The sequence below is a fragment of the Lissotriton helveticus genome, chromosome 5_1 (assembly GCF_964261635.1).
Source record: "Lissotriton helveticus chromosome 5_1, aLisHel1.1, whole genome shotgun sequence".
Lineage (NCBI taxonomy): Eukaryota > Metazoa > Chordata > Amphibia > Caudata > Salamandridae > Lissotriton > Lissotriton helveticus.
Window position 1 is genome coordinate 862,370,060 of NC_136065.1, and position 121,896 is coordinate 862,491,955.

At 45.4% G+C, this 121,896-nt stretch overlaps 1 protein-coding gene across 8 annotated transcripts; it reads left to right on the top strand.

The window, feature by feature from the left end:
* Window positions 1-48,442: 48,442 nt before the first annotated feature.
* On the top strand, window positions 48,443-121,409 carry NCOA4 (nuclear receptor coactivator 4). Of its 8 annotated transcripts, none has more exons than XM_078643344.1 (10): window positions 48,443-48,565; window positions 98,816-98,970; window positions 100,993-101,133; window positions 101,317-101,405; window positions 103,460-103,568; window positions 103,758-103,850; window positions 105,779-105,913; window positions 106,467-107,477; window positions 110,955-111,050; window positions 119,975-121,409. In XM_078643344.1, the coding sequence occupies exons 2-10, from the start codon at window positions 98,830-98,832 to the stop codon at window positions 119,978-119,980; spliced, it is 1,821 nt and encodes a 606-aa protein (XP_078499470.1). In that variant the 5' UTR covers window positions 48,443-48,565; window positions 98,816-98,829; the 3' UTR covers window positions 119,981-121,409. The 8 variants fall into 8 exon arrangements, with proteins under 8 accessions (XP_078499470.1, XP_078499471.1, XP_078499467.1 ...); XM_078643345.1 differs by having other exon boundaries at window positions 110,958-111,050; XM_078643341.1 differs by lacking the exon at window positions 48,443-48,565 and adding an exon at window positions 93,363-93,466 and having other exon boundaries at window positions 110,958-111,050.
* The last annotated feature ends 487 nt before the right edge of the window (window positions 121,410-121,896 follow it).

The following is a 121,896-nucleotide window of genomic DNA, read 5'->3' on the forward strand; positions in this document are numbered from 1 at the left end:
TGCTTTGTTTTGCTATGTTTTGTTATTTTCTGCTGTTTTGTTCTGCTGTTTTGTTGTGTTATGTTATGCTATGCTATGGTTTGTTTTGTTTTACTATGCTATGTTTTGTTTTGCTATTCTTTGTTATGTTATGTTTTGTTTTGTTATGCTATTCTATGTTTTGCTGTGTTATGCTATGTTTTGTTATGTTCTGCTGTTTTGTTATGCTATGTTTTGTTATGCTATGTTTTGTTATGCTATGATTTGTTATGCTATGTTTTGTTATGCTATGTTTTGTTCTGCTATGTTTTGTTCTGCTATGGTTTGTTGTGTTATGTTATGCTATGTTTTGTTGTTTTACTATGATATGCTATGTTTTGCTATGCTATGTTTTGTTTTGCTATCCTATGCTTTGCTATGTTTTGTTATGTTCTGCTGTTTTGTTCTGCTGTTTTGTTGTGTTATGTTATGCTATGCTATGTTTTGTTTTGTTTTACTATGCTATGTTTTGTTTTGCTATTCTTTGTTATGTTATGCTATGGTTTGTTTTACTATGCTATGTTTTGTTTTGCTATTCTTTGTTATGTTATGCTATGGTTTGTTTTGTTATGCTATTCTATGTTTTGCTGTGTTATGCTATGTTTTGTTATGCTATGTTTTGTTATGCTATGTTTTGTTATGCTATGTTTTGTTCTGCTATGTTTTGTTCTGCTATGTTTTGTTCTATGTTTTGTTGTGTTATGTTATGCTATGTTTTGTTGTTTTACTATGATATGCTTTGTTTTGCTATGCTTTGTTTTGTTATGCTATGGTGTTTTGTTGTGTTTTGTTATGCTATGCGTTGTTGTGTTTTGCTATGCTATGTTTTGTTGTGTTTTGCTATCCTATGCTTTGTTTTGTTATGCTGTGCTTTTGCTATCCTATGCTTTTGTTTGTTATGCTATGCTATGCTGTGTTTCGTTATGCTATGCTATGTTTTGTTATGCTATGCTGGTAAGGGTATGTGAGGGTGTGTGTGTGTGTGAGTGTGTGTGAGGGTGAGTGAGGGGAGTGAGGGTGTGTGAGGGTGAGGGGGTGAGAGGGTGAGGGGGTGAGAGGGTGAGGGGGTGTGAGGGTGAGGGGGTGCGAGGGTGAGGGGGTGTGAGGGTGAGGGTGTGAGGGTGAGGGTGAGTGAGGGTGTGTGAGGGTGTGTGAGGGTGTGTGAGGGTGTGTGAGGGTGAGTGAGGGTATGTGAGGGGTGTGAGGGTGAGAGTGTGTGAGGGTGAGAGTGTGTGAGGGTGAGAGTGTGTGAGGGTGAGGGGGTGTGAGGGTGAGGGGGTGTGAGGGGTGTGAGGGTGTGGGGTGTGAGGGTGAGGGGGTGTGAGGGTGAGGGGGTGAGTGAGGGTGTGTGAAGGTGAGGGGGTGTGAGGGTGTGAGGGGGTGTGAGGGTGAGAGGGTGTGTGAGGGTGTGTGAGGGTCAGTGAGGGTGTGTGAGGGTGTGTGAGGGTATGTGAGGGTGTGTGAGAGTGAGGGGGTGTGAGGGTGAGGAGGTGTGTGAGGGGTCAGGGGGTGTGAGGGGGTGAGGGCGAGTGAGGGGGATGAGGGCGTGAGGGTTAGTGAGGGTGAGTGTCTCCAATGAATGTCGCTGCTTCGCCTTCTTTGAAAATGTTCAGTGCTGCAAATAGAGCATGCCGCCCTAATTATCACAGCATGAGGCCCCAAAGTGATCATTATCACAGCATGCAGAGAGCCGCCCCACGCTGCTGGAGCACTCAACTGCACATTAATTATAGTTGAGTGCTCCAGCAGCCTGGGGCGCCTGTTGACATGCTGTGATAAGTGGGTCTCATGCTGTGATAATTGTAGCAGTGCCTGAGGAAGTGGAGACTCCTGCTGGGATAATTGGTGTTGTGGCCTCAGGAAGTAGAGTTTCATGCTGGGATAATTGGTCTGGCGGCGCCTGACGTCCAACAAACGTGCACAAGCTGCTCAACCTTGAAGCGCGTTCACAGACCTGGGTCGGCTCGTGCCCAGGTCTGTATCGGGCTCGTTCACAGCTGTTACTCCCTTGACAGGGATGAAGGCGGCTATAAGTCTCGTTGGCGGCAGGGCTTCGCCCTGCAACGCCAGCGAGACCTAAAAAGGAACTCGCACTAGTCACCTTTTAGTTTCAATACCCATAATCCAGTTATGTTTTAGGTTTGGAGTTAGCCAACATTTTTTTATTTTACTAAAATTATATGTATATATAATTACTTATAGGGGTTTTCAACCAGCCCTGTTTATCCATTGGCCTGTTGTGTCATTTTCTTTTTTTTAACTTTCACCTCAGCAAATAGCATGAGGCAATGGGTCAGCCTCCTTCCGCCATTGGCTAACTTCACAATGAGTGGCAGCATTCTGTTCTTTTACAAGGAGTACATCCACAAATAAAAGTAGTTCCCTTTGCTGCCAGGGACTAGGGTAGCAATGAGTGTCTTAAAGGCCAAAACATATTTAGTTTTTAAGACACTTTTTTGATTGATAAGACCCACAATCTTCCCCAATTGCAAAGTTTTGTAAATCCCACGACTAAACAAAAATATCAAGCATTGGCAAAACAAATAGGTCTCTAATTTCGTCTTATTTGCTTTGCCATTTTTGTTTGCCAACGCTGTGCAGAATTGAGATAAAAAATGTTTGATGAATCCGTGCAGCATCTGAAAAAAGATTTTAAAAAGTGCAATGACTCGGTCACTGGCCATGTCATTTTATGTGTGTGCATGCATGATGACGTATATGCATGCCGGTGTCATACAAATTCATACACCTACGAAATGACACAGGTGCCAATTTTTTTACAAATCCATGATGGATCGGTAAATTTAAAAAAATCCAACTTTACTACCATTTTGGAAGGCTGAGGGGCCGTCCGTGATGGATCTGTAAATAGAAAAAAATATAACTTTTTTTGCATTTTGAAAGGCAGAGGGGCCAGCAGGACTTTGCTATCTGGCCCATCAAAAAAATAATAATAACACAAAAATGATAAGAGGTAGGGGAAATGGCGGAGCGGGTGGGAGGAGGAAATGACTAGCAGCACACAAAGGAGTGAGGAAAACAGAGTGTGAAGAGGAGTTCAGATGACACACACAAGAGAGAATGAGCAGCACGCGAGGGAGAGCAACATGGGGCAGTGAAGAATCATATGAGGGAGAGAGATGGAAAATACATTCACTCATGTTCCTAATCTACAAGGAAAAAAATAGTTTCCTAAAAAGTGAGCAGTGAAAGATACAAATCAGCAATCAAAATGATTGTAAAGAGGCCATGCTTTACGAGAGAGACAAACACATGAAAAGGAATGTAAGCATTGAATAAAAAAGAAGCGAATGAGAGTGACAAAAAACCAAACTAATGGTAAGAAATGGGCAGGCTGCCAGCTAACTACAGTTTTTGGTAAGCCCACAAAAATTCTTTCTTAACCAGATTGTTTGGACTGTCTGGCAAGCAAGACCTATGAGGTATTGACAAAGTCAAAAGGCTTGTGTGAGAAATTAGGTTACAGGTTGAGGAAGGTTGAACCCTTCTCAAGCAACAGACACAATTTGTCTCAGGGTGAAGTCACAAGCAAGCCCTAAATTAACCGGTGCTCAACCTTTGGCTAGCTTGGCACAGAGCAGTCAGGCTTAACTTAGAGGTAATGTGTAAAGCATTTGTGCACAACTTCAAACAGTAACACAGTGAAAACACACCACAAGAGGAGCCCACAAAAGAGTTACAAAATAGAGACATTTTTAATAAATAAATTAAGACCAAAACAACAAAATTCCAATCAGTAGAACCGGAGACATTACATTTTTTAGGTTTTTCGTGAAAAATAGCGCTAAAAGGAGTAAAGCGCCAAATGTAGAGATCTGGTCGCGCCGGACAAGGACAAAGTCACAAGTTCAGGCTGACTATGATGGAGCGTGGGTCAGCTACAGGGACCCAGTTAGGCCCGCTGAACAGAGAACCTTAAATCCTGGTTTGCGGAGTGTTGCGAGGATTTGATTTGATTTGATTTGATTATGGGATTTGTAGAGCGCGTGAATGCCCTGAGGCGTCTTGGCGCTTCGTCTGATGTGATGACTATAAGGCTGCAGAAGGAGATTTTACCAAACTGAGAAAAGCCAGGTCTTTAATGCCTTCCGGAAAAGTAGCAGTGATGGACTGTTTTTTATTGAAAATGGAATTTGGTTCCATGTCTTGGCTGCATGCAGCAGGAAGCTTCTCCCTCCCCATCTAAGCTGTTTAAATCTGGGGGTTTTGATAAGCTTTGCGTTGCATGATCTGAGATTCCTGGTTGGTTTGCAGGGCCGGATTGGCTGTAGTGGGTACTGGGCAATTTCCCAGTAGGCTGGAAGGGTGGGGGCTGGTTTTCAAGTGGTCGGGCCAGTTTTATTACTGGAGGCCGGCACCCATGTAACGAAACCGGCATCAGTGCTAAAGCGGAAGCAGTGCTGCTTCCCGCTAGCACCCCGTCCCCTCCCGACCGGGGAAGGTCCAGCCAAATTGCCAGGGCTGGTTTCTGTTCCCAGTCCGGCCCTGTTGGTTTGTATTGTCTGAGGTTGGTTTTTAGAAATTGAGAGCCTATCCCTTGAAAAGCCTTATACACCAGGCAAGCGGATTTGAGCCTTACTCTTTTCTCCATTGTGAGCCAGTGGAGGCTTCTGAGTCTGTGAACCACCAACTCGGACCTGGGGATGTCCAGAACTAACCTGGCCGCAGCGTTTTGGAGGCGCTGTAGTTTTGTAGCCCAGTGTACAGTGCGTTCCCGTAGTCTAGCCTTGATAAAACCAAGGTTTTGCGAGTTTCTACGGGAACAAATGGCGATAGCTTTTATATTAATTTCAGGACATACCACACGGATGATGAGAGTTTATTAGTCTGGTCATGGAAAGTTAATTTGGAGTCAAATTCAAAGCCCAGATTCCTGACTTTGTCTACTGGTGAAGGGCAGTTGCCCAGACTGTCTGGCCACCACTTGTAAGACCAGATGCTGGGCTTTACCCCTATCAGCATTACCTCGGTATTGTTACCCTTCAATTTTAAGCAGTTAAGTTTCATCCAACGGTTGACTTGTTCCATGCAGTTGCGGAACTTGTCAGCTGTTTCGACTGTGTTGTGGGAGATTGACACCACTATTTGGGTGTCGTCTGCATGGGACACGGGGAGAAAGCCACAGTTTCTGATGATGGTTGCTAAAGGGGCAACGTAAATATTAAAAAGGGTGGGACTCAGGGACGAGCCCTGTGGTACCCCCCACGGGGACTTAAAAGGTTTGGAGGTGTGGTCCCCTAGATTGACTGAGAAGGTTCTCTCCCCCATGAATGATGAGAGAAGTGCCAGTGCTGATTCGTGCAGTCCAATTTCAGCTAGGCGGGTCAGGAGTATGTCATGATTCATGGTGTCGAAGGCTGCCGACAGGTCTAAAAGGATCAAGGCAGCCTTCCCCCTGCATCAACTACACTCCTGAGCTCTTCCGCTGCCATGATCAGAGCGGTCTCAGTCCCGTGTTCTTCCCTGAAACCATACTGTGAGTGATCTAAGGCCTGGGTAGATCTAAGAAATCCCGCTAGCTGTATATTCAAGATCTTTTCTAGCACTTTCGCCTGGAAATGTATTCTCGAAATGGGCCTAAAGTTTGACGGGTTCCGAGGGTCCAAGCTCGGTTGTTTTAGTAGTGGCAAGACCGATGTGCTTTTCCAGGCATCCGGGAAGCAGTTTGCCTGTAATATGTTTGTGAAGAGCCGGTGGAGCTGTTCACTGAGCAGCTCCGGGAACAGGTGTAGGACTCTAGGTGGGCATGGGTCCGATATACCACCTGACTTGGTTGTCAGTATTATTTGGCGTATTTGCTCCACTGAGGGGGTGGAGAACCGACACCCTGGGTTCGTGGTTGTTAGATATACACTGTATCTTTGTAGGAGGGGGATTCTGATTGATGGCTGTCGCGACAGAGTCGTATACTGATTTTACCTTGTCGACAAAGAATTGGCCTAGCGTGTTACATAAATCAGTGCTCCCTTCTAATTTATATTTGAGGCGAGATTAGACAGTTTTTGACTGTCGCAAACAGTTCTTTACTGGAGTTTTTGGCCTCATTTATCTTCTTTATGAAATAAGCAGATTTCTCTACGACTATCTTTTTTTTGTAGGTCGCCACGGTCTCACAGTAGGTTTCCTTAGCAGCTACTTCATAGTTTGTTCTCCATTTCCTTTCAGCCCTTCTACAAGCCTGCTTTTGGAGCCTCAACCTCTCGGAATACCGAGGTTGTGATTTGTTAATCCTCCTTGATTTTGACATTTTTTCCGGGGCGGCCAGTGCAGCAGCCGATTTGATCCAAGTGTTGACTTGGTCTGTTGCTGTGTTAATCTCCCCATCTAGATCCGGGATGGACGCGGTAAGGTGTTCTTGTAATTGGGGTATGTTGATTTTGGCCCAGTCTTGGTATGTGTGATGCCTTTCATGGTGGCCCTAAGTGTTTTTGTTAGTTCTACTGTCAGTGAAAATGTTATAACTTTGTGGTCGGACCAAGGGACCGGAATAATTTCAACAATTTTAATATTGTTATTGGAGGAGAAAATCCCATCCAGTGTATGACCGGCTATATGAGTATCCTGATTGACTATTTGTGTCAAGGCACAGTTTGCCATTGTCTCCGAGATCGAAATCGTGTTTTTGTCCGTGTCATTTTCTAGGTGTATATTGAAATCCCCCAGTATGGTGTAGCCTGCCCCCCTTATGCTGGATTCTAGAAAAGGGCCAAGTAGCTGTGTCAGGGGGCTATTTGCCCATGGCGGCCTATAAAGCAGAAGGCCTTCAAATGTGTAGTTTTTCGTAATAGTGATCTGGAATGAAAGGGTCTCACAGCCTGAGCTGCTACCAGTGGCCGAGCTCCTAACCTGAAGTTCATCCTTACCAATTATAGCTAGCCATCCCCCTCGTTTTCCTTTCCTATCTGCCCGGGTTATCGTATAGCCCTCAGGGAGAGCCAGTGCGAGCTCTATATCAGAGGCATCGTTTGCCCATGTCTCTGTGATAAATAGCAGGTCTAGGTGGTGATTTTCAATCAGGTTTGCTACTTCCGTATTGTGTTTCACTAGGGACCTTGCGTTAATTAAGGCTGCTTTGATCACTTTGATTTCCACCTTATCGGCATGCGTACAGCCCCGGGTGAGGCTTTTTATCATCGCATAACTGAAGGGAAATGCGCAACTCGGGCAGTGCTTGGATTCGGAAAATGGGTTGAGTACAGGGCAGAGTGGACTGTGCCTCAGGTTCAGTATCTCATTGCCGCTATAAATCAGCCTGGCCGGGCTTACCTTATTTTGGGCAGAGATTCCGGACCTAGGCCCGGGCCAGGCACGGACTGGCGCAGATGGGCTCGCCATCTGCTCGCGACGCGCGCAGCTGGCGCGCCGCTGGCGCGCATCTGCTCTATCATTGGTTTAAGTAGGTTCTGAGCCGTGGGCAACTAGACTGCTCACCACCGGAGACGGCTCCTCCCGAAAGTGAGTCAGTGCTGGTGGCGCCCTCCGCACCATCCGTACTAGATCTAGTCGATGAGGGCTTGCGATGCGAAGTCTAGAGTCAAGGATGCATGGCACAATTGGAGCGATGCGTCGGTTCCGTGGAGCTGCAAGGCTGTGATGTGGAGTTCGGCGTCATCGTCAAGGCTGCAGTCGACGAGGGATGCAGACCTGCGCCAAGGATGCAGCGCACAGCGGCCGTTCCAATGCAGTAACAGGCTGCAATGTGATACAGGTCTTTGCGGCACTTCCAATCCATGCAGCAGCGGCGATGCACTGATACTGCTAGGGTTTGTGCTGCCCAGCAGAGGAGATGCGTCGGTTCCACTTAATCCATGGAGGCTGGCAGAACACCCTAGACTCACTTCCAAGGGTCCACTTGGCAAGGTAGAGTCACAGATGACAGAGTCCAGGTACATGAGCAAGGTTGTTGCCAATCACAAAGCTGCCTTACAGCAGCATTGTGACTGGTCAGAGCACCGTGGTTCAGCACTCAGACAGGGAGCCTGCGCATGTTGCTTACCAGTCTTGTGGGGAACATGCAAAGTGCTCATGACTGTTTGGCTGGCCCAAGACGGCCAGCCAAACAGTCATGTACATTTTAGAATGTGTTCTCCACTCCTCCCCCTGCTCTGTGGCTGGCACAGCCCGTCCACACCTTTACAGCGCACTATAATTGTGAAAAATAAAATGATAATAATAATGTTATTATCATTTTTTGTGTGTGGAGCAACACTCCGGAAGAGCCGCCACTGCCTATTCAAGTGGAAGTGGGGCTGTGCCCAGCTACTCCTTCCCATCCTGCCAGAGATGGCACATTCAGACACATCTAAGCTCCCTGTCATCTGTGGCTGTCTAGGAGGAATAGACAAAGCTCAAATGCCAGCTACACCCAGTCATGTGACCCAGGTACAGGCTACAGGCACTAAATAGCTAAGGCAGGAAAATACCAACTTTCTAAAAGTGGCATATTCAAAATTTTAATTTAAAATCCGCTTTCACTATTAGTTAGGATTTTTCATTAAAATTCCAAAGGCACCAAATATGAACTGGTTACATAGTCCCATTTGGAAATGACAGTTTATTAAATGTAGTAAGGTTAATCCAGTGTTAATCTATGCGAGAGGTAGGCCTTGCAGTAGTGAAAAACAAATGTAAGAGTTTTTCTCAACCAGGACATGTAAAACTTAAAAGTACAAGTTCTACCTTTTAAAACTGTATCCTGCCCACTGGGCTGTCCAAGACCTACCCTAAGGATGACTTACATGTAGAGAAAGGGAAAGTTTGGGCCTGGTAAATGTTTTATTTTGCCAGGTCAACGTGGCAGTTAAACTGCACACATGCTGCAAAGGCAGGCTAAAACATGTTTAAAGGGCTACATAAGTAGGTGGCCAATCCGTGCTGCAGTCCCCCTAGTAGCATTTAAAGTACAGGTTCTGGGCACAGTATTGTCACTTTACTAGGGACTTACAAATTAGTTAAATATGCCAATTGGGGAAAAACCAATGCTACCATGTTTTAAGGAGTGAACACATGCACTTTAGCACTGGTTAGCAGTGGTAAAGTGCACAAAGTCCTACGCCCAGCAAAAACGAAATCAGCAAAAAAATGGAGGAGGAAGGCAACATGTTTGGGGGAAGACCACCCTAAGGCTGGCAGGTCAAACTGCTGGCAGCAAACCCCAGGACTTTTGGATTGGCCAATGTTTGTTTGACAGTAGTTTTGTTCTGATTGATATATAACATTGTTTCTTAAAACCAAAGCATTCCCCACTCCTTCCTTTGCCACTTGCTTCCATCCAACTTTCCTCATTCTCTCCTTTTAAACTACCCATCTTTCTTTTCTTCCCTCATTACTTTTTTTTTCTAACCTTTCCCTAACATGTTCACTCTTGCTATTTGCCTCTCTAATGCTCAGTCCTTTGTTCACCATTTTCATAATTTTACTTTCTTTGTCTCCTTCACTGCGCTTAACTCATTTAGCGGTGCCATGCACTCACTCCTTTTTCCATGATCGTGTTATTAATATTTGCAAGTTGAAGCCAGAGGAGAACCATAGAGAACTAATCAATGCTTTAGAAGATCTGAGCCATCCCATCATTGCTGGTACACTCACAAGGAAAACTACAAGAACCAGCGTGCAACAAACAGGGCTGGGCCAACTGGACCTGACAGAAGGAACGCCCTAATCGCTGAATGAATGTGTGCAGTGGGAAATCAGAAATCAAGGTAAGAAAACGTTATGTTTTTTACGGAGAAATCATATGTATAGATCTGGTAGCTCTGAAGGCTTGAATCCATTTTCACAATGCTGCCTACGCCGAGTGCACTTACATCAGGTCCGGGCATTTTTAACCGACAACACGTTGCAGGCTGAGATTTTTGAACCCGTGCTTTCAGTGTTAAAATGCACTTCGAGTCCTGAAATGCGATTTAATCTGAGCTACAGAGGTAGGACTGGCTACTTCGAGTCCTGAAATGCGATTTAATCTGAGCTACAGAGGTAGGACTGGCTGAACATATCTTTTTGACGCCCGTCAATAGCCCTTCATCATCAAACACGAGACTTTGGAGGGGCAGAGGCCTGTTGTCGAAACAAGAGCTCGGCCATTGGTGGCTATCAGATACAGTCGGGGGCTTTTAGGAAGGAGTAGCCGTCATACGTAAAGAAGACGAAAGCAAATCCCACTCTGTGCTGTCATAGCAACTACTGCACCGGCGGCTCGAGACAGACACGGATTCAGGCCCATGCGTCAGAAACTTGGATAGCCTACAGCAAATTACTCAATTTCCTGTGTGATGATAACCTGACTACATTCAAGCAAAAGATGAGACATGACTGAAATTACAAACAGCTCCATCGCAATGAAAGTGTAAACTGAAAAGAGGGATTGTTAGCATAGTCTAACAAGCATTTGCAATGCAATAGGTCTCGCATTTGCGAGAGAGTTTGAGCTATTGGCATTGTAAATGACAATGCCTTTTATGTATGTTTTGAAAACTTGCAAGCGGTCCGTAAACATGCAGTTTTATTTAATGTGATTTTATATAGCGCAAACTTTACCCGAAGGTGTAAGAGCGCTTTAAAAAAGGACCAGTTACATTACATAAGGATTCCGGAGTACATGAGTTACTTAAAAGATACAAACAGAAAAACTCTAAAGTCACATAAGAATGGTAGTAAGTACAAAAGTCTACTACAGATACTAGTGGTTAGAGTTACATGTATGCAAGTTGCAAATTCACTTGAGAAAAGATACGAATAGGTAAGCTCTAAAATCACATAAGAATAGTAGTGAGTACAAAAGTTTACTACAGATACTAATGGTTAGAGTTACATATATACAAGTTGCAGAGTCACTCGAGATTACATTTTAATAAAAGTAGAAGCTGTAAGGGTTGGAGAAATAAAAATACAAATTTACAAAGCATGACCTTCTTGCCAATGCTGGGATGGGTGCCTCCTCACTTTTCCTGTAACTGGCGAGTCACGAGATTGAGGGAAACTTGAGGTGGCATTCCTTGTGCCAACAGTCTGGAGTACTCCTCTTCAGTCCTGCTCCTGGCGAGGTGTACTCTTGAAGGGGGGAGAGGGCACATCAGCGTTATCAAGCCACGGGAGTTGAAAGTAAGGGGCAACTGCAGGCTCACCTCCTGTCCCCGTTGTTCTTCTTGGCATCATCTGCACTCTCCAAAATGCAACCTCTCCCCTTCCAGCACCACACCCTCTTCGACTCTCTGTCCAGCGCCGAGCTCCAGCAGTCTGCGCACCATGGGATCACTCCGGAAATATAGTCTGCACCAAGCGAAGTAGGATGACGTCTTGCTCCCAGTCCGGGGTGAGAAGGGTGGCGACCAGGCAGCCATGGGTTCAAATGGCAGCGTGCTGGCACTTTGGTGCTGACAAACCCCTCTCCTTGTTGTGCCAGGCACAGACGGACCTCCAGAGCCACTAGATGGCCTATCATCCATCCCATCCAGGGCAGCACTCGTTCAGTGGGCTAGGTGTGTTGAGGAGACCAGCGGTTGATATGAGGGGCGTGGTGAGCTCCCGGGGGGCACTGCTGCAGCCTGGAGGCTCTGCGCGCTACAGCCTCCCCTATCCATCGGTGGTTGGGAAGGGAAGTGCCCTGGGCAGGGCCAAATGTCCATGCTCCAGCCACACCCACCACCACCACTGTATATGTGGCGAGTGTATGCCCCCCCCCAAAAAAAATTGTGGTGGTAAGGGGGCACCTCCCCCGCAAAAATGTACCACTGCAGTCAGGAAGTCAGGACAGCCTCCGCTATCAGAGTGGTGCCGCCATCTTGGCTCCCTCGCGAGTGTAGGAGCCGGGATGATCAACGCTGCCCCAGCACTGCGTCACCCTCTTGGGGGTCTCAAAGCGCACTGCCGGGGACCAAGATAAATCGGCACACCTCTCCTGTGGAAGAGGGGAGGCAATGACTGCAAGGTGAGGAGAAAGGAGATCACGGGCGGCGAGGAGCTCTGTCGCCGCCTGTGATTCGTCGTAACCCAGAACAAAGCTTTGCTTTACTGTAACTGCGTCTATTACGGCCAGCCTTGCTTCTTGTAAGCAAGGACTATAAGTACAAAGTGCGTGTTTAGCACCACTTGCAGGTTTTCAAAACACATAAATAAAAGGGATTGTCATTCACAATGCCAATAGCTCAAACTCTTGCAAATGCGAGACCTATTGCATTACAAATGCTTATTATTTAGTCTTGACAAGACTAGACAACAAGTGGATATTCCAATAAAGATTTGCTGATTGGGTTTAATAAGAATTAGACCACCAATAAAGATATTTTGCTCTACCCCACAAAAGAACACACTGTATCTAAATGTTGAATGTGTTGCCACAGTCATTCTTCGCAGAGATATAATTGAACTGTACGTAAAAGCACAAGATAGCTAGATAGCTGAGAGAAGCCAAATCCACAGGGGCAGACATAAAAGAAATATAATTGGTTTTCTTCCAAACTACTGAAGAGATGCTTCCACAAGATTGCAAAATCAAATTTGTTGTCTAAAAATACTACATACACATACAGCTCCGAGCACAGCTACAAATCTGAATGTGTGTGGAGGTTCTTTATGAAAATTACATGTGCTGCATATCAACGGATTCTTTAAATATATATATATGCAGTTGTGCTCAAATAATTAAAGGAAAACCAAACTTTGCTTTTAAGCACATGGACTATAAATATTACCAGTAGAAAGGTGATTTAAAACTGCAATCACACCAAAGGATGGGGTTGCCCATTCTTCCGCTCCCACGTTGCTATTGTCTACATACGTCTGATAGACTGGAATAGCATAAAGTGATAATCTTCCCTCATGTTTTACAAAGTAATTTCCCTCCCAATTAATCAGAGAAGAGACATGTTGCCACCCTGCAGTGTTGGTGACTCAGCTATTCGCCTCAGGTGGGCCATCATATACCGCTGGCACATCTAAATCCCGCCAGAGTGGCTCTTGTTATCAAAGCTACTTTCTATGTCTCTGAAGTTGACATTAGAATCAGGCAGGCATGGGTTTGTGATTGATCAATCACCTCCTGTCAGCAGCCTGCAAACAACCTATCCTGTAGTTTAAAAAGCAGTCCTCAGTTGCGTTTTGTTAAGAAGAGCAAGCACAATAAGTATTCTCTCTGTAGTAAATGTCAAGAAACTTGGGCAACTGCAATACATTTCCCATGTTACGGGTACATACATTGAATGCTCAGACTTGCCTCTCATTACAGCAATTGCAAACCAAGCATGCATACCTCAAACACATAAAAAGCAGGGACTTGTCATAGGATTTTATTTCAATTGGACTATTTTCCTATTCTCTGAAGTTACCCATTATTCCAGGCTGGGATGAGTAACCTATTTAGAACAAATCAAAATCATAACACAGGGACATAAAGGTGTGTTATATTGGGAAAACTGTGTACAGGTGCAAAAAAGAGAAAACACACCACACCTTTTATGATACTTGCACCAATGCATATTACACAAAGGTTTATGCTAAGGGCAAACATCGAGCAAACACTTTTATGATACCTGCACCAATGCATATTACACAAAGGTTTATGCTAAGGGCAAACATCGAGCAAACACTGAGTTGTGCTGTAGGCTATACATGATGCGTTTATGGGGTCAGTGCTTTCACATGGTGGGAATTACCAATGTGCCAAATATAGAAATATTAGCAGGCACCTGTTAGATCATTTTTGTTGTCAGGTTCACCGTTTGATCTAAAGACCAAGGGCCAGATTTGGCCAAATTGTCTATCTTCTGGAAGAAAGGCACCTCATTTGAGGAATTAATATGCCCCAACCGTGACTGGGCCTGGTTGTCCTGTGACAGCCAGATGCAGATAGGTCCCGCGCAAACCCGAGACTTCAGTGAAGTTCCTTCAATCGTTAAATCAGTGATCATCCTGGCCAGTCACGGTTAGGGCAGATTAATTTCTCATATGAGATGCCTTTCTTCATGAAGGTAGACAATTTTTAACCTATTTCATTTATCACAAATTGGATTACTCTTCGAGTCCAGACTACAGGGAATGTGACTTTTTTGCAGTACCAAGTGATAGCCGTCCCCTATGAGTAGTAGATGTAATTTAGGTCCTGATGAAATGCCTAGATCCTTTTCGACAGTATAAGGCATGAAACATGTTGACTATCCATACACCATGCACATTTCTTTACACCAAAGCAGGTAGAATTCTCCCCCCTTCAGTCACGACTCACTAGTCAATATTTTAATGCATAGCACAAGAATCCAGTGAATAAAATTACCTTTAGAGTCTCTTGTAGCTATTTTTAGATCACATTCATGTCACTTCACTTCTACTCACGACATATAACCCTCTCATAACACTCATAGCTTCACGACAGCAACAAGAAAGGAACTCCGGCAAAGAGCCCGGTCGTGGGGCCCGTTGGGCATTGCAGCACCAGCCCAACGAGGAGCTGCCCAATGATGAAGCATGACACCCCTCGGGTGTGTGAGGGCCCTTGCTCCTTAATGGAGCTATCCCAGTGCTAGTACCCCCTCTCTTTCCAGCGCATGGTATACACACACTTCCCTCTTCCCATCTCTCTTCTCTCCCTTCTCTCATAGGAACGGCATACTCCTTTGGTTTGCATGTTGAAGCTAAAGGACATCAATACACATCAGTCATGGAACCAGCAAATTTGACCTCTTCCCAGTGACAGGGAATACCAGATATTCAAAAATGCCAAAGATGAACTGTCTGTTACTCAAGAAGATATTATGTTACGAGATTCAAGTATTGGTATTACGGAGAGTCTGCCACAACAGATAATTGTGAAATAGTGGCCACAAATCGAGCTTGCCAAGACCAAGTCTGGTTTCCTCATCTTGATGAAAGAGTTGGAAAATAATTGAAGGCCTGTCTCCTATGTAATTGCTTATCAGTGAAAACCAGTCAACACACCTTAAACATGTCTGAGTTGCCAAAACATGTATGGGAAAGATTTGATGTTGACTTCTTTGGTCCACTTGACAATGGACATCCCCTGATGGTGATTGTTGATGAATACTCCCGTTTTCCATTGGTAGAAGATCACTAATCTATCACTCAAGAAAAAGTAATCATGAGATTAGATGGCATCTTAGTGACATGGGTTGTTCTGTTATATTTTATATAGGTACCCTAATATAGGTCCGGGTAACAACATACCCTTTCACCTACATCACCTCCCCTACACTACACAGTAACAAGGCTTTTAGGATTGAACCATTACCTAGTTCTAGTCCTGGGTGCCGAAGGAGGGTTTCCCTGAACAATGGTGTTCTATGACTTCATCTTTAGACTGAAACAGTATGAATGAATATACATAAGGGTTCTTGGAAACCAGGCTGGGGCTACACCACCTTCCTCCCCATATCTACGTACAAGGTTCATCCCATACGTCATCTTTATACCCAGCAATGGCTAATACAAAAAACAAGGGACAAAGGAACCTTAGATACTTTCTGTATAAATACAGCACCTCTTGCTAGTGTTAGCTAGGGGGAACCGAGACTTCCAGGCCGACACACTGCCCAGAGACGCTGAGGCTCCTGCATGCAGACACTGAGGGATAAAAAATAGATTTCCCATACATAAGGAGAATCGGACCTATATTATGTTAGCATGGTGCATCTATACGTACCCTCTTTTGCTAAAACTATATGTATATATTTTATATGCGCTTGTAGGGGGGAAACGTTTATTCGCTCTTTGCGTATCTATTGCTAACAGAGTAGGCAGAGAACCATACAGACGCCATTTTCCAAACCTATGCTCGAACACGGGCTGTGATCACGTGTTAGTCTCTGGCAGTTGTCAAGCACCAGCTTATCTGAATTACTGGGAGCAGCTGAACGTAGGCTGTCTACTCGACTGTCCTGAGACTCAATGTCGCATCTGGCTTTGGGTGCGATAAACGCATTCTTGGAGGCGCCGTGCCTACACTCCCGGGCACCAAGACGAAAGGGAGTCACGCCTCCTGACCTTCCCAGCAATAAATAGTTAAGTATGAACTAATCATGTGTGCCATATATGGTACTTTCCTGGAGTTCGAGGGCCAACTGGTGTTTTTCCTTTTACAGAGATTATATGTGTTGAACTGTAAGTATATAACCTCATGTTTGAATGCGAGCCAACACTCTTCTCCGCGCACCAGATGGGTGAGGGTTTGAGAGGCTCCTCTATAGAGTATTTTTGCTTAATAAATTATTGAACTTTCTTCACTGCCAACTGACTGATTATATGGTAATGGAATTGGGGCTATTGGTAGGTATAGCCCTTTAATGTTATTTTTTATGGTACTTCAGACACTCCAGCTGACAGCTGTCTAAACATCCCTTGCGAGGTGTCCAACTCGAGACCAGGATGGGGTCCTACACTCTCTTGCTTCAGGTAATGGGGTTAGACTAAACCTAGAGGGATTCTTGGCTTTACACCTACTCACATGCTAGGTACACTTCGGTACATCTAGATAGCCATTGTAGGAATATGCACGCTTTCTTTTATCCTGCATTTTATATCCATGTATGTGTTCATAACTATTGCAAAATGGTAGAACTGTACTATCCTTTTATATTCACTGTACTGCTGATCATATATCTCTGCTACTGTCTAATGGTTGTCACAGCACATATATTTTACACTAGAATAACAACTGTGCAATAAATACTTATTGTAACACACCCGACTGTTTCTTGTGTGTAACTCTCTGAGAGAAACTAAGTGAGCATGAGTGACTGAGCGAAAGGTAGTACATTGTTTCCACGATCCTGGGGGATCAGGGCTGTCATGTTCTGAGGTTGACAGAAACTATTCTCTCCCTGATAAGATGAGATTCTAGTGGCACTGTGATCTAGCTACTGCAAACAGGCTAACATACTCGGTGGGGGGCTCAGAGTTAGTCTGCCACCAATCCTACAGTTTATGTTATCCAAACACGCAGGTCCTGCATGGGTAATATAGGAACTACACTACAGTTCCTTCAATCTTAAAATCTTGCAATGGCCCATCTTAGAGCTTACTATTAGACCCTTAATCTGACAACTACATTCATGTTTGGGAGAGACATGACGACCAAGTTACCTCAATGGACCAACAAAAGATCTACCAATGAGGATGAAACTCGTAAAAGAGAGTTGCATTGTAAGCAGAAAATAATTGCATATGTCGACAAGCGCAGATGTGCTAAGGACATTACTTTCACTAAAGGGGATCGAGTACTTGTCCATCAGCCATGGTACCGCAAATGTGATGCACCTTTTGATGCTGAGCCTTTTTACGCTGTGACTAGTAAAGGACACGTGGTGACTGCCCAACATCCTAGAAAGTCCATCACACGAGACTCCTTGCACTTTTGACATTTAGCTCATCGCTTGTCAAATCCTGATGTCACTGCAGAGACTCATTTTGAGTATACTTTTGAGATCTTCCTGACTGCTGTTGTCCCGACATCACCAGTGCAGGTTATGGACACTTATCATGTTTATTCCCAGTTTGCAAAGACACGATCAGGACATGTTATCAGAGCTCCACGAAGATTAATTGAAGGGTTATAATTGTATATATTTATTAAAAAACAAATATTTTTCATTTAACATAGTGGGAGATGTAGCGTCGTGTGAGTTATCAATGACATGACCCTTTTGGCTCCTGGTGGACTCCGTATGATGTAAGTGTTTGAATGTAGGGAAGTGGATGCAGGCTTAGAATGTTGAGTTCGTGGTAACATACAGAAGAATAAAGATGTGAAATACCAAGCTATGTGTGTGACGTAGTCATTGGCGGGTACCCACCTGGGGAGGACGCTACTGTGGCTGAAGAAGGAGGAAGAGAAAGATGGAAAAACAGGGCCAAAAGGAGACAAAACAGGCAGTCGAAAAAGAACCTGCAGTAGTAAGTCAAAGAGGCTGAGAGTGTCTGGTGGTGCACTAAAGAGGCATGAGGTGAGATCAAGATTACACAGCGTTGGTATTCTGCACCCTGACCTTTGACAGCACCGGATGTGGGCTTCTGAGCAAAACTTCTGGACCTGGTTCTTATTCTTTGAAAAATTAAGCACCGAGGACAAAGACACAGCCAAAAGTATTTTAAAAACTGCTAGTGTAAGAGAAATACATATATCTTCTGCTGCTTCATAGGTCCATTTGTGAAATTTAAACTCTATTTTTTCCCAAATTGTCCTTAACCTGAAAGTGGATGCAAATCTGAACTGTGTCAATATATATAATGAGTTCTGGTTGTAAAAGTTGAATTCACTTCACCCCCTGGTGCATAAATATGTTGGGAAAAGGCTGAATTCAATTCAGCATTAACTAAGCATATAAATTAAATATTTAACAGTCTAGTAAAAATTTGAATAAATATGGGGGCGAAAAAGTTGACATGCTCCCCCACAAAGGCACACTCTCAATAGGGCTAAGAGAAATGTGAGAGATGGTGGAAACAAGAGCACAGGGAAACAGGGAAAAAGGCATGGACAGAAATGGGAAAGGTGGTGTGTGTTCCACTCAAGAACAGACCCTCCCCTAAAGCTCAAAGAGCTATCCAGAGCCAGAGGGGAGTAAGACCGGTGGGGGGAAACAAAAAAGAGAGGGAACAATGAAGACAGTATCAACACCAAGAACTTTTCCAAGGGACGTTTTCCTTGACAGGAGCAGAACCTGATTACAAAGATAAAGATTTCATTAGTGCACTGTCTTAAAGGCAAGGGACAGTGAGTGTTTTACAATCTAGCAAGCTGTCAGAAGCAGATACATGAGGTCTGAATACATATGAAATTTGCAAAAAGCATTTGGATTTACATTAGCTGCCTTTTGGATAAGAGAATATGCTGGGTAGAGCCAATGGTGGTTATTGTACACACTTCAAGAGCTAAACTCCTGATGTGCAGAAGTCAGAATTGCAAGTTTTATGGACTTTATCACACCTAGTAATTGCTGAGTGCAATAATGTCATCACAACCCTGGGTTTTGACAAATCAACTTGGCAGAATGGGTTAAAGATCCAGTAATTATCAGACAATGCGGATGTTGGTTGTGTAACTGTCAAATTCATTGTTATTCCCCTTTACTTAGAAAAACCTCAGAACGCGTGTAATTACATGCTTCCCTCCAGGAGGACTCAAATTTAGGTCCATGGCTCTAGAGAGATCAACCACCCAGAATACCTTTCTCACCCTGCCAAAATATCTTAACCTCCACTTATTTCAATGGGCTATCCCTCCAAAACTACTCAACCTCACCCTTATTCAAGACTCAAAAGGTTGAGAGGTATTCAGGTAGGAATAAAGCATTGAAATGTCATAAATATGCACACTGAAAACATGAAAATGTCTGACATGCAAAACTTGGCATGTATATATTTTCTTAGTGTTGTGTAGCAAATGTGCAACAAGGTTGTTTATAATTTATTGCATTCCTTTCTGGTCATTCTAGAAGAATAAAATAATTTGGAGTTTACCCTCAGTGAGGGAAAGAAAACACAAACACTTTGGTTGAGTTGTACGGCGTTTGAGTCCATGCTTTCAGATCTCACTTATTTGTACACTGACTCTGCACACAGCATCACAGTGCATGGATGCATGTGTGCATGTGAGAACAGGTGCTTCAGAAGTACTTTACATTCCATCGAAACATAGAGTTATTTACTGATGAATAATGCATAGCGTCCTCTCAGACACCTGTCCCTCAGTTGTAGTCACCAGTCATAGTTCTATAGCTGTTGAGATGGCCATGGTTTCAAGAAGAGGTTGAAGAGGCCACCAACTCACGCTAGGGTGCTGCTGGTTGTATCTCTGGAGGTTTTGGTCGATGAGGCCTTGTTGGAGTCTTCCATGTAAGAGCATGACTCGATGGCTGACGTCCATTGGTGGATAAGTCCACTCGTCCCACTCACTCACCTCAGAACTCTGAGTGGTGGCTGCTTCTGAGCTCTAGGTCTCACTTGGCTGTCACCATCTTTTGAAGAAAGGCATGTTTTTGGTTACCACGTCTCATCTCCTCTGGGCAGTGATCGCTGTGCTCCTCCTATTAATGACAGTGCAGGGTTCAGGTTCAAGGGGTACCTGGAACTTACCAGCTATAAGTCGGTTTTTGATTAATACGATGTCTTATGCCTGTCAGTTTTTCTGTTTTGACCCTCTTACTTTGCTTGCAGCTTCATTGTTCTCCCGCCTCCATTGTTGACTGAGGATCAGATCATGGTGTGTCACTGACCAGTTTGGGGAAATGGGGATGGTCTCAGCTATGGATCAACCAAACATCAATGATGCCAGAGGGACCCGGGTTGTACTGTGAGGGGTATTTTGTACAATTTTAGAAAGTTGTGGATTGACCCAGCCTGGCAAAGAACATATTGGTCAGGTAGTACAGCATCGAAGCCCATGTGCTGGGACATTCTTTATTTATACCCTGCCACTGGGCCCCGCATCAAGAAACGTGTATGTGTGTGTGCTTATGACTCGGGCTGCCTCCTTGGCACACTACAGATATAACAATAAGTCACAAGTTGGAAAAAGGGAGATTTAGACAAATAAATTGGGGAATTTATTGAAGTAGGGCCAGTTTCAGGCAGGAGAAACTGGACAAAGCTATTTTTAGTCTTAAACTTCTAAAGTTTCCCCTCTGGATTCTGCTGTGTTGGCATGTAAGCAGTGATAGAAACCATAATGGAATGCGAGTGTGTGCCAACGGCTACAGCATCCCTGCCAAGTAGCACTCATTATAAGTTATACTAACACATTTTAGTACTGGTATCAGCATCAGCGTAGTAAACTGCATTAGTCATGCATTACTAGCTCTTTGCAGCACAATAAAGTTCTGCAGGCAGCTCTGTATTAGCAAACAAAGCAGGCAGTGCGCTTGCTATATTCTGCTGTCTCATGCAATATTAATATTAAGCTGCAGGTCCCAGATTAGGGAAAGGGTGACGCGTTGCTGTTCGGCTGCTTCTAAGTTGTCCTCTAATGTGCTGTGTGCTTCTTTTCGTAATGAAGACACTAGAACGTTGTCACACCTCAGCCGAAACAGCTGCTCCTATGGGGTTGTGTGACGGAACCACACATGCATTTACCACACATCCTGGTTACATGCGGTCCGAACCACGCAAGTCTTAACCACACATATGCCTTTACCATGCAAGCCTTTACAATAAAATATGTGTTGTTAAGGCATGAGTCGCAAAGACATATGTGTGGTTAAGACTTCAAGGAAGTGCTACCCCCTACCCCTGCCCTCTGCCCTGAGTCCTAAAACTACCCCACTTCCTCCTGAAAACCAACCTCTTCCCCCCTCAAGCCCTAAAAACATCCCTGCCCCCCTAAGTCCTATAAACTACCCCGCCTTCCCCTAAGCCCTAAAAACTACCCGACCCCAGCCCTGAAAACAACCCTGACCCCCAACCCTTAAAAACTACCCCCACCCACCAAAACCGGGCCCAAGCCCCACTTACCTCACCGCATCCTGCCTCCTCTCCCAATTCTATTACAGGACCAGAGGCTCCGATTATTCCTTCTCTTTCTTTACTGTTAAATTCACAGCAGCCAATGAAAACTTGCACATCATAAAAATATTTATGTTAATTGGTTGGCACCTGCTCCCCACGGGCGTTTGCGCTTGAGGGAACCAGCTGCCAATGTGTATATGACATATTGAATTGGCATTTCTGCATGATCCATTTGTTATGTTTACCGTGTACCTGCAAAATGTGATGCAGCGCGGGCAACAAAATTCTTTTTATTTATTTAATTGTTTACTTACCTCCGTTCATCCATATTCCGGTGTTTACTACACCCCACCCTGCCCCTCCCCTGCCGCCCCTTACCGCCCCACGGAACTCCCTCCACGGGCCGCTACTGCTCTTGACGTCCTGTTGTTGGGGCTGCAATAATTAGAGACTACAGCACTGCTGAGGAGCTAAGTTCATTCATAATTATATCTTGAGTGCAAGTGCGTTAGCTCCCCCTTCACTCCTCCACTAAATACCCTTTATATATAATTTTTGTCTCTATTTAATATTTTTTAACACAAAATGGATGATTGGGTCAGATTTGAGGATTAAGGGGATGAACCCTACTATGAAGAACTACAGGACTCTGTATTGGAGAATAACATTGTTGACGCTCTGGACACCTCGGTCCAGCACTCCGTCAACAGGGCCATTGAGAATACTGTACCAAATACTGTACAACAGGCGTTAGCAGCAGCGCTAAAACCCATCACTTACCAGTTAGAGAGCTTTGCTAAATGTCACCGGTTTCAGAACCCTCATGTCCTTGAACCCCAAACGATGCCCCAAGTTACAATAAGGACAAGGCCAAACTAGTAGCGTGGCCTCATGCAGATGCCCTAGCTAATTTACCTCAAGGTCCCTCGGATGAGCATGGTTATTCTACTCCAGCTTCCACTGGTGGGGGAAAAGCAAAGCGAAAGCAAAAAGTGTACATCGACACTGACACTACTGACACTGACTCTACCAAGTCAGACAATGGTGATTCCCATAAAAAGAAGAAAGCGAAGAAAACCGTCACTCTAGTACCTGATACAGCAACCCACAAACCAGCCACTCCATTTACCTTTAACCCTGCAGACATTATACGTCCACGCTCCCCAGACTGGGCTCCAGTGCCAGAGGTAGCGGATTATCTGCATGAGAACCTCAGGAAAGGTGTTGCTAAAGAGATACGTAACCGATTGCGATTGGAGTGCCCCAGACCAGACAGTCCAGACAAAGCGGCAGAAACACCAGATATTGATGCCAGCATGTTAACCTTCCTAAAAAAGTTTGCAAAAGACCCCAAAAAATGTATCAACCGGGCCTGGCGGGGCTGCCAGGACAAGCTATTAGATGTAGCAGGTCCACTACCCAAGATCCTGGAAATGGCCCTAGCGGCCAAAGAATCGAATAATTCAGTGGACCCAGATATTCTAGCTGGCTGGACGCAACAAGCACTATGCCTTCTGGGGAACGTGAATTGCGCCATTTCCACGGAACTTCGCAAATCCCTACTCATGAGAATGGACTCTAATTTAACAGAACTGCCTTCAGCTGAACCAGGTCCCTTAGCTGAGGGTAATTTTTTGGAGATAAATTCGTCAAAGACATCTCGAAATATGTAGGAACATTTACGTCTTTAGATAAAGATCTATCTAGCATCAAGAGGGTCTTTAAGGCAGGCCTTTTTTTTTTGTAAAAGTTTTATTTATGATATGCAAGTGAAAACGGAAAAGGGGAGGGGAATAATGGAAGAGGAACAAGAAAATCAAAAAGGAGAGAGAGAGAACAGGCGACATTCCGCCACATAACCCACACATGGGGTGCCAAAAAAACACTTTCGCACATTGAGGGGCAAAAGGGAGTCCAGAGCATGCATCAAAAGGAGCAGCAACCAGTTATGGCAACAGAAGTGCAAACGATATGGACCCGTTCGTCACAGTGCCCGAAGCATGTCTTGAAGTCCCATCCGTCGGTGCGACGTCTCCAGCTAGGGAAGAACAACCCAAGCCCCGCCATAGCCACATTGTCCTTTCTCGGGGACACAGTGAGTCGCAACAAGAGAAAAGGCAGGCCTTTTTAACAGGGTGAGGCAAGAGATACTTGCCAGGCTGTCCCTATTATCAAGGTCCCCCAGAGGAGATTACAGACTTGGTAGAGGCGATTGGGACTTTACCAGAGGCGGCACCTTCTATCCAACATGACAAAAATTCAACAAATGCTGCTTCAATAAAGGTGGAAATAGAGCGGGATTCCAATCTTAGAATTCCACAAGTAAGACTTGTTGATATCTCAGAGTTACCCTTGAGGGGTTGTACCCAATTCATCCTGCACAATTGGGGGTCCCTGTGCCAGGATGCATGGAAATTGCAGACGATACAAGGTTTTCATCTGGAGCTTTACCAGATTCCTCAGCAGGATTCTTAACCAAGGCAACTGAATTTTTCACAACAATTATGTGTTTTTATAGATTCAGAAATAGAAGAATTGCTAAAGAAATGTGCTGTTGCCTACTGCGACAATGGACCTCGCGGTTTGAGCAGCAAGGTCTTCTTGGTTCAGAAGAAGGGTGGTGGAGAGAGATTGGTATTAAATCTAAGAGACTTCAATCACGTCATGGTGTACAAGCACTTCAAGGTGGAGGGTATCCATCTTCTAGCAGATCTTCTCAAGAAAGCGGATTGGATGGTTCATTTAGACCTTAAAGATGAGTACCTGACGATCCCTATCTCTCCTCCTCATCAACTTTTCCTGCAGTTCCGATGGAGGAACCGGTGGTTGGAATACTTGGCCCTTCCTTTCGGGCTGTCCTTGGCTCCATTAGGGTTTCACCAAAGTGATGAAGACGTGATAGCCCGTCTGTGGGAACAAGGCATTCGCATGATAGTGTACCTAGACGACATACTTATTATGGCCCAGACATAGGCCTTAGCCAACTTGTACTTACAAAGGACTGTGTCACTCTTACTGGAACTGGGATTTCCCATCAATGAAACCAAGTCAGTCCTTTGCCCATCTCAGACGACAGACTTCCTGAGTTTCATCAAAATTACGAGATCTCAAGAAGGAACTGACATCAGTGTTAGCCAAACAGAGGGTCTCCCTCAGGACAATAGCCAGAATAGTGGGGTTACTGGTATCTTCAATACAAGCTATCTTTCCGGGCCCACTTCCTTACTGGGCTCTTCAGAGATTAAAAATCCAACAGCTTCAGAAAGGTCTGTTTTACACAGATATGGTCCCGTTGACACAGGAAGTCAGGGTGGAAATTTAATGGCGGTTGGGGGTTGGGCCACGTAGAAGCGTGGAATGGCAGAGTTATCTTCGGCTCCCAATCAGAAGTCATAATAGAGTCAGATGCCCGCCAAAGGGGCTAGGGAGCGGTTTGCGCAGATGTCTCCACCTGAGGAAGGTGGTCACTCCAGGAACTATCTCTACACATAAACTGTCTAGAGCTGTTGGCAGGTTTGTTTGCAATACGGACACTCTCTCCCAAACAAGTTTCTTGTTGCATCCTTCTCAGGATGTACAATATCCCGGCAGTGAGATATATCAACAAGTTGGGCAGTACGAGGTCGTCCCTTCAGGTGGAGATAGCCAAGGATGTTTGGCACTATTGCCTGAATCATCAGATATCGATGATCGCGGAGTACATCCTGGGCCAATCCAATACAGTCGTGGATTGGAATCCAGGTATCTGAAGGATTACAGTGGCTGGCAACTCCACCCTAGCCTGTTCCAATGGTTACAGGCAGTGCGGGGTTCTTGCAAAATAGATCTCTCAACTGCAAGCGTTCTTCAGTTGGAGACCGGAACCGTTAGCGAGAACAACGGACGCGTTCTCCCCAGACTGGACAGTGAATCTGAATTATGCATTGCCTCTATTCATTCTAATTCCCAGAGTGACAACCCAGATAGTCCGTCAACAGGTGGAGGTGATTTTGGTGACATCTCTGTGGAAGTCGCAACCCTGGTTCCCAATACTGTTGGAGATGAGCTGCGACTTTCCCAGGATGCTCCCTTAGTCTCAGACAATGCTCCCAACAATGGGAAATGCCAGGCAATTCGGACAAAGCTTCCAAATTCATTCAGCAGGCCTGGGCCCCTTCCACGGGAAGAGATATTCTTCAGCCTGGAAATGCTGGGTACGTTGGTGCTTGGAACGGCACATGGATCCCGTGGGGGCAGAGTTATCCCATGTTGTGAACTTTCAGACAAAGCTTCTGAGGGTTTTTCTTATCAATCAGTAAATAATTTCCGTTCAGCAGTTTCAGCAGGTCATAACCAGGTGGACAGAAAATCGGTAGGTATGCACCCAGTGGTGTGCAAGTTGCTTAAGGGAATCAGAGTGGCTAATCCTCCAAAACCAAAGTATTCATATTTATGGGACGTCTCTTTGTTCCCAGCCCTCTTTGACAGATGGCCGGATAATGCACTTTTATCCAGGAAACAATTGTCTTTCAAGCTAGCCATGCTTTTGTGTTTATCAGCCTGCAGACGCTCTTCGGACGTAAGAGTGTAAGATCTTACAGGTAGAATATTTTTTAGTCATTAAGTCTTTATTTCGAATAAAATTCATAAAAGACAATACCAATTGGAAACACACTAAAAAGATTTCATATGCATCAATATAAACTAATTGTATAGCATTTAAAAAGAAAGATAATAAGTCCTCATACATTACATGATCATCATTGGAGTAAAAATATTTGAGCTTAAAAGGTTGGTGTACAAGACGGTGACTGGACCACAATGAAGAAAATACTTAAAAGTAATAAATACTTAAAACTGCTAAAAACTCTGCAAAGGCTCCCGCCATAGTTGGTTAATGGTCATAAAATCCTCTAAAAGAGGGCCAAATTAAGTACATTATAATTAGGGATCCTGGTTTTCCGTTTAAACTGATTTTTACATATCAATACAGACGGAAAACAATTTTTCCTTTGTCTGTATTTATGTGTAAAAATGGCAAAACACTAGTAAATTTTGCCAGGCGGCCGTGCTTCAGCCCAGAGTTGCCACGCGCCTGGACCTTTTGTTGCTGCCCCAGCCGTTGTTTTGAATTCGGCATGTATTTCTGTGGCTTCAGGGGACAGATTAATGGCACGCAACGCCCATGGGATCAAAGAGCTTCAGACACCACCGCCCCCCCCCCTCGTGTGTGCCTGCCCGGCAGAAACAGCTTCGAGGGCACACACACACAGCGGCACCAGAGTACTTCACAGGTCTTTAAAAGACCATTTATTTGCTAACGAGGCTTTGTTGTGTGTTCTCACCCCTTGCAATTTGAATCTTGGGGTCAACTATTCACAGTCTTTTATCATGACTTGCAGACCTCGCAGTACGAAATCAAAAACCTTTTTTACGGGGAAATCAGCTTTGGAGAAAGTGAATGATTTTAACTATTTAGGGCTCCTCTTCCGCTCTTCTCTTGCATGGAACTCACTTTCAATCGCCAGAGCACAACAATTTAATACGAACATTGAGGCAATCTTCAGATTTTCCCATAGGCTCGGACAGAAATCAACAAAAGAATTTGCACCCCTCTTATCGTGGGTTAAGACATGGGCAAACCTAGAGGCTGTTCTGGTCAGATCTTGCATCACTGACTGTTTATCTCTGAATGGGGTTGCGCGGATCCCGTGGGTTGCATATTTGGAAAAAACCTTCAAACTGATAGGCATAAATGAGTTTGAAAATACTCTCATGATCACTCCTAAATGTAAAGAGGAAGTCAGACTTCGTTTCCTTAACCATTATTCGAATCTAAGGCTTCAGAAGGCACAGCCTATGGTGTCAGTCGCAAGATATGTAACAATTTCTACCAGAGCCATCTTAGAAACATATCTTGTCTGGATTTATAAATCCTATCTATCGCTGTTACCTCACCCGTTTAAGATTTTGCATGATACTTTTCAAGGTTACCTTCCCCCTTCAATGTGTATGGTCACATGATTTAGTCACATTCCAGCGCGACCATGAGGCAAAACTATATGCAGTACCTAGACGCTCCTTTTTAATGCCCATTTTATGGAAATCCAAATTGAGAACCCACAGGGAAGGCCTAGTTTTTCTACAGATTCAGAAAGGGGGGTGGTGATGAACAGAGTGTCTGAATTAAGCAGACCACTCTTACCCAGTCCAAAGATCAGGGCTTGATCCATCACCGTTATTTAGCTCACTGCCCCATCCCAGCTCAGAACCTGGCTATATGCAAATTAGTCTGTCCCTGGCCCAGTGCATCATGGGAACAGGGCAGACCAAACTACCAAGCCAATTCTTCACCAGAAAGGAGACAAGCTTCCGGGGACCGGTTTCTGCCATTCCAGGCGTCGTCGGCCCGGCTTGCTTGAATCCTGATGGAGCAGTGAGCAAGGGACTCATGTCTGAGTATACCCTTCCACGCTTATGGTGGACAAAATGATTCAGAAAGGGGGGTGGTGATGAACAGAGTGTCTGAATTAAGCAGACCACTCTTACCCAGTCCAAAGATCAGGGCTTGATCCATCACCGTTATTTAGCTCACTGCCCCATCCCAGCTCAGAACCTGGCTATATGCAAATTAGTCTGTCCCTGGCCCAGTGCATCATGGGAACAGGGCAGACCAAACTACCAAGCCAATTCTTCACCAGAAAGGAGACAAGCTTCCGGGGACCGGTTTCTGCCATTCCAGGCGTCGTCGGCCCGGCTTGCTTGAATCCTGATGGAGCAGTGAGCAAGGGACTCATGTCTGAGTATACCCTTCCACGCTTATGGTGGACAAAATGATTCAGAAAGGGGGGTGGTGATGAACAGAGTGTCTGAATTAAGCAGACCACTCTTACCCAGTCCAAAGATCAGGGCTTGATCCATCACCGTTATTTAGCGCACTGCCCCATCCCAGCTCAGAACCTGGCTATATCCAAATTAGTCTGTCCCTGGCCCAGTGCATCATGGGAACAGGGCAGACCAAACTACCAAGCCAATTCTTCACCAGAAAGGAGACAAGCTTCCGGGGACCGGTTTCTGCCATTCCAGGCGTCGTCGGCCCGGCTTGCTTGAATCCTGATGGAGCAGTGAGCAAGGGACTCATGTCTGAGTATACCCTTCCACGCTTATGGTGGACAAAATGATTCAGAAAGGGGGGTGGTGATGAACAGAGTGTCTGAATTAAGCAGACCACTCTTACCCAGTCCAAAGATCAGGGCTTGATCCATCACCGTTATTTAGCTCACTGCCCCATCCCAGCTCAGAACCTGGCTATATGCAAATTAGTCTGTCCCTGGCCCAGTGCATCATGGGAACAGGGCGGACCAAACTACCAAGCCAATTCTTCACCAGAAAGGAGACAAGCTTCCGGGGACCGGTTTCTGCCATTCCAGGCGTCGTCGGCCCGGCTTGCTTGAATCCTGATGGAGCAGTGAGCAAGGGACTCATGTCTGAGTATACCCTTCCACGCTTATGGTGGACAAAATGATTCAGAAAGGGGGGTGGTGATGAACAGAGTGTCTGAATTAAGCAGACCACTCTTACCCAGTCCAAAGATCAGGGCTGGATCCATCACCGTTATTTAGCTCTCTGCCCCATCCCAACTCAGAACCTGGCTATATGCAAATTAGTCTGTCCCTGGCCCAGTGCATCATGGGAACAGGGCAGACCAAACTACCAAGCCAATTCTTCACCAGAAAGGAGACAAGCTTCCGGGGACCGGTTTCTGCCATTCCAGGCGTCGTCGGCCCGGCTTGCTTGAATCCTGATGGAGCAGTGAGCAAGGGACTCATGTCTGAGTATACCCTTCCACGCTTATGGTGGACAAAATGATTCAGAAAGGGGGGTGGTGATGAACAGAGTGTCTGAATTAAGCAGACCACTCTTACCCAGTCCAAAGATCAGGGCTTGATCCTTCACCGTTATTTAGCTCACTGCCCCATCCCAGCTCAGAACCTGGCTATATGCAAATTAGTCTGTCCCTGGCCCAGTGCATCATGGGAACAGGGCAGACCAAACTACCAAGCCAATTCTTCACCAGAAAGGAGACAAGCTTCCGGGGACCGGTTTCTGCCATTCCAGGCGTCGTCGGCCCGGCTTGCTTGAATCCTGATGGAGCAGTGAGCAAGGGACTCATGTCTGAGTATACCCTTCCACGCTTATGGTGGACAAAATGATTCAGAAAGGGGGGTGGTGATGAACAGAGTGTCTGAATTAAGCAGACCACTCTTACCCAGTCCAAAGATCAGGGCTTGATCCATCACCGTTATTTAGCTCACTGCCATATCCCAGCTCAGAACCTGGCTATATGCAAATTAGTCTGTCCCTGGCCCAGTGCATCATGGGAACAGGGCAGACCAAACTACCAAGCCAATTCTTCACCAGGAAGGAGACAAGCTTCCGGAGACCGGTTTCTGCCATTCCAGGCGTCGTCGGCCCGGCTTGCTTGAATCCTGATGGAGCAGTGAGCAAGGGACTCATGTCTGAGTATACCCTTCCACGCTTATGGTGGACAAAATGATTCAGAAAGGGGGGTGGTGATGAACAGAGTGTCTGAATTAAGCAGACCACTCTTACCCAGTCCAAAGATCAGGGCTTGATCCATCACCGTTATTTAGCTCACTGCCCCATCCCAGCTCAGAACCTGGCTATATGCAAATTAGTCTGTCCCTGGCCCAGTGCATCATGGGAACAGGGCAGACCAAACTACCAAGCCAATTCTTCACCAGAAAGGAGACAAGCTTCCGGGGACCGGTTTCTGCCATTCCAGGCGTCGTCGGCCCGACTTGCTTGAATCCTGATGGAGCAGTGAGCAAGGGACTCATGTCTGAGTATACCCTTCCACGCTTATGGTGGACAAAATGATTCAGAAAGGGGGGTGGTGATGAACAGAGTGTCTGAATTAAGCAGACCACTCTTACCCAGTCCAAAGATCAGGGCTTGATCCATCACCGTTATTTAGCTCACTGCCCCATCCCAGCTCAGAACCTGGCTATATGCAAATTAGTCTGTCCCTGGCCCAGTGCATCATGGGAACAGGGCAGACCAAACTACCAAGCCAATTCTTCACCAGAAAGGAGACAAGCTTCCGGGGACCGGTTTCTGCCATTCCAGGCGTCGTCGGCCCGGCTTGCTTGAATCCTGATGGAGCAGTGAGCAAGGGACTCATGTCTGAGTATACCCTTCCACGCTTATGGTGGACAAAATGATTCAGAAAGGGGGGTGGTGATGAACAGAGTGTCTGATTTAAGCAGACCACTCTTACCCAGTCCAAAGATCAGGGCTTGATCCATCACCGTTATTTAGCTCACTGCCCCATCCCAGCTCAGAACCTGGCTATATGCAAATTAGTCTGTCCCTGGCCCAGTGCATCATGGGAACAGGGCAGGGCAGACCAAACTACCAAGCCAATTCTTCACCAGAAAGGAGACAAGCTTCCGGGGACCGGTTTCTGCCATTCCAGGCGTCGTCGGCCCGGCTTGCTTGAATCCTGATGGAGCAGTGAGCAAGGGACTCATGTCTGAGTATACCCTTCCACGCTTATGGTGGACAAAATGATTCAGAAAGGGGGGTGGTGATGAACAGAGTGTCTGAATTAAGCAGACCACTCTTACCCAGTCCAAAGATCAGGGCTTGATCCATCACCGTTATTTAGCTCACTGTCTCATCCCAGCTCAGAACCTGGCAATATGCAAATTAGTCTGTCCCTGGCCCAGTGCATCATGGGAACAGGGCAGACCAAACTACCAAGCCAATTCTTCACCAGAAAGGCGACAAGCTTCCGGGGACCGGTTTCTGCCATTCCAGGCGTCGTCGGCCCGGCTTGCTTGAATCCTGATGGAGCAGTGAGCAAGGGACTCATGTCTGAGTATACCCTTCCACGCTTATGGTGGACAAAATGATTCAGAAAGGGGGGTGGTGATGAACAGAGTGTCTGAATTAAGCAGACCACTCTTACCCAGTCCAAAGATCAGGGCTTGATCCATCACCGTTATTTAGCTCACTGCCCCATCCCAGCTCAGAACCTGGCTATATGCAAATTAGTCTGTCCCTGGCCCAGTGCATCATGGGAACAGGGCAGACCAAACTACCAAGCCAATTCTTCACCAGAAAGGAGACAAGCTTCCGGGGACCGGTTTCTGCCATTCCAGGCGTCGTCGGCCCGGCTTGCTTGAATCCTGATGGAGCAGTGAGCAAGGGACTCATGTCTGAGTATACCCTTCCACGCTTATGGTGGACAAAATGATTCAGAAAGGGGGGTGGTGATGAACAGAGTGTCTGAATTAAGCAGACCACTCTTACCCAGTCCAAAGATCAGGGCTTGATCCATCACCGTTATTTAGCTCACTGCCCCATCCCAGCTCAGAACCTGGCTATATGCAAATTAGTCTGTCCCTGGCCCAGTGCATCATGGGAACAGGGCAGACCAAACTACCAAGCCAATTCTTCACCAGAAAGGAGACAAGCTTCCGGGGACCGGTTTCTGCCATTCCAGGCGTCGTCGGCCCGGCTTGCTTGAATCCTGATGGAGCAGTGAGCAAGGGACTCATGTCTGAGTATACCCTTCCACGCTTATGGTGGACAAAATGATTCAGAAAGGGGGGTGGTGATGAACAGAGTGTCTGAATTAAGCAGACCACTCTTACCCAGTCCAAAGATCAGGGCTTGATCCATCACCGTTATTTAGCGCACTGCCCCATCCCAGCTCAGAACCTGGCTATATCCAAATTAGTCTGTCCCTGGCCCAGTGCATCATGGGAACAGGGCAGACCAAACTACCAAGCCAATTCTTCACCAGAAAGGAGACAAGCTTCCGGGGACCGGTTTCTGCCATTCCAGGCGTCGTCGGCCCGGCTTGCTTGAATCCTGATGGAGCAGTGAGCAAGGGACTCATGTCTGAGTATACCCTTCCACGCTTATGGTGGACAAAATGATTCAGAAAGGGGGGTGGTGATGAACAGAGTGTCTGAATTAAGCAGACCACTCTTACCCAGTCCAAAGATCAGGGCTTGATCCATCACCGTTATTTAGCTCACTGCCCCATCCCAGCTCAGAACCTGGCTATATGCAAATTAGTCTGTCCCTGGCCCAGTGCATCATGGGAACAGGGCGGACCAAACTACCAAGCCAATTCTTCACCAGAAAGGAGACAAGCTTCCGGGGACCGGTTTCTGCCATTCCAGGCGTCGTCGGCCCGGCTTGCTTGAATCCTGATGGAGCAGTGAGCAAGGGACTCATGTCTGAGTATACCCTTCCACGCTTATGGTGGACAAAATGATTCAGAAAGGGGGGTGGTGATGAACAGAGTGTCTGAATTAAGCAGACCACTCTTACCCAGTCCAAAGATCAGGGCTGGATCCATCACCGTTATTTAGCTCTCTGCCCCATCCCAGCTCAGAACCTGGCTATATGCAAATTAGTCTGTCCCTGGCCCAGTGCATCATGGGAACAGGGCAGACCAAACTACCAAGCCAATTCTTCACCAGAAAGGAGACAAGCTTCCGGGGACCGGTTTCTGCCATTCCAGGCGTCGTCGGCCCGGCTTGCTTGAATCCTGATGGAGCAGTGAGCAAGGGACTCATGTCTGAGTATACCCTTCCACGCTTATGGTGGACAAAATGATTCAGAAAGGGGGGTGGTGATGAACAGAGTGTCTGAATTAAGCAGACCACTCTTACCCAGTCCAAAGATCAGGGCTTGATCCTTCACCGTTATTTAGCTCACTGCCCCATCCCAGCTCAGAACCTGGCTATATGCAAATTAGTCTGTCCCTGGCCCAGTGCATCATGGGAACAGGGCAGACCAAACTACCAAGCCAATTCTTCACCAGAAAGGAGACAAGCTTCCGGGGACCGGTTTCTGCCATTCCAGGCGTCGTCGGCCCGGCTTGCTTGAATCCTGATGGAGCAGTGAGCAAGGGACTCATGTCTGAGTATACCCTTCCACGCTTATGGTGGACAAAATGATTCAGAAAGGGGGGTGGTGATGAACAGAGTGTCTGAATTAAGCAGACCACTCTTACCCAGTCCAAAGATCAGGGCTTGATCCATCACCGTTATTTAGCTCACTGCCCCATCCCAGCTCAGAACCTGGCTATATGCAAATTAGTCTGTCCCTGGCCCAGTGCATCATGGGAACAGGGCAGACCAAACTACCAAGCCAATTCTTCACCAGAAAGGAGACAAGCTTCCGGGGACCGGTTTCTGCCATTCCAGGCGTCGTCGGCCCGGCTTGCTTGAATCCTGATGGAGCAGTGAGCAAGGGACTCATGTCTGAGTATACCCTTCCACGCTTATGGTGGACAAAATGATTCAGAAAGGGGGGTGGTGATGAACAGAGTGTCTGAATTAAGCAGACCACTCTTACCCAGTCCAAAGATCAGGGCTTGATCCATCACCGTTATTTAGCTCACTGCCATATCCCAGCTCAGAACCTGGCTATATGCAAATTAGTCTGTCCCTGGCCCAGTGCATCATGGGAACAGGGCAGACCAAACTACCAAGCCAATTCTTCACCAGGAAGGAGACAAGCTTCCGGAGACCGGTTTCTGCCATTCCAGGCGTCGTCGGCCCGGCTTGCTTGAATCCTGATGGAGCAGTGAGCAAGGGACTCATGTCTGAGTATACCCTTCCACGCTTATGGTGGACAAAATGATTCAGAAAGGGGGGTGGTGATGAACAGAGTGTCTGAATTAAGCAGACCACTCTTACCCAGTCCAAAGATCAGGGCTTGATCCATCACCGTTATTTAGCTCACTGCCCCATCCCAGCTCAGAACCTGGCTATATGCAAATTAGTCTGTCCCTGGCCCAGTGCATCATGGGAACAGGGCAGACCAAACTACCAAGCCAATTCTTCACCAGAAAGGAGACAAGCTTCCGGGGACCGGTTTCTGCCATTCCAGGCGTCGTCGGCCCGACTTGCTTGAATCCTGATGGAGCAGTGAGCAAGGGACTCATGTCTGAGTATACCCTTCCACGCTTATGGTGGACAAAATGATTCAGAAAGGGGGGTGGTGATGAACAGAGTGTCTGAATTAAGCAGACCACTCTTACCCAGTCCAAAGATCAGGGCTTGATCCATCACCGTTATTTAGCTCACTGCCCCATCCCAGCTCAGAACCTGGCTATATGCAAATTAGTCTGTCCCTGGCCCAGTGCATCATGGGAACAGGGCAGACCAAACTACCAAGCCAATTCTTCACCAGAAAGGAGACAAGCTTCCGGGGACCGGTTTCTGCCATTCCAGGCGTCGTCGGCCCGGCTTGCTTGAATCCTGATGGAGCAGTGAGCAAGGGACTCATGTCTGAGTATACCCTTCCACGCTTATGGTGGACAAAATGATTCAGAAAGGGGGGTGGTGATGAACAGAGTGTCTGATTTAAGCAGACCACTCTTACCCAGTCCAAAGATCAGGGCTTGATCCATCACCGTTATTTAGCTCACTGCCCCATCCCAGCTCAGAACCTGGCTATATGCAAATTAGTCTGTCCCTGGCCCAGTGCATCATGGGAACAGGGCAGGGCAGACCAAACTACCAAGCCAATTCTTCACCAGAAAGGAGACAAGCTTCCGGGGACCGGTTTCTGCCATTCCAGGCGTCGTCGGCCCGGCTTGCTTGAATCCTGATGGAGCAGTGAGCAAGGGACTCATGTCTGAGTATACCCTTCCACGCTTATGGTGGACAAAATGATTCAGAAAGGGGGGTGGTGATGAACAGAGTGTCTGAATTAAGCAGACCACTCTTACCCAGTCCAAAGATCAGGGCTTGATCCATCACCGTTATTTAGCTCACTGTCTCATCCCAGCTCAGAACCTGGCAATATGCAAATTAGTCTGTCCCTGGCCCAGTGCATCATGGGAACAGGGCAGACCAAACTACCAAGCCAATTCTTCACCAGAAAGGAGACAAGCTTCCGGGGACCGGTTTCTGCCATTCCAGGCGTCGTCGGCCCGGCTTGCTTGAATCCTGATGGAGCAGTGAGCAAGGGACTCATGTCTGAGTATACCCTTCCACGCTTATGGTGGACAAAATGATTCAGAAAGGGGGGTGGTGATGAACAGAGTGTCTGAATTAAGCAGACCACTCGTACCCAGTCCAAAGATCAGGGCTTGATCCATCACCGTTATTTAGCTCACTGCCCCATCCCAGCTCAGAACCTGGCTATATGCAAATTAGTCTGTCCCTGGCCCAGTGCATCATGGGAACAGGGCAGACCAAACTACCAAGCCAATTCTTCACCAGAAAGGAGACAAGCTTCCGGGGACCGGTTTCTGCCATTCCAGGCGTCGTCGGCCCGGCTTGCTTGAATCCTGATGGAGCAGTGAGCAAGGGACTCATGTCTGAGTATACCCTTCCACGCTTATGGTGGACAAAATGATTCAGAAAGGGGGGTGGTGATGAACAGAGTGTCTGAATTAAGCAGACCACTCTTACCCAGTCCAAAGATCAGGGCTTGATCCATCACCGTTATTTAGCTCACTGCCCCATCCCAGCTCAGAACCTGGCTATATGCAAATTAGTCTGTCCCTGGCCCAGTGCATCATGGGAACAGGGCAGACCAAACTACCAAGCCAATTCTTCACCAGAAAGGAGACAAGCTTCCGGGGACCGGTTTCTGCCATTCCAGGCGTCGTCGGCCCGGCTTGCTTGAATCCTGATGGAGCAGTGAGCAAGGGACTCATGTCTGAGTATACCCTTCCACGCTTATGGTGGACAAAATGATTCAGAAAGGGGGGTGGTGATGAACAGAGTGTCTGAATTAAGCAGACCACTCTTACCCAGTCCAAAGATCAGGGCTTGATCCATCACCGTTATTTAGCTCACTGCCCCATCCCAGCTCAGAACCTGGCTATATGCAAATTAGTCTGTCCCTGGCCCAGTGCATCATGGGAACAGGGCAGACCAAACTACCAAGCCAATTCTTCACCAGAAAGGAGACAAGCTTCCGGGGACCGGTTTCTGCCATTCCAGGCGTCGTCGGCCCGGCTTGCTTGAATCCTGATGGAGCAGTGAGCAAGGGACTCATGTCTGAGTATACCCTTCCACGCTTATGGTGGACAAAATGATTCAGAAAGGGGGGTGGTGATGAACAGAGTGTCTGAATTAAGCAGACCACTCTTACCCAGTCCAAAGATCAGGGCTTGATCCATCACCGTTATTTAGCTCACTGCCCCATCCCAGCTCAGAACCTGGCTATATGCAAATTAGTCTGTCCCTGGCCCAGTGCATCATGGGAACAGGGCAGACCAAACTACCAAGCCAATTCTTCACCAGAAAGGAGACAAGCTTCCGGGGACCGGTTTCTGCCATTCCAGGCGTCGTCGGCCCGGCTTGCTTGAATCCTGATGGAGCAGTGAGCAAGAGACTCATGTCTGAGTATACCCTTCCACGCTTATGGTGGACAAAATGATTCAGAAAGGGGGGTGGTGATGAACAGAGTGTCTGAATTAAGCAGACCACTCTTACCCAGTCCAAAGATCAGGGCTTGATCCATCACCGTTATTTAGCTCACTGCCCCATCCCAGCTCAGAACCTGGCTATATGCAAATTAGTCTGTCCCTGGCCCAGTGCATCATGGGAACTGGGCAGACCAAACTACCAAGCCAATTCTTCACCAGAAAGGAGACAAGCTTCCGGGGACCGGTTTCTGCCATTCCAGGCGCCGTCGGCCCGGCTTGCTTGAATCCTGATGGAGCAGTGAGCAAGGGACTCATGTCTGAGTATACAGAACATTTCTACAAAAGAAACATGCTATGGGGTGATACATTTTATGAGAAGGGCATTAGTTATTAGAAAAAGGTATGAGGTCATACTTCTGTGATCGTTGCATTAACCCTGCTCCGAACTAGCTGTTGCATAGATATTTTATAATTTTAGCTTCTTATAATTCATACATTTTTACTTATTGAATGTTGTAGGGGTCTGATTACTATGCTATCTCTACACCACATAAGTTCTACAATGGTCGCTGAAACACTATTTTAACAATTTTACTTTTTAGCTGGAAAAGCATTATTTATTTATTTTATGCATTATATGTGCTCTTTTTATTGTCTTTCATGGTTCACTCCGAATAAAGATTTGATTCAGTCAGGCTCAGGGACCAAGTTCCAACTGCTGATGAGCCACTACCAGTTTTTGACTTGAGTTCATTTAAACCTATGGACTTTGAAATGTTTTTCTTAAAGTTCCTAGAAGAGTTTGTTGTGAGGGAAAAGAAGAAAGCCAAGCGGGATTACACAGGATTTATGACAGATTTGCGTTTGAATCTACTTAAATCTAGTCAGGAGGCTACCAGCGAGGAGGATGGTAGTGGAGAGTCTGCTAGTGAGGAGGAAGGCAGCGAGGTTTGTTGTTCCCTCGGCTCTTGTGTTCGTGTACAAGCAGTTCACATGTGTTTTTGGGGACTGAAATAAATGTGGAAAAATACTAGCTGTAGCTTCGTTTTATGCTTGTGGCAAAAATAAATGCAGATAAATACAGAAAAAATTCCCCAAAAATAAATACAGACGGAAATGGCAAAAAAATAAATACCATAAAACTGCGAGCCCTAATTATATTCAATACTACACAGTACATGATACAAATCACCCCGACAAAGAACAAGCAGACCAATATCAAGGCCTCATCTCCTTTGCACGTATGACCCACATCCAGCTTAAAAACTTAGCAACGGCAATCATAATAGATTCATTAGTAGCTGTTTTAAAGATCCTTAATGCCTCACTGCTATACCTAGTCCCCATATTTAAACAGATAGGTTTTAACCATCTGTACCTAGGAGTTTTATAGGCTTTGACAAGCAAATAAAATGTGTGCCAACGATTCATTCTGTGTTGGACAAAATGCACATTTATTGTAGTTCAAAGGGTGCCATCTACTGACAAATAACATTTGTGGGGAGAGGTTCCACCCTAACTTGGTGGTAAAGTTTCCTATCCTTTGTGGGGGTAATCAAATTCCAGTACTTTTCATACTCCACTTCATGCTTATGGTCTAAAAAGTCCCAGGTTAATGATGGTTTTGTTAAGGTGGAGAAACGCTTCATTTTGATCATGCTCCAATAAGCTGCCTTATAATCACTCTTTGCAGGAAAGGGGTTTTCAATGGGATTTATCCATAGTCTACTCATCCACATCTCACAGAGAGTGGTTTTTACTCATCTAAGCCAGGGAATTTTATGCATGCTGTCAGCCTCCCTAACTTCCAAGAGTGCCTGTGCGTACTGGGGGTGCTCCGGGGTAACCCAGAGCCTTCTCCAGTACGCCACTGGTCTGAATTGCGCCAAGCCTTCAATACAATAACAGCCAAGATCTAGGAATAAGGGCAATAAAGGACTTGACTGGGGAAGACCAGTCAATGCCCTCAAATATTTATTTTGGGCTGTCACTAAGGGGGCTAAGTTGTTAAAGGCCCACAAGTCGGTCCCATACAAGACAGAGGCACCAATTTTAGTATTATACATTTTTAGAGCTGGAGCAACACGTTTAGTATAAGAAAGCCGCAGCTCCTTCAGCAGGGCACCTGACAGCTGCGCATGCCTACGGGTCAGTAGATTAATCTGAGGCTTCCAACTAAGCTTACTGCCGACAGTTACCCCCAGATAAGTGAAGATCTGGGTCTGTTCCAGAATACCTTCCTTCATTTCAACCCTACCATTTATAGCCTTATGTTTATGTAGGACCATAAATTTTGTTTTCTCAACTTTCACTTGGAGATCATGATCTTGGCAAAACTCCTTGATTCTCACCAATGCAGACTGTAAACCCGTCTTGGTCTTGGAGAGTATTAAGGTGTCATCTGCAAACATAGGTAGGGGCATCAGTGGGGAAGTTCTGGAAATACTGGACTACCCTATTAATATACAGGGAAAACAGGGTGGGGGCTAGAACACAACCCTGCCGAACCCCTTTTTCTATCGGAAACCTTTGTGTAACCCTCCCCTGTGTGTCCCAACGTACCTGCGCATAATTAGTATCATGTAGAGTAACCAAAAAAGCCAATATTTCCGGTGGCATACCTAATTCCAAAAAGGTTCTCCACATTTTGGCACGAGGGACAAGATTAAAAGCCGACTTAAGGTCGACAAAAGCTGCATAGATGGTACCCCCACCTAAAATCACCACATGCCAGTGTACTAAAATATATCTAAAAACCTGGTCGATAGTACTAGTACAAGAGCGGACACCCGCCTGAAGTGGTGACAAAATATCAAATTCATCCATCCAGGCCTGGATTCGGCTTAGTACCAACCTTGATGAAACTTTCTGTATGCAGTTAATGAGGCTTATGGGCCTATAATTGCCTGGGTTAGAGCGGTCTTCCTTCTTAAAGATTGGGAGAATTTCTGCTCCTGACCAAGTGTCGGGCATAGGTGCTCCACTAGCAATAGCATTTGCAAGGAGCTGAATATAAGATGCCCAGTTGGTAATATCATGGAGGAACAGATCCGCCGGGATACAGTCTAACCCGGGTGCCCTGCCTCTTGGGACTGACTTCAATGCAGTTTCCACCTCTTTCTTGGTAAAGTATAGATGTGGTTCAAGAAATGGCAATTCACATTTTTCCTGAGAAGAATTCGATGATCCAAACTGGGCCTTATAATGAGTTATCGACTGCTCAGGGGCTACATGGTTCTCTGGCACATGACTCTGGTCGCCCCTACCCCACTTCATAAGATGACAAAAAGTGGCCATGCTTCTCCCAGTACATGCCTAGAGCAGCTCTGCCCAGTGTTGTTCATCCCATTCTCTTTTTTACTTTCAGTTGTGCCAACTTTTACCCCTCCCTCGCCTTTCTTATATCATCCAAGTTCTTGGATCTTATTGCCCTAGCTAAAATTCTATAGGCTATTCTGCAAGATTGGCCATACCAGGCAGCAGCCTTAAGGCCAGAACAGCTCTGAGGTTGTTTGGCCCTGGTAGTAAAAAAGCCTTTAAGCTTGGTAAACAAATCAGTGAGGACCTGTAAAACCCTTGAGTTCACCTCCTCCTGTGTTGCACAATTTTGGAGAGTAACTTGCCCCAACCACTAACTGGCTCATATGCTGTAAGTGCTCTGTTTTTTTATAACCTTAATCCATTTGACTATCCTTGCATCATTAGATAAATGTACTTCTGCATAGGCACTTCCAGGCACCTGACTGGGAACAAAAGAACTGCCTTTGAGTTGGCGGGAGAGTACTAGGGGGTTGTGGTCACCCTCGGTCCGTTCACAGACTACCATATCTACTAGGGAGGGCCAAGATTCCTTATTAAGGAAAATAAAATCAAAACTTCGCAAGCCATTATTAAAGGTTTGCGAGCCCTGCCTATCTGAGACGGACCTCGCGTTTACTGCCCTAACCCCCTGTTCCAGACAAAACACTATTAACGGCAGGGCTGCTCCTGTCCATTTTTTGATGAGAAGAAGATCCAAGTGCGGTATATTCCACTGAGCATCCTTCTCAGAACTAAGATTTACATCATTCCCATCAAGGGCCTCAAAAGAACAATTAAAATCTCCAGTGATTATCATATTGCTTACTCCTTTATAATAATTTAAAAACGTGTCTAGTAGGGCTACGGTGGGAGAGGCTTTCCCACTTGGCATACCCCTAGCATAAACATTAATGAGCAACAAGTCAGGACCTTCTGCAATCTGTAGTCTGATTATTAAAATATCCCTGCTGTCAATAAACAATTCTTCCGCCCTATAGTGGACAGACTGCCTCATCCAAGTTGTAAGGCCCCCCATAGGTCTTCCCCTCTGCCCCCTTGTGCTATTTTGGTCCAGGCCCATGTTTCCTGGAAGGTCATTATGTCATGGCCTTCAACTAAAGTAGACCAATCCGCTGAGGATATCTTTGAACATAGCCCTGCTACATTCCAGGAAACAAATTTTAGGTCGGTCGGTGGTAAGCTTATTTGCTTTACACACTATGGGCATATTATAGTCCACATTTACAGATCCTGCAACCCCCTCACCTAACGGGGTACTTATTGGCGATAGCCCACAATCCCCTTCTTCACCCTCCACAATAGCACTTGTGATTCTAACACTCCTTTTGTCTATAGATGATGTTGATAAGGGTGCTCCAGTGTTATGGGTATCCATTACACTGTTGTCCATACACTGATCATTATGTGGGTGAGCATCTAGACTAGTGTTACTTATATTATGTCTGAGTCAATCAATTTCTTCCAGAGTAGAAAAGGCTTCAAACCTGTTACATATAGGGACCGCGTAGTTGTAAGGCCCTTGATCAAAATTTCGATCCCTCTGCGCTCCCCTACCTCTTACATAGTCATCATATGGCTGATAAAAAAAGCCCAGGGGGAGTATATTAACATCGTCCTTTATTAAATAACCCGTCCCTGCCCTCTCCAAAATTGTCTGAACCAGGCGTAGGGACCTAAAGCTTAGGACTACACAATCTCCCGTGAGGGACTTTGTAGATTTATCAACCCAGGGAATTCTTCGCACCATTTTAAATTCACTAAATAGTGCGCTCCCGACCCCTAATCTAGTATTGAGCAAGTGTAGAGCCTTGTTCTTCAATAAAGACCAATGTTCATCGGCAAATGAAGGAAGCATTGGTACGTTTGCCAATACGATCGTATAAGGAGTTGCTTCAGGTGGAAGGTGCAAACACATACTAGCATTTACGCCCCCCCCCCCCCACCCCCCCCCCCGTAGCTGCAATGGAGCCCAGAGACGGATATATGACGGTACCACGTGTACTTTTACAACGCGTACCGTTACAACGCTACTTTTACCACGCCTTGCGTGGAGGGGCGCTGGATAGTAAATTTTTTAATTTACTATTCCAACTCCAGTCCCCGTGGACTCTAGGGAAAGGAGTTGGATAGTAAATTAATCTATTTACTATCCTGGAGCGCCCCCCAGCGCAAGTCGTGGTAATGACTTGCGTGGTAAAAGTAGCGTGGTAACGGTACCGCGTTGTAAAAAATGCGTGGTTACCGTTGTATACCCCAGAGACCTACTTTAGAGGATGAGTTACCGTTTGATGGCGGAATTGCTATAGGGGCCCCGTAGATGCCCTTTCCTCAACGTGTGGAATTAATGTAACTGCATTAGTAGATTATATGGTTTCAGCAATCCTCTCCTGTCTGGCTTCAGCTACAGCTACTTGCGCTGGCCCCCTGGTGTGTTAAGAAGTACTAAGTATGTGCCGCTCCATTACAGCCAGTCTCTTGTCTATACATGACAACTTTAGCAATAGCGGACCCACAAGGGCAATAAGCTTCTCCTCAACTCTGGTTAGGAGCTCAGTCTCATAATTACTACTTGTATTACTAGTATTTTCAGTACCCAGAATGTCAGATACCAATACTTCCTTCGGGCCTCCCTCACAACCCAAGGTAACGGGCTTTTTCTTCGCTACTTTTGATGCCTGGTGCGTAGTTTTCGGGAGGCCACGTGCTTGCCGCTTTTTTTGATTGGGTTCCCCACCAGGAGCCATTGTGCTCTTTTGCTGGCGTGTTAGTACTTTAACGATAGGTTCCCGGTGTGGGGGTGAAGTGCTAACTAAACTAACTGAGGGGGGAAACCCATTTTGCTGGTGCACGGAGGGAAAGTGACTCAGTAGGGGAGAGCGTTCAAGTAATACATTGTGTTCTGGTAAAGGGGATGGTACCTTGATAAAGTTCCAATAGAGAGTCTCTGAGGCTCTAAGGAAAGTCTCCTTTCTGTCAACTGGATCTCATGCATCAATACAGACCTAGCCCGTGACAGAAACGCATCCAGTGTACCCACTACACCAGGCCCTCCTCCCCCTTGCACTTGCCTTTGCTCCTCATTACCCCGGACTGTAACAGAACCACAAGGAAAAAGAAAAAAATAGGGACAAGCAAGTCCAAAGCTTACCCTAAGTAGAATGTCAATAGGGTGGCCCAGCCCAGTCTCCTTCGGTCTCTGACGGGCTCAGATGGACCCGCCCTTGGCCCGGGCTACGCCTGGGTACGCCCACGTGTTTCCCGCGAGGCGGGAGTCCTGGGTCCCTTTTGAATGCCTCCTTGGCGCTCAACAATGCGGTGCGTGGCGAGCGCGCCGCAAAGGATCTTGGGGGATGTAGTCCCCTGGTGACTGCTGCTTCAGCTCTCCAGCGCGACCAAACAGCCCTCGCCTATGTCCCTCGTAGCAGTGTCACAGGGCTCAACCAGCAGGCAGAAGGTAAGAATGCTCCCGCGAGGCGGGAGTCCTGGGTTCCTTTTGAACCCCTCCTTGGCGCTCAACAATGCGGTATGCTGCGTGCGCGCCTCATAGGATCTTGGGGGATGTAGTCCCCTGGTGGCGGCCGCGTCAGATCTCCAGCGCGACCCAACAGTACTCATCTATGTCCCCCGTAGCAGTGTCACAGGGCTCAACCAGCAGGCAGAAGGTAGAGTATTCACTCCATAAGGTGTTTCTTTTACCCTTACTGGCAGGACAAAAACTTTTTCTCGTAGCATAGAGTATAATGCTTTTCCAAACAATGTTAATTTGTGTGTAGTTCAATGCCTAAAAGCCTACGAAGAATGCACAAGGTCCTTGCGACCAGAGGGTTCAACACAATTATAATTGCATTGCAGAAACCATTTGAACCAGTATCGGCGGCTACAATAGCCAAATGGTTAAAATCAGTCATAAAGGAGGCAGGTATTGATACCCAGGTTTTTGGTGCTCATTCTGTATGTGGAGCCATGGCATCCAAAAATGTTATTTAGGACATTATGAAATACGCTGATTGGTCATCAGAATCTACATTTAAGCAATGTTATTATAAACCAGTGGGTGATATAACTACTGTGTTATTTGATAAGCATTAAACAAGCAATAATCGGAGCCGCCTGTACTGTAATAGAATTTAAAAATTACTAGCATCTGCCCCAAGAATTTTCAAATCTATTAAGAACAGGGAGGCGAGGATTATCCCACCTGGTTGTGAGGAAGAAGTTGGGGAGGACATGGGGATTGGGGTGGGGGGATGAAAAAGTAAAAGCGGAATGAAGAAATCCTTGCATGTAGAATGATATTGTTCAATGGTTGTTGAAATAGGAAATCCATAGATAGACGCCGCCCGACCTCCGGGTTGTGGGCTTATAGGCTGTGTACGGAGTTTACTTAAATAAGAAATACGCACTAGCATTGGCAGTGCAGGATCATTATACAAAATATGCTGTACATCGTGGTTCTGCAATAAAAACGGTTTAAAAAAAAAAAATTTGCCCACCTGGTTGTATTTCAATGATACTTGTAATAAAGTGACCCAACCGTATGTAGTATGCATTTCATTAAACAGAGATTACGGGTTTCTTATTTTGTTCTATTCCAGGTTCAGAAAAGAAAGCAAATTGATTTTTTCTTCTGGTTGAAGATATTGGATGTTGTCCCAGTTCTTGGTTGAGAAGTTATTACATGTTGTATGATAAACAACATTGCATTTTGATTGATGATTCTATGCACTTGGACTAACAGACTATAGAGCAAAGAAAGAGGCTCTTGGGAAGGGGAGGGTGGCTCTTATAGGGTCTGATGGGACATGATTGGTTGTAAAGCATCATGGGAAATGTACTTTATTTTAATGTTGAAATGTTTTCATTGGCTGCTGTGAATTAAAGAAACAGAAGCAATAATCCTCGCCTCCGTGTCCTTAATAGAATTGAAAATTCTTTGCGCGAATGCTATCACATTTTTTATCCTTGCTGCTTCCGCCCATTGCAGGCAGTAGCTAGACTGTGCTCTGCCTTAACCCCACATATGCGTGGTGAAGGCAGGCATGGTAGCGCTTGCGATGTTGGAATACGCGTGTCTCTGCCCGAGTTTTTCCAACCGTTTCCCCTCCTATGCTGGCCTCCAACCCGTTGCATGCATCACGTACCTTGAAATATTGCCACCAATCTAATTCAGTAGCCTGATTTGTCTCAGGCATTGCCTGATGCTGGATGGTTTGCTTTCACTCATGCCAACAGCCTGACATGTCGTGCAGTTTGCTAGGAGCAACCTCTTCACTAGAGGGTCTGGCGTAATCAATAGGCCAAATCCTCCCCGATCTTACATGTGGTATGGGTCCATTTATGGACTTGGCGCTAACACCGATCCTTCTGGCGGAAAGGATTTCTGGACCCTGCAGCGATGGTGACCCCAAAAGCTGCTTGCTCCAGTTTCAACAGGGTTGATGAAACGCTTCTTCCACTAACATCAATCGTTGCCTATACATTGTGGAAAGACACTGCTTACTAGTCAAAAAGTGAGTTCTTAATATTATATTAATTGCAGTTAATAAGCATACAAAGCGAGCCCATCAGTTTGCATCCATGCAGTCCAGCTCCAACTGTCAAATGCCTTTAAGCAGAATCCTCGAGTTAGAATGCACGTAATGCATCAGATGTATGAACGCTCATAACAGAACATTCTTTTTACAGTATAAAGAGCAATACTCAAGGAAGAAGACATTCAAGGTTATAACAGCGACCTAGGCCAGGCTGGCTTAGAAGAACATGTTAATGTGTTTCCACCAGGCCACAGGATTCTGCGCATCACTCAATTTAACAAGCATTTGCAATGCAATAGGTCTCGCATTTACGCGAGTTTGAGCTATTGACATTGTAAATGACAATGCCTTTTTATTTATGTTTTGTTTTTAAAACATAAATAATAGGCATTGTCATTTACAATGCCAATAGCTTAAACTCGCATAAATGCGAGACCTATTGCATTGCAAATGCTTGTTTGAACAGTTTGTGTTATGAAAAGGCGAAGCTATTCCCATTTGCTTCAGTAACACACCGCTGTTAGCCCCCCTCATGGAGCTAGAAATGGGCAAAAAATACACAGAAAAAAACCCATTAAAAGTCATCTTGTGCAGGAGAAGTTGCCCGATTTTCCAGAGGGTCTCCCATTAGCAGGAAGTATTGCCCTCATTCATGAGACAGCAAATTACCTGCTGGCACCCACCCTCCCCCATCCATCGGAGACACTACAGCTGCCCCCCCAACCCCTCTCCGGCTGTCTACAGTATACCCTGTCCTTTGCAGCTAGATGGGAATTCTGGGCAGATTGTGGACGCCCAGGCATGTTAGCTGAAGGGGCACAGATGCCAACCCTCAGTCTTCAGAACGTATGAGAGGGGGCAGTAAAATCAGAGTTTACCTTATATTCAAAGTATTTCTAATTCTAACCCCTTCACTATTAATATTGTAATGTTCGAGTACAACTGCTTTAAATTCGATCTACGCCACTGGCGACGCATAGTGTTGTAGGAAAAATAAAAACAACCAATAAAGCTGGTTTAAAAATATATATATTTTGTGTATCCGAGGTCCAGGTGTGTTTGTGACAGCAGGGTGAGGACTCTTTCCATATTGTGGATATCCTTTTCACAAGGATAGTAATTCTTGACACACTGAGGCATCCGTGGCTCCGACCCCTGCTGTAACACTGGCCCCTGTATTGTAGGGGTAACTTGTAGCATACTGCGGGCATGCAAAGCATATTAGTGCCCGATCTCACATAATGTTGGCAATTCTTGGCATATCTCAGACCACCATGGTATGATGGTGACAGGGCATGAATGTAAATCAGTTTCAATACATTAAAGTTCAAGCAGTCTCAGGTTGGGAGACCAGAGGTCACTGCAGGTGAACACACGTAAGTTGTGCACTAGTGAAAATGCTCAGCTAATCCGCTCTCCAAAACCCAGCGCGAATGCATCTTTGCCAATGCTTGGTTTTGGAGAGTGGGTTGAGCAAGGCAAAACCAATTGCATTTCTAATGCTTTATTTACACAGCGCATTGTACAAGTGTGAAACCTGTTTCTAGGTGCTTGCACTTTTGCCATTGATAAGAGGACATCACAACGAGACAGAAGGTCCTGGGTGAATGAGAGACAGACCTGAGGGGGCCCCACTGAAGGGGGCTGTGTCTATGTGATGATGCTATCAGTAACTGAGAGAGAGCATTCTGTCTGCAGAAGCCAACAATGCGCCTACCCACGTCTCACCTGATGTGTTTAGTTTTAGAAGGAGTGATATATGGAGCTGGGACGGTGAGGAAATGAGCAAAGTGCGCAGGAGGCAGAGGAGCTGGTGTGGCTTGCTAGGAGAATAGAAGTGAGCTTTAAACTGCACTGAGCGTGAATTTGGTTAATGGGTTAGAGTTGCTACAAGGATAACCTTTGATAAATGTGTGAGTGGGCATGCTGAAGGGTGAGACTAGTAAGTCCTGGTTGAGGCATGACCAGGATGTTGGTAAGAAAAAAACAAGCATTGGCCGCGCGGCCGTGAAAGCGACGCGGCCGCGTAGCCGTGAAAGTGAAAGCGATCGCGCTAAGAAGCAGCAGCTGTTTTCAAAGCACACTCGTGCTTGTGGCACCATCCGCCTTACGGGAGCGAGCAACAGCCAATTAGCATCTGCGCCGCTGCTCGCTCCCGCAAGGTGGATGCCGCCACAAGCACGAGTATGTGCTTCCAAAAACAGCAGAGCGACGGCTAAAAGTCCCCCTATGCAGCACATGTGTGCTGCGTAGGCGAGACTCAAAAACAGCTTCCAGGTGAGTCTTACGTGGATCCAGCTTATTTTCTGTTTTAGGCACTGCAGTTGTTGATTAGCTGCTCTTTTGTAGAGCCAGTGGGGTGGTGCAGTGAATCCTGATATCCTATGGAAGTAAATGGGAGAAGGGCTTGAGGAAAACAATTATCATTTCAATAATTAGAAACATATTAAGTAGCAGGCGCTATATAGTAGTTGTGCTTTTTATGTAAACTGCAGATAGTAAATTAATGTAGTGTGAATCAAAAAGAAGAGGTAAAAAAGTATTACGCGTTCAACTACTCGTGCAATCAAAACAAAAATCCAAGTTCTCCTATTTGATAAAGGGGAATGTGTTTCTCTCCCGTCACAGTGGTGTTTTTTCAGTGTCTATGCTGTGTCTCTTTGGCACTTCCCTGTACATGCAGCATCTTTTGTCCCTTTTCTGTGTTTACAGCCGCTCTGCGATCTTCAGGGCTCGTCTTTTCCGGATTCTTTCCGGTGCCAGCTCGGCTGTTGGAAGGGGGCTGGAATGTTCTGTTAGATTCCAAGAGGTATGTTTCGGAACTTAGCTCGTAAAACAGCTAGCCACCTTGAGATAAAGATGTGTCGGCGCCCAGTATATGCTTTCCAGGTTGCGACACAAGCCGCGTAACCTGCAAAGCAGCTCACAATAGGCACAAGTGTTTTCAGACATGAAGTGCGGGCTCCAACACACAGAAGCGGCTTTCATTTTCTTGGTCTCTTGTGCCTGTTACGGTGCTTATGTATAACTTGATAAACCCGCATTTCGTTTGTCTACATATTGGAGGAAGCACCTTTGTTCGCAGTGGCATATTTGTTTCCCTAGGGCGTGAAATAGTTTATCCCGTTTCTTTTCTTAATAGAAGTATTTTGTTTTTACATTTATTTCGGTGCCATTTCTGCCTTTCGTGGCGAAATAAAAAATGACTTTAACTGTGCACAGAGTCTGGCCTCTCTGTGTTTTCACTTCTGTTGGAGACAACTTGTTTTGACCACTGCCTTGTGGTATCCCAGCATGCACCCGCTGAGCGACGGCCTATTTTATGGCATATCACATTTAAAGAAGTGTAAAATGAGGAAGAAAGGAGAACAAATTGCAAATGCAACATTGGCTGTGCCACTTGTTTGGGGCTAAAGGATAGCCCCATGTTGATGATGTCTATTTTATGGCATACCTTGCCTAAAATGGGGTGGTAAACAATTCTTTATTTGAAGTACCATAAGAAGAACACGGAGTATGTTTTTGATCACAGAGCATGTACTTTATATGAGAATGGCATTTATTGAGGGTCCTTAAAGACGTACAGTTTTATTTGGCACTTTAATGCATTGGATCATGAGATTATATTGAGGGTCCTAGTACCATAAGAAGAACACTGGGTATGTTTTTGATCACACAGCATTGGCATTTATTGAGAGGCCAATAGAGACGTACAGGTTTAGTTGGTATTTTAATGCACTGGAGAGTAAGATTATTTTAAGGGCCCGTATTGAGAGACCTTTTCACCTGTAATCTGTGATCTGCTGATGTTTGGCTCGATATACTTGCCAATTAAAAAACAAAGCAACTGAGATACACGGTATATTTTCGTAGTTATCTTAAGGGGCATTGTGCTCGATTTTTTGGAGACTGGGGTATTTGTCTTAGATTTTTCTGATACGTTCTACCTAACGTCACGCCATTATATCAATTGATCATACGCATGCCACACCTCCATGGCATAATTCGGAGTGTGCAGTATATTTAAAGGAGACTTTGGTACGCTAGAACACAGCCCACTTAAGCATAAAGGGTCCATCTCACCATGACAGCACTGTTTCTATGCTGTGCAAATGTCCTACATACATTGTGACCCATCAGTGTGGCACATCACAACACAGACAATATGGAGTCTAATCCGTGCTTGGGGGGTTAACAGTGGTGTGCTGTGTATGACCGAAGAATGGGTAAACCAGATCCCTATTGCACCTGAGGAAGCCCCTCCGCTTAATTCCTGGCATCCAGTGAGCTGTTGGCATCTGCGTCTCTGGCAGCATGATGGAAAATGTGTATATAAAGATTAAAGGTGGAAGGAGAATTTCCTTCCTAATCCACTCTGCCAGTGAGGACCGTTTTAGGCTGATTACGGGAAATCATTTGCTGCGCTGGCTGCTGAATTTAAACCTGAAATTCACATAGACTATGAAATGTTCATTCTGAGATGAGGAAAGCTGAAACAAAGGAAGTTTGTGGAAAATGTCCATGCATGACTGCCCAACCTTGCAAGCAGATGCAATTGTGCTGATTTGAATCTGCAGAATCTCAAGCAATAAATTATAGCAACCCCTCAAATCAAGGAAACTATAATTATTAACCAGAAACTAAAAAGATATTCCCCTGGGTAAAAAAAGTCTTACCTCCTTTTAATCACACAACCACTCATATATTCATACCATCAAAAAGATACATTCTAAGAACACTGTAAAAGCAACCACATACATTTCTACATTTTCTTGTTAAATATATTTTTTATAAAAGTAATCTATTCATTTTTTATATGTTACATCATAAAAAAACACATGAAAACAAATATCACAAACAATATTAAGAAACGTTAAAGTCCAGCTCATTTAGACTAATACGTAGCCATCAATTAATGTCACTGTAAAATAGTGAATAGATTTTTCATATCCTATTGTTCAGTGCTAATTAATGGATTATGTCACTATTATTCTTTGACATGTTTCAGTGGAAAAAAATACTTGAAAACCACCTTCTTCAAGAGTTTTGAATTTCTTTTCTTCCCCCCCAAAAAATGTAAGATCATATACTGTGCAGTATAAATTGGAAATCTACAAACAAAATTACCAACAACATATGTAAAAACCCAATTCCTCATTTTTTTAATATAGCACACTTCATTCGAAACTTAATTCCACATAAATAAACCTTTTGAGACAAAAACAATAGCTCTATCGCATTATCGAATAATTATATTCACACAGTGTTCTGAAATAAATCCATTATCAGTATCACTCAATCAACTTGGATTTGTAGAGCACAGCTAATTACCTGCAAGGGTATCCAGGTGCTAGGTTCTTTCTGCGATAAGTTGAAAAGCCTGGTCTTTAGTCCCTTTCTGAATTTCGGGAGAAAGAATGATGTTTGGAGGTAAAAGGGGCGGACATTCAAGGACTTGGTGGCGAGGTAGGAAAAGGAGCATCCTCCATTGTAGCTTCAGCAGATGCGGGGAATGTGACCAAGGGCGAGGAAGGTGGAGTGCGGGTGTCTGGAGGGTTGGTGGAAGTTCAAGCTGTGGTTGATGTATGCAGGTACTTGGGCGTGGAGGGCCTTGTAGGCGTGTGCCAGCACCTTGAACTGACATCTTCTCTGGATAGGAAACCAGTGGAGTTTCCAGAGATGGGTGGGGGGGGGGGTGATATGGGTCTGTTTGAGGTGGTCATGGATGAGTCTGGCAGCTGAGTTCAGTATTGTCTGTAGTCTCTTCAAGAGTTGGGTGGTGATTCCTGTGTAAAGCGTGTTGCCGTAGTCCAGACGACTGGTGACTAGGGCTTGAGTGATGGTTTTCCTGGTGTTGACAGGGAGCCATCTGTAGATCTTTCAGAGTATGCAAAGGGTGTGGAATCAGGCAGAGGCAACTGCGTTGATCTGATGTTTCACAGTGAGTTTGCTGTCCAGGATAATGCCACGGTTGCAGGCATGGTCTGTCTGTTGGGTCCGAGTTTGGAAGGACACCAGGTGTTGTTCCTCGGCGAGGAATTGTTCCCAAAGATCAGCACCTTTGTCTTGTCTTTGTTGAGCTTCAGCTCATCTTCATCTTGTCGGCGATGCTTGTCATGCAGTCGTAAAAGTTGGTCCTCGTGGTGGAGGTGTCTAAGGTGAGCAAGAGGATGAGGTGTGTGTGGTCTGCATAGTATATTTCAACAATCATCAAATGTAACCATATCTTTAAACATCTACTACTCATCTACCATACTTAGCTCACACAGAGTGCATCTTTTATTTTATATTTCTTGGCACTTGTTCTAGAATTAACACATCTCATCAAATCATTCTGGAAATAAAAATGGAACGGGTATGTTTTATATACCAAGTATCTCACCCTCGTGTCCCATACTCATTAAACAGTTTGGGGAAAACATATTATGTTCTACCTTTAATATGTTTCTGTATAATTAACTCTCCAACCAGATTTTATATTGGGCACTCACCTTGCAATATATAAAGATCGAATAAGGCTTGTTACTATTTACTTTCTCCTAGGGCCATCTAGAGGATTGAATGACTTTGGTACTCTTCTATGAGTTAAAAATCATTAATAAAAATGTACAATTGTCTCAAGTCATATACATAACATGTCTCTTGAGTTTACAGCGAACCTTATGAGAGCTACTGTTGCATCATTACAACCCAAGTATTGTTAATCGCTTGAGGGATCTCAGTTCTTTGTGTATGGACACGTTTACCAATTTGTATGCAGGTCACACCCTGGCATTTCTATGGGATAAACCCTCAAATTTACAATCTCAAGAGCAATTATTACTAACCTAGTTCCAAACTCCATATATGATAGCCCTAAAGCCCGCCGTATAGGGCTCTACTGGCCTTTAAAGGCCTGCTCCAGCGTTTCGGAGCTGAATGTAAAGGCCTTTAACAAGGGAGTGGGCCTTTAATGGCCAAGTAGAGCTTGCTATAGAGGGCTCTACGGCTGTTAAAACTTTCCACCCCTAGAGAGCAGAATGTTCTAATTTGTAAAACAAAGGCCTCACAGAGCCCGAGGGGGTTGAAATCCCTTCGGGCTCTGGGAGGCCTTGGTTAAACATTGGAATGTTGATGTTCCGGGCTTCTAACAGCCATTAGAAGCCCAGAGCACTGCATTGTTTTCAATGGAGCGTTCAACATTCCAGTGTTCTATTATAGGTTATGCTTATTGTGTAAAATGTCCCTCGAGTTTGCATCTGAAATAATTCAAATCAAATATTGCAGAATGTTATTCTCACCTCCAAAGGTCTTAAAACAATTCTTAGCCAACGTTCCACAAAGAATAACGCAGGTACCATTGGATAGATTATGCTCATTGTGTGAAATGTTCCTCCAGTTTGGATCTGAAATAAGTAAAAATCCAATATTGACTCCCTTGTTACTACAACTTAAATACATCCACCCCTATGTAAGACGTGCCGCTCACCTCTAGTTTATTCAATGCACTCTTCCACTGATCAACGATAGACAAGGACAAAAATTCTGTCCATTGCCACTTTTTTAGTCTTATTCTGTTGTCCTATTGATTTCAGTTGTGTCTTGAGCCTAAACTATCGAGGAAAGGGATATTGAATGTAACTACGACCCTTTCCAATATCGTAAAATTATCTCGTGCTTGGTGACCTATAGGTCTGCCTTGTGCCTCTAATGCTGTTCTTTCAATCTTTGTCTTGGCACGAATACAAAAAGGAGGATTGAGTAGATTGCAATGTATTACCCATGACTCTCTAACTCACCTGTTCCTCATTGTTTACTGATGAGTTTCACTGATGCAAACAGAGATATAGGACACATGGCGATCACTAAGTATGTCAGTAACTCACTGTTTTCTAAACCTAAAGAGAGGATACCCCCACTTCATGCCGTATCTTCAGCATGACCATACACCAACAGACCAGACACTTATGATCCTTCTTCCTCGCAGATAGTCCCTGGTACTGCCGAAGCAACAGTGGAGGATGCCCCTTCTCACATCTGGTGGCCAAAGCTTGGAATGACCTTCCCCTGCACCCCATGACCACCTCATTGCTCCGGCAGTTCAGGAATGGACTCAAGACCTGGCTGTTTGATTGAACAGAGCACTGCGAAGCAGTTAGCAACTCCAGCGCATTAAGACCCTCATATTTGATTTGCTGCACTTTATAAATCCTTGATTAATTGATTATCTTACCTAGTTTGTTAATTACAGTCAGTCGGCTGCAAAAATTAATTTATGTAATGGCATATAACCTGGACGATCTACCTAAAAAAAAAAAACACCTCAGGACGCTAGTCGTTGGCTTATATATAAAAAAAACCTTCTCTGTTCTAAATTATCTAATAACAGTGTTCCAAAGTGGGCGCCAACTTAACTTCAGGCAAAACCAAAAATGACATGCTCAATAGAATGAATGTGTGAAAAAGATCCTTTAGTCAATTTAAATTACCCATTACAATACACATTAAGAATTGTGTTTTTACATGTATTGTTGGTAATGCTGTGTTTTTGTTCCATTAGTAGATTTCCTACATATAATGGACAGTATCTGACCGTAAAACAAATTGGATTGAAGAATATAAATTCAAAAATCTTGAAGAAAGTGGTTTTCAAGTATTTTTTTCTCCACTAAAATGCGTCGGCGAAGAACGGTGCCATAATCCATTGGCAGTGAACGATTGTATATGAAATCAATTCATGATTTTATAGTTAAATTAATTGATGGATGTGTATTTGTCTAATAGCTAATGCATGAGCTTGTTTTTAGGTCTCGCACTTGGCGACGAATGTCGCCAGCGAGATCTATTGTTACCCACTTGCCTCCCAAGTGGTACAGACAGGGGCACGCGCCGATTGTGGTCTGTGGACGCGCCCGTGAACACGTGCATGTGCACAGCTCCCTTCATCATCGCAAGCTTCACTTTCGTAATGCGCGCGCACGCACGCTACAAGCCCGGGAAGCACTGTTTTCTTGTATTCAGTCTTCATGTCCCTCTAAGTACCCCTCCTCAGCAGTATAGATCACCCTCGCCCGTTATCGCTTACCGTGCCCTTCTCGTCCTCTCCCCGTAGTCTCCTTCCACAACCAGGTCCGACCTGCGAGACCCACAGAGCGGTGCGCCTCCCGGTCCCTGGACAGCCTGCCCATTTTCGGTGATTTTAGCCTTCCTCGTTGGCCAGGTATGGCCATACCTGCTACGGGGTCTCATCCATCCAAGCGGACTAGAGGGTCCTCTATCCCTGAGCATTCGAGCGAACGCGCTCCACCCCCCGCCTGCGCAGTCCATCCGGCAGGCGCGCGCTCGCGACTCCACTCCTGACCCGTTACAGGAACAACAGAGAAAGTTACAGGCGCGTCCTAGAGACGGCGCGCTCCCGCCCCCTCCTTCCCTCGCTCTGACCGCAAGCGCGCGCACCAGCCTGCACCTGGTGAGGGCAACGGCCCGAGACAGCGGAACCCGGGCAGAGCGCGAGATTCTGCCCCGCAGCAATGCCTCCACAGCCTGAGTGCGGCAGAGGAAACCTCCCCACTCTGCCCCGCCGGCCCGAAGAGGGTGAGTTAGGGGAAGAAGGGATATTGCTTTCAACTATCTGTTCCCACGTCAACACGTCCCAGCAATCACAGCCTCGCCTAGTGTCAGTCTCACGCAGCCCAATTAATACCGAGACCCGGCGGGGCCTGCCGGTTGTAGGTGCTCTGCTGCAGTGGTAATGAACAGTGCTCGCACCGCATTAACCATATTTTTAAAAAGCGTGATCGACTACATCCACACGATCGGCAGCAAACTTGACCTATCCCCAAGCACAGGACCCAGATTGAACACAGCACACTACAGGCAGCTCGGCCGCTGAATTTTCATTCCGCTGGAGTGGTTGTGATCACAAGGAGGCCTGGCCCGTACCAGTTTGCAGCCGCTGAAGCTCACTTAAAAGTAAGTCGAGTGAAATATCCTCACTCTTCTGAAATGTGTTTTAAATTATGTTACCATGCGGGTAACTTCGAGTGCGTGCCCTGCGTTACAGCTGAAGTCTTAGGGTTATTACTTCATTTTCAGCTACGACATAATCTGTAGCATGTTGGTGGCTGCGGGGATGGGCTGGTAGTTGTGCGCCAACCGGGACGACCGCAGCGCTCGGGGTGAATGATTTAGGGTCGACACGTTTTTTAAATAAATATTGACATGGCGTGCACCTTGGTTGTGAACTGTGGCTCTCCTGGTCCCAAGTGACAGCTCAGGGGACTCGCACATGCGTCCAGCTCCCCTTCGAGCATTTCTGCACTTCTCCCAGTTCACTTCATGGAGTGTGAAAACAGGAAACAGCAAACCGGAAAAAAGTTGAAAGTTTACAAAGGATATCAGAATTTGGGCCTTAAACATGAAAACTGACAAATACACAAGTCAGAGAGAAAATAAAAGTTAAAGGTACTTTGTTATTTTATAACATGTAAATATGTTTGAGTACAGTCTTCAATGATTCAATATACTCCGCCCGATTAAATTAGACCCCAGCATTTTAAGAGCAAATGAACTTCTACTTGCAAGCAACAGTCAAATAGTAGTTTCTTTCCACGATTCCTGTTAGTTTAACAGGATTTGAACTTGTAACAAACCAGAAAGTGGGCACCGAAAGATGTCTTAATTGTGTTTCCTCACTGCCCTGAAGATGTATATATGCCACGATATATCTATATGGAAGCCTAGAAGCCCTGGCAGTGAAGGCGTTATTAACAGCCAAGCAAGTGCACGCTATGGAAAATCCAAGCGGCCGGAGAAACTGACGGATAATGAAGCACAAGAGAAAGCACACAGTCTCAGGCTTGCAAGGTCTGAGTAAAGCCAGCCCTGTCCAGTACAACGCGTCAGGTGTTACAGCGCCTGCGCTGAGCTTTGCATTGCAGGCACTGTCTGCAGTCTGCACAGAGCAGGGTTCAGCCTCAGGGAGGCTGGCTCAGGCTCAGGCTCTGCTCTCTGGCCTCCATTTTTGGTGCTGTGGAGCAGTTTTAACATCTTCTGAGACTTTCTCGTTGCTCAAATGAGTGTAATTTCTAATATTTATATGTTTCCCTCGTTTTCATTGCTTAATTTTCCTCCTGAAAAAGTGTCACTCATAGTCGTTGAATGTCACTCATAATTCCACTGAATTTATGAAAATGTCACACATGAGCAATCTGAATCCTTGGCAGCTATGCTACGGTGAAGCTTCAACTTTCTCTGAAACGTGTAATGCTGCCTGTACCCTGGCATTGCCAATTAATTATACCAAAGGGCCCTCTTTGCTGCTCATATTCCCTGTGCACATGACTTCATCTTTAACGTTTCCTTTCTAATCGCCGCCACAGCAGACATAACTTGTTTTTTTACCGGATGGACTCTTAGCGTCGGCAGAAGTTTTTATTGCCTGCCCTAAAGTGGTTTTCAGTGTCGGTCCTAGTCAATAAGGCTTCCTGCACCGAGTGAGGAGACCAAGAAGCAGGGGAACGATGCAATGATTCTACATTTATTGTGTTGTGCCAAATCCTACGATTACCAGCTCGGCGTCGCCAAATCCTACGATTACCAGCTCGGCGTCGCCAAATCCTATGATTACCAGCTCGGCGTCGCCAAATCCTACGATTACCAGCTCGGCGTCATTTTGTCTAGAAAAGAAATGCGTGCACACGTTCACGCATCTTTTGCATTAATAAAATTACTTTAATTGCACCTTTGACCTTCCTATTACGGGTCTGTACTGCAGGGTAAACGAGCTGAGCTAGGTGGGCACTTTCAGGCCACGGACCGTTGCTTTCACAAATATCGCCACATCTGGGGCATTATCAGACAAGTAACAATGGTGAACCGCTTAAAAAAGCAAAATAACTGAAATGAAAAGAATAGCAGCAGCATCTCACTAAATTAGAATTATTGCCTACAAACATAGAAGCATAGCAAACTGATGTATCCAACGCAGCTTCTTTTATCAAACAAAGGGGTCTGTAGGAAAGAACTCCTTGAGGTTGGATTGCTTGTAAAAGCCTCTACAGTGCCCCTTTTCCGCATGCTCCCGGAATTAGCCTACTTCGTCCGTTTGAAATTTGTATATGAAATAGGTCCGCAAATCTTTCCAGCTTTAGCCCACTCATCATTTGCACATGCGTGTTGCGTGGAGATTTGAGCTGCCGGCGACATTTATTTTTAACTGTGTTAGTAACCAAGTGCTGCTTTTCCTCACGTTCCCACCATTGATATGGTCTCAGGGATGACACTACAGAGTAAATGTTAAATGTGCTGTTGGAAGAAAACAGAGAACAAGGTAAGTAAAAAAAAAAATGCCTATATGCTGATGTAGAGGCTTCCACCCGTGCGATCACTGGAAACTGTCACTCCAGTTGGCTGCATTTCAGATCACAAACTTTACAGCCTTAACACTGAGCCATAAATATTACCGTATACAATCAATGATCTATCTTGTTGAAGACTTTTTGGCACTAATATTTTTGGACATCATGAACAACGTGCATAATGTAGTTATACACTAGATTACACTGTAAACATTGATATTGGGCTATTATTACTTTAAACAATTTTCCTATGACATGCCGAAGTGTTTACTAACTTGTTTACTAGGCATCAATTTAAGCCTGAGAGCCATGTTTCTTTTAAAATGGATGTCATTCTGTCTGCACATTTAACTGTTCGTTATGTGTGCAGAATACAGTCAAACAGTTGCTTTTCCGTTGTCCTGGCAACTCTACTCCAGTTTTGGTTTTCTTACTTGTTACCTCCTCCGTTCCAAACTTCTGCTCGCTCTTTGATAATCCCTTCCATCAGTTAGTATCTAATTTTTAGCACCAACAAGCTCCTTTCTTGAGTGCCATTGCCCTGTTCACTGGTCCAGTGTGCTGCTGCATAATATTGAGCCTTTCTCGTTCTTATCTGGCACAATTACCAGCACCACCCACACCCTGCATTGAATGTTCACTCCTTCTATCCCCTTCTCAAGTATATGGTCTGATCATCTTTGGCTGTTTATTGTGCTTTCTTGCGCTTATACCGGGCTCTTTCTACTCTGCTCCTTGTCTATAATGCTGCATTTCTCTCATTTCTCTTCTTCCTTCTACCTCCTGCTGCTCTTCTCTTCACTGTCCTTACTAGTACCTCATGTTGCTCCTCTCCTCCTCGCTCTCCTTCCTTATGCCATCACGCAGCTCATATCCTCACACTCCTTTCTTGTGCCTCACACTGCTCTTCTCCTCCTCACTTTCCTTCCTTGTGCTTCATACTGCTCTTCTCTTCCTCTCTCCTAGCTTGTGCCTCACGCTGCTGCTCTTCTCCTCACTCTCCCTTCCTTGTGCCTCGCACTGCTCTTTCCCTCCTCACCCTTCTTCCTCGTGCCTCACGCAGCTCTTCTCCTTCTCACTCTCCTTCCTCGTGCCCCACGCTGCTCTTATCCTCTTCACTCTCCTTCCTTCTCTCTTTCACTGCTCATCTCATTCTCCTTCTGTGTGCCTCACGCTGCTCTTCTCATCCTCCTTCCTTGTGCCTCACGCTGCTCTTCTCATTCTCCTTCCTTCTGCCTCACGCTGCTCTTCTCATTCTCCTTCCTTCTGCCTCACGCTGCTCTTCTCATCCTCCTTCCTTGTGCCTCACGCTGCTCTTCTCATCCTCCTTCCTTGTGCCTCACCCAGCTCTTCTCATTCTCCATCCGCGTGCCTCACCCAGCTCTTCTCATTCTCCATCCGTGTGCCTCACGCTGCTCTCCTCATTCTCCTTCCTTCTGCCTCATTTTGCTCTCCTCATTCTCCTTCCTTCTGCCTCACGCTGCTCTTCTCATGCTCCTTTCTGCCTCACGCTGCTCTTCTCATTCCACTTCCTTCGGCCTCGCGCTGCTCTTCACATTCTCCTTCCTTCTGCCTCACGCTGCTCTTCTCATTCCCCTTCCTTCGGCCTCGCGCTGCTCTTCACATTCTCCTTCCTTCTGCCTCACGCTGCTCTTATTCTCCTTCCTTCTGCCTCATGCTGCTCTTCACCTACTCAGTCTCCTTCCTTATGCTTCATGCTCCTCCACAACTATTAAATCTATCCAATCCGCATAATTCCACCACACCACCTAATACATCCATAACTCATGGGTAAAAAACATTAACATTTTCAATGCCAAAAGCTTGAAATCAAGCAACTGCGAGACCTATTGCATTTCCAATGCTTGTTAAAGTTTCTTGCTATTGTTTGTGATACTTTGTTTTTATGTGGTTTTTATGGTGTAACAGTATATATCAGAAAATGAATTATTAGTTCACTTTTATAAAAAAAAATAAGTATTTAACAAGAAATGTTAGGAACATATGTGGCTGTTTTCACAGTGTTCTTAGAATACATCTTGATATGATTGGTGTGTGATTGAAGGAGGTGAGTATGCAATTTTTTACCCGTAGGAATAACTCTTTTGTTTCTGGTTTTAATAGGCAGGCCAGAACGCAAATTGTATAGGAAGTGCAATTGGTTAGTACTAAAATGCCTAATTCTGTGTGAGCCTAGAAGCAGTAGTAACATCGGATCCCTCCTCACCCCCGCCTCTTGAGTTGTTACGCGTGAATGCCACAGATGGAATCATCACTTGTCCATATGCCCATGAAAAACAAAACCAACAGAAGGAGACTATGCTATCATGGAACTCCACGACCAACCATTTGATCGGATCTCACCAGAACAATCATTGGCATAGCCAATTGGCCTCGTCTTTGGGAACTTATAAGAGATTATTATAGAGATATCCATGCCTGTACATAGAGGTTTTCTTGAAGCCTTAACACATTGCCATTGTTTAGAGTCTGCTGCATATGCACACAAATTGTAACATAACAACGGCAGACAGTAGCAGGGCCCATACGGATAGCAATATCAAAAATACAGATTGCAGCAGTCGCACACAGAGAGCAACATAATAAATACAGATGTTTGCTTAATGGATAAGTTATCAGATTCATTTCACCTTTCATACACTCTTTACTTTAGATAAGAAACTCACCTCCTGCAATATAACGGGCGGGGCAGCTCAATTTAAAGATCTAAAGGCTTACAGTGCTTGAAGCATATATATCCACACCTCCAGTGTTGCAGATCTGTCAAGGACCCCACAGAAGACCCATACAGAGTTCAGGATTATGGGGGGGATGGTTGAAGACACAAGAATCAGGTGGGCCCACAGCTTGCACCAGAACCCTGTTGGCCTCCTCCTAATCGCAACAGAGCTAAACTAGATGGGTGCGTGATAGCCGAAACTTTAATGGAAGCTCTTTGTATCATCCCTTCTAACCAATGTCACAAACTGATCCACGTTGTCAGCCACAGCCCTTCAGGTAAAAATTGAACTGTTGCTTGTCCACCCTCTTGCCTAATACCCATGGAGCTGACCAGTTCAATAAGGAATAGTTGCTAACATGCTCACCGATGGTGCACAAGTTTACAAAAGGATGCTTCAGCCACGTCAAAAACTTTTTTGTTAAAAAAATCTTTAGGCATGCAGCACATCATTGGGGACACTGCTGTATGGTTAAAACCCTTTCCAAAGCCAATAGGTGTTAAAGGCGAGACCTATTGGCTCTGCCAACAACTATTTTCTCCAAAGGTCTCTCCCATGTATTCATGTGTACGTATTGTTGCCACCTGACCGTTCTTTGTATTGGAGTGAGCAGTATTTCATGCCAAGGAGGGTAAAAACAATTAAAGAAATCACCAAAACGTTCACCTTGTCATTACATATTTAAAATAGCAAATCCAGTTAGAGATTACCTAGCTAATAATTAAACATACAGTAAAGACATTAAGAATACAGAGGGTCATACTTGCATTTCTATTTAGGTATAATGCCCAGTTCTTACAGAATCTTAAAACAAGAACAAACAGTTGGTATTTTTCACTGGAAAAGGTGGCATCCCCTATGTGGGCAGGATTACACTAAGCCAGTTTTGTAACGTTTGTTCCAGCACTAACAAAGTTAATGAACTGGACAAAAAACAGCCTATTGGATAAGATTCCAATATAGCACAGTTTCCAGCAATATTAGCATGCAGCATCTGCTGGGCATAATTCAGTGTGCATTACTCACTCCGTTCTGATTACTTGAACTAACCCTACAAGTTATTTTTATATTACACATCTATATTATTTCAGAGGAAGGCCAGCTGCCTTCCTCTAAAAACCATAGAGGAGAAAAGGGTGATTGGTTTGTTGTGTCTATTAAATGTAGCAACACGTAACTTGGACAGCTGAGGGTTTCGGGTGTTTAACATCACGAGTCTTCCAAGCGCAGCGTTTTTCTTGGCAGACGTGTTTTGAGGGGTAATCTCAGTGAGGGTAAACTACTCCATGGACAGGCAATTATAAACAAGAAGAAGAGTTGTTGGTACAACTCTAGTCTGGAAAACACAAACTAGATTAGGCTACAAACGCTTAGGGAACAAATGCACAACGTTTACTGGAGGGGGGAAAAATGTTTCCCATGACAGGTTGTTAGAAAGCTACCAATGTCGCTACTCTGCAACGATTATTGGTAGCAACAAACCAGAGATGGATACTCTCTCCATTAAGTACATGGATTCGAGGTGGCACTAATCTTTTTACAATACATTATGAAAGGCATGCAGGTTTCTGGTACATTCCTAAAAACAAGTACAGCTGTAGGATGGCCATGGAAAAATAAACATGTTCATCGTGTCTTGTTTTAATAACCGGGAGTACATTGTAAGAATACTGTATTTTATTTACGAGGCGTTTAGTTATTACTAACATCAGGGAGCCTGGTTACGACAAACCCAGTGAGAGCTGTTCACAGGACGTGGTAAGTTAGGCTAAATGGAACAAGGACTGTGATTCACAGGGCCTTGTCTTAGAAAAAGATGGGAACGTGACTACATATTTAAGGGGCTAAAAACAGCTTCTGGCGCCTTTGGCAACTTAATATGGCATCATTTGTTGTCTTTGAAAGCCCTCCATCCTCAGAGCAACCAGAAGATGCTCAAACAGCTGTCTCGACCTCTTTGTTTCCACAAGAAGCTTCATTGTGCCCTTTGTTTCACCCAACATGTCTGTTAAATAACCTAAGCAAAGGCTTAAAGCAGTAAAGTGAAATTGGGTACTGGTGTGAGCACGCAGCATATGCCTATCAAGAAGATGTCAGCCATTGCTCCAAGATGTTGCAGGCTGCTGCGCCAATGAATTTTAGTTAAGGAAAGAGACAGCCCACCAGATCTGACTTCGCCCACTCACACCTCGCAAAAACCCCGTGCACCAAACCCACCTAAATGGTCAAAAGTGAATTGAGCTATGTAAAAGGTCCGTCTCCAGAGCAGAAACGAAGAGCCGAAAGACTGGATAAAGACAACAAAGAGACCACAGAAAAGCCAAATTTTATGAGGGGCATTACGAGGAACCAATTAAAAGTGAGGGGTATGCCCAAAACCCATATAGTGAAACCCCGAAACCAGTCCTAAGATGTTTGGTTCCGGTCCAGGGAGGAACTGACTTGGCAATTTGGGCTGGACTGTTCCCATGAGGCATAGGATCAAGACTGATTTGACATTGGCAGGGTCTGAACTGGGGTGGCACAGTGAGCAAAAGAATGATGGATTTAACCCAGATCTCTTGACTGGGGTGAATGTTTTGAATTGGTCTGCATTCCGTCCATCAACTGTGTGTGTCTTTTGCATACAGTGAATACAGCATGTCTCAAAGACAGCGCGCATGTGCGCTGCTTAGGCTGGATCTAAACAGGGCATCACTAACAATTGGGTGATTTGCTGTGAAAGCAGACATGAGGATTGCGGTTGTAAAGGTCTTTAAAATGGAAGGAAAGGTTGTACTTCAGGCCGATGCCAAATCGATTCATGCATGCATGCTGCAGACCGTGGAGCTTTCAGGGTACACCTGGAAACATGCATCAGTAAACTAAGATATAGGTTGCATTGTCACACGATGTTGAATGGACACAGATATACCCCCCCCCCCCCCACCCCTACACGTCAGTTTGCTACTAGTGACATTTTGAAGATGAAGTGTTCCTCACCTACAATGAAGTGTTCCTCGTCTTTCTTACCCACCTGAAGGTCCGAGACCAAATACAGAGTAAAAGTGTGTTGCCTTAGTACCTGAGCCCTAATAGGCTTCAGTATCTCATAAATGTAATGGTCTAAGAGCAGTTCTTGAACTTGAAAACGTACCCAGAGTTCTCTAAGCAGGCAGCAGAATCTATGCATATGAGGCATTTAAATCCTCCACAGCCAGCTATTATTTCTGAGACAAAAATAAAGCCCAGTACAGAGGAGTTAACACCAAAGTTCTTTCTGAAAGTGTATGACACTTGTACAATCTTAGTTGCTCATTGTTAGATGACCCACACAGTTGATGAGAGCTTGTGAAACAGATAATCTACTAAAGGACTATGAACACAGTTTCTCTAGAGAAGGCTGCCTCGAAACCAATCCTGTGAAAGACTGCATCTGTGAAACAGTTAAACCCATGTATCTCTGAATCAGAAAAGTGACATTCCACATGGCCCACAAGTAGTGCCTATTAAATTAAAAGGCAGTGAAGATAGGAATTGAGCAGCACAAGAACTTGGAATGGTCAGCCCATTGTTTTTGTGTGCATACCCTTCCAATAAAGAATGCCCACTAACGACTCCTTTACACAGAGAACTGAGAAGAAGAGAGAGAAACACCCAAACAAGCTTCAGATGAGGTTTTCTTTAATCAGTTAATGATATTGAGTGATTGTACAGGATTGGAATCCCAGAGGAAAGTACAGAATTTTCAAGCGTTCTCCTTGGATTATCACGGAGTTTAAGGGCACCATGGTGATTGCTGATCAGTGGGGGAAAGTATAATCCTTAATCTCTCTGTTCAAACAAATAAAGTTTGGAACTAATGTGACCTTTGCTCCGTCCTCTCCGTACCTGGCACCACCTGAAACCGCAATATCTAGAAAAGCCCAGGATGGTTCATTGGCTCTCCCGTTGAGACCGGACACCAGCACCGTTTCCCCTTCCCTCTGATCAACTACAGTGGTGTTTTTATTTTTTTTTAGTTTTTCCTCCATTCTAGTTTTGGAGAGATATTGTGTTCTGTACACACAAGCAGATCTCTGGCCTCAATTTTAGGGCCATCATATGCGTGCCGCTCCCCTGCGACCTGGATCGACCTATGCAGAAACATAAAAGGTGAAACTCTGCTGGCTTCCAAAGTAATCCTAGAATATAAGCAGCTTTGGTATCTGCGACAGATAGTATTAGCTGATTAATCGACGCAGGGCAGGCAGCGGCTTCGATCCTTTTGGATCTTTTCATGGCCTTTGACACCATCTACCCAACCCTGCTGACGGAGCCCTTGCAGGGATTCAAAGATAGAGCTCTGAAACTGCTGTCCTCTTTTCTTACTGGCAGATCTGAGGGTGACCAATTGTTTTAAATCAGACCCTTTTTCTTTGCCACGTGGGATACCACAGAGTTCATAATTGAGCAATACATTGTTTAATCTGTCTCCTCCCCACTTGCCAAACTCACACATTCCTTTGGACTGAAGGCTGTGTCCTACACTGATGACACCCAGATAAGTGTGTCTATTTCTAAAGATAGCAGCCAACTTCAATCACTGTATGAAGACAGTGGATTTATGGTTGGGCAAAAACTATCTGAAGTTAAATGGAGACACGACGCACCTTCTGTTCTTTGGATGTCAACCTACGATATGGAACAACAACTGGTGGCCAGACATGCTTGGTCCCTTACCCAATCCACCGGACACAGCTAAGAATCTAGGTGTCATCCTGGATAATGGTCCTCAAGGATTAACTATTGTAATGCGCTCTACCTTGAGACCAAAAAGACGGCCCAAGCAAAGCTGCAACTTGTGCAGAATGCAATGGCAATTACCTTGGATATTCCTAAGTGGCATTCTGTGTCAAAAGGTCTACTCAAACTGTACTGGCTTCCTGTAGAGAAGCACATTATGTTCAAGTCACTCTGTATTGTACGTAAAGTTCTATGTGGTAAGTCCAGCTAGAATTAAAGCCATGTTCCAATGGTATGTTACTACTAGAAATCTTCACTCAGCACATCATAACTGGGTGACGGTTCCCAGAGTTTGGAAGAAGAGATGGGGAGGTAGAGCTTTTTCAGTCGTGGTGGCAAGGCTTTGAAATAGTATCACTGGGAGCTTGTAGTACCAGTTCTTACCAAGCAGCATACATAGCAAGACAACAGCGCCTAGACGCCCAAGGGCATTTGTTGGGCTTCTATCCATTTTGGTCATATCATATAGGTCCATAATATCCAGTCCTCTCCTGGATGTCTCTTTGACTTTCTTAGGATGCGGGCTCCTGAAGTTGCGTGTCCAGCCAGCTTACAATTGCTGTTTGAAAGCAGGCTTCTGTCGAGCCTGAGCCATCCCATCAACTTCAGGTGACCATCTACCAGCAAAATGAAAATGTAGTTGTGTTTTTTTAATGGAACTTTTTTTTTTTTTCCTTCATTTCTCTCCATGGCACATTGTCCAACTGTATGAGGATTTTCCTATCTCCTCCCGCCCTCCCCTACCCCCATCTAGGCCCACAACCTTGTCAGCTGAGCCAGCTACCCTCAGTTCTCCACCATACTGACTGCGTTCTTGAACCATCCTCCCCAAACTTCCTTCGCCCTGCCCCCTCACCCTGGATTCCATGCACCCCTAACATAAACCTATTGCTTCTGCCTCTCCCTGACCATCTGCGTGTTCGCACCCCATCAGAAACCCATCTTTTTTTTTTTTGTTTTGTGTTTTTGCTTACCCAAACACACATGGTCAACCACAAAACAGATTCTTGGATTAGAGATGGATTTGGGGCAATATATGATCCATACAAGGCCCATTCCTCTTTAACGGGTTACTCTCCTCCCATAAAATACTTGGATTTAGGAAACTGTTAAAATGGATGTTGCAACAAATTTGTTGAATTATTTCAATGCGACTGTTCCTGGTACTGCGACATTCTGCAAAAACTTGCAATCTGTGGGGTTACAATAACCCCGCCATCTAACCTTCAGTAACCCTCCTGTTTTTCACCCGTTCAAAGTGAGTTAAAGTAGACTATGGACGGAATTAGCACTATATTTTTAAAAAAAAGTTCTGAATAAAACAGTACTCCTATTTTGGTATAAGCAACCATGCTTTCGTAAGTCCACCTGTGTCACGTTTCAGTGTAATTAGAGGATTTGTTTTCCCAGTAGTCGTTTTCTTCATCTGTTGTCATATTTTCCTAAATAATTGCAAAAAACAAAATCTGTTAATTCTGCCTGGCCTGTGCTGAAGTGACTCAGTGTTTACTGGTAGAATTATCTGCTTAAATATAAAGTATATTATACCCTGTATTAAAGATCAATGCTGTCATCTAGATGCTCATATTTACTTTTCTATTCTTAAACTGCATTATACTTCAACTCATATTAAAATGGCGTGGAGCTTTTTCTGGCTTTGGTGGGATGTTTGAATAATGGGATTAGGTTGTTTTTTGTTCGGAGTTCAAAGCCCTAAGTTAAACATAAAATGTCCTATTTTCTCATAGGTCTTATTTCGGAACATACATGTTTCTACTTTTAGACTGAGTTCCAAAATGTGTTTGTTGCTACAGATGTTGTTTTATATTTTGTTGAAAACAATTGTGTAAAATAGACCTTTTTCGGGTTTGCAGTAAAATGTAATTGGCACTGGTTTTCTGATAATATTCATGATGGATATTTATTGCTTGCTGCTTTATAGAATAGTAAGGCATGTAATCTTTTTGGGTGGGGTAAGCGCTGGTAATGACGTCCTTGTGAATGTATCCTGTAGGTCACCTGCACGACCTGCTACGACTTTCTCCTTTCTGGGTTCTAGTAAATGCACATCATTGTAATAGTAGCATGATAGTAGTTGCTTTTCTCCTAGTTGGGTGAATGTTTAATGTAATAATGGCAATGAATATCATTCCCAAATAATGGCCGTGCTCGGAATACAAGCTTGAACAGGAGGCTTTCTTTAGCCATTCTGTGTCAAACTCGGCTTCCAGCAGTGAAGCTTTTGCGACTTCAGATTTTGTAGTTACAGCCAGTTCCAAGCCGGAACGAGTGATGTGAACTTTGAGACAACCACTCAACGGTGTGGTCTGGGCCAACAAAGAGGAACGAATGGATGTATGTGAACTTTAAGATAAGAAATACTAATCTGGATTCCTAATTTCTCGTCTTTCCTTTACTCAGCATTGTTCTTCCCTAAATACTTTTTGGGCCAGACGTACGATTTACTTGTCACAAAATGCTGGCAGCAATCTGTAAAATGTCCATTTGTGGAACGTTTGATTGCCATCAGCAGGAAAAAAAAAATCTTAAATATGCAATTATTTTGATCAAGGTAAAAAGATGGTTTCTTCTGTCCCGAACATGTTTGTATTTCAGTATTCATGCAAATCCATGTTTACATTACAGACACTGTTCTCAAAGTAGCAACTATTCAAAGTGTCAGTTGGATTTAATAAGAATCACAAATATGTTGAATCTCAAGTCAAGTGGCTTTAATATTAAAGTGTCTTCAGACAAATGCATAGTAAATAAAGTGCAGAACCATTGTGCGATTACTTTTCGTTATTAAAAAAGTGCTCCCAGGGGCCTAGCTGGAACACTGGGTAAATTCGAAACTGAGGATAGTTTTAGAGCATTACTGGAATGTGCTGAATTTACAGTGCACACCTTTAATTACAAAGGCGTGCCTCTTGTAGACTTATTTTTTTTGCTGAGTGCAGCATTGTATGCGTTTTCCATAATCTGTTTTATTGTGCGAGGTAGAAAGAACTATGATAATGAAATGATGTTCTTATCGTTCCTTACAAAACAAAATTGTTAATTGTAGTTGAATGACTTTTTAGTGTGGGCTCTGCTGATTCTGCATGTTTATCTTTCATAGGAAACTTGTTTCTTATATCCCTGTGATTTTTTTTTCCCCCCAGAAGAACTGTGTTAAAAAAGCTAGATGATAATGACAACAAGCATTGGCATAGCCAATAGGTCTCGCTTTTTGGACCTTCTAAGTGTTTAGCTAGGCTGATGAATGCAAAGGTTGCACGAGTTGGAAAGCTGACTGGCATTACAGGGTGTACGCAAGCTGAAGACCGTAGTGAAGGAGGACTGTGGCAGTTTCTACAGAAAGGAACTAAACCCACTCAGTTTCACGTTTATGACGGCATCCGCATTTGTGTAGCGCCAAGCCCCACTGTTCTAGCATTGTGGTGCGTGCTTTACATTGGCATTTGTTAGACATGTCCACTCTTCTCGTAGCAAAAAAGAGACATAAGCGCTTTTAGTAAAACTGAATCACCAACTTGTCACTGTGCGATTTGAAAATGCACAGTGTTTGACCTTCCCTCAAACTGTCTAAAAGGAGTGACAAGTTTTACAAAAAGCCCCTCCGGCTGCAGGAGCCGAGGGAACACTCATCGTATTTCCTATTAAGGTAAGATACATGGGTGCCAATAACTACTTAATAAAACAGTGCGAGAGGCGGTGACAAAGGCAGCATTAGAAGTGCATTGCGGCAGGGCAGTATCTCCCCTCGCCATCACACCTCAGCAGCTGACCCAACCATTGGCACAGGCGCCCGGGTCCCCGTGCCCCTCCAGCAGGGCACAGCATGCCAGGAGCATAGTCGCTGCACCTGGATGGGAAAACCATTCGGACACAGTGCATCTTCTGGATTATGTCTGGAAAAGAACAGAGGCAGGTTGTGGTGCAGCTATAGGATGGGTGAAATATTTTGTCCCTTCATTACCAACGTAAGGGGAAAAACAGAGTCTGTCCGAGGGCAAACTTAGAAAACAGTAAGGACTGGCGTGGAAAGAGCCACTGTATGCTAAAAACAGACACATCATATGACTTATGGAGCCATTATAATAAATAAAGGCATTGAGCAAGAACAGGGGAGGGGGGCAGATGAATTATTAAAAAACAGTGCTGCATACTGTGTCAACCATCACCCTGGAGCGCGCTCTTAATGCAAGCAGTGCAGTCAATAACAAGCAAAAGCGTACGCACAGCAAACAGTAAGGACTGGCGTGAAAAGAGCCACGGTATGCTAAAAACAGACACGTCGTAGGACTTATGAGGCATTCAGCAAGAACAGGCCGTGGGGGGGGGGGAGATAAAGAATTATTGAACACCCAGTGCCGTATACTGTGTGAACCACACGCTGGAGCGTGCTCATAATACGAGGAGTGCAGTCAATAACAAGCGAAAGCACAGCGCGTTGCATTTAACCTGACCCACCAGGAATGCAGCTGCCTCCCTGTGCGCCGCTGCTCACTCCCGAGAGCAAAACGCTGTGGGAGTGAACAATTGAAAGGAGGGGGGACATGCACCCGCCTTTGGCCATTTGCGTGCTTTCATTATTGAGACACACGCAAAGGCCAATCCAGTGTGTGGGGGGAGTCTAACCCACACTGAGAAGTTTGGAGTGATTACAATAAGCCTCCCATAGAGCAGCGCATGCGCGCTGCACAAGGCTCGACCTAAAAAGCATGTTGAATGGTTGTGTAGCTGCAGTACACAGTTTTACGTTTCTTACCACATGATCTTACAGAAGGTCCAAAATGCAGCTGCCTGGGTGATATTGAACAACCCTAGACCCGCGTCGGTGGGGGCTGCCTTGAGGGAACTACACTGGCTTCCGGTACAGGCCAGAGTTACCTTTTAAGGCTTTGTTTTTCTACCCCAGGATTTTCAATGAGAAAGGGCCAAGGTACTTGCGCTCATTACTCACTGCGTATAGACCCACCTGGAACCTGAGATTTATGGGCACTGCTATGTTGGTAGTACCTAAGGTCTGCAAGGCACGATCAGGAGGTAGATCCTTTGATTTTCTTGCGGCTAACCTACCTATCGAACTAAGGATCCACCCATGTGAAACAATTTTTCGTAAAAAACTGAAGACCTGGTTCTTTCAAGCACCCCTGGGGACTGGTGTTAGCATTTAGGCTACAGGGCTTTTGCCTTAGGATTGGAGGGGGGGCGTTCTATGGGCTTTGGTATGATCTGTGATGTCCTAGCGCCGGGCGACTCCTTTGGAGTAATCAGGTGCTTTATAAGCTTAATAATAATATTAATTTAACCAACCCTATCACAAGACTTGGATTTTCACTGCTGCATAGAGTTGCACGGCTGCTGGTGTTAGTAAGACAAGCTGAGCCATAAACATTCTGGAACATTTTCCCCTGACTCTCTATACCTTCTTCAGTCACAGCGAAACGTTTGTGTCCCTTACTTTTGGTGCTTAAGCACTTTTTGACTTCACCACTCATCCACCTTTTCCCACTATTATATTTACCATCAACAAAGGAAAGTTGATGGTAACTTGAGATTGGGAGGACTCTTATTAGAGCTCCAGCTTCTCACTTTTTAGATCTTGCATTAGCCACACCTTTTAATTTTAGTAATCTTACATGTATAATATAGTTAAGTATAGGTGCTTTCAGCCACCCCTCTTCATTGTTTGTCTGTTTTTGTCATTCATATTTTTCTTCTGCCACCTATAACATACAGCATGGGGCAGTAGGTCATCCCACTTCAACCAATGGCTAACTTAGATGTGAGAGGCGTCATGTTGCCCTATTATGAGAAGCACATCCACACACGAGTTCCTTCAGTGCTAAGAACTACTATCGCTCTATGCGTGTTTTCGAGACTTTAAGCATATTTTTTCTTTTAGTCATTTTTAGGGCTCGCCCCTAGCTAAGCAGTGCACAGCACTGCTCGCACAAACGGAAGCCCTTTTGTCCTGGGTTTGAAAACGGAGCCTGGAATCGCACACGCGCCTGCGTGTGCTTTTCCTTTTGGCTTCCGTTATTGGGCTTTGATTGCATGTCTTTTTTAAACAGAGCATGCAATAGGCCAAAGGCGGCCGCTTTGCTCCGCCCACGGCCTATTGGTGTCTGTTACGCGCACCAAAGCCAATGTGGTTTCAATTATCGGGCCCGATAATTGAAAAAATATGGCTCGCTGTGGCGCGCGCACCACTCGTGGCCGTGTTTTTTTTTTTTCTTTCAGTGCCGCTTGTTGTTTTTTATAGAGAACTTTTTTTTTTTTTGGGTAAACTTTTATTGGTCAATAACGCATATTACACTGCTTAATGCCTAAAACCCACATCCGAGGGCCGGCAGCTATGACATGTCCTATGAAGATATACATGTGTTTCCAGCGGGGGTATACAGTTAACACAGCATGCCGCCTACAACCCAACCGGGCCGGCCGCGATGTACCTGTACGTGGGCTATAGGGAGAGCTTTATCTCACCACTATGATCTCAATGCAGTGTATAAGCAACCAAGGCTTGAGGTTATTTTGAATTTTTCAATCAACAACAGAACATATTATTCACTTTTCCTTCCCCTAATACGGCCACCATACGAAGTATGTGGCGTGATGGATCTTGTAGTGTGGGGTGCCATTATGTTGCCCTGTAACAGTATGTAGTTCCTGGCACTCCCGGTATTGCAATCACGCACCTTGTAAACATCATTCATTGTCAGGGAAGGTATAACTTTTTCGTACCATTGAAAGAATCCAATGTTGTGCCATGCCATGAGTATGTTGTAGTGAGTGTTTCCTGACTTGAGACGAGCTATAATTAAATGAAACGGGGGTGGGGGGGGGGGCAGCCGCCCCGCATTTCGTTCCTCCCGTGCCACTGATGTCTTGTGTTCATGGGTGTCCCGGGCAACGTGACATGCTCCTATTCATGTTGGTTCTGGGGTGTGCATTTTCCAGAGGGGGGAAGAGATGTATCGGGTGTGTGCGGGGGTCAACCTGCTACGTTGTGCAGGGGGGTGGGTTCTGGGGGAGGGGCGGCGGTGCGGTTATCGCCGCCCAGCCCTCCACTATCTTCCACTTCGGATTCATCGCTATCTTGTGACTGAAGCAGATATGTAGTGAGGGGGCCCCATAGGTCTTTGGGGCGTGACTTATGAGGTAAAAGGTCAGCGTAATTATGGAGTTGTTCCTGCCACGTGGACATAGTACTAAGCCAGTCCTTAAATTTTGGCGCCCGCCCCCTTCCCCATCTGCATGCCACCTGTCGTTTAGCCAGTAGGAGGCTTAGTGCAAAAAAAAATTCAGTTTGTTTTTATTGCCGAGTTAGTGTGACGGAGTAAGGCTATTTTAGGACAAGGGTCAGTGGGTATTCCGATCATTACCGATATGGCCTCAAACACTTCTATCCAGTACGAGGCAACTGCTCGGCATGTCCATGCTAGGTGTATGAAGTCTGCGCCAGGTCTACCACACCTGAGACACCGATCATTGTCTCTGAGACCCAGCCGGTGCAGTTTAGCAGGCGTAAAGTAGAGCCGGTGCAAGAATTTATAGTGCACTAATCTAAGGCGAGCATTGCCTGTCACGGCTTGTGTGTGAGAGCAGCTCATCTCCCATTGCTCGTCCGACATAGGATCGTCCAGGTCAGCGTCCCAGTCTTGCCTAGCTCTGAGGAGGGGCGGAGATGGAGCTATTTGAACGTGTTTGTACAACATAGAGACCACGTGTTTAGAGTTTTCTGCCTGGAGTAGGGAATGCAGAGGTGCCATAATTTCCGGCTCATCTGGGAAGTTGGGTGTTACAGATTTAATATTTTGCCGGAGGCGAACATACAGGAAGGTGTCCATCATGGTGGGGGTGCTGTCTCCAAAGAGCTGCGCTGCCGTACGGAAGGTACAATGGAGGTATAAATCTCCCCAGTTGTAGATAGCGAGTTTGGCGAGGAACTTACGTCCTATTTCTTCACATGCAACGCTCACTCTGGGATCGTTTGCCAGCACCATCAAAGGTGAGTAAAAGAATTGCACTTCCATATGTTCTGCAATACGCTTCCAAGCCCTGACAGTACAGTCTACCGTAGTGGGGTCCCTGTCTTTCACATGGGCTGTCATGTATAGATATCCTGAAGGTTGTACCGGTCTCATGTACCCATCTTCAACCGCCAGATGAGCCATGAATGGAGGGGGGTGAAACCAGTATGAAGCGAAGTGCCCTTGGGCACAGTCATAGTATTTTCGGAAGTCTGGGACTTCAAACCCCCCTTGGTGGTAGGGTAGCATTAGCGTCCTCAAACTGAGTCTAGCCTGTTTGCCTCCCCAGATAAGGCGCGACAACGGAGAGTCGAGGGCGCGGAAGAAATTTGATCCGGGGCTATAGGGTATGTTAGTGAACAGATATAACAGCTTGGGGAGGACCACAATTTTTACAAGAGAAATGCGGCCTGCCATAGACAGTGGGAGGTGTATCCATTTGGTTACGTTATCCGTCAGTTTGTCTAGTGCTGTTCCATAGTTGGCTCTGATAAGGGTCTCCCGGTTTTATAGAGAACTTTTCAAATTTTTGGGGCAAGATTATGTAAAACCTTTTTTTTTTTAACGGTTGGAAGGTCCCTGTGATAATTACCTAAAGAGGGGCTTCGGCTCTCTAACATTACTATTTTATACAGAAGTGTGGAGGGACTCCAACTCGGCCTTATTCCTGCCCGCGTCACGCTGGGGCTCAGAAAAACGCTATTTATTGATTGTGAAACACAGTTAAAACGAAGACTAAGCTGCCTTCGTGCACATGGTTCTGCTCTGCGCTCTGTCGTCCACGTTCAAGACCCGGTCACTGCTGTCACCTATTGGCAGGCCAGAAAAGTGCTACTCCTAAGTTATTACAGGTGGTTGGGTTACCAGGGTACATTTACCACAATCCGGACTGGCCAGGGTTAACAGTTGTTTGTTCCAGGGGGAAAAGAATTGGTGTACAATTCTCAGTACTCTGTGAAACGTGTCGGTTATACCTCTGTTTACTTTAATAACCATTTAGAACTAATAGACCGCACTCAAATACCTTTCAGTTATTTCTTCATGGGTTTGCGGATTAAGATTTTAAATGGGAAATAATAATGGATTTCACAGCTTCACACAGTTTTCTTAAGTTTGACCTACAGAAAGTTCGATCTCTCATCAGCTCCATGTTTACAAACAAACTTTGACCTGAAATGCGTATAGGGTCTTTCAGCCAGCCATCTTCACCCACTTGTCGGTTCAGATGTCTTTCATAATTTGCTTCCACCTACACCAGCCTGGGTGGACAAGTAGTTGGTCCACTTTTAAGCCATTGACTATTCACTGCAAATTATATTTTGTTCTTGTACATGTGCTCATCCACTTGAAAAGAATGTCCCTTAGGTGTCACCTGTAGTATTTCAACCCCTCCATTACTTTCTGCATTAATAACATTGTTTTTGAAGTTATTTTGCCAATTTGTACTCTTTTCCAAATATATGCATGCCACATGTAAACAGAGGCATTTTTGCCTTTAATTATTTTTACACTTTTAATGTCTATTGCATATATTTGCCAAAAAAAATAAAAAACAAAGCAGGCATGTCAAGGCCAGACAATTTGGCTATGCTAATGCTCGTTTTTAATGCCATGGAGATAAACGTACTGTTCAGGCTGGGAAATACAGGCCAAGTGGCACTCATACCTGGTTTAGTTTGTGGTGATGTGTTACAGGTATTGTGTGCTGGGCATGTTCAGGGGTCGGTACTGTTTACCATTCTCATGTGGCCCATATTCACACATCACCTTTTATTTTCATAATACATAATACACTACACTCTATAGGTCTCCATTACTAAAAATTCGAGCTATTAGTGTTGCATTATTATTTGCTACTCCAAAAATTCAAACTTTTACTAATGCGAGACCTATTGCATTGCAAATGCTTGTTCTTTTTTGAGGCGGGACTAACATCTTCCCCAACAATAAACATCTGCAAAGTTCATGACAAAACAGGCATTGACAAAGCCAACTGTGGTTAAATCACTATATATTAAAAAGAAAGGTGTAAGATATTAGAACAATTCCACACTCTGCTCATCTCTGCGCTTCAAGTGATCATCATACGAGTTCAGTAATGCACAGGTGCTGCCACCACTCAAACCCATCTCTAGACTCTCCCAAGTCTATCTATATCTCCTATCCTGCATAACATTTAGAGCACTACATATTGAACCAGCTTGCACAACAGGTAGAAGCATGCTTCCTACTCTTTCTGATGCAGTTGTGTTTCAGACAGCTTTTTGCAGAGCACAGAATCCGTTTTCGTTTCCGTATGGAATTACCTGTAGCTAATTGTACCACCATTAAGAGGGCATCAGACCAACAGTCGTGGGGTTCAAGGAAATGATAACCAAGTAACTTAACAAGAAATTAAGCAGGTAAACTGGCAAGGGATCTTCGTGGGAATACTAGGAGCCTTGCTGACCAGTTTTACAGGGGTCAGGCCCATGATCCTCTTCAGACAGACCTGGATTAATTTATAATCCAGTACCATCCTTGGCATTGTCATTAGATGCACAGGACTTTAATAATGCTGTCAAGAAACTTTTGATATTGTGTACAGGCTGTCACTATCTGCGCTAATTAATCGTCCACATTACTACTCTCTTCCGACAATCCAACCAATGACTTTTCAAGTAGCTCACTCACCTAACTTTAAACAGTTTAACACCATCTTTTGCACTGGTCCTTGCTGCCCACTATACATCAGTTTAGCTAGTAGGTACAGAATTGAAGTGACCAGTGTTGTGTAGTTTAATAAAATATCTCCATTACCCAGGGATGGGGTGCTTCTGAAATGTACTTGTCCTGTTAAAATAAGCCTCTTCAATATTTCAATCACAGTCAGGCAGAAGGACCGAAAATAGGATAATAGAAAAATCTGTGTGGGGGAATTACACAAAAGTGATTAAAACTGCCCTCACACACAGCAAGCTGTGTCATGCTTCAATTTGACCCCTAATGGCACTGACCCTACCTCCTTCTGATCCAGGAGTAAAGGACAAGTCACCCTACTGAGTCACTGCTCAGTTTTAGTGTGGTAGAGCCCCTTGCTCTCCGAGAGGAACAGAGTTCATTTAAAATCTAGACTTATACTGGCGGGGTCACAGCTCCCTGTAGTCACACTTTCGTCAAGTGTAGCTGTGGCCCAGACCTTTCGTCTCTCCCGGTGCCGTGAGATATTTTTGAGAGTACTGATGAAAGCCAGGATAGTACGTTTTGCCGGCTGAAACATGTTGACGATTGTGCAGAGTGGAAGGGTTAGTGACTCATTGTAAGCTCCCCAACCCAGCATCCACAAGTGCATTTTTAATCTGGACAGGATACCCAGTATTAAAATTGTAATAGGGACTCCCGGAGACCAATTTTAAACCCGCTATATTTTTCATGTGTGATACCGTTTCTTTCAATTTATGTTGTATTGTCTTTCCCCCTCCCTATTGCTCCACCTCCAGCGTTGGTCTGCGCAGAGGTGTGTTAGCAGCCCTATGATGAAGCATGACACAGCTTGCTGTGTGTGAGGGCAGTTTTAATCAGTTTTTTGTATTTCCCCCACACAGATTTTTCTATTATCCAATTTCCGGTCCCTCCTCCAGATTGTGATTGAAATATTGTGCGGGAGGTCGAAGAGGGACGACTTCCTCTCACTCCTCATTCTCTTGTAATTATTTAAAAGAATCCTCTTGACTATTTTGGTGGCATGTAGTGAGGTGATAAATGATGGCAGCGCAGTTATTCTACCTGCCGGTCTGATTATAATTACATTATATTGGGGTTTGGATTCTCACAAGGCTCTGTTTTCCCAGATTTCCACAAATGTACGTAGAATATATGTATGTTGAGGTAGGTCAGAAGTGGTAGAGCCAGTATGACCTGTTTAGCCTGTTAACATCCACTAGCATTCATTATGAAGGGTATTCCCCAACTACTTTAAAATATATTCTCACATGAAAAAAGGTTGAAAGTTTACTTTTGACAAGGGCAGGGTTACAACATTTGTCAGGATGGCGAATAAAGAGTGTAGAAAAAGTGAATTTGTAATCGTTCAGCTGACTTTCGCATGAGCATATATAACATTTGTGTTCGCCTTAGGGGTTCTTGGTTTTGAAAATACCCTGTTTATTGTTACTTAGGTCAATGGTACACATTTTATTGACCATGGAATAATGAAAGGCTGAGAGGACCCGCCAGGATCCAAGCCTTTAACCATGTAGATTTACTCATGTGAAAACAGAATGAAAAATGTCCAAGCTAACGTAATGGAAAGTTTCAATTCTATTAAGGACTCGGATTTGAGGATTATGCAATTTTTTCTTCACTTTATTGAATAGCAGCCATTTAATGTCAAGTTAAACAAACTACTATTCCCATGAAACGTAGGGAATAAACAGTTGAAACAATAAAGTGTCCACAGATAGTGTCTCTTCATCTGCACCAATCAGAGTTCCCTAGGGTGCTGTTAGTCCTCTGTCTCTGGCTACTCTTCCTCTTTCGTCGCTCGGTCAGCCATCAAGGACGCATCAAGAATCTTGTTTATTGGAATCACCTGCAAGGATCAAAGTAGAGCGTAAGCGACAGGAGTGGTTAAGGTTTGACCTTGTGGGGAAAACATCTCCAGGACAGTCACATGAGAACTGGACAATTGCTCCAACAAATCAATGAAAATGTTTACTTACTCCAATACGAGGGAGGGAAGGCAGTCAAGGAACCTGTACCCTGGGTGGGATAATCCTCGCCTCCGAGTCCTTAATAGAATTGAAACTTTCCGTTACGTTAGCTAGGACATTTTTTTATTCTATGTCAGAACTGGAGGCGAGGATTATGCTAGTTTAAAGCTTGCTCACAACCAAGTGAGCCATATCAATAACCAGTTTAAAGTAAAAACTGCTTAAAGGTGGAGTCTGAAGACCAGTCTGCTGCATTCAGAATGTCTTCCAGACGAGCTCCCAGGGTAAATGCTTTGGAGGCCATTGCCCCTCTAGTTGAATGCGCTCCAAACGTGCATACCAGCTTTCTGCATTACCCACTGAACCCAGCGGGCAATTGTGGGGAAGGACATAGCCTTGTGAGGCTTTTTAAGCGCAATGAGTAACTGGTGTTCCCCTGGGAGGTTTAAACTCCTCTGACATCTCCTCATATGCCTTGAGGCAAGATCCCACACATAATTTAGGGGAATCTGCGAAAGCGGAATATGAAATGGATTTCGTCCCGCATTTGGTGTGTCTACGGATAGTAAAGGTAACCCCCATTGGGGAGAAAATCCTACCAGATACATCCAGGGCTCTGACATCCGAAACCCGTCTGCAAGAGACTAGAGAAAGCAGCATGGCTAATTTCGCAGAAAGTTCTTTCTAGAGAGGAATCTATTCGGTTGCCAGGACAGAAACCAGTTCAAAACCCGATTGACATCCCATAGCTGTGAGTATCGAGGTTCTGGAGGCAAAGAGAGGCGGATGCCTCGAAGCAGGCAACAGACTAAGGGATGCTCCCCAACAGGAGAACCATCAACCAAGGTGTGCCCAGCAGAGATGGCGGAACTGAAGGTATTGATGGTCCTATAAGCCAGACCTCCTTCCACCAGGGAGGCCCAAAAATTTAAGATGGAGGTCACATGAGCAGCCACGGGATTGATACTCCTTCGCAGACACCAACGATACCACCTTCTCCAGGTGGAACAGTATTGTTTGACTGTGCTGTAGGCCCAGGCCTTGGACATGAATCTCTCAGCAGCTCCTGAAAGGCCTGGGACAGCCCATCGTCCCCTGTAATCCGCCAAGCCATCCAGGTCAGAGATCCCTGCTCGATCAGTGGGTGAGGAACCCCGTTCGGATTGAGGAGCAGAGTTGGAAAGCGGGAGAGTGGGATTGGAGAATCCGAAGAAAGTTCCAGGAGAACCAGAAACCAGACTTGCGATCTCCAAATCGGCTAAATGAGCACCACGTCGCTCTCTTTCGCCGAACCTGGGCCGAGACTCGTGTTATCATGGCAAACGGGGGAAAGGGCATAGCCTGTTTCCTCCTGCCAATTCTGCAAGTACGCGTCCGACCTTTCCGCAAGGGGATCTGGTCTCCAGCTGAAGAACCTGGGTAAGTGGTGATCCAGGCGGGAGGCGAAGAGGTCCACAGAGAAGGGTCCCCAGACGGTTTGGAGATCCGCAAACACCCCAGGGTGTAGGTTCCAGAGACTCACGTCGTGGAAATGGCGAGATTGGTAGTCTGCCACCTGGTTGCCCTGACCAGGGCGATACTCCGCTGTTGGACAGGCCCCATGAAGGGCTCGCTCCCTCCCCGCATGACAGGGCCCTGGTACCAGCCCTCCAGGTGCTACCCGCAGAAGCAACCCGCAACCCGTCCCCCATGGGACGTCTGCTCCCGGGATTCCCTGTGTCCCTGGCCTGGGCCACCGTCAGCACCCTTGCCCGGACCAACCGCCATCTTGGACACTGCGCCACGAGGCCGCGTGGCCTCAGCTCGAGCCCAACCCCGGGCCTGGCCAGGCCCCGACATCCCGGCACCACCATCCACCCAGGAGGTGAACGGACCACTTGGCAGGTCAATGGGAGTAAGAAGTGTCGATGGCTCTCGCCCGCCAGGTGCCGATCACCCCCAGCCTCCCCGGGTGCTGGCTCCACCCCCCTGCTGGGTGTCTGGACTCCCTCATCCCGGACCTCCCGACCTCCAAGGGCGAGGGTCCGGACATCAAAGAGCGCCAGACCTATAACTGAGGCAGCCCCAGAACAGGAAGGCAGTTGTATCCTGGAGTCGAGAGACACCGAGACGAACTCATCCTTGACGGACTGCTGGCGCTGCCGCAGCCCTGCCTTGTGAACTATTGTCCTGCCTCCTGGCGCTGCCGCGGCCTTCTGCAACCTTCATCCTCGTGGGACCTGCTGGCGCTGCCGCGGCCCGTTGTAACCTTCATCCTCGTGGGACCTGCTGGCGCTGCCGCGGCCCGTTGTAACCGTCATCCTCGCTGGGACCTGCTGGCGCTGCCGCGGCCCGTTGCCACCTACGATCTCTTCGGGACCTGCTGGCGCTGCCGCGGTCCGATCCGTCCGAACGCCGAGCTCGAGGATTGTGAGCTACCGCCGTTTCACCCCAGTACCCGTAGGTACCAAGACTGTCCCGCTACCCCCTTTTCCCTACTAGAGACTAGAATTGAGAGGATCATCGTGTCCTGATCTCCTTGTATCGTACTACCTTACTGCAAGAACTGCCTATAAAAGGTGTTAATCTGATCTTCGTGTGGTGTCCATCTGTGGGGGGGAAGTTACTTGTCTGTACGATCGCTGGAGACGGCCCTCACCGGCGGCCTCTCCCCTTGTGCTCGGCCGACCCTCCAGGTCCCCGTCTAACATTGGTGGCCAGCGGCGTGATCCGAACCAACGCGTACTGTACAGATAGTAACTCACCTTAGGACTAAACCACAATGACGACCAAAGAGAGCGGATCTGCAGAGAAGTTCCAGATGGAAAAGCTGGAGGAATACAGCCACCGAGAGCTAAAACAATTTTGCATGGACTTAGGCATTGCTACCACCGGGCTAAGCACAAAAGAAGACTTCAAAAACGCCCTAGAGGCCTGGACAGAGACGAATACCGCCACACCCCGGGACCTCGAAGCCCCGGAAGTCAACACCACCCTGACGGAAGAACGGAGAACAGGTCCCTCCCGAGAAGAGATCCAGGAGCGGGAAAAAAATAGACTACACGAGTTAGACTTGGCACGGCTCAAATTAGACGGAGAATTGAAGCTGGCGGAACAAAAAATAAACTTAGAACACTTACGGCTCAGAGAAGAGCGAGAGGAAAAACAGAGACAGAGGGATCTCGAAGAAAAAAGACTGGCATACGAACACGAGTGCAAACTAGCAGAGATAGAAATACGCAAACTGAACAAAAATCTAGGGGTGCCCGAGCCACCGCGCTCCCCGGGTACTACCGAACAGAAGGTCCACATCCCCAAGGATGTGGTCCGAGAATACCACCGGAACGACGACATACAGCAGTGGTTCAAGGCCTACGAGATCGCAATGACGGCCCACCGGATCGCTCGAAGTGACTGGGGAGCCGGGCTATGGGGAAGATTCGTCAATGAGGGCCGTGATGCCCTGCTGCAGCTTCCGGACCATCAAATGACGTCCTATGACCACATGAAGGCCGCCCTCCTCAGTCGATATGGGCTTACGCCCGAAATGTACCGCCAGAGGTTCCGCAACTGCACCCGGATCCCAGGTACAACTTGGTTGGAATACGTAAACTATTTCAGCTGAGCCTTCGAGGGGTGGATCAAGGGTAACAACGTAACCACCTACGAACAACTCTTCAATCTCATTGTGTGGGAGCACCTCTCCAACAACTGTTTCGTCGAGCTCAGGCAGCACCTCCTCGACAGTAAATTGACTGACCCACGGCAGCTCGCCACCGAGGCTGACCGGTGGGAGAGCACCCGAGTGGCCCGGAGTGGGCCGAATGAGCAGAACAGAACCAACCAAGGTCCTCATCGTCCCCGAGGAGGAGGAGGAGGACAGGGCCGGGGCAGAGACGCTGTCCCGGTCACTCCCGCTAACACCACCCCGCCCCCAGCCGGCCGGGGAAACCCCCCGATGCGCCCGGGGTTCCGGGCCAACGTTACGTGTCACCGATGCCAGCGAGTCGGTCACTATGCCAGTGACCCGACCTGCTCGAAGAACCAGGCTCCTGGGCCCCGCCAGGTGGCGGCCGCCGCCCTAGGAGAAGAACAAGTCTCCGAAGACCCTGAAACATACGAGTCGGAGCAGTTCGAGTGGGAACCTGCCGCCATGACCCTGGCCTGCCTAGGGGGAAGAGACATGGTCCCGCGGACTCCCCTGCCAGCCAACACTCGGAAGTACAGCCAATGGGTGAGCATAAATGGGCGCAAGGCCGAAGCCCTGCGTGACACCGGGGCCAGTGTGACGGCCGTCCGTTGTCACCTGGTGACCCCAGAACAAATCCTGCCAAACGTTCTTTGCCCCGTCCGATCGGCAGACAATTCGGAGAGCCTGTGTCGGATGGCCTGCGTCCCCTTCGAATGGGGAGGAGTGTCCGGCATGCTAAAAGTAACTGTCCGCGACGATGCCCCCGTGGACTGCCTCCTGGGGAACGATCTCGAGAGCTCCCCGTGGGCAGCGGTTGAAAGAAGAGAGCATCTGGGGATGTTGGGTCTCCCGGACTGGGCGTGCGTGACCACCCGGTCCATGACCACCCGCACCATCCCTAGACCGGAAGAACCCGAATGGTCAGTACCTCCTCCCCCGATCGCTCCCGAAGAAGACTCCATCCATACCGACCACCCGGAACCAACCCCAGAGGGGTCCGCACAGCCCCCCGAACTTCCCGACCTGGCTCAGTGGTGTCAAGAAGGGGGACCCACCCAAGAACAATTCCGGCAGGAGCAAAAGACCTGTCCCTCCCTCGAGGGACTGCGACAGCAAGCGCTCGCCCAGGGCCAAGGAGACACCACCGGGGCCCACTGGGTTTATTGGGACAATGATCTCTTGTACATCGAGCAAAGAATCGCAGAGCTGGGGGCCGGTCGAGTGCTGGTGGTGCCCCTCCACTTCAGAGACTTCCTGTTGAACTTGGCCCATGATGTCCCCCTGGCTGGGCACCTGGGGCAAGACAAAACCTACCACCGCCTGGTGACTCACTTTTTTTGGCCCAAAATGAGAAATGACGTCTCCAACCACTGCCGGTCCTGCCCGACCTGCCAGGCCAGCGGGAAGAGCGGCCGCAAACTCAAGGCACCCCTACAACCATTCCCTGTGGTGACCACCCCGTTCGAAAGGGTGGGAATAGACATTGTGGGGCCCCTGGACCCCCGAACAGCACAAGGGCATCGCTTCATCCTGGTCCTGGTGGACCACGCCACCCGCTATCCTGAGGCGGTCCCCCTTCGGACTATAACAGCCCCAGTAGTGGGTCGAGCCTTAATGGGGATCTTTTCTCGAGTGGGCTTCCCCCGGGAAGTCGTCAGCGACAGGGGTACGAACTTTATTTCAAAGTATATGAAATCCCTCTGGCAGCAGTGCGGGGTCACTTACCGATTCACCACCCCCTATCACCCCCAGGGAAACGGACTGGTTGAGCGGTTCAACCGCACTCTCAAGGGGATGATCATGGGGCTAGAAGAACCCCTACGCCGCCAGTGGGACGTGCTACTACCGTGCCTCCTCTTCACCTACCGAGAAGTCCCCCAGAAGTCCCTCGGCTTCAGCCCCTTCGAACTCCTGTACGGACACCCCGTTCGCGGGCCTCTCAGCCTAGTGAAGGAGGAATGGGAAATGGCCCCCCTACAAACCCCTCCAGACGTCTACAAGTACCTCCTGACCCTCCGCAATCAGACCCGGCGATTCAGGGAGATCGCCAAAGCCAATCTTGAGGCCAGTCAAGAGGACATGAAGAAGTGGTACGATCAACATGCCTCCTCCATCGAGTTTGAACCGGGTCAGCAGGTATGGGTGATGTCCCCCATCGAACCGTGTGCCTTGCAGGACAAATGGACGGGGCCCTTCAAGGTGATCGAGCGCAAGAGCCCCGTCACCCATCTCATCGACCTGGAGTCCCCCCGGAACCCCCTCCGGGTTCTCCACGCCAACAGAGTCAAACCACACTTCGCGCGCTCAGAGCTCAGCCTGCTGATGGCTACCGACAGTGGTGCAGAAGGAGACTCCGAGCCCCTCCCTGAACTACTGAGGACCCGTGAAAGAGATGGTTCGGTGGACGGGGTCCGACTCTCCGAGGCCCTGACCCCGGAGCAGCGTCAAGATTGTCGGGCCCTCCTGCTGCCGTTCGCAGACCTGTTTTCTCTCACACCCGGAGTCACCTCCTGGTGCCTGCACGACGTGGACACTGGGGACAGTCCTCCTGTCCGACACCGGGCGTACCGAGTACCGGATCGGGTACGTACCTGCATCCAAGAAGAAGTCTCCAAGATGCTCGCCCTCGGAGTCATCGAACCTTCGGACAGTCCCTGGGCCAGCCCGGTCGTCCTGGTCCCCAAGGCCGCGGCCCTGGGCACCCCACCTGAGCTCCGATTCTGCATCGACTATCGGGGTCTGAACGCGGTCACCCGAACCGACGCTCACCCTATCCCCCGAGCAGATGAACTAGTCGACCGCATGGGGGCAGCCCGCTACCTAAGCATCTTCGACCTGACAGCGGGCTACTGGCAGATCGGCCTCACCCCCCGGGCCCAAGAACGTTCCGCTTTCTCCACCCCGGATGGGCACTACCATTTCAGAGTGATGCCATTCGGCATGAAAAACGCTCCAGCCACTTTTCAAAGACTGGTGAACCAGGTATTGGCGGGCCTCGAAGAATTCAGCGCCGCCTACCTGGACGACATCGCGGTATACAGCCGCCACTGGACAGACCACCTCCACCACCTCCGAGAGGTCCTGCAGGCCCTCCAACAGGCCGGCCTCACAATCAAGGCCAGCAAGTGCCAAATCGGCCAGGGGTCCGTGACCTACCTCGGACACCAAGTGGGGAGCGGTCTGGTGGCCCCCCTCCAACTCAAGGTAGCCGCCATTCAGTCCTGGCAACCCCCCGAAACACAAACCGAGGTCCGAGCCTTTCTGGGGCTCACCGGATACTACCGGCGGTTCGTGAAGGACTATGGCAGCATTGTGGGGCCCCTCACGGAACTCACGTCGAAAAACCACCCAAAAAGAGTCAACTGGACTTCCGACTGTCAAGCGGCCTTCGAGAAGCTGAAGGCCGCCATGTGCACCGCTCCTGTGCTCCAGGCCCCCGACTACAGCCGCGAGTTCATCGTTCAGACCGATGCCTCCGACCATGGTATTGGGGCCGTCCTCTCCCAACTGAACGCCGAGGGAGTCGACCAACCAGTGGCCTTCATCAGCAGACGCCTACTGCCCCGAGAGCAGCGCTGGAGCACTATTGAGCGGGAGGCCTTCGCCGTAGTGTGGGCCCTCAAGAAGCTCCGGCCTTACCTCTTCGGAACCCACTTCCGGGTACAAACAGATCATCGGCCCCTGCAATGGCTAATGCAAATGCGGGGGGAGAATCCCAAACTATTGCGGTGGTCCATCTCCCTGCAGGGGATGGACTTCACGGTAGAGCATCGCCCTGGTCAAGACCACGCCAACGCGGACGGCCTGTCCTGCTTTTTCCGCCTCGACGAGGAAAGTCCCCAAGAGGATGGGTGACTCTCCCCGCCTTCAGCTGGGGGGGACGCATGTTGGACAGGCCCCATGAAGGGCTCGCTCCCTCCCCGCATGACAGGGCCCTGGTACCGGCCCTCCAGGTGCTACCTGCAGAAGCAACCCGCAACCCGTCCCCCATGGGACGTCTGCTCCCGGGATTCCCTGTGTCCCTGGCCTGGGCCACCGTCAGCACCCTTGCCCGGACCAACCGCCATCTTGGACACTGCGCCACGAGGCCGCGTGGCCTCAGCTCGACCCCCAACCCCAGGCCTGGCCAGGCCCCGACATCCCGGCACCACCATCCACCCAGGAGGTGAACGGACCACTTGGCAGGTCAATGGGAGTAAGAAGTGTCGATGGCTCTCGCCCGCCAGGTGCCGATCACCCCCAGCCTCCCCGGGTGCTGGCTCCACCCCCCTGCTGGGTGTCTGGACTCCCTCATCCCGGACCTCCCGACCTCCAAGGGCGAGGGTCCGGACATCAAAGAGCGCCAGACCTATAACTGAGGCAGCCCCAGAACAGGAAGGCAGTTGTATCCTGGAGTCGAGAGACACCGAGACGAACTCATCCTTGACGGACTGCTGGCGCTGCCGCAGCCCTGCCTTGTGAACTATTGTCCTGCCTGCTGGCGCTGCCGCGGCCTTCTGCAACCTTCATCCTCGTGGGACCTGCTGGCGCTGCCGCGGCCCGTTGCAACCTTCATCCTCGTGGGACCTGCTGGCGCTGCCGCGGCCCGTTGCAACCTTCATCCTCGTGGGACCTGCTGGCGCTGCCGCGGCCCGTTGTAACCTTCATCCTCGTGGGACCTGCTGGCGCTGCCGCGGCCCGTTGTAACCGTCATCCTCGCTGGGACCTGCTGGCGCTGCCGCGGCCCGTTGCCACCTACGATCTCTTCGGGACCTGCTGGCGCTGCCGCGGTCCGATCCGTCCGAACGCCGAGCTCGAGGATTGTGCGCTACCGCCGTTTCACCCCAGTACCCGTAGGTACCAAGACTGTCCCGCTACCCCCTTTTCCCTACTAGAGACTAGAATTGAGAGGATCATCGTGTCCTGATCTCCTTGTATCGTACTACCTTACTGCAAGAACTGCCTATAAAAGGTGTTAATCTGATCTTCGTGTGGTGTCCATCTGTGGGGGGGAAGTTACTTGTCTGTACGATCGCTGGAGACGGCCCTCACCGGCGGCCTCTCCCCTTGTGCTCGGCCGACCCTCCAGGTCCCCGTCTAACATCCGCTGTGACAGAGATCTGATGATTTAGGCAGTACTTCCAGAAGTTTGTGCGAGGTCCGAGAGGGCCCTAGAGTGTGTGCCTCCCAGATGGTTGATATATCGGACCACTGAGATATTGTCCATCTTGAGAAGGACGCAGGACCGGATCAAGTCCTTGGTCCAGCACTGGATTGCGAATGAGCCTGCTAAAAGCTCCATACAGTTGATGTGTAACTGTTGCTCCGACGTAGACCACACACCTCCCGTGGTGAAGTCGCCACTCCTCAAGCCCCAGTCGGATCTTCTCGCGTCGGACTCGATGATATCTGGCGTGAAACCGAAAATGGCTCGTCCGTTCCAGGCTTCCATGCGGGAGAGCTACCACTGGAGCTCCTCCCTGACGTCCGCTGACAGACTCACTTTGTGAGAATAAGGGAGGCCCTTGCGTCGGTGTGTAGCCTTGAGGCGCTGGAGGGCTCTGTAATGGAGCGGGCCCGGAAATATAGCTTGAATGGAGGCAGAGAGAAGGCCTGCAATGCGAGCTAGTTGCCTGAGGGATATCTGAGTCTGGGCTAGAGATCTCCGAATCTCGTGACGGATTTTCATCATTTTGCAAGAGGGAAGGCTGAGGGTGGACTCCATGGAGTCTGTTGAAAAGCCGAAAAAAAACACTTTCTGAGATGGTGTCAGAGTGGATTTGACCTCGTTGATCACAAACCCGAGGCTCTGAAGGAGGTAGACTGCTGTCTGGAAATGACGAGAGAGTGTTCTGGGGTCTTGAGCCATCAGAAGAATGTAGTCTAGATAGACGATGAGCCTCATGCCGATGCCCGTAGGCGCTCGATCACCGGCCCGAGTACCTTGGTGAAACACCATGGGGCGGAGGACAGGCCGAAAGGGAGAGTGATGAACACGTGAGTCCTGTTCCGCCAGAGAAATTGCAGAAACTGCCGATATGGCTGGAAAATCGGGATCGCAAGGTAGGCGTCCTTGAGGTCGAGGCGCGCCATCCAGTCGTTGGGACAAAGAATATCGCGAAGCAGACGGATGCCCCCATCTTGAAGTGGCGGTAGACCAGCCACTTGTTGAACTCGTGTAAGTTGATGATAGGCCGTTGTCCCCCATCCGCCTTGTCCACTTGGAAGAGGTTGCTGAGGTAACCTCTGGAGTGCGGGGGGTTTCTTCAATTGCTTCCTTGTCCAGGAGAGACTGGACCTCCTGATCGACCAAGGCGGAGTCTGCCTCGGAAAAACAGAGCGGCCGGGTAGCCCCGGGCAGCTAAGGTGCCCTGTGAAACTCTGTGTAAACCCCTTACAGTTTGTAAGACCCAGGCGTCCCCCATGATGTAACTATAGGTGGGGGGTCAAGAAGAGCACAATCCTTAGGAACCAATAGGGTTTAAAGACTTATTAGTCAGAATACACAAACACATCAGTCTAATTAAATATCTTGAGATCTTCCTTGTTAGACAGGATAACACAATCCAAAGTTCATATTGTGAATTTTCTTTATTTGAAGTTACGTCATGTAGATTCAACAAAAACAGCCGACACGTGTTTTGTCAGTACCATCAGTCGGTACAATGACTTTCTCAAGGCTTGGCAGGCAAAAATGCCAAACGTTGCGTCGAGGTCTAATCTTTATAAAAATGTAGCGTAAAGAGCAGGAACCTAGCGTGTATGGTGTATGGTGAGGAAGAGTGCCGGGACATGGGTTTGAAACAGGGCTAGAAGTCCCAGGCAATGGTCTTGAAAATATGCAGACTTCACCCTAACCGTTGTACCGTTCCACGATGTAGATCTGGAATGGTGCTCAGCCACACAGTGTAATGTAATTTTTGGTGTCAAAACATGTTCGATATGTGAACCAGAGATAGATAAAATTAGAACCCCGACACCAATTCAGAGGGACAGCAGGGTCAGGTGGAGTACCGGAATTGAATAACCGGAGGTCGCAAAGTATCAGCGAACCAAAGCGCTGTCCCAAAGTCTCTAAATGCTGAAATAAAGCATGAGGGTCCGCATAATAATGAGTTCGCATGATGGAAGTCAAAGTTAGGGAAAAATGTGCCAGACGGCCCCTCACTTTTAGAATGAAAGAAGGGAGAACACTCACCGGAAGAGCTGGAGGTGCCACTGTCACTGCCTCCTCTGTTCTTGCCTCGCTGTCCACGGGTGGGGTAAAAGTTGCCAAAGCGGACCTGGTCTTGATATTGCCTGTGATTGGAACCCTGTCCCCTGTGTTGGTTAGGACCACCGGACGAGCGGCCCCTTCCTCGTCCGGCCCCTCGGAAAACCAGAGGGTGAAGCAACTTCCTAATGGAGAATTGTGCTTTATCCAGGGAGGTAATGGTGTTTACGAACCTTCCTAACTCTTTAATAAAAGTTTTGCCAAAGAGGCTGTGCTGCGCACCGGGACCCGCCTCAGGGTCAGCCAGGTCCCTCCCAGTTTGGGGTCGACCTTGATCAGGAGGGACCTGTGCCGCTCTGTGGATATCGCGCATTTGGCGTTTCCATGAAACACCACTGCGCGCTGGGCCCAAGAGGAGAGGTGATCGGGGATATTAGTGATCCTGACACTTTGGCCTGCTCCACCATGTCCAAGATTTTGGTGGTTGGGCCCAAGGCGCCAAGTACCTTGTCCTGGCAAGCACTCCAGGGCCTATCAATGTCCTTCTTAGGGTCCTTGACAATTTGGTAATAAAGTGGCCATTCTGGGGTCAAAGTCCGGCGTGGCGGCTACTTTCCCATCAAGGGAGGGGCGCGGACACTCCGCACTAAGGCAGTTGCGGGCCGTGGCTTCAAGCGGGCGGCGGATCCGACTGGCAACGTATTGGGCAACCTTGTCCAAAAGGGCACAGAGGACCTCGGGTGGAGGATATCGTCCGGGTCCAACATGTCCGCACATATATTCTGCCGGTCAGAGGACGGAGCCGGGGCGGGAAGGACGAGATCGTCTGAATCTCCTTGGTCCCCGTCCCCAGTGGCAGCGGGAATCGCTGGGGGAGTAGTGCTGACCAGGAAAGCGTGTTTAAGTCGGGTGAATGCATCTGGGTCCACCCCAGCGTCCCTAGCGCATTTGGCTGGTGGGGGCTGCTGGTCTGCTAGAGGACCGCTGGGGGAAGGGGTAGTCGGTAAGGTCTGGGAGGCCTTGGCCAGTTTGTCGCAGGCCTGATCGATCTTTCAGGATAACCTTTCCTCGAGGGGTGTCATGGCCTGTTCCACCACATTGTGGATGGTAATCTTTGCCCAGTGTGCTTCCTCCTTGAGTATCTCTTGGTGCTTGTTGGACGAGGCCCCCGATCATGAGTGTTGATAAATGATCTGATCTTTACTTCACTCCAGTGTTGATTCTCCTTACTTGTTTGAACCCATGGACAAAGGGTGACCCTACACCAGTGTGTCTGGCAGGAGGCACACTTCCACACATGAGTCCACAGCCTCATAAAAGTCTTCGTCCCATTGAAGGGCAGTAAGTGGGTCCTCCTCCCACTGATCGTCTTGGTAGAAGTCATCCTGGTAAGTCTCCATGACTTAAGGCCGAGGCGTGAGTCCTGAGGATTCTTAAGTGTAGTCAAGCGCCCTCTAACGTCGAGCCGGCACCAAATATGCAGCCGCTAGGGAGCTCAGACGCTCCCGCGGCCGAATGTGTTGCCGAGTAGCGGCGGACTCGCTCAGGAACCTTAAATAAATCTGTTAGGAAAAATTTAGAAAGCCATGCGAACTAGCGGGAACGCTGAAGCAGGCGCGCGTCCACGAAGTGGAATGTTGGCACGCGCGCCGCCCACAAACGGCCGTGAGGGAAACGGCACTGGCAATGAACACGGAAAAACAATGGAATGAACCCCTACATCGCAGTGCGCAGAATTAAAATATAGGCTGAACCGTCATTGAGTACAAAGCATTAACAGACTTAGCAATTACTGAAAAACAATAAGAGAACAAAAGAGTAGGGCTTATCTTGACTGCAAGCAGCGAAGAAAGAGGAAGAGTAGACAGGGACAGAAGACTAACAGCAACCGGGGGACCTCTGATTTGTGCAGATGAAGAGACACTCTATCTGTGGACACTCTATTGCTTTAACTGTTTATTCCCTATGTTTCATGGGAATAGTAGTTTGTTTTACTTGACTTTAAATGGCTGCTATTCAATAAAGTGAAGAAAGAATAGCATAATCCTCGCCTCCGGTCCTGACATAGAATGCACAGAAGTCTGCTAGGAGTACAGTTTCCGCCCATAGTCAGGCAACTTATGCAAATTCCTGAAAGTCATAAATTGACACCAAGCAAGGACACATATCTTCAGATACACTTTTGTGTCTCTTTTTGGGACTGGGCTCCTAAAGTGTTTATTTTCAAATTGTCCACAATAGTTTTACATTGATTATCTTTCAATTTGTTTAAATATGTTAATGCATCAAGCACATTTTACGAAAAGATACCTTAGAGAATTGGTATTAAAAAATTGTACAAAACGCTTTGTTTCATGTTGCAATTTTTTATGTGTTTTATTTTGAAAGCAAAAAGTCAACACTACTGCTTCTGCATTTAACCCCTTTGCTGCGGGGGTAATTCCCCCACGGTGCGGCGGGAGGAGGAGGGGTAGCGGTGCTCATGACGAGCCCAGCTCGTCATGAGTCACAGTGGAGCTGTGTTCATGGCGAGCTGTGCTCGTAACGACTCTGCCCACTGATCAATTTGCCCGTACAGGCGGGGAATCAATCACACGTGGGCGGACCGCGGCAGTTATGACGAGCCCAACTCGTCATGAGCACAGCTCGTCATGAGCACGGAAGAGGCTAATCGGGAAGCGTTCTGGAAGAATTATACCTAGCCAAAAATTGTTACATTTTGCAAAGATGTTTACATGTTTTTGTACTGAAACGCCTGTCCGTAATGCTTACTTGTCCGACAAATTAAACATGAAAACTTGTTGTCCATGACCCCATACAATAGTTCCTGGGCGTCGAGCGATAGGAAGTCTACACCCCTGTGACAGACTAAACAGCTATTATCAGTCTCATTAAGTGTGGGGGTTTTTTATGTTAAAGAATTTTATAATGTGTTATTTAAATTGTATTTATTCTGTGTTTTCTTTCATGGCCTCATTTAGGTCAAAAAAATACTATTTGATTGATTGATTGATTGACTAAACAGCTAGCCAGCATCACGGTGCACAGAATGATGTCACAGAGAGCGTGCCATACCTGCCCAAAGACTAGCTCACTACTCTAATACCGGACTCTGATGCACAACATGAAGGGTCCCAACCCATATGGACTAACAAACTCGAATTATGACTTGCACAAACAACATGTATTCTTACAAGCATTGGTTTATGGAAGTTCCTGAGTCTTAATGCACTATGCAGGCTTGGATAAACCAGCAAAAAATGTATATGTCCTAGCATTCAAGGGGATGGCAGGCCTTCTACTCGGTTTTCCTTTGCTGTGGATAAAACTCGTCTTTCGAGTCTGTTTGGTATTGGGTACAACCAGCAGTTTGCATTATGTGAAACATCTTTAACAATATGTACTTTCGCTGTAAGTGGGTGTTGATAATCCATTTAGGGGTGCGGTAAAACCTTGATAGGTGGTTGTGAATGGAGCCAACTAATTAGATTGCATGCTGTTTAACTGGTATTTAAACTATGTGGAAACGTTACCTTTTTCCCGCTGGTAGAAGATAGTTCTGTTGGAGAGGTACTGAAATGGAGAATGCAGACCTATTCTTGTTTTTTTGTAGAGCGCACTCCAAATTGTTCTATCTTGAATAAAGGATAGTTCTCACATTATCGACCACTGAAGGATGAGTGGCTATGTTGGACATGCCATGATGTAAACTTGCGACCTGCAGGATATTCTCATTGCTCTGAATCATGCCCCACATCCGAAATATCTCGCCCTCACCTTTAACACGGAATGGGCTCGCCCTTTCCTGGCCCCAATCGGTGGATTGGGGTACTCTGGGAGAGGCCAGCCAGGTGACAGCTGTGCATGCGAGTACGAAATCTGTGTGTTTAGTGACTAATCTTTAAAAATCCAAATGTTTGTATGGTGCAGAAGAACCAAATGTACCAGAGGTGAAAGCGAATTGAATATACATGATGCACATTCTGTGATCATTGAAGGGTTACTCATTAAGCTCGCGGTGGTGGTGTAATTGTGTCACAAAATCCAGTTGTTTTGCCAGCCGCATAATCTGATGGTACGTGTTTAAAGCACTTGCGCTCCACTTGTCCACACCTTATCTGTGACCTACCCTGTAGTTGCAAAAGGTGGCATATTTTCAAAGGCTCTTAAACCAATAAAAGCTGACCTTGTTGCATAAAACCTCCATGTGCAGTTGTTCCTGCAGTCACTCAACCTGTACACAATTCGTAATGAGAGTCTGCAACCGTGGTAAATATTTTGTTTTTGTTTTGTGCAATTTACTCGAGCAGTTGTTAATGAATTTCAAAGGTGAATTGTGCTTACTAATTCTGTAGTATTTTGTCATTCGCCTCTGCTGTTCCAAATTAGCGTGCCTGGCCCTAGTTTTTCCTAAATGTAAGTGTCTGTTACTAACATTTCCATTATGTTGATGAGGCAAAGGGATGGCAGCAAGTTCACACAGTAATGTTTAAAGGCTTTTGGGTATGCAAATACTTTTCTGCTGCTCGTACTACCACGGCCCTTTCCACTTTGCTGACCAAGCATTGAGTTGTTGATCCACGAATCTCTCGCTGGGTTTTTGCACTACCATAATGTAGAGAGCTCAAGTTTAAACAGGTCCGTGCGTAAATTGCTGATTCTATCCATATTGTTGTCCTTCCATTCTAGAACTTGTTTCCCTAGTTTAATAATGGGATAAACAGGACTGTAAAAACCGGAATGCATAGAAAACGTCCTGTACAATTTGAATTGCTCAGTGGTGAACTTGGAAAACATCAGCGATGTAGTAAAGTCTAGGCCTTTAGTGTTAAGATTCCTGCTATGGTTTAAAATATGTTTAATCACATGCAGTGGAAAATTCAAAAGTTAAAAAAAGGTTACTATATGTTTCAATGTTAATGTCGTATGCAGAACAGAGGGGCAAACACCAATGTAAATCGTGTATCCTTACATGCATGCCCATGTAACCTCCTATTCGTTATGTCACAACGTTTCTATTTTTGTATTGTGTAAAATACCAATAAATTGTATTTTTTTAAATAATAATTTTTAGATTACTTTTTTAGTCTGGTCCTTCGTTTGAGAAGGCTGTGTAACAAACCCTACAATCTCATAGGAAGACTTAATATTAGCCTCTGCAAAATGTTGGACTAATGGAATGAGCAAGTGGCACAAGGCTATTTGGAATGACCCAGGGATATGTGCAAGTATAGACAAAGGCAGTCATGTTGTTAATAAGTCACATGAGTGAGGTCTCTTAAAACTAAGACTTGCCCTTTTACAATGTGACGGAAGCAAATAACAATTTCTAATTGGCTTGTAATGTGGCCCTGTTTTTGGAAATATTTGTGGTGATGTAGACCGAATTAATGTTACAGTGTTGAATTTTCCATTAGTTGGTGTCTGCTGACTTAAACTGCACGTGTATTAGTATGTAGCACAAACCTAGCTATGAAGCAACGGAGCACTGTACAAGTACTTTGGGTTGTGGGAGATGAGCTACAAGGTCATTCACATCAAGTATACTTTACACAAATACTTCTCGCGTGCATTATTACATTTAAAATTTCACATGGAGATGGGGATTTGCCCATAATGTTGAGTCCGGGCCAAGACGGAATTGGTTCTATGGGTGGCAGATCTAGCAGTTAGGCCACACTTATTTTCTACTTCTTAGTGGGGGTTCTGATATCTACAATAATTATGCAGTGCTTTTCCCAACGAATGTATTTTCGAGCTCTCAGCTACTAGCGCTCATGCAAGCGTTCATGAATCGAGGTTTCTATAATGGAGTGCATATAGATTTTATTAAAGCTTTCGGGAGGTAATTTAATGCTTTTTTAAACACAGACATGGCATCGCTCGATGTTTTTTTTAAACATTACCAAACAAATATGTGTCCTGTATTGAAATTACTGAATAACTAGTGCAGGGTCGTGCACCGGAACATTGTATGCACTTTCAAACTGTTTGACTTCCCCGTGCATGGCTGTTTTGTGATGGTTATGGATTTCTCAGAATGGTCTCTGGTAAAAGTAGAAGATTGACCAAGATGAGCTGTTGCAGACGGCTTCGTCCCTGTGGAGCCAGTCCAGAATTAGGATGTTTTGTGATAGGAAGTTAATGTATGACTGTATTGCATTCATAGCCACATATGGTCTCTCTTGCTATCTCTGTCCAAGGCCGTAGGCGCACTGTGCTCCTGTGTGGTTGGAGGAGTTGTCTGTAGCGAGGCAGTAGTGACTCTGCACAACAGAATTGTGCCATGCATTTTATTTTAACCTGTGTATCTTTGCGCTTGCATGTAATCGTTCCTGTTGGTTTATAAAACGAGCATAGTAGTCCTTCAAGAAAAAGTGTTATCCCCCTTGTCCATTTTCGAGCTCCAATCTCTTCCGCCCTTAAATAAGGGTAAGAATCCTTAAACCTCCTTTTCAATTTTTAAAATGTTTCTTATTGTGTTTAACTGACGCTCAACAGACAGTGCCACATTATAACAATTACATGTTTTTTCCTCGCCTCTGCTTCGAGTAGTTTCTGATGAGTTTAATAACATGAATACTAAAAAGTGTAAGATGATAAGGTCTGCGTGATCACCATCCCCTCTATATGTCAGACGCACCAATTATGGGGGAAAAGAAACAGGAGGTTTAGAAAAGGAATTCGGGGGCAAATTAATTCGCCATTGACGTGGCTATTTTTCTATGAAGGAGCCAACTGTAGAAAGCATTGTTTGACTTAATAAAATCGTTAGTCTCCCGCCTTAGTCGTGAGTGTTGTCATGTATGTGTATATTCAGCACCTATACAGACTGGACTCGGCGCAGTGTATTCGTAGTTCTGTTACGAGTGCCGGAGCAGCGAAAGTGACTTGTGCCCCGGTGCTTAACAAATGCTCGATGGTGTGGGGATGGGCACGTACAGATGCAATTTATTTGGTACCTGGAGGGTACCTGCCAGCCTTTGACAATAGTGAGGCATTTTGAAAAAATTCAGCTGTAGAAATTAATTTTTCAATTCGCTTGACCTGGTTCTTTTCCGCTTGAGAAAGTTAAACTCGTATGCTTTTACGGACTTTTCATGTTAAATAGTAAAGTAGTCTGCTGCTTAAATCAGTACGTTTATCATGCTTGCTATAGCGCCCCACGCGTAGTCTAGTCGCTATTTTAATGCGCCTTGCAGTCGTGTGACAGAAGTCTGTCTTCCTTTTACTTTCCTCGGGTTCTTCTGCGGTGAACCTGTTCTCTATTTCCATTGTGCGGACGTGCGAGTCTTCTGCCCAAGCAATGTCTGCCAGTGACGTCAGACGGTTCGCGCAGTGACGCTTGGCCGTGCGCGCCTCCGCTAGCTCCAGCTGATAGGGGCTGTGCACGGGCGGGGGCCCTGTCTCGGCAGCTGTGGAGCCGGAGCGGCAGCCGGGATCGCAGCGCAGGTGAGGGGCCACGGGGGCCGTCAGCCGCCACGGAGGGACCCTTGTGGGTTAATATCTATGGGACGAGTGCACTTCATCTGAACTTTAGTTATTCTTGTGCACAGTAAGCACCGATTAGGGGACCTCAACAAAGGAGTAGGGTTGGTGTTTATACCCGACTATACTGTGTTCTTCGTATGCGAAACATTGGTAAGACCCAGCTGTCTGCCTCTAATCCTACCGGCATGTGACGAGCGGCGACTCGCTCGACTTGTATGTGGACACAAGTATTGGACAGCAAGACCTTCCGGGTACAGCGGGCCTTAAGATGCGGGGCGTACAAGGAACCCGCACACCGCCTGGAACACCCTTTGTAAAATAAATATATATATATATATATATATATATATATATATATATATATATATTTATTTATTACGTACACAGCTCCAGTAAGGATTCGACATGGGTGTACAGAGTACGCAGACTTATCCCTCTTCTCTTGCTCTCCCTTTCCACTTAACCCCGCTATCTAGCATTGGCGTTATGGAAAACCTGTGGCCACAGCTGGCCGAGTTTGGGGGGGGGGGGGGGGGAGTAGGTAGGTCATGTGCAGTCCGACCCCTCTAGTTGGTATGGACAGGCCTGGCACTGGCTGCTCAAGTCGTTGTCCGTATTGGTTTGGTTGTTTTCTTCATTAATCTGTGCTCGGATTCTTTCTATTTTGATTACATACTGCGTTGATCACATTTAAAATATTACACGTGATTGCCGCTTCAGTATCTCCTGAATTATTGTATACTTTAATGTTAGGGGAAAACTGCATTTTGCGTAGTATATGTGCGGTCACTGTCAATCTCGTGACTGCTGCTCGGAACTTGCAGACGTCTATTAAAGAATCCTTCATTTATAACAGCGGCTGTCACTTTTGTGTAGGTAGTTTAAGTTAATATGGTACGCCCTGTAGAACGATGGGCTGGGGTTTGTGCACATACAACTACAATGAGAAAAAAATCTCTTAACCCATCGAGTGTATTTCCTTCTCGGTCTCTACGTGGAGCAGGTGATTTTGATCGTGCAGCTTCCCAGTAATTAGCCTATTTTTTTGCCTTCATACTTAAATGAAAAGGTTGACGTTCATTAGAATGGCATTTAAACGTTTATTTTCCTTTCCCCCTTTTGTCCCAGATGCGTGTAATTTTGTTTTCTGGTTCTGTCCCACCTCCAGTGTGAAAAGTAAATTCTCAGTTCTAATATGTGCGAAGCCACTTGTGCACAAAGACGCTTTATATGCATTTGCATTACTAAATACCTAAAAGTATCAACTGTATTAATGGAGTGAGTTTTTTTGCACATAGCCTGTTTCTGTATTGTGTAATATCGTACACTGAGGTAGACTACTGAGGCACTTACTTGTTATCACTGTTCTACCAAGGTTGCTTGGGTTTTGCAGAGTTAAAGCTTAGATGCAGCTCACAAAGCTGTGAATGTAGGCTTGGTTGGTGCCAGGGAGGGTGTAGTGTTTTGAATATTTACATCGTTCTGTGTTCCATATGTGTCAACGTATATTAATAATCCTAAAATTCAACTGTAAAGGATACTTCACCCACCAAGAAAATATTCAACAGTCTTTACATTGAGACCATCATGCTTTCACCTTTGATGACTTGTGATAAAAATTATCTCATGCACCATATCTTATCCTGCAAACTGCATTTTCTGCCCTATCTGCTTCCCACCTCTTGCTGTATTTCTGCTGTGCATTTAAGTATGATTACAGTTGGTACTACTACTTCGCCTGTAGCAGATATCTTTCTACTTTTTTTTCTCTTTACCAGCTTTATTTACAATGTACTGGTAATGATAATCGTCCTTTAGAAATATGCTGTAAGGCAGATCAAACGGGAGCAGTCTTTAGGAGTAGGATGAGGGGGAGGGGGTAGCTTGTGACAAAACACCATAGCGGTAACACTTTTCCATTGTTTCCTTCAATGTTATAGACTGTCTCTTGCTCATCATGAAAAACATTTATATTTTTCGACATTCAGTTGTTTCTTTGTGTTTTTTGGAAAACATGGAAGGAGTTAATACAGATATGCTAGACTTCACTATGTTTCGTAGGAACATATTGATCAGTATGCTTGGGTTTATTGTATTGACATAACTGTCATGTTTTTTTAATTTTAGAATCACAGAGGAAAATGGACGCCACACAGGACCCAAGCGGAGGATCCTGCAACAGGGATCCCCTCTTGAAGTGCCTCCAAGCTAGGAAAGACTTGGAGGAGGCAATTTGTGGAATCTTAAAGGCAGAACAGCAGACTAAAGACAATGGAAGAGAGGTAATAATAAACAAATTCTTATCGTGTTTTTGAAGTTGGCAAAATGCTTCTAAAAATCAGTAGAGAGCTCTTTCTACAAATGGCATGATTTGTGAGAAAGGTCTCTGAGTATAGCAAGGCTCGAGGAGATATCTACAAAGGCTGAGCAAGTTCAGAAGGTCATGTCGTGCATGCAAGTTGGTAGAATAACATCTTGTTCGTTGCATCTATACCGGCTCCTCTCAAGGCATTCTACATGCTCCAGCCCCAGTTTTGAAGTTTGCTTCATCTTAAAAAAATAAAATAATACGAAAAACATCATCTGGTAGTAGCAAGAGTGCTAGCTTCACCATTACCGAGCAAAAAAACGTTTAATAACGTTTGGTGGCAGGTGAACGTATTTAATCACACCATTGCCAGCCAGGCTGCGAAAACTGAAGCAGTGTTTCTCCTTCTGCAAGCAAGAATAACATAACATTAACCCTATCAGGTTTTCACCATTTACTCCTGCAGCTCACAAACCAGAAGACCCATATCTTCAATGAGTACTCAATTGTCCCTCTAAGGGACACCTACCTATTCTAGCTCAAATATATTGTGTGCGTGGTCCCTGTGCACCAAGGCCATGTGCTGTCTCTCCACTGATCCCAGCTAAGTCCCATTAGATAAGTCCTAGAACATGCTTACTGACTGGCTGTTGTCATATCTGTTTACTGGTGAAGTTCATGATATTTTCTTACGGTAGTGTTCCATGGCCCTTTTTTTTTTTTTCTTCAACACATGCTGTTCTCACGTGGAGTACATACAACTTTCTCCAAAGATGAAGCCACAAGGGCCTTTGAGGTTTCCGTCACATTCTCTGTGACCTCAGTAACGTGGGTTTTAACATTCAGAAGAGTTTACATAAAAACGGATCCCAGAAAACCTATTATCTGTTATAAAGAGTTTAAATGAACTATTTTTGCCCGATAATGAAAGGAGGATACTCTTCTGTTAAAGCCCCTGACTTCTAGTCGGGGTATGTCATAGTGGGAATGACAACACTTGATTAACTTTTATTTAAAATCTATTGCTGCTCTTACTTGCTACAAGGCGAAACTGTGAAATTCATTGTTTTTCTGTGCTGTTAGTAGTTCTGTTGAACAAAATATATTTTATTATTACTTTGATGTTGAAGCACTTTTTGTAGTTTCACATACACAATTATCCTTCAGTAGGAAGACTGCTGGCCTTATTTCCCCACGTCTGAAACTGTGGTAAACTCCAAAAGCTATGGAATTATTTTCCCTTTCACCAGCATACTGTTAGATATGTTTTACTCCTGATATACAAAGATCGTATTTTTTTTAATTGATGTTTTAGTTATTTTTTGCCCGTGCAAATGTTAAGTTTAGACTAGTGGTTACCTCCATCCGATGGTGATTCATTGTGGTGCTTCAAGCTACTCCGAGTCATTTTCATTTAGTCTTAGCTCTTCAAGCAATAACATGTAGTAACAGATCTGTTTATGAAGCACCTAATCGTGTGACTTTTCGGACCTGCAGCATTTGGTGACAGCTGGGGCTCACTGTTGCTGTGAGATCATTTTTAGGATAAGTCCACTAATCTTTAGTGTTGTTTTGCTGACTTCACCATAATTCCGAAAATCTTTTAATTGAAAATATTTGGCTGTTTTCTTGGCAGTGGGAGTGACTAGAGTAAGTCTCTTAAACTACATGTCTAACCTAAAAAGCCTAGCAGACGTAACATGAAGATGAGGCTGTATAAATGCTGGCTTTGTTAACTTCTTGGCATATGAAGCTACAGCCTTGTAACTGCAAACATCCATTGCAAAAAGCCATTCAATTTGATCGTATACTTGGGTGCGTTACATAGTGTAAGCCACTATGCTGAAACCTGTTATGCTATGACTTCACATACAATTTTGTTGGTCACTTTAAACTTGAACAGCATTTTAGAAGTAAGGCTGGGTAGTGTCCGTGCATTGTTCAATATTGCTATTTTTTTCAATTTCTGCATGTTAAAACCTTTTCTGTCTGACAGGTAAAAGCCCAAATCCACAGTTGTATAAGCCGACACCTGGAATGTCTGCGCAGTCGGGAAGTGTGGTTGCTTGAGCAAGTAGACCTTATTCAACAGCTGAAAGAAGAAGCATTACAACAACAAGCCCAGCAACTTTATTGGGTAAGAATTAAAGCTTAATATCTGTGTGGACCTCGTGCTGGTCATTTTTATTTATTTGGAAAGCTAAGTTTTAGATGAGTTGTTTTATAAAGAAACAAAATAAATCACGGTTCAAAACTTTCTACATTAATTGAAGCAGTAATAGTATTTTTATATTTTGAATGATTGTTATTATTTTTGCAGTTGTTGGGACAGTTCAATTGTCTGATCCACCAGCTGGAAACCCCTCACAGCAACGACCTAACCAATCAGATCTCTTGCTGCTTAGAGAGGTAAAATATTGCCATAGTGTTTATGTATTTCTGATTATGTCCTTGTTTTAAAATTCTACCAGAACATTTCCTTTGGCACGTTCTTAACACTCTAAATGTTCTTGCAAAGTACGATTGAACATAGTACTAGACTATTTTTCATTCTGCTTGGGGTATACCTTTAGCAAGAGTGCAAACCTATAGTATATTGGAAAAACTTAATAGAGCTCAAAGTAATTTACAGAAAACTGTACATTGAGATTTTAAACAAAGCATGTTGTGTTGCAGCCTGTCTTGATCCCTGTACTGTTTAGTTTTAATTAGTCTTCGGTTTTTTCACAAGCTGCCTAATCTTGTTTTTTTAATTGCATTTTCTATTCGAACAGCATGTAAGTAACACACTGTATGTACAAAACCTATTTTTTCAATGCATTGATCCTTTTAAAGGAGCTATTCAAATTTTACAGCTTACAATTAACCTTGGGCAAAGTGGCTAGGTCATGATTGATTCACAGGCAAGAGTAAATACATTTTCTTCCCGATTATTTCTTTGTTTGGATTTTGATTTTTGCTTTGGGAACTGTTTTTGTTTTCAATGTTTGTTTGATTGAATGAACTGTGTGTAGGAAGAACTTTCTTTCTCATTAAAAAATTAAGCAAGAAATACCCAACTGGCAACCAAGAGAACCACTTTTGTAGTTTTATTTACTTGATTAAAAACGTTGGGCCTGCAAGTCCAAATCTTAAGTGTTGTTAAAGAAGGAAGGCCTGGATAAGAGCTATCCACCCAGTTGGCAACACTGGGACGCGTTGCATATACCCAATCACCAATGTGAATAAATAATTTGTTTTCTTAATTTTCTGTAAAATCACAAACGCTGTCCAAAATGTGGCTAAAAGTCCCCATTGGCCCAATGTCAAGTTAATAGAACATGAATGAACACAATTGAGGTTACTCTTGTTTTCTTCATTTTATACTCTTACTTTTAGTCTCTGGTCATTTATTTATTTTTTACAGTATTACAACACCCGTTTCAAAAGAGGAGAAATTGCTTGTGGTAGTCCAAGGGCTTAAGCTATTCTCTGACTGAGCTTTTAGCTTCCAAAGCTGTTTTCCCCCTTGCATTTTGACACGGTCTGTAATAGTGGAGAAGTGTGGCTCAATGGTTAGAGCGGCAGACCCTGATGCAGAGGTCTGGCCTGGGACCAGGGTTCAATTCCCGTCTCGGCAGGTCTTGGGCTCAAATTCCTCGGACCTGATTTCTCGCCTCGGTGCCTAATTCTAATCATGGGTCCCACTCTGCAACTCTGGGCAATAGCTTGCTTAATCTCCACAACGGCCCCAAAAGCGCTGGGATGCCTGGCTGTACCTGGGGGGTGCCCAGGAGTGGACATTTCCCAGGGAAGCCAGGAAGGGTTCCGAAGCGGTATACGGACAGCGCCGGGACACCTCCGGTGGAGGTAGCTGTGCGCTTTACAAATTCCGACATTTACATTTTCCGACATATACCTTCAATACTCTTACTTGAAGCAGGCCATGGAAACGATAGCCCAACAAAGAGCATTGTGATGTCACCAGTCATTGGTAAATGTGGTCAAGGCAGTGCTGGTTCAGCTGGATCGCGAAACAGGTTTAATTTGTGACTTAATGAACAAAAAGCTCTGCTGCATCTAGTGTATGTTGGTTTCACATGATGAAGAACTTGCCCTGAGGTATATTTGACTTTGTACAAGTTCGACTTGGTCGGGACCAAATCACAGCAGGATACCCTGGTATCTCTAAAAGGAAACTTACAGCTTAGCACAATTCATCCACTGGACAGATAGTACTTGCATTTACAGAACCACCCCTGGTGCCTATCATGGTTGTATTTGTCAGTTTTTCCGGTTTTGTCAGTTATTTTAGGATTTTATTCGTGCTTGTCAGTTATAATTCAAAAGTTAAGATTATTATTGTAATATTGTTTATTTTGAATTCACAAAACAGACAATAAGAAAATATAGCCTCCAATTATTGTTTTTTAAAATTTATTTTAATGCGTTTTAACCCAGATAATGTTTTTCAATTTCTGCAGGCTTGGTAACCTGACCCTTAAACCTGAAGAGTCCTCATCTTTAAACTTTGAGGCAGATGTTCCATCCTTGCGCCATGCTATCACTTCTTTTGGCTCAGTGAAGTCCGCAGTGAGTATCACAATAGTTCTGTAAGGGGCAATGGGCAGGGCTGATTTTGTGTTCTAAAATGAAATAATCACTATTTATGTTGTATATGATTTATTGGTGTTTTGCATGATCTTGTGTTTGTTATTGTGCACTGTGTGGACAACCCAAAACAATTGCATTAGTACAAGGTTTGGATTTGTTTTAATATAGACCCAAGAACAAGAAAGCACACCAACTCGCAGTAACTTTGTGATCCAGAATCCTTGGCTGATGCAGACCTGTTTCATGCCAGCGGTTGAACAGGTACATTACTTTTGTTCTCATAATAAGTCATACCATTGACGTAAGAAGAAGTACAACATTTTAGGGAGTAACCATGACCTGGAAGTGCCTCTATCCAACGAGTAAAATAAGAAATGATCCATAGTTAGCCATGCATTTATGTAGATCCTAGGTATGACGAAAAGTTGATCCACATGGAGGATGCCTTAAAACTGTTTAAGCAGACTAAGGGGAGAAGAGTTTTTATTTAATGTAGCACTTTGTGGTCATGGTAGGTGAATTTCTCTTGCCATTCCACATATGCTAAGTCAAATACCCGAAACAATTAGACTGCCTGTCTGAAGCCAAAATGTCAGGTTCCCGACGAATACCTGGGAATGAGAGCGAATGACCCACCTTTATTGTTTGTGTTAGGAGGTTTTTATTTGAGGTGGAGACCCAAAATTAAGAAACCTCAAAATTAACCTCAATCAGTCTTTCCACAATTTACTGGTTCTGAAACTGTTGGCCTCCATTTCAAGAGGCATCATGTCTCCTCGTTAAGGCGCCTCCCAAAATATCAAAATGCACTTCACTAATTCATTTGGGCTCGCTCAGTAAATTGGGTCTAGATCAGTGAAAACTTAAAGGGTTTTATTACAAAATTAAAAAATGAGCGATACAGAATCAATGCTGTGAGGGTTTTTAAGTGCAGACCATGTACAATTAAAAATTCTAAGTCCGTTAGGCAGCAACATTAGAAAAGAATTGAACAGTATCTGTAGTAAAAAAAATCCTCTGCCTCACCACAAATATTGAGAGCTTTTATGAACAATTCTTGCATACAATATAATAATTTCTACAATTCATGGTATGAGTGAATGTATTTAAATAAGGGGTTATGAGATACGGCAACCCCACTCCTGAAACGCCCACAGTCCGGTAAAAGGGTGCACCTCTTGAGCACTACCCAGCTCCATGAATAATTATTTAACACCCTCTCTGCTAATATCATCTGACGATATTCGAACAGAACAAGATACATTTACTGTCACACTGTGTGAATGAATAGATGTCATTAAAGAAGCAGAAGACATGTTTCCAGTTAGAAAGTTCAGTGTAAGCACAGCCAGTACAACAATGGAAGCATCCTAATATTTGTAGCTCAACTGTGTACTACAGGGTTATATGTTCTTTCAACGAATTCCGTTGCAACGCATGCCTTTACCACGCATGCGTTACAACGGAATGGTTTATCAACGCATAACTTTTTCCTCTAATTCATGCGTGGTGACGTCGTACGTCCTTAAGAAGAAACTGAAGTTTCTTTCCGTTTCCTCTTAAACGACGACAATTTCATGTGAGGTTTTTATTTGGGGGGGAGACCCCCCCAAGCCCCCCATGTTTATTTTGAACCTTTACCACATATGCCTTTACTACACCCCTCGTGGTAAAGGCTTTCGTGTTAACCACGCATGCGTTGTAATGCATGCGTGGTTAATGTATTCGTGGAAACGGCCGCGTTGTAATGGCTGTTTCCCGTACTACAGAGCTTGTGGGGAGCAAATGGGCACAGGGCAGGGAAACGAAGTGAGTGACATGTTTCCATCTTGTCTAGAATGGTGTTTGTCAGAGAAATGCAACACGACTAAAACGCATTAGAAAATACACTTCTACACATTATAGAAACATTGCGTCCAAAGCAATTTTATTACATCAGTCTGCTGGTGTGAAATCCTGTTTTAAATGCATACTGTACATTGTTAACGATGTACAAAAATGTAAATTCATAAACTTCTACACTGATTTGACTATCACCATCACTTGTCTTACGATTCTCCATAAGAGTTTATTCAATTGAATTACCTGGAACGAGCATGTAGTTGGTTAGGCACTGATTGAGGAATGTAATTTTCAGCATTTGTTAAGCATTTTGCATCATTTATTCTGATACTGAATTCCATTTTCAGAAATTACCTGAAACACGGGACACTCCGCTCACTGATTGGCTACTTAAAAGCAAACCTTTCACTCCTCCAGCTTTGCATATTCCTGTTTCTAGTACAGAGGACTGGCTCTTAAAACAAACCACGGATTCAAGCCAGGTAAAATCTGCATGCATTTCAATATTATACATTTCAATATTATACAAGGGTTGTGGGAAGAAGGTAACAAACAGAATATGGTGCAAGAGAATGAGGTCCATGTTGTCGGTTGGGAAATATAGGTTTGATACTTCCATTTTAGGGTTGTTCTTGCCTGTAAATCAAGATGTTAAAATAAACACCCTGGCAGAACATGGGTGATTCTTAAAGGCCGAGTATAGACGTTTTTAACACTTAAAATGAATTGGCTCACTTATACCCTCTCTTTGGTGGTTCTCTGAGGAAATGTAGGTCAGTCAGATGTATTTTCTGCTGCCCATTTGTTTTTGAGTGAGCTCTTACTGGGTAGCTTACCTAATTTTATTGTAGATATTATTAATTCAAGTGCGCTTTCCCAAGACTTATTTTGTAGGAAGATGGGCTGTTATTTGAAACATTGGACGTAACTTTTTTCCGGAGTTTAATTTTAGTAACCACTCTGGTGTGACATGCACACAGTGTAATATGCTTATATTGTAGACCTAAACCAACCACTCTTATGTTATTTGCCTAGGAATCAAGCTCTTCAAAAATGCACATGATGAGCATGGATCAGATCTTGGGGCATCACAAGGATATGGAAAATTGGCTTCTTCAGCATCAGCCAAAGGAAGAAGATCCAGAAAGAGCGTGTTTCCGAATGCGAAATTTTTCTATTGCCAGCTCCACTTTCTCGATTGAGAAGATTGACGATTTGGAGTTGCTTGAACAGGAAGATATGGATGTATCCGATTGGCTGATTACTCCTTCCGAAGTAGATAGCAGAAGTTCCCTGACAGAGGAAAAGTGGAGATGTGTGCTGAAGCCCTTTAAAGAGGAGTATAACCTAAATGACTGGCTCCCAAAAGCTGAATCCTGTAATAATTGCTGTGGTTCTCTAAGCGCAACAGTCGAGATTGAAAATCTTGGCAGCCTGAGGTGCCTGACAGAGAATCTGAGTCTAAAGCGGTCCCCTTCGGCATCCAGCAATGATGCCTGGCTATTGCATCAGCCAGCCTTCAAAGTAGAAGAGTTATGCAGGGCAAATGAGCCTTGTACAAGCTTTTCTGAGTGTGTCTGTGAAGAAAGCTGTGAAAAAGAGGCACTTCGAAAATGGCTTCTTAAGAAAGAAGGGAAGGATAAAAATGGAGTGCTGCTGAACAGCACTCCCAAACAGAGCATGGAAGTGGATAAGCCCAAGCCAGCAGTTAACATCTGGCTTCATCCCTGCAGTCAATTTGCCGAAGAGCAGAGAGTTACCAACGTCCCTCGAGAGGCTTCGCTGAGCCATCTTCGTGCAATCCTTGACACGCCTCTGACTGAGTGGGTCACCAAGTCAAAAAGTACAGCTGGAAGCACAGATGAGAAAACCACTAAAGAATTGCCAGAAAGTTTTAGCAAGCGGCCACGGCTTGACTTTTTGTCACCGTTCCACCTCCCCCTCCATGTGGACACTTGGGCGGTGTCTTCTAAGAATACCGATAGCGCACAAAGTTCAGAGCAGACTCCGCTAGAAGATAAGTGGCTTCTACGTAAAAGAGCACATGTGAGTATACCCTGATAGCCATTTGGGCAGTGTACAGAGCAGATAACTTTGCTGCACGGACGTTTTGAATTAACCTAGTTTTGTAATGTAGGTATCCTTTGCATGTTAAATTTTTACATTCTTCTTCTGTACAGTTCAGCTTCCAACACCTGTCTCTAACCGTTGCAGTAAAGAATTGTATCTTGATTTAAATGTATTCCCCTCTTTGCCTAATTGGATGTGGCATTACCAATGTGCATGTTACAGTAGTAAAGAACAAATGTACAAAAGTTTAGAATTTGATTAATACTTCATCTCTACAAAAGTTCTCTCGTCCCCGAGCATGACTCCGTTTTCTCAAAAAGACGAGTTTCAGATTAGAAAACTAGATTGTTCTGCGGTCGTCGGGGAATTGAAACTAAAATCCCAAGTAACATTCAGCTAGCATAATTTCGGGTATAAATCATACTGTTGCAGTATTGAGCAAGGCTGTTATGCTTAATGTTTTTTAAATGTTATTTTTAAATCTTCCACTCTTATCCAAAGAACCTCTCGGGTTCGTTAGGGGTAATCTTTCTCCATATTTATTTTCAAACTAGGTTGTTTGACACTGCAATGTGTTATTATTTCACGGGGCTAATTGGTGGCGCAGCTGTAAAGTGGCTAGAACCAGTACCTGACCTCATTGAAAATGGGAAACATCCTTTACAACGCAACTTTTACCACGCAGTGCCTTTACGACGCAACTTTTACAACGCATTGCGCTGGGGGTGCTCTAGGATAGGGAATAGGTTTAATTTACTATCCAACACCTTCCCTACTATCCACGGGGACTGGAGTTAGAATAGTAAATTAAACTATTTACTATCCAGCTCCCCAAAGCACTATGCGTTGTAAAAACCGCGTTGTAAAGGCATGCGTGGTAAAAGCATGCTTTGTAATGTCATACATCCATTGAAAATATATATCCGTAGTTAAAAAAAAAAAAAATAGGGAGCATGGATTTGGTGATCCAAGTATAAGGTGCTTTAAATGTTGGTTTTAGTTATGCAAAAAGCTTTGATCCTATGAGGTCCGGGTTTGCACTGCAACCCACCTTGACAACTGATTTGCCCGAGAAGTGTATTCAAGTCTCTTGTGAGTTTGCCAAAGATTTGTCAAAGTTCTTCATAACTGGTCTCAATTTATTGAGCATCTAACCCAGTAATCTGTCTGAAGTCAACTAAATAATATCGTTTGACATTTCGGGTTTGCTTGTGTTCCGTTTACTCAATTGTTTGCTATTTGTCAGACTAGGTGATATGCTTGGCCCCCAAATGTGTCATGGCCATTGTTGATAAGAGCATGCGATCACTGTCATGAGAGCACTGCGTTTATTACCGACTTACCCTTTCCAAACCACACCAAAGAAAATCAAGTCCTCTGGTTGTGAATGCAACTGGAGCTTGATGGAAAGCGGGTGGGGAGTTCAGCAGTGTAAGGCCTTCGCCCTAAGGTTGGTTGAGATGGAGGCCTGGGGTTCAGTGGCTAGGAATGGATGATTGACTGCGAAGCTGCTAGGAACTTTGCCTCTATACACACTGAGTTTCGGAGGGTGAATTGGAAGTAAAATGTGCTTGGACTGGTAGGGAAGCAGTGCAGGAAAAACTGACAGGCAGAGGTTTGGTACAGTGAACATTAGTTCATAAAGTTAAAGCAGGCGTACTGCAGTAGTCAAAAAGTGGCAGCAGAGCAGTGGGTTGATGTAGCTATTGGAAGGAGCTGTGCTGAGTACCCAGGTCTGCATGTTCTAAACTTAGAAATACAAGTCACCCTCTTGGCAAGAAAGTGAATGTTATATACATGCACACAATTTGTGAAATAGTAGTTAGTGAACTTATTGTTTTAGTACTAAATGTGGAACCCAAGAGATTGCCTCGGTCCCACATTTATGCAGACTGTTACTTAATGCACAGTACTATAGTACTTGTTTGCCAGAGTGCTGTATTAAAGTGTGGCGTTTATGGTAGTGTGTGTGTGTAGTGCCCGTAAGGTGCTCCTGTCTTGTTGCTTTTGATTAAGAATTGATTTGAGTGAAGTAAGGTGAGAAATATATTGCGGTTGGTGACTGATTTATGTATCATGGAGTGTTTAGAATCATGCCATTTTGTGCAATATTGTCTGTGCTACTTCACGGCTATGTTATGAATGAGCTGAAAAAATATATTTTGTTCCTATAAAAGAAGCAGCCACGAGCTATGTAAGGATGCATGATGTGAAAGCATGTATTGTCTTCGTGATTATTGTTCAGGCCGATGCAGTCCGTGATGAGGGATGTGTTGGCCCACGACGAACAGTATGCGAGGAGGTTTGACAGAGTGAGATAAGAGGGAACACTTACGGGGAGCAGAGCAATCTGTGTCCCGTACTTCACCCTGGCTGCATAAAGGGCATAATGATTAGTATAGTACACAAGAAGCCTTTAGACCCATTCTAAAGAAGTAGTTTGTCATGGCACTAGCAAACATCTGCTGCAAAATCTTAAACTGGTTGGATCGCTAGTCACCTTTTTATTTTTCTAAAGCTCAATAATGGTAGTGTCCAATGTTGGGCAGTGAAGCATTTGAGCCAGCTTTTTTCAGAGGCTAATAATTGTCGCTTTGTTCATGTGGAGTGGGGAGATGGAAGAAACCGTTTTAGTCTCAGCTCCCTCCTGCATTGGTTTGGTGGTATGAACCATACTTCACTCTAAGGTACTCAAATTGGAAACAATAGGTCTGTCTGTAGGCGAAACCTAATAAGCTGGAATACCAAAGAGCCTTGAATAGTGAAGTAAAGAAATGGGAATTGTATGGCACTGGGAAAAGAGCGATGGGGGTTAAATCAAAACTAGACAGCCTCGGTATTCTGTAACATTGACATTAAGCATGGCAGGATGCTCTCACTGCCCCCAATCCTTAGATAACCATTTTAATTGTATTAGAAGATGCAAGCTAATGGGTCACTTAACATAATCTTTACTTCAGTACAATTTTGTGATAGAGGTGTGTGTAAAGCCCTACAAGCAGCAGTGGATCCTTGCTGAGCTCCCTCTTACTTACGCTGACTGCGTTCCTTTTTCTTATGTGCTTTCTTATAAAACACTGCCCATCAACGCTTTCTACCAAATTTGTCTGACGTAGTGATATTTACCTTACTATGACAAAAAAAAAGGGCACCAAAAAGTCTGTAGAAGCAGCCAACCCATGATACAGTGCCCATGATGATAGACGTGTGCAACATTATTGAATGCCCTGTATTTATTGATTTTTCACATTTGCGCCAGTATTCAGTCTGAAGTCTAATATAAATGTGAACCTAGTTTGCCACAAGTTTCTGAATTTTAGGCTTCATGGATCATGTATACTTGCATTAACTGAATGGTTTAAAAAAAGAATTCAAGTGCAATTGTGATTTTCGGGGCGGGGATTGCACTACGGGCCTGGACATTCCTTAAAGAGATTGTTTTTCCTTTTTTAGCAGGACTGTTACAGTCTGCCTAGCGTCTGTGAACTTTTTACCTGTTTGAAACTAGCAACAGATAAAGACCAATGGCTGTACCGCACCCCTCTACAGGTAAACATGTTTTTGCTTTAAAAAATCATGTACAATGTAATTTTAAAAGTTAGCTTTGTGGCTTCTCGACTTGTTGGTGACATCTGAAAATATCACTGTTTTCAAAACGTAAAAACCTAAGTGTGAAAATCAGGGAAAAACTAAGACTCCTGCTAAGCATTTGATGTCATTGAGTGTTCAGTACTGTAATCGTGATAGGTAAAACTATAAAGTCGATCTGATGCTTTTATCAAGATGATGGGAGTCCTCTATTAAGAAGTTTTGGAATGTCACTATAAACTTCATCACAGCACTTGTTTGACTTTTAAGTCATTTATGATGGATGGAAATGACTCACCAATGCCTAATTTCTAGATCAGTGATTACAGCTAGTAATAAAGATCCTTGTTTAAAATCGAGCAGTCTGTCCTCCTCAGGCCACATACATGTTATACAGTCAAAACCTCCATTAAATGGTTTTAAATCTTTTCATGGAACACAAGTTATAATTCCTTTATAATTCCACTAATGGCCAAACCTTGACCAGTGCATTGGTGTTCATAGGTGAGGGGTTACGTTTTTTTTTCAAGATTTTTATGGAGACCTTTTCCAGAAACAAACTAAAATCAAACAGAGGCAACATGGAGATGACCACCGAACCGGTATGTGGTTGAAACACTTGCCAAAATAGATTTCTACGTAACAATGGGTTCCCATAATGCACAGCAGAGAGGCAAAATGAATACGAATGGTGATTACAGAATGAATCTGGTTACAAGGCAATGCTAAATGATCAAAATGGGGAATGCATTGTATTGTAGGTTCAATCGACACAGCATATGGGAGCAGGATGCAAGAATATTAAGTTTAGTTAAGGTAGGATTTACAGGAACATGTGGGTCGTAAGTTGCTTCCTTAAATTTTCAAGAGAAGAGGGAAAGTTGAAGCATAGCAGCCATGGAGAATTGGTTGAATAGGCTAGTCTCCTGGTTCTTTGTATTATTTCTGAATCTGTTTTCGTTATGGGTTAGCTGTGAGTTCGAGGGATGAGCAGTGTGCTGACAAAACATTCATTTTCGTGGGAGTAAATTTCACTTTTCTTGATCTGTGATTTCGTTTTGGGTAGATGGAAGTTCAGGAGATGAATTGTTTGTTGATAAATCATTCAGTTTCTTGTGAGTAAATCTCATTGAATTTTCATGAGTCTCCCACAGAGAGGTTTGAGCTTGGGGTGACAGAAAAGGTAACGAGCTGTAGTTTTAAGAATGTAGCCATCTAAGCAGGTTCCCCATTACTATGCTGGGCCTGTTGAACTACTATTTAAAATGAACGATTAAAAATTGCCAAATGTATCAACTATTGCACATTCACAGTGCCTATCTTTACAACGTTTTCATGTTACTCTAGGAAGCTGCTGCATACTGGATTTTAAGTACAGCTATTCTGTTTTACTTCACTTGGAGATATTTATGAAATGCAGTTATGGCCTTTGCCTTATCCTCAAAGTATACCCAGGTATCTTGATTGGATCTAGATTTTCTTTTTTTTCACAGTGCAACTAAACAATGCATTGTTACTCTCCTAATCGTTAACATAATTCCTGAAAGTGATATAGGGAATCCATAAAGGCATCACCAGCGTTGGTGATCATAAAGATTTGAAACATTCCTTAGCGTTCTCTGTATATTTTTAGGTCTCACGTGGCGTACTGCGCACATGCGCAGTCGAGCTCGAGAGATTTTGTTTTTAGGAGAACTCCGCTAGTGAGGGTTAAGCCCCGCCCCTCTTCTCCATTGGCTGGCCTCCTAAACGGTGGCCAGCCATTGGAGAAGAGGTCCTAGTGACGTTCTCCTTTCTCTTTTAGCCCCGTCCTTTTCAGATTGGGTTCTTTGACTTACTGCTGAAGTAAAAGGTTTCTTATCTTCTTTATGGGTCCAGATGGTCCCTTGAAGATAAGAACCTTTTATGCCAGGAGGAAGTCGGGGCGTCCAGTTTGAAAGGGACAAGGCTAAAAGATTAAAGGCAGCGCTTTCCCTCTCTCCGCCGTCCTCTTCCTTCTCCCTTCCCGTCTTCTTGCCCCCCCCCCCCCCTTCCCTCTGTGCACAGTTTCTGCAGTCCAGTTACCCCTTTCCTGTGGGTGCTGGCTCTACTCGCACACAGCGCTGCCTCTCTTGTCTTTCTGCACCTAAATGTGTTCTTATCTCTGCTCTCTGCCCCTTCGCATCAAACAGACCCGGTGTGTAGCATATCCGACCTCGGGTTTCATACAGATCTACGAAGCAACGCGTCAAACCCACCGAGCTGGCCCGACAGCAATTAGAGCCTCAACAAAAATACCCTATCTTCATGATTTGCGACCTAGCATCACGTCGCTATCACTCAACTGTCTACTCAACGTGTATCCTTCTGTTCACAACAAAGTCAGGTTTGTAGGGCAAGTTTATTTTCTCACTACTAGCGGCTTCCAATGGCGCAAGCTTGAGTTGCCTTTTGCGCACTCCTATTCTCCGGTGATGGGGCCTTTCTGATATAATTCACTATAATGTGCAACATTTTACAGCCCTTTGTGGTGTCGGCGCAAGACAGCTGCTTACAGCTGCATTGAAGTAGTACCAGGAATTCAAACAAATAATCTAGGGTCGAGGATGTGGCCTAACGGCTACAGTTGTCGACCTCGCAGCTGTGGAGCCCAGTTCGAGTCTCGGCAGGGATGCGCAACATCTTGTGATGCTGGGCAAATCGATAATCTGCCCGTGCCTAACACAAAAAAAGTGTCCCTCTGTAACGCAACTGGTGCTCGTGTACTGCGCCCTGACCGATACCTTTGGGTCTAGTTCGCCCTATATAAACCCCCTTCCTCCCCCCCCCCCCCCCCCCCCCCCCAACACCCACAAACAATAAAATTGAAAACTCTCCTGTTTCAAAAGAACTTCACAATGAAAGAGGGATTTACACTGCTGGGTCCAGTGAAATGCTACCGTTTTGGGGACAGATCTCCACCCACTTACCGCCTTCTCACTATCGGGTCTCTCTTTACATCCCTCCCCTTTCCTTGAGCGCTCTCAGGCGCCCCCTGAGTAGGCCAGAGCGTTACACAAATAAAAAACAAAACTCGATACCGTCCACAGCTCGACCCGGTGTTTGTCCCAAAGGAGATGGCACTTGGAAAAAAAGCATATTCAGCTGTCGCTTGGTCATGTTTTGTTTTATTGCAGGCCATTCCTGAGGGATGTTTGAAAGATTTGCTGCGCTAATATAAAAGGATGCGGATATCACGGGATTTTCGCGCTCTTCCTGCGCAAACTGCGCCCCGTTAAGTGTGTCCATCACTAGGACAGCTGCCCAGACATTCTTGTCAGCTGACACAGTGAAATAAGGATGGCTTCCAGACTGCCATGATTGGCAGAGGAATCCTTTACCCTCCCAGTAGGAAAATGTCTGCAGCAACAGATGCCTAACAAAAGCCAAGAGCCAGGCACACGCTGCTTCACGAGTCCCGCTCGCTTCTCTGCTTCCCCCAGCGTCTCGCATGCCCTCACCCAACGAGCATGCGAAGGACAAGGCGTCCTCAACTTGGCAAGAGTCCCCGCCAAGGTTCAACGCGGCCAGTAAGGATAGTCTTCTTTACTCCTAGACACCATTTCAGGAAGAACGGGGTGAGGCTTTTCAAGCTCTTAACACATCCGAGCTTACAGGGACTGCAAAGCATTCTTTAATACTAGACATAATCCACAGACTTCCCCCAAGGCTGCTGCTACGCAGTCTACGTCTACAATAAATGAACCATCTTCACAAAAGTGTCCGCAGTAGCCCACAACAGACTTCAATAGGCTCCGAAAAACACGACGAGTCCACTCGCTGTTGAAATTTGACTGGATGTTTACAATCCAGAGTAGACTCAGCTCACACTGTGAGGTTGCCTCTTAAAGGGGGTCAGGCGGGGGAAGAGACGGGCGTTTTTTCTGTCTGTTTTCGCCAAGGCCAGTAGGGCTGGGCAGGAGTCTGTCCCATGTCAGTGAGTTCTCAATGAAAGGGCTGGGGCTGACTCAGTGCGAGAATTAGAAGCAGTTACACTCCAGGCTACTGTATACAGGCATGGTCGGTAGGGCTATGTATGGGGAGTCATATATGCTACCTTGTTTGTGAAAGGCAGGGCTGGGACAGAGAGAGTCTGGGAAGGGATCAGTGACCTGCTAGACCACTTTATACAGGGCCGGTGGGGCTGTGGTGAAGCCGGCCGGGTCCTGTTGGGACCCGTGGTTGGGGGTGAGGCTGTTGGAGTCTGAGACAATCTCACGCCCATTGGGGTCTCTTTGTTAACCCCCTGGTTTCTGGGCGGTCGGCAGTCCACGCCTTTCTTTCTTTTGTGTAGTTATTCATTTGTTTTGTTTGTTTAATTGTCCGCACTCACTGCAGCGCCCATTTCAGCAGCTCCCTGATGTTTGGAGATAGGTAGATGATTGTCAAAGGCTCCGCATTTCACCCGGCCTGTCCCTTTAAGAGAAAGCTGGTCGCCTCCCTCCTCGATTTGCCAATGGGATCTTTCTCGACTTCTGGAAGAGGATGAGAGAAGAGACCTGAGGAGATGATAAGCCTTTGAGGGGGTCACGTGAGCGCGCCCCATCCAGTGGAACAGTCCGGACACACCCCCGGGCAGCATTCACACCAGAGCGAGCTAGAGGGATGTCCTGCACTCACCCGGAACCCCCGACCTCTCCTCCGACTGAGTGACCGCCGCAGAGCCTCGCCCCGCCTGTGTGTGTGTGTGTGTGTGTGTGTGTGAGAGACTCTGTGTGAGAGACTCTGTGTGAGAGACTGTGTGAGAGGCTCTGTGTGTGTGTGTGGCTCTGTGTGTGTGTGTGGCTCTGTGTGTGTGTGTGGCTCTGTGTGTGTGTGTGGCTCTGTGTGTGTGGCTCTTTGTGTGTGTGGGGCTGTGTGTGTGTGTGTGTGTGTGTGGGGCTGTGTGTGTGTGTGTGTGTGTGTGTGGGGCTGTGTGTGTGTGGGGCTGTGTGTGTGCAAATGCAATAGTTCTCGCATTTGCGACAGATTAAGCTATTGGCATTGTAAATGACAATACCATTTATTTATCTATTTTCAAAACCAGCACATAAATAAAAATGTTGTCATTTACAATGCCAATAGCTCTAACTTTTGCAAAGGCGAGACCGTTGCATTGTAAATGCTTGTTCATACTGGTTTGACTTTTTTTCCTGTCAGTATAGAGCTCTCCTGTATAGAGTTCAAGCCCTGCGAGACCAATGTGTGGTCAGGCTGCCATGTGCCTTGTGTATGCTATCCAGATCTTGCTCCGTGATGCCGAGACCTATGACCTCTAGGCCTTTTTTTAAACCAAAAGCCATTGGGAAGGGTGAAACAAAGTTATTATTGGCTTCCCACTCTCAGGACATGGTAGTGTTACCAGGCATATTAACCTCTCCCTAATGTCTGAAACCTTTTTGACTGATGGCCTTTTCGTGAGTTTTCCTCCCTTTTCGTGAGTTTTCCTCCCTTTTCGTGAGTTTTCCTCCCTTTTCGTGAGTTTTCCTCCCTTTGACAATATAAACATAACCACAAGCAATAGTCTACCTAGCTGCATCGTAGATAATGATTGATTGTTGAAGGACAAGTCCAAGATCGGTGTGAAGTTTTACCTCTCATCTGACGTCCTTCCAATTAAAAAAAACAGCATAGGCAGAGCCAATAGGTTGGATATGTCCTCTTGGCTTTTACAATGCTTATTTCGTTATGGTTTTTGTTTAACTTTTTGGGGGGCTGAGGAGCTGCTAGACCCGTGTGTTAAAAAAAAAAAGTGTGTACATATAGATAATCGCAAAAAAAATTTGACAAAGCCAGTAGGCCGCGCCTTAGACCTGTTAACTTCACCAGTAGTTTTTAGCCATGCAATGCAGCATCCCGATGCTGAGCCGGATGACTGAAGGTAAAAAAAAAAGCATATGACTTCATAGACTGCGTCATTTTCTGTGAACGCACCACATATTCCAAGGCCTACAATTATGGGAGTGTTTGTTTTTATTTACTGATCCAAAGTGGATCGTTAATAGTAAGAAATACGTTGTGTGAAAGAGATTGTCTTAGGGCTGATGGTGCAAACACCACAGAGAATGTGGATGGTTAGAAGCAACAAGGTCCGCTGTGGCAGAGGAATCAACATAACAGAGAAACACAGAGCGTGGGTTAGAGACACTGGTGTGGGAGTAATGTGGAGTTGAAGCACACAGGTACAAATGCAATGCAGAGGAAGGGAACACTTTAATGAATGTGTCACGGAGTGGGGAGTGAAAGAAGTACACAGGAGAGCGAGAGCGAGCAACACAGAACCAAACCGGGGCCAAGTGAAGTACACTAGGTAGGCAGCTGGAAAACATACTCACTCTGGAAGAGTGAGTAAACAAAAAGGGGAGTGAAAGTAGTACACCGGAGAGAGAGAGCGCTACACTGCACTAAACGGGCCAAGTGAAGTAAACACACTCACTCTGGAAGAGTGAATAAACAAAAAGCAAATGGTGCTTGAAAATAAGGCACTGGAAGGAAACAATTTATTGGGCCATGCTCCAGGGGAGAGAACACAAGAAGAGGAAGTAAAGCCCAGTTAAGGCAACATATAAAAATCCAGTGACAAAACAACCAATGGGCAACCTTAATACTCACTGCAAATTTACCCAACTGATCCCATGCCCCGTCTGGTAGGCGAAACTAAAAGTAAAATAAACCAGCTGGGAACAAGGCAGAGGGACATGGACATCCATTGAGCAAGGATGGTGAAAAAAGTATTTGTATATAAACAAGAATTCATGGTGCAGGCTAAATGGCAAAGCTTTGCTTGTAATAAGCACTGTTATAATAAAAACCAAATAACATCACATACTCCATTAATCTTATTCAACCATCTGTTTACTCAACACTCGCATCTCCATCCATCTTCAACTCCTCTGCACACAAACTGAACCGAAACGCAATGAAGGATGAGTGCTGCCGTATCTCCCTCATCCAAGACGGTCCTTGACTCATTGGTGACTTTGATCAGTGTGGTCTCCATGCTGTACCCAACTCTATAACCAAATTGCGTGGGATTCAATAGATGATTGGATGAATTGCCAGTTGAGTGTTAATAATTTTTTTCTACCATCTTTGCAGGAAAGGCAGTCTTGACATCACCAAATAAAACTAAAATTACATATGTATATCAAGATTTAATAGGGCAGAATTGGAGATAAGGGTGGCCAAGGCCTGAACCATTTCCCCAAGGTGAAGTAGTTAGAGCTGCTGAAATCTATGGGGGGGGGGGGGGTGCTCAGCCCAAGAGTTGGCTTTAAAGGCCCAAAGGATGAGCTCTAGCATAATGTCAACTAAGGATGATTTCCAGAGCTCCTGGAGTGAAAAAAAAAAGTACATTCCCTGGTCAACGCAAGTTATCGAATCATGTAAATATTTCAGGACGCTCAGTAGCAAAGTGTTCATTTCAATGCAGTGTTTTTCAAACTTAGGTCGTACCATCCTAGGCAAAATGTCACCTCTGCGTTGGTTTAAAATAAATAGATTTCTCGAGTGTATGTACGATCGCCTAAAACAAAATGTCAAATCGGCAGTCTTATCAATACAGCACAGCTTAACTTAAAATGAAGTGTCCCGCAATAAGAGATGTAGTCAAGCTCTAAAAGCAGTGGCAGTGACTCCCATCCTATCAGCAGCACACACAGTCCGTCTTCCTTAACAACTTAAAACGAGCTGTGCCTGGGAGAGGCCTGCAGCGCTACAGATGCAAGTCTGGACTGACCATGCGGCCCGGCGCCTTCGGAAAACAGGGAGCAAGCGTGATGAGATAGGACCAATATTTACAGAAGAAGCCTGGAGTTAGTGCTGCAAGGATGATGGGGTGCGGTAGCGACTCGATGCTTTTAAGCAGATCCAGACCGTAGCAGTGAATGCACAGCTGTCCTGGTGCATTCCTGCCTGGTGTACAGAGATGCCAACAAGTTGTGCATGGGAACGGCCCACAGTGCTGGAGAGGCAAGTCTGGTCTGACCGCACTCGCTGGGTTACAACGGAAAACTTTGTGCAAATGTGATGAGATAAGAACGATATTTACAGGCCTGTTTATGGAGGAAGCCTCAAGTGAGTGCTGAGGGGGCATGGTAGGGGCTGGATGCCTTTAAGCTGCAACGAGTAACCAGCCAAAAGGGAAGCTTCAACAAAGACGAGCAGAAAAGATGAGGAGGAAAAAAACATTCTTAGACACGAACAGATGAGCACCAAAGTGGAAAGATACCAGTAGTTGGGTGCTGCTCCGTGGGAGGAAACAAATGACAAGGAGAGACAAAAAAGGAAAGATTAACCATTAGCAAACAAGCCTTTTTGAAGGACAACCAAACTTGCAAATAAAAAGCAATTGGCAGCTATAAGCCCACAAAGTGTATCCAACATGTCTCGAAGAGACAGCGTAAGCTCGACCTGAGAAAAAGAGTGAAAAGGACTTTATAGTTCAGTGAAAATGTCAATTAAAACTTTAAGCTAACAAAATCACTGAATTTCATCAGTTTTAGTTATGTCAAGTAATTATAACTTGTAATGTAACTAGAACTCGTGATTTTGCCATGCATTGTGTTATCAATGATGTCTTTCCAAATATCATTAGGGCTGTTCTCAATAGTCGTTGAACATGCCATGAGTGAAGTAATATGTGAGGGTACAAGCAGTTTTTGGCAAGCTATTGAAATCTTAATTTAGCCGAATAGCATTGTTTCTTTGAATCAATATTCTGTATGACATGCACTTGAATTTAAAGTAAGCAGACAACACGGGTAGGCGTTTTGTTTTATATGAACCCTTATTCTTGGTGAATCACAAGTACTACTTTTTGCGGTGAATTGCTGTCTAATTAGTGAATTAGGGTGTTCTAACGTATGTGCTTTTTCCCTTTCTTGTAGATGTGAAGAACTATAAAAATGTAGAACAACCAGTTAGCCTTCACGCTGAAAATCGCACATGCTAGATCTTTGTGATGGAGATCTATTCTGAACTTTTGTCCCATGTACACGTGTCCAGTCATGGTAGTTTTTGTGGACATACATCATAAGTATACCTTGTTAGTCATGTCATCTGTTCGGAATGGCCTTACCATCTGCCCTTTTCCAACCATAATCAAGCGATATGAAGGCTAGAACATATAAAGCAGGTTGAAACTTTACAGACCTCGGAAAGATTTATTTTTTGGGAGATGTTGTTTGTCAATCCATGCTGTTCAGCACTCCTTTATTGGGTTCCCTGGCACTCAACGATCAGCAAGAATGCAATAGGATTTAAGTGCAATTTTGTAGAAGAATAGACCCAAGTGTTTAAATGAAAAAAATATTTTACCTTTTTCTCTAAATGTATTTATATAGCTAATATTTTACTGTCTAGTTATTTCCATTCGCCAGCACATAAAACTACAGTTGTTACTAAGCATTTGTTGCACCCAGGTACAAGAAAGTGGGGCATAACGCAAAGACCAGAACCTTGACCGTTGGTCAGTATTTTTCACAAGTGGTTTGTGTTGCTTTGACAGACCTATTGGCGTTGTGCGTTTTTGTACTGAGCGTGTGACATTGGAATACTTAGGAATACCTGAACTTTTAAAGGTGCTGATCAGGTTGTGTTAATCAGTAAGGCAACTGCTTTGCCCACTCAATTAGCAAATAACTGTTAACCTTTTCCTGGTTATCTTATTCTTGCTTAGCAACCTAAATGCTTTGATTATTTTTAAAAAGTATTTTAATTATTGTTTAGGCTTTACAAAGGGCCGAAATCAATACATGTACACTTATGGATAATATATGCTGTACTCTCTGAAGATTAATTTAAACAAACTGTTGGTCTTAAATTTGAGTTAGGATAGCATTCCTAATTTTTCATAATTTAATTGTTCAAGCTACACGTGGTTGATGGGTGTGTACACAAAAGGGCCGAGTGTGAGTTGAACAGGTTACACAATTTATGGGCTCTTGACTTCAGATACAGTCTTTGTAACGCAGTGTACTTGAACAGTGTGGATTGAAAAAACATTGCTTGATAATCTCATGTTCTCGATTTGGAGTGTTCTTGTTAAAGATGTAATTGAATTTGCATATTTGGAATGCTAAAAAAATTCATCAAGATGTATGTCTTTAACATTTAACCAAACTTGTGTCCGTAAGAAAGTGAAATTGACTAGTAGTTATTTAAACGGATTGGACAAGAATAATTTTTTTGACTTTTAAAAATCTGTCTCTCCTACGTAGTTGATTTGTATAACAATATAAACTGAAAAACATTCATGATCAAGCATATTTACTTTATCCAATTTTGTATGTCATGATTATCCATTAAAGTGTTGCAGCCACATTACTCGTGTTTTAAATAATCAATTCCATACAGAGTATATTTGTTTTCGTTTGTTTCCATTGAGTCTCTTTCAGATTGCAAACGGATGTTCTGTGCAGCATCGTAGCCAGTTTCTCTACCAAAGATAGCTACCGAACGGGAGGCAACAGAAGACTTTTTCCTCACACACAAGTACAACACCAACTGACATTGCGAGCTTCCCAGGCACAGTACATATCCGCATATGTTTCGGCAATTAATGCTTCCTTCACATGCAACTGGGACAACACCGCCAGAAAGTAGTGCAGATTGATTTCTGATGGATACTTCATACTATAGATTCTTCACCTTCTGAATTTCCTTCGGGTCCCAGGCTGTATTCAAAACTTTTTTTTTTTTAATAACTGCTTCTCCGGACTGATTCGTAAGACTCCGCCATACTGGCTACAAAGTGACCTTGGGCAGTCTTAGAATGTGGCATTTAGATGTATAAAGGTACCACTCCTAC

Coding starts and splice junctions, on each gene's coding strand:
- NCOA4 (XM_078643340.1), top strand. CDS start 93,403: ATGTGCAGTTGTTCCTGCAGTCACTCAACCTGTACACAATTCGTAATG. Junction 98,971..100,992: donor CTAAAGACAATGGAAGAGAG/GTAATAATAAAC, acceptor TCTGTCTGACAG/GTAAAAGCCCAAATCCACAG. Junction 103,569..103,757: donor TTGGCTCAGTGAAGTCCGCA/GTGAGTATCACA, acceptor GTTTTAATATAG/ACCCAAGAACAAGAAAGCAC.